This window comes from Hemitrygon akajei, chromosome 21 (assembly GCF_048418815.1).
Source record: "Hemitrygon akajei chromosome 21, sHemAka1.3, whole genome shotgun sequence".
Lineage (NCBI taxonomy): Eukaryota > Metazoa > Chordata > Chondrichthyes > Myliobatiformes > Dasyatidae > Hemitrygon > Hemitrygon akajei.
Genome location: NC_133144.1, coordinates 33318533 through 33462711, shown reverse-complemented (window position 1 = coordinate 33462711; position 144179 = coordinate 33318533). Strand labels below are relative to the sequence as shown.

Here is a 144179-nt window from a genome sequence, read left to right as displayed (position 1 = left end):
ATAATAGGTACATTAAAGGTTGGACTTGTCAAGATTAGAGGTAAGAGGAGAGTATTATCTGTCAGGTGACCGTTAGTATGGATGTGTAGAATGGGAATGTGTTGAAGGAAAGGACGAAGAAAATCCCGGAAACTTCCACCATCTAAAGGTGTAGGAATAGCCTGGTTTAATCTTAGAAGAAGGATTAGCTAAATGGCATCCTGATCCTTAATAATCTCAGAATTGTGTACTCACTCAATAATTTGCCAAGGATTAGAGGAGTTTATCAATTTCCTCCAAATCACTGCTGCATTTTGTTGCTAATTGTGTTTTTGTACACCCTATGGAAAGCTATTTTAAGGGTGAAAAAGCAATTTGGATTGAGGTTGGAGATGGAATCAGATGCACATCAGCTCTGGCAGAGTTTGTAGGACATTAATTTCTTCAAAGCAAGACCTAACAATATAAAAACATATAATACATGCTTTGAAAAGGGAGAATAAAACTACACCTGTGTGAATCCCTGAAGAATCTGATGATCCTGTGATCTCTGCCTCAGAGGCCGACATCAGAACACCTTTCCAGAGGGTAAACCCTCATAAGGCATCAGGCCTTAATAGTGCACCTGGTGGGGCTCCAAAAACCTGTACCAACCAACTGGTGAGAGTGTTTGAGGACATCTCCAGTCTCTCTCTGCTGTAGTTAGAGGTGACCACCTGCTTCAAAAGAGTGATAATCATAAAGGTGCCCAAGAAGAACAGGGTGAGATACTCAAGAGCTTTCGCCCAGTGGCACTCATATCAAATGTGGTGATGTGCTTTAAGAGCTTGTCATGGCCAGAATTAACTGCTGCCTAAGCAAGCACCTGAATCCTCTGCTATTTGCCTATTGCTATAATTGGTATACAGATGATACAATCTCACTGGCTCTCTACTCAGCCTTGGGTCACCTGGGCAATAGCAATACCTACGACAGACTATTTATTAACTACAGATCAGTGTTGAAAACATAAACTGAGGGTATGTTTTAGTTCACAAGCTCCAAAACCTGGGCTTCTGTACCTCCCTCTGCAACTGGATCCTTGACATCCTCATCAAGAGATGAGGATTGGAAATAAGATCTCCTCACCATTGACAATCAACACTGGCGCATCTCAAGAATATGTGCTTAGCCCACTGATCTACTCTCTCTACACCCATGATTATGTGGCTAGGCACAGCTCAAACACATCTATAAATTTTCCAATGACACAACTATAGTTGGCAGAATTTCAGATGGTGATAAGGAGGCATACAAGTGCAACATAGATCAGCTGATTGAGTGTCGTCACAGCAAAAACCTTGCACTCAACATCAGTAATATCAAGGAATTGACTGCAGACTTCAGGAAGGGGAAGTTGAGGGAATAAATACCAGTCCTCCTCGAGAGATCAGAGTTGGAAAAGCTGAGCAGTTTCAAGTTCCTGGGTCTCAACATCTCTGAGGACCTATCCTGAGCTCAACGTACTGATGTAATTACAAAGAAAGCATCGCACTGCTTATATTTCATTAGAGTTTGAGGATACTTCGTATGTTACTAAAGACACTCGTAAATTTCTGCAGATGTACCATGGAGAGCATTCTAACTGGTTGCTTTGCTGTCTGGTATGGAGGGGCCACTGCATATGACTGGAAAAAGCTGCAGAAAGCTGTAAACTCTGCCAGCTCCATCAGGGCATCTTCAAAAAGGTGTCATTCACCATTAAGGACCCCAATCACCCAGGTGATGCTTTCTTGTCATTGCTACCATCAAGGAGGGGTACAGGAGCTTGAGGGCTTTGCCTCTCCACCAACAGCTTTTATCTTTTTGCCTTCAGATTTCTGAATGGACAATAAGCCTCAGTATTTTTTTTTCTTTTTTACATGATTTATTTAATTTTCTTTTTTCTTTTATATATACTTCTTGTAATCTATAATTTTGTATTATATATTGCCATGTACTGCTGCTACAAAGCAGCAACTTTCATGACATGGCAGCATCTGTTAGTCTTGTGAGACCACGGATTTGTGCCTTGGAAAGTTTCCAGGGCAAAGGCCTGGGCAGGGTTGAATGGAAGACCAGCAGTTGCCCAAGCTGCAAGTCTCCTCTCTCCACAACACCAATGTTGTCCAAGGGAAGGGCAAAGACTGATACAGCTTGGCACCAGTGACGTCGCAGGAGTTGCCAGAATGATGTTGAAGATAACGTCGGACTTCCTTGGGGACTCCAGCTCCAGATTTGTCCTCAGGGTTTACTCCCGAAGCCTTTCCCATGAGTGGATATGGCTGCAAAGCAGCGGAGGTTTGAAATCAGAGTTTTCCCTCTCTTAGATGGACTGCCTTCCCAGGCTGACAAGCTCCATCTACCCAAAGCACTGGTTTTAAGGCGCCAGGAAACGCTTTTGCCCCTTCTCCTATCAGTAGAAACAGTTCCGCTGGGCTTAGAGGCTAAGCCACACAAGAAGGCCAGGAGTTGGACTTGGTTGTCAGAGACTATTTGAGGCGCATGCTGTGAGGAGCATTTTTAGGTAGTGGGAGCTTGTCCCCACTGCCACTCCTTGGCTTGACAACATGACATACGCCAGTGATATTAAACCAAATTCTGTTTCATGCTCTACCTCATACAATGATGCTTACCCATCAGCCCTGAAAATAAAATGCCCTGGATAGCTCTTTTCAAATCTTCAATCCTCCCCAAATCTATAACTTTTTTCAGACCACCAACCCTGAGGTATCTACATGTTTTCTTCTTTTTGCCATATTGCCTTATAGTTTCTAGTTCAAACTCAAATTTATACGACTGGCTGTTTCACCACCTAGTAGGGGAACTACACCAGCCATGATCGCTGAGCACTGCAAAGAGTGATACCGACAGCCCAGCGCATCTGTGGATGTGAACTTCACTGCACTGGGGACATGTACAGCCACAGGTGCAGAAAGAAGGCAGGGATGATCATCGGGGACACCAGTCACCCCAACCATAAACCGTTTCAACAGCTTACAAATTCATGTGTCTACATAGTGACGGAGTCATAATGCAAAGATTTTTACTCCCTCGCCTTGTGGGATGGATGTAAAATTTAAATAAGTTCAATTCAATTAAATTCATTAAGGCCTAGCGAAAGGTACATGACAAGGGATAGAGGTCATGGGCCGTGAGGGAAATCTTGACAACTTGCTGCAGTGTAGTTTGCAGATACTACATGTTGTAGCCATGGTGGCCAGTACTGGAAAGATTTAAAGTATGAGATAGTTGACTGCATGCCAACCAAGTTAGAATCTTTCTCTTAGAGAATGTTGAGTTTCTTTAAAATTATAGGTCTAGTTGGAAACAATTTCATCACCATCCTGACATGTACCCTGTTGACAGTGGAATCGTTTAGGGATGTCTGTGGCAAAGTCACTCACTGCAAGATATCTAGCCTCTGACTTGCTCTAGTAGCTGTAGCTAGCTAAAGTTCATAATGTTATTACAGTAAAGAAGGCAGCTATTCAGCCATTGAAGTTTACTTCTGGTCAATGATAACTTCAGGATGCCGGTGGATGATAATGCTGTTGAGCATAAAGGGAAGTCAGGCATCCTGTTGCATTGGTGCATCCTCTCCCCACTGGATTCCTGTTGATTAGTTTAATATGGGTGAATAGAACAGCACAGAAACAACTAAGCATGCATTCCAATTCAATGAAAATCCAGAAAAGATCGGTTAGGAACAATGCTAACTTTCCATTGATTACATGTATATTTAAATAGGAAATAGATTCAGAGCAATTGATATGCATAACCTGTATGGCAGAAAAATACCAAAATGCCAAGCTTAAGAGCTATTTTTCACACAAAATCCTTACCTATAACAAATCTGGTCCTTGTTATGAAAATTGGCAGCCATCTTGGATGGCAACATTCCCTCCAAATCTTCAGTCCATTGCAGAGTTTTCATTGCTAATTAGAAATATTCTAACACCAAACTTTATTATTTTATAGCCATTTTGTAACTCATAACTAATATATAGCAGTATAAACATTGATCCACACCTCGTACTATAAATTGTCTTGTACTCACCTCCAAATAGGACATTACTGCTTTACTGGAGTTCCAATAATCATGTATGATGAAGTGCTTGAGCCTGAATTCTATCAGCTATTCAGCTCTTATTTTATGCTCGTTGTGTTACTAAGGGATATGTTGTATTAACATTTATCATTTTTGCATATTTTGGGTTGGAGTGAGGAAGAATGAATTGTTGTTGGAAATGATAAATGACAGGAAGATATAATGATCTGCAATAAGTTAGAAGCTCTGGCGTTAAATATTATCAAACAACATTATACATAAGATCGATGTCCTTAATATTAAATATTTTAATGAAACAAGTTATTTTTTCAAAACCTCACTACAAATCTCTAGTTAGATTACTGTAGTTAACTATTGAGGCACCACTGAGAAGGCAACATATTTCCGATGATTATTTCTGACTTGGAAACATACAAAGCATTGAAAGGATCGTAAAACTCCTGATTTATTGGGAGCTTCATTAAACAAGAAAGAAATTTGAGATGGAGCTCTTAAGTAAGAAAGCTGCAATTATATTGATGGAATTATATTACAGGCCTCCCAATAGTCACTGAGAGATGGAGAAGCGGTTTTGTAGACAGGTTATGGAAATGCACAGAAATAACAGAGTTGTCATGAAAGGAGACATTAAATTTCCCAGTATTAAATGGAACTTCCTTAGTAGGGTTATCTTCATTGTGTCCAAGAACAATTCTTGAAACAACTTATGGAGAGCCCAACTAGACAAGAATATATAGTGGACCTGGTTTTTGGAAATAAGCCAGGTTCGGAGACAGACCTTTAGCAGTAGCACATTCATTCGCGATGATAAAATGCTTTGAGCGGTTGGTAATGAAACATATCAACTCCTGCCTGAGAAATGACTCATGTCCATTCCACTTTGCCTACAACAGGTCACAGCAGAGATGATTCTTCACTCAACTCTGGAACATATGGATAGTGAAGATGAATATATAGGTCCACAATCCCTTATCCGAAATTCTGAAATCCAAAAAGCTCCAAAAACCAAAGTTTATTTTCACCAACAGCTGACGTAACTCAGGTGTGACGTGGCCGCACTAGCAGAGGCTGCCAGACGTCAGTTGTGGCTCAGCGCTCATACTGGTTACACGTGCATTTGCTGTTCACTGATATTTTGTGTTTACTGTTGACTTTATATTTAATTTCACTGTGAAAATGTCAAAAAGAGCTGCAGATACCCCTATGGGTAACAATGAGAAAAAGAGAAGGAAGCATCTATCATTATCAATAACGCAGAAAGTGGAGTTATTGCAGAAGCTTGATTGTGGTGTGTCTGTGTGGTGTCTTACTGAAGAATATGGTGTCGGAACTACCACTGTATATGATTTAAAGGAACAGAAAGACAAGTTACTGAAGTTTTATAATGACAGTAACGTTCTACATTTATCCCAATAAGTCATTTACCATGTGTTTGATTTGGTTCGTTTGAAGCTGTATATTTTTATGTTTTATTGAATGTTTTTGTTGGAAATAATATATTTTCTTGTCATTATTCCCTAAATGATACAGTATAGGAACTATTTACATAGCATTTACATTTATAAGTAATCTAGAGATGATTTAAAGTATATGGGAGGATGTGCATAGGTCTGGAGCTCTGCCTGGTCCTAAAGTTCACCTGCATTGAGACAGGTTAAATAACGGGCTTGAACATATGTGTTTTTTAGTATCCGTAGGGGGTCCCAGACCAATAAGGAGGGATTCTGAGTTCCAAACTGCAACTGGCCCCAAGGATTTCGGATTAGGGATTGTGGACCTGTATTAGGATGCTCTTTATCGACTACAGATCTGCATTTAATACTATTATCCCCTCAAAACTAATCAATAAGCTCCAAGACCTAGGCCTCAATACCTCCTTGTGCAATTGGATCCTCAATTTCCTCACTTGCAGACCCCGATCAATTCGAATTGGCAATAATCTCATTCAAAATATCCATTAACACAGGTGCATCGCAAGGCTGTGTGCTTAGCCCCCTGCTCTACTCACTTTATAATTATGACTGTGAGGCTATGTACAGCTCCACTCCCATATTTAAGTTTGCCGATGACACTTCTGTCATTGGTCAAATCAAAGGTGGTGACAAATCAGCATATAGGAGGGAGATTGAAAATCTGGCTGAGTGGTGCTAGAACAACAACGTCTCACTCAATGTTAGCAAGACCAAAGAGCTGATTATTGACTTCAGAAGAACGAAACCAGAGGTCCATGAGTCAGTCCTCACTGGGGATCAGAGGTGGAGAGGGTCAGCAACTTTAAGTTCCTCAGTGTTACTATTTCAGAGGATCTGTCCAACACAGAGGTGACATAATGAAGAAATCACAGCAGTACCTCTACTTCCATAGAAATTTGCAAAAATGTAGCATGTCATCTGAAGCTTTGATAAACATCTATAGATATGTGGGAGAGGGTATATTTACTGATTGCTTTATGACCTGGTATGGAAACACCAATCCCCTTGAACTGGGAAGCCAACAAAAATTAATGGATACGGCCCAGTCCATCATGGGTAAAGTCCTCACAACCACTGAGCACATCTACATGGAGTGCTGTTGCAAGAAAGCATCATCCATCGTCAAGGACCCCCACCACGCAGGCCACATTCTCTTCTCGCTGCTGCCATTAGGCAAAAGATACAGGAGCCTCAGGACCCATACCACCAGGTTCAGGAACAGATATTAGCCCTAGCCATCAGGCTCTTGAACCAATGGGGATAACCACTCAACTTCACTCACCCTGTCACTGAACTGTTTCCACAAATATGGCCTCATTTTCAAGGTTTCCTCATCTCATGTTTTCAATACTTATTACTTATTTTTGTTTTCTTTTGTATTTGTACAGTTTGTTGCCTTTTGCACACTGGTTGCTTGTCTGTCCTGTTGGGTGTGGTCTTTCATTGATTCTACTATGCTACTTGGAACATAGTACTCTGAACTTTGATAGTGGGTGAACATTTTGGGAATACTGACCAAAACTCATTATGTTTAAGATGGTTATAAGGATAAAATCAGACCTAGCAGAAAGGCACCAAATTCAGGGAGGGTAATTTTTGACAGGGTAAAAGTGTAGCTAAGAGGTCTTGATTGGGAGCAGCTGCAGTTGGGCAGGTCCACATATGACATGTGGGAGCTATTTAAAGACCAGCTGATCATCCTTCAGGGTCAATATATTTTGGCAAGGAGTAAAGCCAAGGGAACCCTTGATGACCCAAGAGATCCTAAATTAAGTCAAGAAGGAAAAGACATATACTTATTGTTTAGGAAGCTAAAAGGAGATCAGGCCCTTGTAGGATATAAAGATCACAAAAAAAAGTGCTCAAGCAGACCGAAAGAGGCCATGAAATGTCCTTGGTGAGCAGGACAAAAGAGAATGCCAAGGTATTTTATACTTATATTTTTAAAAAGTAAAGAGTAAAGAATTTTTTAAGAATAAAGAAGGCAATTTGTATTTGAAATAAGAACATGTGGCTGAGGCACCAAAATAGTATTTTGTGTTGGTACTTACCAAGGAAAAGGACTTGTAGGCTAGTGAAGGCAAAGTAGTCCATGCTAATGCACCGGGATATTTTGCGATTGGGGAAGAGGTCTTCTGAAAAGCGTTAAGGTAAATAAGTATCCAAGCAATGATGGCACATACTATCCCAGACTGTTGAAAGAAGCAAGAGGGGAAATTGTTGGGGTTTTGACAAAGATCATTTGTGGCCTCGCTAACAACAGGCAAGGTTCCAGAGGACTGGAAAGTAGCAAATGTTGGACTTTTGTTCAATGAGAGAAATAGGGATAATCCAAGTAATTATAGACTCATGAGCCTCATGTCAATGGTAGGATAGAGTACTGAGGATTAGGATTTATAGACATTTAGAAATACATAGCTTTCTTAGAGACTGTCAGCATGGCTTTGCGCAAGGCAGGTCATGCCTTACAAACTTAATTGAGTTTTATGATGAGGAGAAAATTGATGATGTGAAAAAAAGAGCTTGATGAGTGTAAGGCAGTGGACATTATCTATAAAGACTTCAGTAAAACTTATGTTAAGGTCCCTCATGATAATTGATCCAGAAGATAAAGACGCAAGGCATCCAGGGTGAATTACAAGTTTGGACTCAGAATTGCCTTGTCCCTAGAAGACAGAGAGTAGAGGTGAGAGACTGGAAGTCCATTACCAGTAATGTTCCACAAGAATTGATATATATACAATATTGTGCAAAAGCCTGATGCACATTTATATAACTGGGAGAAGGTTAAGACTTTTACATAGCACTGTAGGGATTTTATATATTGCATTGTACTGCTGCCACAAAACAAAAAATCAAATTTCATGACATATGTGAGTGATGGTAAACCTGAAGCTGGTGTGGGTCTCTATTGTGGACTGAGAGTGGAAAGGAGGCAGGGAAAGTGGAATCATGTTTGGATAAAGGGGAATGGAGAAGGGAATCATGTTGGGAAAAGGGGAAAGGGGAAAGGAGGAAGTTGGAAGCTCCAGAGAGACATTCTGTAATGATTAATAAACCAATTGTTTGGAATCAAATGACCTTGCCTGGTGTCTCAGGGCTGGGTGTGTCTGCACCCGCACCATCCCACCCCTTGCACTCTTTCTCTGTCATTTGTCACACACCCCTCCCACACCATTCCCAAAGTCCCTTGCTCCTGCCAAATTTACGAACCCCCTTTTTGCTCCACATTGACTAATATAGTACTGTGCAAAAGATTTAGGCACCTTAGCTATATATATATATACCTAAAACTTTTGCTCAGTACTGTATCCATAGAACATAACAGCAGTACTGTAGAGGCCCTTTGGTTCAAAATGTCGTGCTAACATTTTAACCTATTCTAAGATCAACGAAACTTTTCACTCCTACACTGCCCTCCATTTTGTTATTATCCATGTGCCTATCTAAGAGTTTCATAAATGATCCTAATGTACCTGTCTCTACCACTATCTTTGGCACCACTCTCGGTGTAAAGATCTTACATCTGACATCCCCCATACTTTCCTCCAATCAATGTAAAATTATACCCATTAGGCATTTCAACCTTGGGAAAAAATTCTGGCTATCTACTCTATCTCTGCCTTTTTTCATCTTGTACACCTCTATCAAGTCACTTATTATCCTCCTTCACTCCAAAGAGAAAATTGTTCAACCTATCTTCAAAAGGCATGCCCTCTAGTTCAGAAGTATCTTGGTAAACCTCTTCAGCACTCTCTCTAAAGCTTCCATATCCTTTCTATAATGAGGGTAGGGGAGTGGGGATGACTGGAAGAATGGGATCAGCCCATGATTGAATGGTGGAGCAGACTCAATGAGCCAAATGGCCTGCTTCTGCTCCTATATCTTATGTCTTATGATCTTAAGAACTGAACACAATATTCCAAGTGTGATCTAACCAGTGTTTTATAGAGCTGCAACATTACCCCATGGCTCTTGAACTCAATCCTCTGATTAATGAAGGCCAATACACCTTCTTAACAACCTTATCAAATTGCACAGCACCTTTGAGGGAATCTGTGGACATGAGCACCAAGATCCCTCTGTTCCTCCACACTGCTAAGGATCCTACTCTTAACCATGTATTCTGTCATCAAATGTGACCTTCCCAAGTGAATCACTTCACATTTTTCCATGTTGAAGTCCATCTGCAACTTTTCAGCTTAGCTCTGGATCCTGTCCATGTTCCACTACAACCTGTGACAAACCCTGACACTATCCACAATTCCACCAACCTTCATGTCATCTGCAAACTCACAAGCCCAGCCTTTTGTTTGCTCATCCAAGTCATTTATAAAAATTGCAAAGAGCAGGAGTCACAGAAGAGATCCCTGCAGAATACCACTAGTCACCGAACTCAGACAGAATACAGTCTATCTACAACCACCCTCTGCCTTCTATGGGCAAACCAGTTCCGTATCCAGACAGCCAAGTATCACTGAATCCTATGTCTCCTAGCCTTCTGAACGTGTCTACCACAGGGAACCATATCAAATAACTTACTAAAATTCATCTACTACTCTCCCTTCACTAAGGTGCTTTGACACATCCTCAAAGAATTTAATCAGGCTCATGATATATGATCTGACCCTCACAAAGCCATGCTGACTCTCCCAAATCAGACTATGCTTCTCCAAATGCCCATAACTCCTGTCTCTAAGAATTGTTTCCAATAATTTATTCACCATTGAAGTAAGTCTCACTGGTCTATAATTCCCTTTCTCGAACAAAGGAATAAAATTTACCGCAATCCCATCATCTAGTACTACTTGTATAGTCAGTGAAGGTGCAAATATAATTGGTGAATGTGCAGCAATTTCTTCCCTTGTCTCCCGTAGCAATGTAGGGAGCATCCCGTCAGACCCAGGAATTTATTTATCCTCTTTCTTAACATTGCATATCAGCCTGATTTATGCCGTCCTCACAAACATCAAGGTCCCTTTCACTAGTGAATACTGAAGCAAAGTATTCATTAAGTACCTCTCCTTCTTCCTCCGACTCCATGTTTCCTTCACCATCCCTGATTGGTCCTACCCTCACTTGGCTCTCCTCCTGTTCTTCACATTCATGTAGAAAGCCTTGGGGTTTCCCTCACCCTACTTGCCAAGGCCTTCTCGTGTCCCTTCTAACTTTCCTAATGCCCATTTTTCATCTCTTTCCTATGTATCATGTAACTTTCAATATAAATGAATGGAAATGTAGATGGGAAGATGAGCAAGTTTCTAGATTACGCCAAGGTTGATGGAATTGTAGACTATCTGAGAAAGCTGTCAGGTATAGATCAGTTACAGACATAGGCAGCGAATTTTCAGATGGTGTTTAATCTAGCAAATTTGAGGTGCTACACGTTGGGAGATCAAATGAAAGGAGTAAGTAGACAGTTAATGGTACATCCCATAATACCACTGAGGTACAGATCAATTATTCACTGAAAGTAGCTACACAAGTTGATAAGGTGGAACAGAAGGGATATGTCATGCTTGCCTTCAGTGGTAGGGGCATTGACTATAAGAATAAGTCATTCTGCAGCTATTTAAGTCTTTAGTCAGAACATGCTTAGAGTATTGTGTGCAGTTCTACCCACCAGATTTTAGGAAGGTTGTGGAGATGGTGCAGAAGAGGTTTACCAGAATGCCCCCTGGAATAGAGGGTAAGAGTTATAAGGAAAGTCTGGACAAACTTGGCTTGTTTTCCTCAGAGCACTGAAGGCTGAGTGGAGACCTTGTAGAGGCTTCCAGAAGTATTAAAGGCATAAATAGGGTAGATAGTCAGAACCTTTCCCTCAGGGTGGAAATGCCAAAGACCATAGGCATGCTTTTAAATGTTTAAAATTTAGAGGCGACATTAGTGACAAGTTTAGTTATATGGAAAGATTTAGGAGCCTAGTATAAGTTACCAGAGGTAATCAGGTAATTCAATGGGGTTTAAGAGGTTTTTAGATAGACATTTTTGAATATGAAAGGAATGGAGGAATATTGATCATACACAGGAAGAGGACATTGTACAAGTTGACATCAAAATTGACACAACTTCATGGAATGAATGCACTGTTCTGTTCTCCATTTTACATTGCCTGTAAACCAAGGGTTTTCAATCCCAAATAATAACTCATCTTCTTTGTGACTCATATTACTTCCTCAACATCCTCCTGTTCTAAAGTTACCCTCATACTCACATATGGGCATTTTATATCAACGTCCCTTCTGCTCCATCTCATTGTCCAGTGTTCTCATACCCACAGCCCAATCACCTCACACCCAACAACCAGTCCGCTTGCACTCACCATCCACCTCACCCAAATGCCCAGACCTCTCACACTCAACATCTACCTCACCCTAATGTCCAGTCCTTTCACACCCAATATCCAGTCTTCTCACCCCAGTGACCAGTCCTCTCACACTCACCATCCACCTCACTTCAACATCCAACTTCTCACACCCAATATCCACTCTCTTCACCCCAATTTCCAGCTCTCTCACACTCACCATCCACCTCACCGCAACATCCAGTCCACTCACACCCAATATCTACTCTCCTCACCCCAATTGCTGATCCTCTCACACTCAACATCCAGTCTCCTCACCCCAATGTCCAGGTTCTCTCAGACTCACCATCCACCTCACCCCAACATTCAGTCCACTCACACCCAAAATCCAGACTCCTTACCCCAATGTTCAGTCATTTGTTACTTTAGGAGATGTAATAGCGATGCCGTTACAGCTTGGGGCATTCTGGTTTCCGGTTCTGCTCCGTAAGAAGTCTCTGAACGTCCACTCCGTAAAATACACGGGCATTCCCAAGGTGCTCCGCCCCCCAAGGATGTATTGAGGAGGTTAACCGGTCATTGTAAACTGTCCCATGATTAGATTAGGGCTTATTGAGTTTGTCAGAGGTTGATGGGGCAGTGTGGCTCAAAGGGCCGAAAGGTTTACTCCGCACTGTAACTCTAAAGTACAAAAATTAAACTCTATGCAAATGATGCATTTTGATGTGGATTTATTGATATGATAGAGGAAATATTACATGCAATTTGTTTACAAAAACATCTCACAGTCAGTAACGCATTGATGAATGGTCATTCATTTCCTGGTTTTCTTCAAGTAATACGTACAATGGAATCTGTGCTGCTCTCCTTGTGTGTGAAGTAGGAAGTACACAATCCATCAATAAGCCAAACTCCACTCAGATGAACAGGATGTAGTGCCCAAGCTCTAGGTGCTCCATTTGGACAGCACACACACATACAATTGAGTAAGAGTAAATCCAAGAACTAACCAGAAAATTACCGACAGTCTTTATTCTTCTTCGGCTGTCCATCGATTTTGATGTCGACTGTGCTGAGACCGGACACCATCCAGACACTCTACTCCAACACGCCTTGCACAGTAATAAGACAGACGGTGTCGTGCCCCCACCATACAGTCTCTCTGGGTTTCCAAATCTGATGCTAAGTGGTACACAGGAGTGTAACAGACTTAGCGGATAAGGAAGCTGCCCCGCAGTGACAACTAACTAGTCTAGTGATGCCATCTGTTGACCAGCACTCTGGTTCCTCCGCATGCCACCAAGCTGGCTGTACCATTGACCATTTTGGATTCATCTGCCACAGACACCATCAGGCGCCCTGCTGCCGGCGTCCTCGTTGGGTGCAGCCTTTGCCTGAAGAGGCATAACCTACAAAGTAGCAAAGGCATGCTTACCTCCTTGACTTAGCCAGCCACGATCCTACTACTAGATCTAGTCTAGTAGTATATCGATGGAACATCACCTTCACGGCTAGGTTAGACCTGCCAGAGAACGAATCTCCGCCGTACTTTGCTGATGTTCGGCCAGCGGCACTCCTACGCCACGGTGAGGCGCCAAGGTAGGATTTTGTAGGAGGACTACCAACAGTACTTAATACAGCAAGCTTATGATGATTACATCAGACATTCATAAGAAATTAGGAATATATGAAGCTAGACTTAAATGTAAAATAACCAAAATCTTTCACAACATGTGTAAGCAAAGTTTTAAAGTATACAAGAAGATTAATACCATATGTATTCATTAAATTACCAAGACTGGTCAAACACTATACCAATAATTGGGAATAAACTTTTGTGGAATACTAACACAAAATATTGCTCAGATAGTGTTCTCCTTTATGAACTAAACCAACGCTTAAAGACAATTGATTTATCATGGCACAAACAAAGAAAAGACAATGTGGGATGGTGTAAATGTGCTTCAGTCTGGCTGAAAAACCCCGCCAAAACCAAATAGCTGCTCTCCTCATGTGGTCCAACTGATGTTCAAACTTAAAGGCAGTGAGTCATCAGAATAAAAGTCGGCAGGGCTTTTACTTCAAAGCAAAAGCCTAAGAACTCATTGCCTAGCATCTATAAAGATGTCACTTAATTGAATGGGTTGTAAAGTTCAGTCCTACTGCTTCAGAAGGAGAAGAATCTCAGACACAGACCTGAAGAACATTTTTGCTTGATGCTTGCTTTGTCACCTTGAGCTCTACTTTGTGAACTCCCCCATTTTCACTTGGAAAGGTGTGTGTTTCTAATGCCATGGGCCAGTCATTTCAGGCTACTTTGCTATCCATCAGAAGCACAACATCACCTTATTCAATGTTAGAGCATGACTTTTTCCATTTGTGATGAAAACTTGCAGTGTTTGCAGATATTCTTGTTTCCATTGCCTCCAGAATTAGACCATAGACCATAAAACATAGGAGCAGAATTAGGCCATCTGGCACATCGAGTCTGCTCCACTATTCAATCATGGCTGGTCCTTTTTTTTCCGTGCTCCTTAAGCCTAGTTCCTGGCCTTCTTCCCATAACCTTTGAGGCCATGTTCAATCAAGAACCTATTAATGTCTGCCACCCAACGACCTGACCTCTACAGCTGCATGTGGCCACAAATTCACCATTTCTCTGCATCTCTGTTTTGAAAGCGAGCCGCTCTATCCTGAGACTATGCTTTCTTGTCCTAGACTCTCCCACCATGGGAAACATCCTTTTCACATCTACTCTGTCTAGGCCTTTCAAAATTCAAAAGGTTTCAATGAGATTCCCCCTCATCCTTTTGAATTCCATCAAATACAGACCCAGAACCATTAAACGTTCCTCGTATGATAACTCCTTCATTTCTGGAATCATCCTTGTGAACCTCCTCTGGACCCTCTCCAATGCCAGCACATCTTTTCTAAGATGAGGGGCCCAAAACTGTTTACAATACTCAACATGAGGCCTCACTAGTGCCTTATAAAGCCTCAGTGTCACATTCTTGCTCTTGTATTCTAGACCTTTTGAAATGAATGCCAACATGGCATTTGCCTTCCTCACCACTGACTCAACCTGCAAGTTAACCTTCAGGGTGTTCTGCACAAGGACTCCCAAGTCCCTCTGCATTTCAGATTCCTGGATTTTCTCCCCATTTAGAAAATAGTCCGCACATTTATTTCTACTACCAAAGTGCATATCCATGCATTTTCCAACACTGTATTTCATTTGCCCATTCTCCTAATCTGTCTAAGTCCTTCTGCATCCTAAGTGTTTCCTCAACACTACCTGCCTTTTGTATAATCTGCAAACTTGGCAACAAAGCCATTTATTCTATCATCTAAATCATTTAAAGTCAGCATTAAAAAGAAGTTGTCCCAACACCAACCCCTGCGGAACACCACTAGTCACTGGCAGCCAACCAGAAAAGGATCTTTTATACCCACTCACTGCCTCCTACCAAATCACCCAATGCTCTAACCATAACAGTAACTTTCCTGTAATACCATGGGTTCTTAACTTGGTAAGCAGCCTCATGTGTGACACCTTGTCAAAGGCCTTCTGAAAGTCCAAATATACAACATTCACTGCATCCCCTTTATTTATCCTACTTGTAATCTCCTCAAAGAATTCCAACAGGTTCATAAGGCAGGATTTTCCCTGAAAGATACCATGCTGACTTTGTACTATCTCGTCCTGTGTCACCAAGTACTCCATCATCGCATCCTTAACAATTGACTCTAGCATGGGGTCAGGATAACTAGTCTGTAATTTCCTTTCTGCTGCCTTCCTCCTTTCTTAAAGAGTGGAGTAACATTAGTAATTTTCCAGTCCTCTGACACCATGCCAGAGTCCAATGATATTTAAAAGATCATTTCTAAAGTCACCACAATCTCTGCCACTACCTCTTTCAGAACCCTAGGGTGCAGTTCCTCTGGTCCGGGTGACTTATGTACCTTTAGGTCTTTCAGCTTTTTGAACATCTTCTCTCTTGTAACAGTAACTGCACCCACTTCTCTTTCTTCACACACTACAACATCAGGCACACTGCTAATTTCTTCCACAGTGAATTGATCAGCTACAGTCTGTACTTGATGCCATAGCTGTTTAAAGGGGTCCTTTTCTGTAAAATCTCCAGCTGGGGACAGAGCACTGTGTTTTTATGTGAGGAGCATAGTAGAAGTAAGAATGCAAGGTGTGTCTGCATCTGCAGAGAGTGGAAGAAATGGCCCTGAGTTGATAATTGCCATTACTTCTGCCATGTGAGTGCACAGAACCTCATGATTTAAGATGTAATATATCTGTGCGCATCTGCATAGAGTTCAAAATTCTCCTCAACACTCCAATCCCATGCACCACCCACATGTGAGGAGTGTGGTGGATTAAATTCTCAAGTGCAGCCTTGGCTACTGATATATCTCTGCAGCTTAGAGTCCCTCACTGCATTTTGGACTGCTGTGTGGGTCATTGCAAACCACACACTCTACACAATACACCCGTGTTGACACTCTCTCCATTTACTGCTATCTGATCACATAGTTGTTCTTCTACATGCCTTTTGCATCTTGATGGCTGCCCAGATATCATTTCACTTCTGGTACCAGCTCCATTAATCTTTAGAGATTTTCCTTCATACCCTGGATTTCCCCTGCAGTTTTGCCTAGCAATTGGGTGTGGGCTAGAGAAACTCCGTTTAGCTAATTATTTTCCCTGCCAAAGTCCAGCGTCTGCTAGATCTACCTCAGGAGCCAGGCTATTCTGGGATGTTCTATTGATAATAACACTTTGTGTGAGACCATGTTGAGGCTATGAAATGGAGCTTACCTTTTCTTTAAGGTTAACATGGCTTGTACAAGTGTTGAACAGTGAAGGCTTCCTGTTTTCTAAAAGGTTAGCTTTAAAGCTTTAAAGTGGGTCTGTGGATGTTGTCTAAACACATATCACCAATGAGGACTCATCCTAGGTCCAGCTTCTGTGCAAAGTGTGCATGACCAGGACCATTGATATGCTTCCTCACCTTATGTGCAGTGAGCATATCTCTTCCAAGAGGGTTTAGTAGGATTTTGGCTTTATTGTCTAGAGGTGGGATCAGTTCAGCTAGACATTTGAGGTGAGTGTGATAGAGAGCAGCCTCAGGGGTCGATATGCCTTTGCAATTATTTGGAATGTCATTACACTCAATTAGTGTAAGAAGTGTAAGAATAATGCAACCATTCCATGTTTTAATCTGATAACCCATCACTCTTCTCCCTGATCTCTCCATTACACTAGCACAGCTCTTTAAGATGTTGAATCACTGTGGATACCAAATTGATTAAAGAAATCAAACCAGGCGAAGGATCTGTTGCTCTGCTCATTGAACATAGAGTATATCTTGAAAGCATTCATTCGTTGCCCTTTCGGATACACATTTACTGAGCATATCTTGGAACAGGATTTATTGGCGAGACTGCTGTTACAAACCTCTATGCATGAAGAGTTCACAGGCGGCAGAGTTTCTTCCTCTTCCTTCCCGCTGTGCTCTGAAGAGTGATCTGAAGCTTTGGACGACCAAGATGTAAAGCTGTAACATGCCTGTCATTGTTGCATTCATTACTCTCTAATATGACCTTGCAGGTACTTGCAAGATGTGATAACGAAGAACAGCACTTAAAGCAAATCCCTTGCTTTTCAGGTAAGCCTTTCATTCCTCAGTGGTTTTTAACCTAAAGTCACAGCACTTTTGCAATGGGTGAGATTTATTATGAACGTGGCAATGTTTTTCTGGGCCATCTTGAAGTAGAGATTCATTCTGGGCTGTAGGTTGGGAGACATTGGTCTTATGAACTGACTCTGGAGTCCTAATGTTTGTGTGCTTCAGAGGAGATTTCTTATTCCGCGATGAGTTCTGGCTGGGAAGAGCAAAGCTGGGGCCATTCTTATTTTATCTTGATGGCAGACAAAATCAGTGAAGAAAGAAAAGAGGTGATAGTTGACTCGATAATCCTCTTTATACTTTGAACCTTGAGAAATCCATTTATCTTGCACAGAATGTGACAGCTTTTCAACAATAGGACTAATGCTGTGGGCAGTGCCTACGTAAGTGAAGCTTGGCAGGTAACCATCTTCCTTTGGGGAAAGCAGCTCTAGTAACAGATCCCCAAGTTCCCTTAACTTTAGGGTAACCTTATTTGAAATCTTTGGAAAGCCATGCAGCTTCCTGAAAACTGTGCTTTCTATCACCTCTGGCACACTGTACTCTTTGTTGAGCCTGTCCCAAGCCATTCTTAAAGCTGTAGCTGGGTCACTTATATGAACTGCTCTAGTCTGCGGATTCCTTCCAAGCCAATTTGACAGCAAGTCCAATTCCTCGCCAGAAGTAAGTTTCAGTTGCTAAAAGATGACTTCCATGCTCTAAAACTTTCTGGACAGTCATCAAAGTGTGGAAGGCTGCTGCTCACAGCTCTTTGTGTGCCAGATACTTTGCCACGTTCATCATGATGGAAGACTCTGCGTGGCCGTCTGTTAAACTACCTTTGTACTGAGGCGTGTTAAACCTTGGCTGTCAAATCCTGGCATCGTCTCCTCTGTTTAACCATAGAGCAATTCTTTGTTTACTGCTGGACAGGTAGGAGTAGTGTAACATATGTGAAGGATTATGTATATCTGAGCTTTTCTATAAGCAACTTACGAGGGGGGAGGGGTGATCACTGCTGTCTTTTTCCAAAGGGATAGGGGAAGTGTGAGAGGTAAATTCAATGGAGGGTCGTAACCATTGATTCTGTGTTGTGGAGCAGGCAGACTCAGACTGCTGGCTAAGACACTTGGCTTGGTCCCCGGCATAATCACTCACATGGTCCTGTGTGCCCTGCATTGTTGCAAGGAGGCTTTTTCTTCTCAGCCTCTTGCTCTGCTGCTGCCTCCGATATCGCTACCTGGTGACAGCAGTTGAAGCCCCTTTTTAAAGATGAGAGCTTCCAAATTAGTCTCCAGCTGAACTTTGTCTGTTTTAATGGCAACTTCCCTCGCTGGAAATGTAGTGTGTGCTTGTGCAGCCTCTGCCTTCGTTCTTGACTGTGCTGCTGCAGCTCCAACGGAGGATCTGCACGATTGCAATGAACTGCGACGAGAATTGTTGTCAGATGCTCTGTCTGCTGAGCTCTATCTTTCCTGTGGTGTGGTGTGTTTTGAAAACCTCTCATTCACAATGCTTGTAATTCACTGCGGTCGACTGTTCATACGCTGTCTGGCCAGCCGCGTGCTCATCTTTTTACTCTACTACACTGCTTGTGTGTGAAGTCAATAGACAATAGGTGCAGAAGTAGACCATTCGGCCCTTTGAGCCTGCACCGCCATTCTGAGATCATGGCTGATCATCTACTATCAATACCCGGTTCCTGCCTTGTCCCCATATCCCTTGATTCCCCTATCCATAAGATACCTATCTAGCTCCTTCTTGAAAGCATCCAGAGAATTGGCCTCCACTGCCTTCCGAGGCAGTGCATTCCAGACCCCCACAACTCTCTGGGAGAAGAAGTTTTTCCTTAACTCTGTCCTAAATGACCTACCCCTTATTCTCAAACCATGCCCTCTGGTACTGGACTCTCCCAGCATCTGGAACATATTTCCTGCCTCTATCTTGTCCAATCCCTTAATAATCTTATATGTTGCAATCAGATCCCCTCTCAATCTCCTTAATTCCAGCATGTACAAGCCCAGTCTCTCTAACCTCTCTGCGTAAGACAGTCCGGACATCCCAGGAATTAACCTCGTGAATCTACGCTGCACTTCCTCTACAGCCAGGATGTCCTTCCTTAACCCTGGAGACCAAAACTGTACACAATACTCCAGGTGTGGTCTCACCAGAGCCCTGTACAAATGCAAAAGGATTTCCTTGCTCTTGTACTCAATTCCCTTTGTAATAAAGGCCAACATTCCATTAGCCTTCTTCACTGCCTGCTGCACTTGCTCATTCACCTTCAGTGACTGATGAACAAGGACTCCTAGATCTCTTTGTATTTCTCCCTTACCTAACTCTACACCGTTCAGATAATAATCTGCCTTCCTGTTCTTACTCCCAAAGTGGATAACCTCACACTTATTCACATTAAACGTCATCTGCCAAGTATCTGCCCACTCACCCAGCCTATCCAAGTCACCCTGAATTCTCCTAACATCCTCATCACATGTCACACTGCCACCTAGTTTAGTATCATCAACAAACTTGCTGATGTTATTCTCAGTGCCTTCATCTAAGTCATTGATGTAAATTGTAAACAACTGTGGTCCCAATACCGAGCCCTGTGGCACCCCACTAGTCACCACCTACCATTCCGAGAAACACCCATTCACTGTTACCCTTTGCTTTCTATCTGCCAACCAGTTTTCTATCCATGTCAATATCTTCTCCCCAATGCCATGAGCTCTGATTTTACCCACCAATCTCCTATGTGGGACCTTATCAAATGCCTTCTGAAAAACAAGGTACACTACATCCACTGGATCTCCCTTGTCTAACTTCCTAGTTACATCCTCGAAAAACTCCAATAGATTAGTCAAGCATGATTTGCCCTTGGTAAATCCATGCGGGCTCGGCCCAATCCTATCACTGCTATCTAGATATGCCACTATTTCATCTTTAATAATGGACTCTAGCATCTTCCCCACTACTGATGTTAGGCTGACAGGACGATAGTTCTCTGTTTTCTCCCTCCCTCCTTTCTTAAAAAGTCTAGGTGATGCCGGTTCAATTCTTGCCACTACCTGTAAAGAGTTTGTACATTTTCCTCGTGACCGTGTGGGTTTCCTCCAGATGCTCTGGTTTCCTCCCACACTCCAAGACGTACCAGTTGGTAGGTTAATTGGTCATTGCAAACTATTCTGTGATTAGGCTAGGATTAAATTGGGGGTTACTAGTGGCAGCAGCAAGGTTCAAAGTCGGAAGGACACAATTCATCAGTAAGCCAAACTCCACTCAACTGAACAAGGGAGTTAGGGTGTAGCCTGATATGATTTGCTAGCTTGCTTTTGTATTTTGTCTTTTCCCTTCTGATGATTTTCTTAGTTGCTTTCTGTAGGTTTTTAAAAACTTCCCAATCCTCTATCTTCCCACTAATTTTTGCATTGTAGTATGCCTTTTCTTTTGCTTTTACAATAGCTTTGACGTCAATGGGCAGCGCACACGCATACTGTTGATTAAGAGTAAAACTGAGAATGAACCAGAAAAATACCAAAAGTACTTAATGCTGCAAATTTGTAATGATTAAGTCAGACATTCGTAAGAAATTAGGAATATATGTAGCTAGATTTACATGTAAAATATCCAAAATTATACACAACATGAGTAAGCAAATTTTTTAAGTAGGCGAAAAGTTTAACATCATGTAAGCATTCATTAAATTATTTAACAAGGCTGGTCAAACACTATACATACTGATAATTGGGAATAAGCCTTTACATAATATTAACACAAAATATTGTTCAGGTAGTGTTTTCCTTTATGAACTAAACCAACACTTACAGACGATGATTTACGACGGTGCAAACAAAGAAAGGACAACGCAAGATTGTATAAATGTGCTTCAGTCTGACTAGAAGACCCCACCAAAACAAAATGGCTGCTCGCCTCACATGGTCCAACTGACTTTTAAATTTAACGGTGGCAGCGCCATCAGAATTAAAGTTGGCGGCACAATCAGAATAAAAGTCGGCAGGGCCATTTTTCAAAGCAAAAGCCTGAACAGAATCATTGATTGAAAAGGAAGATGCCAGCATCTGTGGAGACAGAGTTAATGCTTCAGATCATGGAGCCTTCATCAGAACTCAATGACCATTCTGATGAAGTATATGGACTTGAAGTATTATTGTCACTTAGATAGATAGAGAGATATATTATTGATCCCAAAGGAAATTACAGTGTCACAGTAGCATTACAAGTGCACAGATATACAAATATTAGAAGAAAGAATAAAAAAAAGTTACCTTAAAAATAAGATGTTCAAGATTTACAAGTCAAAAATGTCAAGATTTCCAAGTTCATACTGATAAGGTGGTACTGTACTTCTTTTACAGATGTTGCCTGCCCCAATAGATTCAGCAAGGTGGCTGGGGCCTCATTTTGCTGGCTGATGCAACAGAGCAATACCAGCTCCCGACCGACCCAAAGCCAAGAGTGCCACCTTCTTAGCCAGAGATCGCACTCGAATATCATCAGCAGGTACACAAAGTCATTCTTGTGCTCTCCTGCTACACAAAGATCAGGAATAAGAATGACAAGAATGCAATGTGGTAACTCAAGCAGTAGTGCAGATGACCAGGAGCTAAAAGTAGATTTCTTTTCTGTCAGTTTGCCAGGCTCTCTGACATGCAGTGCCAGGCTAGCCTGGGCTACACCTACGTTAAAGAAACAGCAACCTGATTAATTCCACAACTGTCTCCAGCAGAAGTTACTGCTGTACAACCCAGAATCAGGTGCTCAGTTTCACGAAATCACAGGGCATTGATACGTGCTACCAACCTCACTTAATATCAAGCCAATGTCCTGAGTCCATTGTCATATATCTGGACAGAGAAGTCATATCTCTTGACAGAGAATTGTAATGGAAAAACACACACAAAATGCTGGAGGAACTCAGCAGACCAGACAGCATCTATTGAAAAGAGTACTGTTGATGTTTCAGGAAGCGACCCTTTGGCAGGACTCTTGTGTTGCTTGGATTTCCAGCACCTGCAGATTTTCTCTTGTTTGTGATTGTAATGGAGCAGCCTTGATCAATCAACTGGACTTGTACATAGTGGGCAGACTTCGGCAAGTTAGGAGCTGAGTTACTTTCATACCAACTCTAGTAGCCACATTGTGTACTTGGCTGCTCCTGTTCAATTTCTGGTCAACGGTGATGCCCCAGGATATTGACAGTGGGGGATTCGGTGATGGCAGTGCCATTGAATTTTGGGAGTGACTGCTGGAATTTCTTTTGTTGGATATCATCATTGCCTGGCACTTGTGAGGCGTGAATGTTAATTGGCACCTCTCACCCCAGGCTTGGATATTGTAAAATGTCTTACTGCATTTGGATGTGGACTGCTTCATGATCTGAGGAACTGCAAATCGTGCTGAACATTGTACAGGCATCAGCAAATGTCCCTACTTCTAACCTTAGGTATAACTAATCCCATTTACCAGGGCTTAGTCTGTAGATTAGTATACATCAGAGATTCAAATATACGTCTTTATAAGTTTAAATGTTTGAGAGCTTCCATCTCCAGTAACCATTCAAGTAGTGTGTTCTAGATTCAATCACCCTTTGGGCAAAATATTTCTTCCTCAGATCCCTCTCAAATTTCTACCCTTTATCTTAAACCTATGTCCTCAGGTTCTAGACAGCCTCTGCTATGAGTGAAGGCTTCCTACTATCTACTCTATTATAGAAGCAAAACTCCAGTATTGCCCACCCCCTGCTATTACCAAACTCATTTTGGATCAAGTTTACCATCTTGCCTTGGGCCCCAAGGGCTCTTACCTTCTAAGCCAGATTGCCATATGAGATCTTATAAAGTCCTAATCCTAATAAAGTCAATAACATCAACCACAGTACCTTCATTAAAACTCTTTTTTGCCTCTCTAAAAAATTCACTGGAATTGGTCAGACAGGATTTTTGCCTTTAGCGCCACGATAGTGTAGCAGTTAACACAACATTGTTATAGTTTGCAGTATCGGAGTTCAGAGGTCAGTACTGTAAGGAGTTTGTATGTCCTCCCTGTGAATGTGGGTGTACCTCCATGCGCAAACATTTGGGATGTTGGAGGGAAGTGGAGCATTCAAAGGAAACCAATATAGTCACAGGAAGAAGGTGCGAACTCCACACAAACAGCACCAGAGGTCAAGACTGAACTTGGTTCTCTGGAGATGTGAGGCAGCAATTACACTGGTTGCAGCATCCATCACTCTGGAAGTCTCGCTGAAGGCAGACGTTGAAGATGAAATTTACCATGACCATCAGTGCACAAGCACAGCCTTCAATCAACTGACTCTAAAGGTGTTTGACCTTAAATCTGACCTGTGTTTGGAAGCCCCGCAGGATCTTAGCTCTGTCATTCTCCATGTTCTCGGGTGTTGGGATATAAATATGTAAGGCAAAAAAAAGCAGTGAGATATTAAACATGCTGTTTAATCCCTGCCCTCCTGTCCTTCCCTGTACATCTGAGACCTGCACTGCAAACAGTGGAGAGGTGCAACAAAAGGCTGATTTATACTTGTGCATACAGGCTACGCCGCAGCCTATGCCATAGTCCTGATTTTCACTTCTGCGTCACTTACGCCGTAGCGGGCATGCGTTGGTGTGCACCAAAACACTAGTTGGTGGTGGGGTTTCTATGCCACTGTGTTGAGTTTCTTTGTGAGAGACATGGATGAGGAAATGCATTTCAAACATTTTCACATATTGGCAGGTAGATTTGATGATTTGGTTCATCTATTTCGCATGGCATGGCAGAGAAATGCAGACATGGCAGAGAAGAAGCAACCGGAAATGCGTAGGAGGAAATGCGATGCTACCAAACGGACTAATCACAGTTGTTGCGGTCTGCATTGCCGTGACGCGTGACTTACGTCTTGGGGGAGGTGCACATCACCCTACGGCATAGATGTGACACACAAGTATAAATCAGCCTGAACACTGAATCTTCCTAATGAATTGCTAATCAGTAATCGTTTACGATTGTCATGGTACATTGAAAAGCTTTTGCCTGCATGCCATCCAGACAGATCATTCCATGCATATGCACATCAGGATAGTACAAAGGAGAAACAGAATGCAGAGTACCGTTGGAAAGAGAGTGCACTATGGGTAGATAAATAACGTGCAAGGGCCTTGACAAGGTAGATTGAGAAACCAGTGGTCCATTAATATTGTATCAGAGGTCTACTTAAGAGTCTGATAACACTAGGATGGAAGCTGTCCTTGAACCTGGTGACAAGTATTCTCAAACTTTTGTATCTTCTCCCCAGTGAAGCATCAGGTAAGTGAACTGACATCAGTTAGTTCTCCCAAGTCAACACTTTGAACAACTGGATTCAAAATACACTCGTTGCCTCCTTTGGTCAGGATTCCCATGCTTGACACCACACGATGGAAACAACTGCACTATACTGAGTTCCACCATGGGAAGACATTATCAGGCAAACAGAATAAAATCTTCAGGGATATTCTTAAATATTCCTTGAGAAAGTGCAAAATTCTCAAAAACTTTGGCACTTGACTGCTAAAATAGAGGAAGAGCATTTAGGATGGTATTGAAAACCCTGAGTCCTGGCATTAAGAGTAGATGGAAGGAAGGCCAGTGTAAATGACAAAGTAAGCACAAGAGCTCCTGTCTCACAGTAGCCTCATCAGCTATCTCACATCCTGCAGGACTAAAGTGCTTAATGGGAAAGGTGGACAACAATCATGGCTTCATTCTGCCCAATCATCTGCCCATCTTGTGCCTCGTGTTGGACTTGAAGCCGGAGAACTGGGAGGCAGCAGAAAAGTGATGAATGTTGCAGTTGTTGACATTGGATGAAATACTTCTTGTTAGACATCAGTTGGCAGCTTGGACTTGTTACTATCCAAAGCCTTATTGTTTCACATTAAGGATGAAGGTTTGCACAGTACTGTTCGCCAGCTCAGGAGACCCCAGAGCATCTCACCTGGATTTTCTCCTGATGTTGTAATGGACAAAGAAGCATCCAAATTATATCCCAAGTAATGCTGGGGCATTGATAATCTACTGTTTCTGGTTAAATTAATCCATGGGTAAAGCACATCAGGAGAACTAACCTCCTCTTCTTCAAAGCAATGCTGTGTGATCTTCCACAACCATCTCAGCTATTAGACTGGGGCCATAGTTCAACACCTCATCCAGAGGGCAGCACTTCCTTGAGGACCGTGGGACATGTATGGATCACTGCTGATACTAATGCTGATTCTTAAATTTCAAAAATCAATGTTAAAAATTGAACATCTACACAGGCATAATTCCCAGCAGTAAGTTGGTATATACTGCCACCCGGAGGGAATATTTTAGAACATACAACTTCTGATAAAGTTCAACGTCACTTCCCACTGTAATAGAACACATAGAGTCTTTTTAAAAAAAGCTGTACTGTGTTCATATAATGTGTTAAAAATGTTTCAAATCTGAAAATGAAATAATGTACCAATTTTTGGCAAAAATATGCACAAGATTACAACAATAATTTGCAGGAAAAGTGATTTTAAAATGGGAAAAATTGCACTTTGTGATTTTGGATTGGAAGGTGACAATAGTGCAGTTGCATAGGACATCAGCCAGAAACATGAGTCAGCGTGCCTAGGGTGAAGATGTCAAATGGGAACAACTAAGGATTTCTGGAGCTTTATTCTTTGCTGGTAAGCTGATACTGTTGATTAGAAAATAAACAATGGATTCTGAGCTGGAGATTTGTCAAAGCATAAAGATGGTAAAAGATGATGTGCGGGGAATCACGTTAACACAGCATTAGCACCATAAGGAGATACCTTTGATAGGAATAAACAGTATTAGTACTAATAATCCTATACAAGTAGTACGGTATTATAACAAATATAACTAACTAGAACTAAGTAAGACTAGCAGTGTGGACGACAGCTCTTGCCGTTCACTCTCCTCCTTCCCCATGCTTTGGTGAGTGGTGCAGTTTCTCATCTTCTTGGCATCACTTCTCTGGCATACAGTTCATTCAAAGTAAGGTAGGTCTTCCATACCCGAAATTCAGCTCCAGAAAATTTTTCAAATTCTTGATCTAAATAAAAACTGACATCATTCACTCACTGAAAAAGCTTTTACTGATGTTGTGGACTCTGGAGAAACATTGCATAAAAGAGCAGGCCCATCTTTCCTGCGTGCGTAGGTAGGTAGTGCAGAGCCCGCTATAAATCAAGCTGACCCAAACCGTGCTCTGGTCACTACATCCGTCGCTGGTTGCATCAGGTTCCACTCTAAATTTTAATGGGCCGAATTGCCAGAAGACATAGTGTAGCAAAGGAAATGGTTCCGTTTTTGTTCAATGAGAGACAAATAAAAACACAGGACAACGGCCTTTGACAAATAACACAGTTGCCTACCCTTCACCTACACAGATTACAGAGAGAGGCACCCTTCTCGTGGGAGCAGTGTCTTGGCAAACTCTGTCCCAAAAGTTCATTCCCACATACATCGAACTGGATCCGAAAACCTCTGCTAAACCCTGTGCATTTGGTGCTTTCAAAGTGCCTTGTATCTCAGAAACTTCACACCAAGATCCCTATAAGCATCCCTTCTGACATTTTGCTGTCATTAAAAGCAGTGGGGAAACTTCATGTTCAGGATAATGTGCCTTTCATATCAAAGGCGGGTATAAGCTATTGTGTGAAGTCCTGACAGATACTTCCCTGTATTACACCTTCCTGGGAGGCCTCAATCAAGCACCCCTACTTCTATCACTGTAGCAGATACTCATTCCTTGTTAACACTCTCCAGCAGCAGGAAGCCAGCTCTTGTAGTATAACTCCTCAAATTGCTTGCATTTTAGGATCTGCTGTAAGGATCTGTACTTGTAACTGAGCAGATGTTACATAAGGAAGAGTGATACTATATCTTTGTAGAATTTTTCATGACAGCATGACAAAAGTTGCTTAAACCATATTTATACCAGAAAACCAGAGCAAATAGAGTGGATGTACTGGATCAGGGATCAGAACAAACAGCCACTGAGCACTGGCAGTGATTTCAAAGTATGATGGTGACTGGTGAGCATTTCTCATTGTTTAAATTCTGTTTTATAAACTAAACTGCGGGATTCAGCTGAGCAGAAATTGCATCCTGTGGTCGCGTGTAACACTCTGATGCTCATGGTAACAGAGGTAGTCACACATTCGGGATGGGTTTCCATCACAAAATCTTGAACTCTGGAGCAGGAGCAATGGCTGATATCACTAGCACATCTACACAAGCTGAGAACTTTATGGAGGACATGGTTAGTGAGTTGGTCATGTCGCAGTTCACTAGAACGGCCTTCCCTTTGGATACTGATGAGGGTAGTGTTTCCTCAGTGAGTGCGCTTGGGGTTCCATGGGTGGCTTAGCTGCATGAGAACATTAGCCATTAGGTGTTGAGTAGTTAGAAAGATAGGTCTTTCTGTGGAAATAGATGTGGCTCCAGAATCATGTTTTACCCCTTCATCATTCTTGTTCTTTGCACTAGTTATTTATTTTGTAATTTTTTGTAAATTTTAAGCCTTTTCATTGTGTTGCTGCTGCAAAGCAACAAACGTCATGTCATATAAGACATTGATAATAAACCTGCTTCTGATTCTGGTGCCAGAGTCAAGGATATCAGTGAGCAGTTGCAGAACATGGTGAGTGGCAGCAGCTGTGGTCCTCACTGAAGGAAGAATGAGGTTGAAGCGTTAATCTTAGGGAGAAAATTTAAAATTCTGGGGTGCAAAGGGATTTGGAAATCCTCGTGCAGGATTCCCTAAAGCTTAATTTGCAGGTTGAATCGGTGGTGAGGAAAGTGAATGCGATGTCAACATTCATTTCCACAGGACTAGAATATAAAAGCAAAGATGCAATGCTGAGGCTCTATAAGGCACCTTTTGAATGTTGAAAGGCCTAGACAAAGTGGATGTGATGAGGATGTTTCTTTTGATGGGAAAGTCTAGGACCAGAGGGCACAGAAAATAGTCTATGCTTTCATTCCTTCTACCAAACTGCATGACCATACACTTTCTGATGTTGTATTCCTCTTCGCCCATTCTCCTAATCTGTCTAGTCCTTCTGCAGTCTCTTTGCTTCCTCTACACTACCTGCCCTCCACCTATCTTCATATCATCCGCCAACTTGGCCACAAGACCATCGATTTTGTCATCCAAATCGTACAGCATAAAAAGAAGCGGACCCAACACAGACCCCCGTGGATCACCACTGGTAACCAGCAGCCACTCTGAAAAGGATCCCTTTGTCCCCACTCTTTGCTTCCTACCAATCAGCCACTGCTTTATCCATGCTAGAATCTTTCCTATAATACCAGAGTCTCTTAAGTTGTTAAACAGCCTCATGTGTGGCATCTTGTCAAAGGCCTTCTGAAAATCCAAGTACACAACATCCACCAATCCTCCTTTGTTATCCTGTTTGTCATTTCCTCAAAGAATTCCAACAGATTTATCAGGCAAGATAAATTTCCCTTTAAGGAAGCTATGCTGATTGGATAAATTGAAAAGTAAACACAAATGAACACGGATGCTGGAATGTTGAGCAAAAAGAACACTAATAGCCAGAGGAACTCAGTGGGTCAGGCAACAGCTGAAGGGCGGAGTGGACTGGTGAAGTTCCAGTTGAGTCCATTCATCTGGACAACCCATTAATAAAAAAAACAGGATTCAAGAAATGTGCCATCTATAATTTAGCCAAGGGAACCAGATGTCATATTTCCATGTTTGCAAATGATGAAAAACTATATCTGAATGTGAGTAGAAAGGAGGATGTGAAGAAGCTTTAAGGTGATGTGAACTAGCAGCAAGCGTGATTGTGCCAGATGGAAAATAATGTGGTAAAATGTGAGGCATGTATTAAATGATGAGATAATGGGCAATGTTGATATTCAAAGAGATTTAGTTCTTCTAGTACACATTTCACTGAAACCTAACTTGCAGGTGCAGTGAGCAATTGCAAGGACAAACTATTTTGTTATATGAATACTTGAGTACAGGTGTAAAGATTGTACAAGGTATAGTGAGACGCCATGGGATACAGTGCACAGTTTGGATCATTTTACCTAAAAAAGACAGAGGAAGGGCAGCAAAGCCTCCCTACCCTGTTCCTGGGATAGTGTGTTTGCCCAATAAGGAGACGGATAATTCTGCTAATTCGTTTAAGATCCTATATGTTTCAGTAAGATCACCACTTATTCTTCTAAACTTTAAAGAGTTCGGACTTAGCTTTTTTAGTTTCCTGAAAGAGGATAACCCTATCACCCCAGCAAGTAGCTGAATAAATCTCTTCTGCACTGCATCCAATGCCAAGTTATCTTTCTTTAAATAAGGGGAGGTAAGCTTTCCACAGAGCTCCAGGTGTGGCTACACTAACCATCTGTACCCTTGTAACAGGATTTCTCTATTCCCATAAAGGTCAGTATACCACTTGTCTTTCCAACTGCCTGCTAACTTTTTGTAATACAGCACAGGAACAGGCCTTTTAAGTCCAGTGAGTCAATTCATACAAATCACACTCTAACCTATTTCCCTTCCCCATATTCCCAACAACAGTCTCCCCAGTACTCCAGATTCTGGCATTGACCGGCACACCAGGGACAATTAATGGTCGCTAATTAACCTACCAACTCTACTTTTTTTGGGAAACAAGAGCTAACCAGAGCACCTGAAAGAAACCCACAGAGTCATTGGGAGAACTTGCAAACTCCACGGAGACAAATATTGGACCCAAGTTGCTGGAACTACAAGGTAGCAGCTCTGTTAGCTGCACCACTGTGTAACTCATACCCAGATCCCTCTGTACTCTATTGACTTTAGCTATCTCTTCATTTAGATAATGGTCTGCCTTCTGCATCTTCTTAGTGAAGTGCATGAACTCACTTCCGTATATTAAGCTCCATTTACCTAATTTTTGCCCACACGTTCAACCCATCCCTATCCTGCCACAGAGTCAAATATACTTTGCCAAATATAGAAATTATTCATGTGCGACAAGATTCCTATAAATTGTGTTGTGTTAATGACACTGGCTAATGGAAGAAGAAGAGAGTCAAGGGGCTGAGATGACAATTGCTGCCCTGTCAATGGCACATGAGCTATGGAAATCGAGTAGAGAAACAAAGACAAGTGTGGGATATAACACACCGAGGAATACACAATTAAATTTATTGTCAATAAAATAAATAAGTAGCAAAGTTAAAGTGCAGGTCACAAAACCAATATACTGAGTTTGAGTGGGGGTAATTGGCTACTTAGTTTGTTAGCAACACTTTTATTCTGGATTTAAAAAATTGTGAGTTCAATTTGTGAGTTTATTTTGTGAGCTCATACCTTGGTTTGCATTTCAGTGCATTCACTATGGCTATTTACATGAGTGTTTACCTCTCTGCTCTTTTGGATGTGTCCCCAGCATCTGACCCACTTTTCCTTCTGCACCTCTAATAGATCCCTCCATTTTGTCATCTACCTCCCCGTTTGATTCTATGAAATTTTGTCCCTAACTATTCTCAAATGAGCACTGTAATATCTCAAATATTTTGAATAAATGTCTATTGTTACTTTTGCTTTTCCAGGTATGATCCCCCAGAGATCTTAATATAACTGTCCAGAATAGTTGTCCAACACTATTTAAAAAACAATGGTTCTCCTGGTGTCATCAGCCAACATTTATTCCTAAACCTGAGTCCAGATGAAGGGCCTCAATCTGAAATGTCAGCTGACCATTTCCTTTCACAAATGCTGCCTGACCTACTGAGTTCTTCCAGTGCCTTGTGTGTTGCTCCATATTTCAGTATCTGCAATCTCTCATATCTCCATTTTACTCTTTAGCCAATGGATTAACTGGTCATAATCCTTCTAAAGCATGCCATTACATTGCCTGTGGCTGAACAACTCAACAGTGCCCTCTGACCCGTCATTATTGCTGTGAGTGCTTGCTGTGAATTAACTAGCTGTTGCATTTGCTGATAACATTAATGGCTATAATTCAAAGCAATTCAAGATATTGACACATTCTAAGAAGGAGGAAATAATTTTAAATATACATTTCTAATAAAGCAAAATCTGTAAAACTGTACTTTCCTGTACCATATGTGATAAGGAAAATATTTCTAACTTGTAGAATAAGGAACTATCTGTTGCCTGGAAAAAAACCTCTCTCTCAAAACAAATAAATAGATCTTCCAGTGAGATATTTCATTTCTGTTTGTCAGACCTTGCTATGAACAATCACTGCACTTCATGGAATATGAGGATCCTTTGAGTGACCAGCATTCCTGATGGTGCTACGTAGTTCAAAATCTTTCTTTATTTCCTTAACGGTGTATGGTCATCTACCTTTATGATATGGGCCTGATTGTCTATTGGGACCTTCTGGGCAGATTTTATATCAGAACTCCCATCATAGAGTATTGAATGTGGGAAGCATGGCAGAGGTTAATGTGATGCTAGCAGGATAATGTGCTCCACATAAAAGGAGTTTAAAAAGCATTTGTCTTTAAATGGTGCATTTCATGACCTCTGGATATCCTCAAGTGCTTTACTTTTGAAGTGTGATTGTTGTATATTGTAGAACTCAGGCTGCTAACATAAGCACAATAAAATTCCAGGAAGAACAACATGATTATAACAGATATATATGCCAGTGATCTTGGCTGAGGGATAAATAACAAGGCCAGAATACCATAAGACACGGGATCAGAATTAGGCCATTCAGCCCATTGAGTCTCCTCACTATTCCATCATGGCTGATTTATTATCCCTCTCAACTCTCTTCCCTGTAAACTTCAATGTCCTGACTAATCAAGGAACTATCAGCCTCCACTTCAAATATACCCAATGACTTACCCAATTTCCCTCGGATTCAATAAAGTATGTCTGTCTGTCTGTCTGACTTGGGCTCCACAGCAATAAATTCCACAGGTTCGCTACTCTCTAGCTAATGAAATTCCTCTTCATCTCTATTTTAAATTGACGTCCCTCTATTCTGAGGTAATGCCCTCTGGCCCTAGACTCCCTCACTATAGGAAATATCCTTTCCATATCCACTCATTCTCGGCCTTTAAATATTTGAAAAGTTTCAACGAGCACCCCCTCATTCTTCTAAACTCCAGTGAGCACAGGCCCAGAACCATCAAACCCTACTCATACATAAACACTTTAGTTCCCAGGATCATTCTCGTGAACCTCCTTTGGACCCTCTCCAATGCCAGCTTATCTTTTCTTAGATAAAGGGCCAAAACTGTTTACAATATTCTAAATGCCCTATAAAGCCTCAGCATTGCATTCTTGCTTTTTATGTTTTAGCTCTCTCAAAATGAATGCTAACATTGCTTTTGCCTTCCTTACTACCAATTTAATCTGCAAGTTAACATTTAAGGAATCCTGCACAAGAATTCTCAAGTCCTTTTACACCTCTGATTTTTGAATTTTCTCCCCTTTTAGAAAATCATCTATGCTTTTGTTCCTTCTACTAAAGTGCATGACCATACACTTCCCTATACCATATTCCATCTGCCAATTCTCCCAAATTGCCTAAGTCCTTCTGCAGATTCCCTGCTTCCTCAACACAACCTGCACTCCACCTACCTTTGTATCATCTGCAAACTTAGCCAAAAATCCATTAGCTCTGTCATCCAAATCATTGATATATAGCATGAATAGAAGCGGTCGCAACACCAACCCCTGTGGAATACCGCTAGATGCCAGCAGCCAACCAGAAAATGTCCTTTTTATTCCTACTCTTTGCCCCCAGACAGTCAGCCAATCTTCTATAGATGCTAGTAGCTTTGCCCTTTTTATAAGCCTTTTCTTTCTCCCATTGTAATTTGTACCCCACGTTCAGTCTACTGTTCAGACACCTGTACAGAACTCCCATCAGGGTCTTCTTACCCTAGTAGTTTCTTAATTCTACCCATAAGGATTCTACATCTTCCAATTCTATGTCACATATTTCAAAGGATTTGATTTCATTTTTACCAACAGAGCCCCTCCAGCCCCTCTGCCTACCTGTCTGTCCTTTCTATACATGGTATTCTTGGATGTCAGACTCCCAACTGTGATCTTCTTTCAGCCACGACTCAGTGATGCCCAGAACATCATAACTGAACATTCTCAATGCACTGCAAGATAATCTACCTTATTCTAAATACTAAGTGCATTCAAATATAACAGCTTCAGTCCTGTATTTGTAACCCTTTTCAAATTTTGCATTGTTGAACTTCAACTCATCCCACTGTCTGCAATTTTGCCCTATCATCTGCCTGGTCCTTTCCCACAATCTTACTACACACTGCATCTACTTGTATACCAACTGCCCCATCTTCAGCCCTATCACTTCGGTTCCCATCCCCCTTTTAAATTAGTTTAAATAATGATAAAAATTAATTGTCACTTTCATGGTCTAGCTGCATAATCCCATCCTGTTAACAACTAAATTGGTGATCACTGTCAGGACTATACATATCCTAATATAATAACCTTTTCTAGTCTATGAGGGAAGGTTCGTAGAGCACATCAATTGGTTAATTGTTGTTTAATGAAAGTTGTTAATTGGTTAATCTTGTTAAGTTTATTTTGATAGGCACGGGGATTCCACATACCTGTATTATTTAAACAACATCTCCTTAGTGCTTACGGCAGGGTCCCAGTTTAGAGCATGTTTCATCTCGCAGTGGCGCTTGGCCGAGCCATCAAAGTTCTATTAGAATTCCTGTGCATAAATTCTGGTCACCTTTTTACATGAGAGTCTGTTTTTTTCTCAGCACCTGGGTTAATTCATTGCCAGCGTGTACTGTGACAGACAGACCCCACAATATAATAGACCCAGTGGAGTTGAGCAGCATTGTTTTAACATCAGTCAGCTGGTTAGATGCTATCTGTTCTCAAATCCATGTCTAAGTTTCAGTTCCGAGTGTCACTTGTCTACATGCTGAGCTTCTCAAGTCCACAGTCTGAGTTTCTCTAGTCTGTGTTCGAAGTTTAATCTGAGTTTTATTCTATGCTCCCAAGGTTATTCAATATTTCCAAGGTTTATCCAATGTTTCTTAAGTTTATTCAATATGTTTCCGAGTCTTATTCTATGTTTCCTAGATTTGTGCAATGCTCTCCCAGTCTTGGGTTCCCCAGGCCAGTCTCGGGTTCTGCAGGCCAGTCTTGAGTTCCCCAGACCTGTCTCAAGTTTACCAGGTCTGTCTTGAGTTATAGTGTCTTTCGCCAGCAGACCCAGGATCTCGAGCTCCCAGGGCCAGATGCCGGCCATAGGGAGCGGGGTACTGTAATGACCCCTTCAGGCCTGTGTGAGGAGCCAGAGAGCTTTGGGGTCTGAGGTTTGTAGAACACTAATTGGTTAATTGTTATTTAATAATAGTCATTCATTGTTTAAGTTTGTTAAATTTATTATAATAGGCTCTGGGATGTCTAATAAGAGGGTCCCACCAATATATATTAACAACCTAGTTTGCTTTCAATTTTGGAGGCTATGCAATGTGTTATTATGAGAGCAATTATATGTGCAAACTTTGGTTTGTTTACAATGCAGTTATCTACCCATTGTTTATTTCCTTCCAGTGGGAGGCTGCTGGTGTGGAATTGCAGGCCCCGAAAGGATTAGGAAGTTCCCATGATGAGCATTTGGCTTCTCTCTTCAGCTTCAAAATCAGTGGCTGAGTGGCTTTCAGTGATGTGTCACACAGACAGATTCGTCTTCTCACATGATGAAGCCAGGACTTTTGTTTCTTCCTGATTGCTCTAGGCCACAAGCTCCAAACTGACATGCTCAACAGTGTAAAACTAGACTAACTGAATATGATGTCTCTGTCTCTCTCTAACCTCAGAACATGCTGAGCTTGTTTGTCACCACTTGCTGCGAGCATTTAAGAACAGGGTGTCAGTTCATTAGAGTTTAATTCATATCAACTAATGTGCTCACCAAACCATGGTAGAATGAAGCTCAGCTAACAGATAAATGCCAGCAGGAGAGGCTCTCAGTATCTTTGTGCATAATCGGTAAAGACAACAAGTAAACGCCCCACTTAATGTGCTGGTGATGTGGCTCCAAACAGGCAACAAAGGAAGTTCAGACATTAATTAGGATGTTTCTCCGTGCCTCAGCAGTTCCAAAGCAACTTTCTTTTGACGTTTAGCCTCTTCAAGGTAGCAGAAGCTCGTAATGAAGGCAAAGTTTTCATAGCACATAGGCGATTCTAAACCTTGCCCCAGAAAAGTTGCCTCAACCAGGGCCATTTGCGAACTGAGACTGGTGGGTTTTTTTGTAGTTGTGGTTACTGGCCAGGTTATTAATTTAAATTACTGTGTACATGTTATCACAATTTCACAACACAATGAAACGCGCTGTGTGACTAGCTCGTGCTCCTGTGTCCCATTGCTGCCACTATTTGGTGGATTTGTATTTTGAGCGGAAGTATTTGTTAAGCTGAAGGGGGCAGTACTAAGGGACTAAAAATAAGTTAAATCCCTTCAACCAATATCAGAATCCAGATATAAACAGAGAAGAAAATGCTTTTGCTCACAGTGTGGCTGCAGTTGCAGAACATAGAACAAGAACAGGAAGAGGCCCTTAGGCCCACAGTGCTGTGAATTAATTAAGCTTAGGACACATAATTCCTTCTGCCTGCATGTACTTTACACTCTCCATTTATTCAAGTACCTATCTAAGAGCCTCTTAAATGCTTCTCACACGTCAGTACCTTTTCCAAATTGCCCATGTCCTTCCTGGAATGGCGACCATCCATGATCTCCCCTATGAAGCCAACTTTTGATTATAAGGCAGAGGACAGAGTGACCTTGACCTTAAGTTAGTCATGGAGAATTAATAGAGAGGTAAGATATTAAAAAAAAGGCACTTCAGCCCACTTGAGTTGCACTGCTGACCATCAAACACCCATTTACAGCAACAGAACTTCATCAAGATTTAGGTATGAACCTGTAGTTAAAAACACAAAGATCACAGATCACTGTGATGGCTTTCTGCATGGGTGCTACTTGTCAAAATCAATTCACCCCTGAAAGCGAAGGATAAACAATGTATTCAGGACCAAGCCTTCCTCTGCTCCTCTTTTGTGGTCCTGGTGTACGTCTATGGTCTCGCTCACGCATGCTGCAATTCCAGAAGTCCTTCATCATCAGATGTGGCGGCAATATGAAAACATCAATTGCTGATATTTTCCAAGATCTGCAAGGGAAGTAGAGGCCAATGAAAGCCTCAGAAATGAGATCGAGCAGATTTCACAATGACGGTGCCGTAGAGTGAACTGCAAATGTTTCAACTGGGAGTGGGTATCCCTTTAAGTCACAGAACTTCATCTGTGAGTGAGCATTGAAAGTCATATTTTGGAATAATGTGACTGGACGTTACTTAGCAACGCAGAAAATAGTTGTACACAGTCTCCAGTGTTGCTGGATGTCAGCAACATCACCCACATATGCACAAATCCCTTTGGGAAAAACCTGGTCAAATGAGCCAGAAATCTCTGTATCATGTTTCACTCTGGGAAAGAATCAGCATTCAAAAGATGGGTATTATGTGATCTCATTTCTAAGCCAATGAGTCACAACTCCAAGCATTTCCCCATGGCAGGAATAAAGCAGAACTACTGACAACTATTCCCTCCATAACTTGTCCATTGTTACATGTCCCACATCCTTTCTTGTGTCTGTTCAGCCTTCAAGCAATCTTCATACCTGTCAAACTTTTGTGGATGAGACAGAGGGGCAGCAAGTCAAACTGTTGGGTTTCCTCCGGGTGCTATCTGATTCCAGAATACTTCCCAGGGATTGGAGAATAGCAAATGTGACAGAAGAAGGGGCAGGAAAACACGGGGAGCTGCAGAGTAGTCGGTCTGACCTCAGAAGACTGAAGATGGCAATGGTACACTCAAAACTGCAGCTCAGCAGTGAATGGGGATTTATGAAAGGAAAATTATGCCCAACAAATCTGCTATTTTTTAAAGGTTGTAACCAGGAAAACAAATAAAGCTGAACAAGTTGATATTATATTTTTGAACTTTCTAAACACCTTTGATAAGATGGCCTGCAGGATATGGTGAAATAATATTTGTGCGCACAGTATTGGGGGTTGGCTATTGAACAGAAAACAAAAAGGACAAGAAGCTGAGACTGTTGGGGTGTTACTGGAATCAGAGCTGGTGCTCCCACTGATCACAATCTCTATCAATAATCTAGATGAAAGGCTCAATGCAGTATATTTATATCATTTGTTGCTGATAGCTAAGTTGGCAGGTTAATTGACTCCAGTGTTGGCAAGTGGCAAGAAAATCAGATAAACAGGAATATCAGAGTAAGTTGGATGGCATGAGAGAGAGAATAAGCCACTGGAATATGTGGGGGAATGAGACTGAAGGAAACATGGCAAGAGCCAGCAGAGACTTGATTGCAAGATGGCTTCCTTTTATTTATAAATAATGAGACATCTGGATGACATTGTGGGCTGTGAGAATATTGCAGAGCAACTGCAGAGAATTACTGAGAGGCAGCATGAGTGGGCAAGGACATGTTAGATGGAATATACAGTAATGTCGGGTGTTGGTGCATGGCCAAGTGGTTAAGGCGTTGGTCTAGTGATCTGAAGGTCGCTAGATCAAGCCTCAGCTAAGGCAGTGTGTTGTATCCTTGAGCAAGGCACTTAACCACACATTGCTCTGCGACGACACTTTCCTTGGACAACATCGGTGGCGTGGAGAGGGGAAGGCCTGCAGCTTGGGCAACTGCCAGTCTCCCATACAACCCTGCCCAGGCCTTCACCCTGGAAACTTTCCAAGGCACAAATCCATGGTCTCTCGAAACTCTTATTTACAGTAAAGTGACCATCCATAGTGGTGGTATAAAAATAAAAAGGCAGAATACTTTTTCATTAGCTGAGGGAAATCAGGGGAACTTGTCACATGGATAGCTGAAAGCTGAGGTGGAGGTACAGCAAAAAACTAAAAAGTGAATGGTAAGTTCAACTTTTTTTGTTAGAGGACTTGGGTACAATAGTAGGGCTGTCTTACTCCAGTTATAAAGAGCTTTGGTGCGACTGCACTCGTACAGGTCTCATCTCTCTCTCCAAGGAAGCATAAGGAGAGGGGGTAGGAAAGATTCTCTTTTTTTCAAAAGATATCATAGACTGGGCTTACTCTGATACTCTGTGGCCACTTTATTGGGTACACTTGTTCATTACTGTAAATATCCTATCAGCCAATCATGTAGCAGCAACTCAACACATAAAAGCATGCAGACATTGTCAAGAGGTTCAGGTGCAGTTCAGATCAAACATCAGAATCGGGAAGAAATGTGATCTAAGTGACTTTAATCATGAAATGATTGTTGGTGCTGGGTGAACTGGTTTCAGTATCTCAGGATCTGCTGATCTCCTAGGATCTGTCACTTGCCACAGTCTCAAGAGTTTACAGAGAATGGTCCAAAAAACTAAAAACATCCAGAGAGCAGTAGTTCTGTGGGTGAAAATGCCTTGTTAATGATAGAACATAAGACCATAAGACATAGGAGCAGAATTAGGCCATTTGGCCCATCGAGTCAGGTCTGTCATTCAATCATGGCTGATCCTTGTTCCCACTTCCCACCCAGCCTTCTCCCCATAACTTTTGATATCATGTCCAATCAAGAACCTATCAAGCTCTGCCTTAAGTACACCCAACAACCTGGCTTCCACAGTTGCATGTGGTAATAAATTCCTCAAATTTACCACCCTCCGGGTAAAGAAATTTCTCCACATCTCTGTTTGAAATGGACACCCCTCTATCCTGAGGCTGTGCCCTCTTGTCCTAGACTCCCCCACCATGGGAGAAGTATGTCCACATCTACTCTGTCTAAGCCTTTCAACATTCAAAAGGTTTCAATGAGATCCCCCCTCATCCTTCTAAATTCCATGAGTATAGACCCAGAGCAATTAAGCATTCCTTTTTTGATAACCCTTTCATTCCCGGAATCATCCTTGTGAATCTTGTCTGAACCCTCTCCAATACCAGCACAACTTTTCTTAGATGAGGAGACCAAAACTTTTCACAATTCTCAAGGTGAGGCCTCTCCAGTGCTTTATAAAGACTTAGCATCACATTCTTGCTCTTGTATTCTAGACGTCTTGAAATAAATGCTAACATGGCATTTGCCTCCCTCACCACCAACTCTATCTGCAAGTTAACCTTTAGAGTGTTCTGCACAAGGACTCCCAAGTTCCCTTGCATCACAGATTTTTGGAATTTCTCCCCATTTAGAAAATATTCTACACAAAGTACACTGCGGATGCTGTGGTCAACTCAAGACGTACAAAAAAGCTGGATGAACTCAGCAGGCCACCACCTTCAACAGGACCCCACCACTAAGCACATCTTTCCCTCTCTACCCCTCTCTGCTTTTCACAGGGATCGTTCCTTCCACAACTGCCTGGTTCACACGTCCCTCCCCACAGATCTCCCACCTGGCACTTATCCCTGCAAGCATAAGTGCTACACCTGTCCCTACACCATTCAGGGCCCCAAACAGTCCTTCCAGGTGAGGCAACACTTCACTTGTGAGTCTGTTGTGGTAGTCTATTGCATCCGGTGCTCCCGGTGCGGCCTCCCCTACATCGGCGAGACCCGATGCAGATTGGGGGATCGCTTCGTTGAGCACCTACGCTCCGTCCGCCACACAGACAGGATCTCCCGGTTGCCACTCACTTCAACTCTCCTTCACATTCCCATTCGGATATGTCTATACATGGCCTCCTCTACTGCCATGATGAGGCCAAACTCAGGTTGGAGGAACAACATGTCATATATCGTCTGGGTAGTCTCCAGACCCTTGGTATGAACAGCGAATTCTCCAACTTCTGGTAATTCCCTCCCTCTCCCTTCCCCCATCCCACCTTCACTCTGTCTCCTCTTCTAGCTGCCTATCACCGCTCTCATGATTCTGCCTTCTTCTACTACCCATAGTGCTTTCCCCTTAGATTCCTTCTTCACCTCTCCTGCCTATCCCCTCCCCCACCCCTTGAACTTTCTTCTGACTGGTTTTCCACCCTCCCTCCACCTTCTTTATATGGCCCCTGCCCCCCTCCATCTTTAGTCCTGATGAAGGGTCTCGACCCAAAACTTTGACTGCTTCTTTCAACAGATGCTGCCTGACCTGCTGAGTTCATCTAGCTTTTTTGTATGTCTAGAAAATAGTCTGTACATTTGTTTCTACTACCAAAGTACATGACTATGTATTTTCCAACATTGTATTTCATTTGCTACTTTCTTGCCAATTCTGCTAATCTGTTTAAGTCCTTCTGCAGCCTACCGGTTTCCTCAGTGCTACCAATCTTCATATCATCTGCAAACTTGGCAACAAAGCCATCTATTCCACCATCTAAACCATTGATATACAGCATAAAAAGAAGCAGTCCCAACAGCAACACCTGCAAAACACCACTAGTCACCGGCAGCCAATCACAAAAGGATCCTTTTATTCCTACTCGCTGCCTCCTACTAATCCGCCAATGCTCTAACCATGCCAAGAACTTTCTTGTAATACCATTGGCTCTTAACTTGATAAGCAGCCTCATGTGTGACATTTTGTCAAAGGCCTTCTGAAAGTCCAAATATACAACATCTACTATATCCCCTTCATCTATCCTACTTGAAATCTCCTCAAAGAATTCCAACAGGTTTGTCAGGCAAGATTTTCCCTTAAGAATACTACACTGGCTTTGATAGAGGTCAGAGGAGAATGCCAGACTGGTTCAAGCTGAATATAAGATGACAGTCATTCAAATAACCAAGGTTTACAACAGTGGTGTGCAGAAGAGCATCTTCCAACACTTGAAGTGACTGGACGACAACAGTGGAAAGCCACAAGCATACACTCAGTGGCCACATTATTAAGAACGTCTGGAATTTTTCAGTTTAGGGAAATGAGAAGTGACTTCAATGAAAGGTATAATTTCTATGCGATTTGACAAGGTAGATATTTCCTTGACAAGTATGATGTTTCTCTTCTCTACAGTGCTAAGAACAAGGGTTCAAAGTCTTCTAATTAAGGATTGGCTATTCAGGACAGAGATGAGAAAGAATACCTTTACCAAGGTTGGTGAAATTTTGAAATTCTCTATCGAAGAGGTCTGCAGAAGCTCAGTCACTAACTATCTTCAAGACACATAAAGAAGGAGATTTTTAGATATCAGAAGATATGTATTAGTGCAGGAAAGCAGCACAGAGATAAATGATCAATGGTCTAAATGCCTGCTTCTGCTTTTTATGCGCTAATGTGAAATAAGCCATTGCTGAGTTTGTAGTACAGGTAAATAACAAGGAAGACTTGTGCTGCAAAAGTATCCACCGAAAGCCATCTCTAACAAGAGTGGATATAACCACCTACCTTTGAAATTCAATGGCATGGCCATCACTTAGTCAAACACCGTCAATAATCCTGGGTGCAATCCCATAAGCCAAAATGCCTACTGGATCAACCAGATAGACAATGGCTAAAAGAAAATTTATCAAAGGGCTGGATGTCTTCTGGCAAGTGATTCAGTTTCTAACACCCCAGCACTTTTCCACTCTGCAAATCCCAAGCCAAGAATGTGATGAAATACCTTCCACTGCGCTGGGGGAGTGCAGGACCATCAACTCTCAGAAAGTTCAGTACCATCCACGATAAAACAGTCTGATTTGCACCTCTTCCACCACCTTAAATCTTCACTGACTACAACCACTGGTGCATAGCATCTGCAGTGTGCACCATCCACATATTCACCCCTTTGCTTGCCTCTGATACTCTGATAGCCACTCCCAAGCTTCCAACTTCTAGTGCAGAGCAGCAGATACAGGGGAACACTGATAACAGCAGGTCCTCTAAAGTCGCACAGTGTCCAGACACAAAAATGTATTGTTGGTCCTTTGCTGTGGGTCCATCCAAGTCCTGGAACTTCTGCCCCAACAGCACCGAGGGAGAGCCTTTATACGAAGGTCTAATTAGAAATGAAGTTAGCAGGTCCGGGTTCCACTCTATGGACATTCAAGGTTTTGCTGTGGGCTGGTGAACTGCCAAAAGTACTGTTAATCAAGTGAGATGTTCAGTTGATGCCGCAACTGAGCTCTTGCATATATTTGGAAGGTCCCATGGAACCACAGAGATGGCTAGAGGTTTCTTCCTGCTAGCACACCCAGATCTTCTCCTTCCTTCAAAAAACATCCTGTCATTCATTGTGTTGTTGCTCAGTTCAAAGCAGCAGCTATTTCATTCAAAATACCTTTGACTAATGATACTATTTCACTTTAACTTGCTTAAGGTGTTCTGTGCAAAGGACCATTTCTTCTGTCCACACTCTGGACTCACTATGAAAACAATGAGATCCAGATTGTTTGTTATTTTTCTGCAAAGACTTGGATTAAATGTGAAATAACTATGCCCTGATTTAGATTAGATGAGACGGGATGAAACACCAAAACAACGTCTATCAAGCCAGAGGAGGGCTCCATTGGCAGCACACAGTCGTCAGTCATATCTGGCAGGCAGGTTCCTGCTTATTAAAACAGACCTGCTGTGTGAATCAATGGAACTGTATTCTCCAATGGAAGAACTGTGATTAGAAGAGTGTAGTCATATAAGCATGAAGTAATTCTTTGGCTGTTAGTGTGAAGTCTGAGCACAAAAACCAACAGTTCAACTGAAGTAAAGCAAATAAATAAATTGCTAGAGGAACTCAACAGAATTTTGCATCTCATAATGTCTCAAACCAAAATGTTGACAATTCCTTTCTCCATTACAGATGCTGCTCATCCGACTGTTTATTTTTAAGTTCGAGCATCTGCAGTCTCTCATGTCTCCAGCATTAAACAGACAAATATATTGAGTGTGAAAGCTAAAATTATGGGGGCTCGGTGCTGACGTTAATGAAAAGTGCCCACAGCAGCCTCTGTGGCGGGTGTCCCCATGGCTTTTGTTCGAAGGTGAGGGGATAGTTCTTGGCACCGGGAAGAACTCCAGAATCAGCAATTATTTATTTTTAGATTGCTGATGTTTACTAACTTCCTGAGCACATGAATATACAATCAGAAAACAAAGCACAACAGGTAATGAGAAGTAAAACAGCCACCGCTGCTGGAAATCGGAAACAAGGACAAAAAATGTTGGAAATACTCAGAAGATCAGGCAAAATACATGGCGAGGGAAACAGTTTGTAGAATAATTGTCCACTTTAAATACCCCTGTGAGGTGGCAGGTGATAGGAATGTATGGAGAATAAAAATTGATGAACTTCAATAAAAAATGAATTACAAAAAAATAGAGATTTTGTAGGATTAGTTTTTAGATGTGATTGTTGGTTCGCATGATCACAGCTGTTATGACTCTCTAATCCTATTTACTTTCAAGTTATCGAAGAAGACCTGTGACCTGAAATGCTAACTCTATTTCTCTCTTCACAGAAGCTGCCTGACATGCTGAGTATTTACATAATTTTCATTTATAGATACAGCACGGTTACAGGTCTTTCCACTGCCAGCAACACATACGTGACCAATTAACCTACTAACCCATACGCCTTTGGAATGTGAGAGGAAACTGAAGCACCCAGAGGAAACCCACATGATCGCAAAGAGAACGTACAAACTTTTTACAGACAACGGCAGGCACAATTTTTGGTTAGTATTTATGGCAGGCTCTGGCACTGACTTTATGTAAGGTTGCTGTTGCAAGTTACTTGCACCTGGTCTGTAGAGGATATTATACAGTATAAGACCATTGGACCATAAGCCGTAGGAGCAGGATTAGGCCATCTGGCCAATCAAGTCTGCTCTACCATTCAATCATGGCCGATCCTTTTTCTTCCTCTTCCTCAACCCCATTTCCCAGCCTTCTCACCATAACCTTTGATGCCATGTCCAATCAAGAACCTATCAACCTCTGCCTTAAATACACCCAACGACCTAACCTCCACAGCTGTATGTGGCAACAAATTCCACAATTCACCAGCCTTTGGCTAAAGAAATTTCTCCACATCTCTGTTTAGAAAGGGCGCCCCTCTATCCTGAGGCTGTGCCCTCTTATCCTTGACTTTCCCACCATGGGAAACATCCTTTCCACATCTACTCTGTCTAGGCCTTTCAACATTTGAAAGATTTCAATAAGATCCCCCCTCATCCTTCTGAATTCCAGCGAGTACAGACCCAGAGCCATCAAACATTCCTCGTATGATAATCCTTTCATTCCTGGAATCATCCTTGTGAACCTTCTCTGGACCCTCTCCAATGCCAGCTCACCTTTTCTAAGATGAGGGACCCAAAACTGTTCACAATACTCAAGGTGAGGCCTCACCAGTGCCTTGTAAAGCCTCAGCATCACATCATTGCTCTTAATGTTGGTAGCTGACAGTCAATGATCAGCACTAACTGGGCCACTCACTGCAACCTGGATTTGGAGATAGAGGAGGCAACAGGAAACTAAACGGTTTTGGAGGTGGTCACAAACACTCTGAATGAGAATTGTTCCTAAACACTGGAGGTATTAACCAATCACTCATTTCTGCAGACATCAGTTGTCTATTTCCCTTCACAGATGATGCCTGGTGCTTTGACTTGCTTCTGCATCTTGTGTGCTGCCCCAGATTCCAGCATCTGCAATTTCCTGTGTCTCCTGCAAGATCTGGGCCACTGATTCTCTTAATACTTGCTGGTATCCTCCCAAGCTCCTATTCCTAACCATACCCTTGGAGATGTAACAGGTGGGGGGGGGGGGGGGGGAGTGGTGTTCACAACTTGCAAGAAATTGAAACTCCATCTGCCTGTCACAAGATTTTCAGACAGGGATAAAGACCTCAAGAGGACCTGCCACACACCCAGACATGTATTCGAGTGCTACATTGACGGTTACTGTAAAAGAGTGTATCTGGTTATGCTCATCACTAGGAAAGCCCAGCTGAGATTGTGATTGTTCTTCCTATACCAGCTTAGGGTGCATCCTGATGAATTTTTTTCCTCAGCCATTAGAGTGCTGTGACCACCACTAACACCGTTTGGTCTCCTGTCGCCTCCTCCATCTCCAAATCCAGGTTGCAGTGAGTGGCCCAGTCAGCACTGATAATTCGCTGTCGGCTACCAACATTAAAAGACCTGTTCATCACCAGAGCAAAGAAAAGAGCTGAAAATAAATTACTGCTGACTTCACCCAACCTAGCAGTCACCTTATTCAATGAATTACCAAAAGGGGGATGTTGCGAGTCCATGACCACCAGGACCACATCTCGTCTCTGAAACTTTATTTCCTGGTGCTACCCAGCTCCTCAACAAAACTCACTCAGGTGTAATACTCTGACTGCCCCTGCACGACATCCGCTCAATGGCCTTTCCTGCTCTTCTTGTTTTGTTAATTAGTGAGTCTGTTCACATGTTCACATTTATTTAAGTTTGATTATTGATGTTTGTACATGTGACCGTTCTGCTAATTGCCGGTTGCTCATGGCTGCTCGCACTTTTGTCCTGTAGATTGTTGGTTGCCTTTGCGTTGTCTGTTATGGCATTGCCCTGTGATTTATGCTCGGCACCGAACTATAATCAATTCTGGTGTGTTTCACATACTGGCAAGAAAGTGATTCCGATTCTGATAAATCTTGTAGAGGCACTATACAAAATCTTCCACCTGGACACGTTTCAGTTTGGTAAGACAACTGCTATACACATGACCACAAGAAACTGCAGAGTGTTGTGGACACAGCTCAAAATATCACATAAGCCAGTCTCCTCTCTATGGACTCATTAATTCCACACAGCATAAAGCAGCCAGCATGATCAAAGACCCCACTCATCATGGACATTCTCTCTTCTCCCCTCTCTAATCAGACTGACGATACAAAAGCACATACCACCCGGCTCAAGGACAGCTTCTATCTCATTGTTATCAACCTTCAACACACCTCTTATACAATAAAGTGGACCCTTGACCTCAGAATCTCCCTTGATACGGCCTTGCACTTCACAGTTGGCCTGCACTGCACTCTCTCTGTAGTTTTTACACCATGCCGCATTGCTGTTGTTTTACCTTGTTCTACTCCAATGCACTGTGCAATGACTTGAAACGTATGAACAGTATACAGGACGAGCTTTTCACTGTACACGTGACAAAGACAAACCAATACCAATCTCAGCAAGGACAGGGGAGTAGTTAACTAACCAAAGTGCCAGGGTGAATAAGTCATTTACCAGTGGAAAACCAGTAACAAGTGAAATGCTGCAGGGATCAGTGCTGAGGTCTCAACTATTAATCATCTATGTTGATAGCTTGATGGAAGGGGCTGAGTGAATTCAGGCCACGTTCTACAGCGATAGCTGCTGTTAAGTTGTGAGAAGGCAGTAAGAGCCTGCTGAGGTATATGGATATGATACGTGAGTGGGCAAGAAGTTGGTAGGCGGACTGCAGTGTAGGAAAATGAGAGATTATTTATTTTGGAATGAAAACTAAATTTTGAGTCGGGCTAGAGTAAGCATGCAAGAAATGGATTGGATGGCTCAATGTTTGCCTACTCTGGTGGAGGAAAGCCATGACTGAAGAGAAAGGCAAAACAAATTCAAACCACTTGCCTGAGAGATAACAACTTCAGAACTAATTCAACAGAGAATCTAGACAGAATTGGACCTTACTGGAAACAGGTTGGGAGGCGTGTGACAGTCTGTTGGCTTTGCAATGGATTTTGGTTGCTAACTGTCCCTTTCGTTGGGGATACAATCAAGAAAGGGAAGAGTCACCGGGGTTTAAAATATGGAACTATCAGCAAAATTGAAGAAATGTCCCACTGCCTGAGAAGAACGGAAAGGGGCACTTTCCATTCTTCTTCGACGCACCAACTGGCGAGGGAAGGTGGAGTTGGATGGTAACAGAGATAGAGAGTATGGGTGATCATAGTAACATCTTTAATTTGCAAGAAGTTATGCAATACGAAATTAAGGGGCAGCACAGTGTCACAGCAAGTGGCACCACTGCCTCACAGCACCCTCGACCATATCCCCTACTGCCTGAGAGGAGTCTGCTTGCTCTTCCTGTGACTGTGTGGGTTTTTCTACATGACGGTGCTGGTTAACTAGCCACTGTAAACAGCCTATAATGTGCAGGTGAGTGGTAGAATCTGGAGGGAGATAATGAAAACGTGGGGAGAATGACACAGGATCCATGTTAGTGTGCTTATTTCCATAATGAGTGACTTTAATTCCAGCCAGGTGGAAGTGGTGGGAGGGGGCAACTCAAGGAGGAGGCAGAGCCACCATGGTAAAGAACGGTGCAGTCAGAGTGGAAATGAGCTGGGAGAGGCTGTGGAACCATGAGCTGAAGAAGACATCCCTTGAAGAGTTTAAAAATGTTCTTTAAACCTACCCATGTTCAATGTTTTGCTTGTTGTAAGATATAGTATTAGCTTTAACCAGGTTACACTGCTGGGAAACATCATTGGATGTTTTCACTACTGGAAAGGCCACTGTGTTTCCCAGTGAATACCAGCAAACTGAGTAACTGAGTCAGGATGAATCCACATATCAGTCCCCATCTTGTACTGTGCTCACAGGCCTTGGCCAGAGCTGGGAACAGGAAATGGAATGAGGCTGCAGGGGCAGCTCAGTGTTATTCCAACCCCCCCCCTCCCCGAAACACATAAACCAACACCATCACCTGCAGCTCATCAGTCTCCAACACTCAGTTCAGGTTCTTGCTCAAAGAACGGAAGATCCAGAGCAGCTGTAGAACTGCACCCCAGCCAAGAGTGAGTGAGGGGTCAGGAGGACTGGGGTCGTACATAACTACTCCCGAGGGCAGAGTGGAACAGTACACTTACCAGGTCAATGCCTTTCAAGATGCAAGAAAGGAAAAGAAGGTAAGAGGAACCATTTAGATAAAAAAGGCAAAAATCATAGTTAAACATCTGTAGTTTAATTGTGCCTCATTACATTACAGAGGCCTTTGCACTAAGTGATTACAGAAATCCATTATCTTTTTTAAAAATGTGTGAAAAGTAGTTCATGTACATAGGTAGGCATGCAAACTTAGCCGGTTATTCCACAGGTTTATGTTCAGAGGGAAATGTTATGACTTTGGGAAGACGGTAACGACATCGTAACCCTCAGGAGGCGTGGATCGCTCCTTGGCGTGCTGCTCGCAGTAGATGGCGTCCCCCACAAAGAAGTGTCCCTTCTGCTTCAGGTTAGTTCCGCAGTCTGAGCAGACATAGCATTCTGGATGGCGGAACCGGTCGCGCACTTTCACAATCATTCCCCTGCAACAGTTCCAAACAGATTTCACCGTCAGGCAATCCTTACTATTTGCTAGAACGGATTGTACAAACCAGCTAGTAACGTGCTGCCTCTGTTTCATCAAAGTTCATTGACCTGAAATGTCAGCCGATGAGAGATGTGTGTGTGGGAGCTTCCCACTCCCAGTGGCCAATTGTGCCCCAGGTAAGGGAAAGTGATCGGCAGCAGGATTCCTGAATGGAATTTGATTGTAGATAGGATATTCAATGACAATGGACATCACAGCACATGCCAATCCAAACCTCACCGTATTTGCATGGGGTGTGCTCTACAGCCTATCAGGATAGGTTAGTGGGCAGGGCCCAGGACCAAGAACCCAGAAGGATTTCCCTTTGCACTCTAACTGAGATCACCGAACCAAGTTCTGGCACTTCTAGTCCGAGTGACTGAGGGGACCATCGAGCACGCCAGTGAGGATGCACAGCATTCTGCAACAGCACCTTCACGGACTGAACAATGACACAATGAAAAGACCAACCAGGAAGAGCCTGTCCAATTAACGAGCAGGCAAAGGATTTGCTGCCAAAGGGGCTATTCCATGTTTCTTTCCCCACCTGTATAAAATGACAGCCGGGGCTCAGTCCCCGTTTCAGACTCTGACCCAGGTACCTGCACAAGCTGCTCAGTGCAGTTCAGAAGAAGTACGACAGAAGCTGTTATTACACAGAAATAGGCATAATTACTCCTGTTCAATGATAGCAGGTCTCTGCTCCCGCACTCTGCGAAGATTTATTGATGGACTACACCACCAGTGCCAAGCATCCCAACTATTGTTCTGATCATAAGAGAACCATAATGTTTCCCCATCTCCCTCCAGCCCTTCACCATCCCTCACCACACCCACCCCTGCTCTCCTGGGAAGACCTTGCACTGGTCACAGATACAGGACATCTTCTGTAAGCTCTTCCCACCACTGCCTAGCAGCTTCTACATCCCACTAATGGACATTGTCCTCCCCCAGCTGCTCCCAAGCCTCCTTAAATCCTGCACCCCGATCCCCTCCTTTCTCCCTGGTGCCTCCTCGTTCCTACCTTTGGGCATCTCCTCAATGCCAGCTCCTCAAACAGCTGGGCCCTTGCAACTACCAGTCCCTTCCTATTGGTTCCACCTCACTTCCCCAGCAGGCCGAACTGTGCAATGTGGTTAGATGACAGATACCATACTCACACTATCCCGGTGTCACAGATCTCACACACAGGTAGCTTCTGCGCACTTCCCACCGTCGAGCCAGCCTTGGTTGCAGGAGCCTTTACTTTTCGGAACCCAGACGGCTTCTCGGTCTGTCCTGAAAAAGCCAGACAAGGCCAGGTTTAAAATGAACGTAGAATTTTACCTTCATGCATTCACCCTAGGTTGCCATCCTCTGACCTACCATACATATAGATGAGTGTCTGGGAAATTGGAGGGATGGGTGGGGGTGGACTTTGCTGCAGGGTTGCAGGCATCTCCTGCAGGGGTGGGAATGGGGCATTTCTGTAAACTTTCTCTTACCCCCACGCTCCATAAGCCACAAAAATCAGGAGCTGGGTTAAAGTGGGCAGAGCTGGCAGTGCCGAGCAGACTCACTCACCCACTCACTGAGTAAGCCACTCTTCTGTGCCTACTTGCTCTCCACTGCTAGCTCCGTGACGCTCTCCCATATACTTCCAACTTACAAACAGTCCAGGTTATGGACAGTGCTCAGGAACAGAACCCTGTCATCACCTGCGAGTACCAACAATATTTTTAACATTAACGTGGGAGGCCATATTGAGAACAGATTGGCGACAACATCTCCTCCTCACCAACGCACCTCAAGGATACATGGTAAGCTCATTGCTCTAGTCCTTCCACACACATGACTGTATGGTAAGACACAGATTGAACACCATCTATAAATTGGCCAATGACACTATTATTTTTGACTCAGATGGCGACGAGGAGGAGCACAGGAGTGAAATAGATTGGCTGGTTGAGTGGTGTCGCAACAACCTTGCACTCAACAGCATCAAGATCAAAGAACTGATTTATACTTCAAGAACGGGAAGCTGGGAGAACACACACAAATCCTCATTAACAGGTCAGCAGTGGAAAGGGTTGACAGTTTCAAGTTCCTGGGCATCAACATCTCAGATGACCTATCCTGGGCTCAATCACGACAAAGGCACGCCAACGGTTAAACTTTTGGTCTTTTCACACCATATTCTGTAAGTGCTAGAGACTGCTGTGAGTGAAAATCCCAGGAGATTAGCAGTTTCTGAAATATTCAAATCACCCCATCTAGCACCAACATTCCTTCCACGGTCAAAGTCATTTAGATGACATTCCATCCCCATTCAGAAGTTTGGTCTTAACAACAACTGATCCTCTTGACCATGTCTGCATGCTTTTATGTTGCAACATGATTGGCTGATTAGATATGTGCATTAATGAGGTGTACAGGTGTACCTAATAAAGTGGGCACTGAGTGTTCATGTCACATCACCATATAGCAGCCCCTCCACCACATTTAATCTGAAATGTAATCATATTTGTTCTGGAACTCCTAAACCAATTGTACTGTGGGGACTGCAGGGACGAGGGCAATCTCCAAGACTGCAGTTGTCACAAAGGTGTGGGGTGGGGTGGGGAGTGTGATCTGGGAGGATGCAGATGATCTGAGATGACTTAGACAAAATGGGAGAGTGGGAAATGCATGGCAGATGCAGTTCATTGTGGATAAACATAAGGTTATCTACTTTGATTGTAGTTCCTATTAAGGTGCTTGGGAAGGTGAAATGTCTGAAGTCACCTGGACCAGATGGATTACACCCCAATGTTCTGAAAGAGCTGAAGAGATTGAGGAGGCATGCACAGTGTTCCAGAGGACTGGAAATGTGCAATTATCACTCCGCCCATTAAGAACAGAGGAAGGCAAAAGAAAGGAAATTATTGACCAGTGGGAATAAAGCCCTCTTTATTCCCACTTTGCCTTCTGCCAGTCAGCTAATCTTCTGCCCATGCTAGCATCTGCCTCGTGTGGAATCTTGTCAAAAGTCTTCTGAAAATACAAATAAACAACATCTATTGAATTTCCTTTGTCTATCCTGCCTGTTTCTCTATAGATGCTATTACTAAGGAGAAGGTGCTTTGCAAGCTGAAAGATCTGAAAGTAGATACATCACCTGGACCAAATGAACTATACCCCAGGGCTCTGAAAGAGGTCGTTGAAGATATTGTGGAGACAATAGTAAATAATTTTCAAGAATTCCTTCAGAACAAAAATGAGGGTGAATTTCTTTACCAAGAGGTTGGTAAACCTGTGGAATTCATTGCACCATACAGCTGTGGATGCCAAGTCATCGGGTATATTGTCCTGCATGCAGTGTAACAGCTAGTGCAATGCTTTACAGCACCAGCGATCGTGGTTCAATTCCCTCCACTGTCTGTAAGGAGTTTGAACATTCGTCCTCTCCACCCCCACCCATGTCTGTGTGGGTTTCCTTTGGGTGCTCCAGTTTCCTCCCACATTCCAAGGAAATATGGATTAGTAGGGGTTATTAAGTTGTGGAAATGCTATGCTGGCGCTGGAAGAATGGCTACACTTGCAGGCTGCCCTCAGCATACATTCAGACTCCACTGGTGGTTGATGAAAATGAAACACTTTACTGTACGTTTCCATGAACATGCATCATCCAGTAATTCAATCATCCAAGGAAGAGAATTCCAAATATTCAACACCCTCTGCTAGAGGTAATTTTCCCTCCTCAGTCTAGACTGGTCAACCTTTATTTTGAAGTATCAATTCCTGGCTCCAGACACTTCCACTAGGGGAAAGGATTAGTCTGATTCAGAATATTATATATTTCGATGAGTGCACTCTTAGCTCTAAACTCCAGAAAATACATAGCAGGGGTAGAAAGGCCTGGGGTCTGACGGTGGGGCCCCATGATCCTACCATTGTCCTCGCTTTCCAGGATCTCCTGCAGCACACGGAACGAGGCTGACTGCCGAGGTGGCTCCTCCGTTTCCTGGTTTTCCTGTAGCATTTTGTAAACTTCCGACTCTGTGTCCACCACGGGCTTACATGGCAGTTTCATTGGCTCCAAACTGGAACGGAGAACAGACACATAAGAGAAACTTAGAACATCGAGGCACCCAGTCGATATTGTGGGCAATGTGTTGAAGATCTTTCGTCAGGTCCCAATGCCAAAATCATGCAACATAAAGCCATCAGTGAAAGGTGATTGCAAACAAGCACTTAAATTGTCCAACTTTCATCAACATTCCAAGAAGTTCCCAAGCGAGTGATTGGATTTTCTACCTCTAATCACATGTGGAGATCACACTGGAACTAAGTGACAGGGACTAGCATTACAAAAATATTTGTAGTTGATAAATATGAACAGTGAATGGGTGCTTTATTCTATGCCTAACTCATTCTGCCACTGCCCTGAGAGTGTGTGATGGGACAATGCCTTACTCAGTGGTGTATGAGCCAGCACCCACATGGTTAAACACCCACAGCCCTCTGAGGTACAAAAATTCCAAGAATTCAAAGCCCTCTTCAAATAAGTTCCTTTCATCATCTCTCTCTTAAAGGGGCAGACAGGACAAAAAACAACTCAGGAGTTTAGAATGAGAGGTGCTCTCATTTCTGAGGGATCTCCACAGGATAGCTGTTATGAGGATGCTTTTCTTAGAGGAGGTAGTCTAGAACTTGACTTTTCTGGAATTTTTCCTCCAGTTCTAGACCAAATCCTCATATACTCATAAAAGGCACCAAGCTTTGCCCTGTGCTTCTACTGTAGTCACATGAAACACCTGTACAGATTTAATAAGATTTTCTAGCCGTACACTAACTCTCCTTCCAATAGAAACCAATATTCCACTTCATTTTGTCACACAAGTTTACCCAAACCTCCAGAACACCAACTGAAAAGTTTAGCATCAATTGAACAATATTCTGCTTTTTCCAGTCTTGCAGGATACATAAGCTAGTCTTGATCCACATTATGCTCCACGTGACACCTTTTTGACCGCTCACTTAACCCATTGATATCCCTGCGCAAACAGTGCGTCCTCCGCAAGGTACTTCCTTTTTCAACAGAATTTTTATCAATGAATTTGGAAACATTACACTGGATCCCTCTTATATAGATTGTAACTAGCAGACCCTACTGTCCTAATCCCTTATGTCCATCTCTAGTTGCATGTCATCATCATGATAATTACCTGTTTCACACACATTTGCCCTTGGTTATGGATACCAAGAACACCACCCTTCCACCACAAGTGACAGCATTTCTGTATGCTTATGGAATGGCCAACGTGAACCAAGCTCACAAGCTTATTCACTAGGATGCAGCAAGATGGAAACTCTCCAGCCAATCTTCTTTCTTACCATCCCTCGTATACCCACTGGCTGGGAATTCACTGCCTTTCTTTTGGGACGAGCAGTCAAATGCCCTGACTGTCCAGAGCCCCAATGAACATCAACGCCCATCTGCTGCTGCAGCTTTGCTGGAGACTGTGCTTTTTGGGTTTCAGTGTTCCTTGAACTGCACATGCCTCACGCTGCAGGACGTTCATTGAACATCGAGCGGGACACAGAGCCAAAAGGCCCTTTGGCCCAGGATGTGCCAAACTAATTAAACTAGTAATGAATGCCTCATTAAACTGATCCCTTCTTCCTACATTTTGTTCATATCCTTTCATTTTCTTAACATTTATGTGCCCATCTACAAGCCTCTTAAACACTGTTATCATATCCGCCACTACTAACACCTGACAGCGCAATTCAGCCACCCACCACTCTCCTTTGAACTTACCCCCTCTCACTTTAAATATCTCTATTATTAGACATTTCAACCCTGGGTAAAATAACACAAACTGTCTATAGTCATGCCTCTCATACCCTTATAAACTATTAGATTTTCCCTCAGCTTCGGTCGCTCTGGAGGAAAATAGAGAAAAAAGTTTGTCTTTGCACATGCTCTCTAATCCAGGCAGCACCCACTCTTCTGTGCCCTCTCCAAAGTCTGTGCATCCTTCCGATAATGGAGTGACCAGAATGAAATGCAATACTCCAGATGTGGCCTAACCAATATTTAATAAAACGGAACATAGCTTCCCAAGTGTTGAACTCAGTGCTTTCTCCACTAAGAAAGGTGAGCCTGTCATATACCTGTACTGTATCTTCTTTACCTCCTTATCAAACCTGAGCAGCTACTCAGGGAGCTATGGACTTGGAATCTAAGATCTCTCTGCACATCAATGCTGTTACGAGTTCTGCCATTAGCTGTTTTACTGTTCCCTTTCAGTAAGTGCAAAACCTCACATTTAAAACACAGAACACCACAGCACTGTACAAGCCCATTTGGCCCACAATGCTGTGCCAAGGCAACAACTAAGATCAAACTAACCCTTCCCTCCTACATAGCCCTCTATTTCTATTATCCATGTACCTATCGAAGAGATTCTTAAATGTATCTGCTTCTACCACCACCACTGACAGGCCGTTCATGCAGCCACCACCCTCTGTGTAAAAACTTACCTCTGAAATCCTTGCCATGATTTCCTCTGATCATCTTAAAATTATTCTCCCTGGTATTAGTCATTTCCGCCCTGGGAAAAAGTCATTGGGTGTCAACATGCTATATCTGCCTCTACTACTATCCCTAGCAGTATGTTCCACATACTCATCACTCTCTGTGTAAAAAAAAACTTACATCTGACATTCCCTGTATACTTTCCTCCAAGCTCCTTAAAGTTATACTCCCTCGCATCAGCCATTTCTGCCCTGGGAAGAAGTTTCTGACTAACGACTCGATCTATGCCTCTTATCTTGTAGAACTCTATCAAGTCACTTCTCATCCTCCTTCACTCAAAAGAGAAAATCACTATCATGGTCAACCTATCCTGGTAGAACAGGACAGCACAAGATCAGAGCCTTGGGCCCACAATGTTGTACCAAACCAATTAAATTACTAATCAAATAGCTATCAAATCTCTTCTGCTGACACAATGTCCATATCCTTCCATTCCTCCCTCATTCATGTCTCTGTCTAAATGTCTTTTGGAAGTCTCTAATGTTTTTCCCTCTACCACCATCTCAGGCACCCACCACTCTCTGTGTAAAAAAACTTGCCCCTCACATCTCCTTTGAAATTACCCCTCTCACCATAAATGCATGCCCTCTGGTATTACACATGTCCACCCTTGGAAAAAGATACTGTCTGTCTCCTCTGTCTATGCCTCTCATAATCTTATCACAAAAGATGTAATCGTCATAAAACATACTCTCTAATCCAGGCAGTCTCCTGGTAAATTTCCTCTACATTGTCTCTAAAGCTTCCACATCCTTTCAATTATGAGGCAAACAGAACTGAAAACAATATTTCAAGAGTGGTTTAACCAGGTTTATAGACCTGGCAGCATTACCTCGCAGCTCCTGAATTTAATCCCCCATAGCAACTTTGAGGGATCTATGCATATCGACCCCAAGATCCCTCTGTTTCTCCCACACTGTTAAGAATCCTGCCATTAACCCTGTGTCCTGCCTTCAAATTCAACCTTCCCAAGTGAATCACCATATATAGGCATCCATGGATTTGCACCTTGGGAAGTTTCCAGAGTGCAGGCCTGGGCAGGATTGTATGGGAGACCAGCAAGTCTCCCCTCCATGCCACCGATGAATTGTCCAAGGGAAGGGCAAGGGCCAATACAGCTTGGCACCGGTGTCGTCACAGAGCAATGTGTGTTTAAGTGCCTTGCTCAAGGACACAACATGCCGCCTTAGCTGAGGCTCGAACTAGTGACCTTCACTAGACCAACGCCTTAACCACTTGGCCACGCGCCAACACACTTTCCAAGTTGAACTCCATCTGCTACTTCTCAGCTCAGCTCTGCATCCTGTCAATGTTCTCTGGGACCTTGCCTATAAAGGCGACATGAAGATCTTGGTCAAGGCCCCAGCATTCTCATCTCTTGCCTCTCTCAGCAACCTGGGGTATATCCCAAATTAATGCTGGGAAAAAGAGCTCCCTCTGTTCAGGAGTCTAGCACAAGTTGTTAATGATTCCATCCCCACCTCACTACACTCCAAAAGGTTAGGTATGTCAGAAATCTTTGCAGACTAAGCTCACCCAATGCTACCTGTAAACGAGCTCTACTACAGCAGCCTAGCATTGTGCTTTAACATTATTTACCTGCTATGTGCAGTGTTCAGTAAAACAGCAACTTTCCTTAAGACCAGTGAGCGCTAACCTGCTGCAAACAGTCAGCTTAAGTTCAGCCTTGGTTGTGTGAGCAGGCAGAGTCAGAGTGGTTCAAAGATTTGTAAACAATCTTCAGCAGCATTTTCAAGCCTTGGTGTTTTGGGATGACTTGAAGATGTGTAAATTACAAGACTTTCAGTACACAATACCTAATGTTCCAATACATTTGACAAGCTCAAAAGGGAGGACTTGGAGTTCAGAGATGATATTTGACAATAAGCACATCTTTAAGATAATTGCCAAAGAATTAGATCATTAAAGTTTTCATACAGAAAGTCCCTATGATCGGAATCCATTGGGAGAAAAGTTAGTGGTAGCTAAAAGGAACATACACTAGAAGGGAAGTGCTTGTGGGTCTAATGAAAAAGATTGGGAGCTAGGGTCAGGTTTTTAAAAGAGCTGACTCAAACATAAAGGGCGAATAGCCATTTGTCTATGCAGTCCAAACTGACTGTGGAGGAATCATGGCCAAGATAAGGAACAGATGGAAAAAAATTCTGCGGGAGGCAGAGTTAGATTTCTCTGAGGGAAAGTCATCAGCCTGAAATATTAATGATGTTTCTTTCTCCACAGCCTGACTTGCTGAGTACTTCCAATATTTTCTGTTTTGTTTCAGATTTCCTCCATCTGCATTATGCTTTTTGAGATGGACGCCATTCTGCTGCAAGACTTAATTGGGCTGAAATGCCTCTTCTACCTGCAGTTGGGAGGATCTACATGGCTCAAACTCTGCCTCTAAAAGGGCTGGTCATTCTAAATGATAGTTTTTTTTAAAAAAAATACATCTTTCTCAAAATTTGGGGAAATGTCAATGTAGTTCAATGCAACCAGCAGATAGCGGCTGGCTGCAGGAAGTAGCTGAAATGCGCAGATGAGAGGATTGTAAGGAGTTAGTTAACACCTGAGCAACAAAGGAGCAATAAGATGTCAAAGAGTGATGGGGAGGCCCAAAAAGAATGGCAAGAGCCAAATGCCACTAAAATGCATTGGAACTCTATTAAACAGAAACTTGTTGATGTGATGTAATTGATAATTCTGGGTGCAAAGTGGCATAGTTTCGCATACCCCACAGCACCAAAGATCCAGGTTCAATCTTGACCTTGGGTGACATCTGTGGGAAATGTGTATATATTTTGTGGCCAAGAATTCCCTTGGCTGATCTGATTTTTCTCCACATTCCAAAGACGTGAAGGCTGGAAGAGTAATTGGCCGCTGTAAATCACCCTAGTTTATAGATGAGACTCACAAATCTGTTTGCTTTTCTTCAAGTTGGTAAGCAAGGTGGTAGATAGTAAGTATATGAATGAAGCATATGGTATTGATAATGTACTGCATGGTCAGCTGGACCTGAAGATTAAGGCAAAAGCAATCTGCAGTATATGGGTGAAATGGATCCACAACTGGTTTAGTATTAGAGGCAGAGAGTAGTGTTGATAGGTGTTTTTTTCTGACAGGAAACCTGTGAAAAGTGGTGTACTGAAGGGATTGGTAGCAGATGGCCTGGTTCCTCTCTCTTTCTCACCGTCTGACTCAATGAGGCTAGGAGCATTGCATTTTCTTCCATCCAGGTTCGACGTTCTTTCCCTGTCCCTCTCTCCCCTTCTCCCATAGTTGATGGCACATCTTCGTTCAAAGAACATGTTGCGCAGGAGAAAAGGCCCAGTAACTGCCTTCAGCAACAGCAGTCAGTGGTAGGGGACTCAGCTTAACCCCATTTGTCCCTCTCTACCTCAGCCTAGACCTGAAATGGTTTGGACCTCCAATCCAAGAATATGGAGCAGCTCAATGACATTTCTAAACAGAGTGCACAACCAGCCATTTCTCTGCCATCATTGGAGGTTTTCGAAAAAGTTCTGTGTCCAGTAAGATCTAGGGACAGTAGACATGCTGCCTTGTAGAGCCTAGTGTTACAGGAAGCCATGCATGTACATAGTGTCAAGACCTGGATGTTCAGACATCAACACCAGTACTTTCCTTCAGCATGTTTGCTCCTCATATCTTTTTATTGCCCACTGATGAATACACTCACACACAGATCAGTGGTAGACTGAAGGGTCTGATGATGTTAGCATTGTCTAAAGGCAAGCTGAGGTATCGTAGGGACTGTCCCACACAAGATATCAAAATGAGCTTGCTGGATGTTGAACCTGCACTTTGCTGGTTGGTGCCATATTGGAGTAATCTGATCTCGGTGAGCTTGGCTTCACATTCTGGTTAAAAAAAAAATCCATCCCCACTTTACAGTCTGTACTCCATTTTCAGTTTTAATTTCTTTAGTGCTGTGATCTCCAGAAACCCTGGGAATGTCAACTAGGAGATTTCATTCACTAAATGTGTTGGAAAAGAGTTGTGGATTGGTTCCAGATGAGAGTAAGAGAAAATGAATTAACATAGGATTTGTATAAATGAGTGTTGCTAGTTGGTGCAGAGTCAGGACATTGAAGAACCTCATTGTATACCAAGGGTTCCCAACCATTTTTATGCCATGGACCATTACCTTTTAGCAAGGGGTTTGTGGATCCCAAGTTGGGAACTTCCCTCTACTGTGGAAGTGAGAGGGGGTGAACAGTATTGAATGAAGGGAAAATGGGGGCAAGAATCGGAGAGAAAAAGAAAAGGAATGATAAGCTGGCAGGGTTTATGAACAGAGGTGGAAGAAGGGACATGTGAAGCACAAAACCCAGCACAAACCAACAGGCCATGGTCTTTTATTATCCTAGGTGAGGGTGATGGGGAAGGGGTGGAGTGGTAGGTTGGGGCCTTTATAAAAATATTGACATAAAGCTGCCACTCAAGCCTTCAACGGCAAATAGAACCAGCCGGGTCCAAACAGCCCAGACCAAAATGCGTGCAGGAAATCAGCCCAAAGTGACGTGCAAGTGTGCAGCAAAACCACAACCCGGCACCCATGAAACACACAGCACAGTAAAAAAGGGCTTGTTACCTGCCAGCAGTGGGACTTATTGTTGAGATCTGTCCCTGCAAACTGTCCATAATATTTTGCTGAGAATAAAGTTGCAGAGGAGAATTAAACTGAGTGTGAACCACTCGAAGCCCTGGCACCTCCACCTCCACTGGACCTGCTGGACAGTACTGGGCAGCTTCCTTCAGCTCCTCGGGTCCGACCCGGAGTTGGCTTGGGATGGAGGAGGTACTGTGCCTCCTGCGGAAAGCTGATGGCGAGCAAGAGAAAGTTGGAGCATATACAGTGGCAAGAGGAGCTCGAAAGAACCCAGTAGGAGAGAGTGGGCTAGAGCGCAGGATTAATTTTAAGAATTAGGAAAGAGAGGAGAGGAATGATTTTAGAAAAGCAAGCAATGGCATGATGATGGGGAAAGAAAGACACTGTCAGAGACCTCAGTAAGGATTCAAGAGTCAGCAACGTTCACAATACACAATAAACACTGTTGTCACCAGGTATATTGGTGGACAGAGAGAATATCCCTCTGTTGGGCTTCTATATACCTTATCTATAATATCTAATAATACCCTATTATTGGGCTCCATTTCCCAACCCTCATCCAACCGCTTCCTAGCTGATAACCAAGAGATTTTTCTGGTTTTCCAGTAACTAATGCAAGGACAATAAGCAATCCATCTACAGTGGATTCCGGTTAATTGGGACACATTGGGACAAGTACATTTTGGCTTTGTTAAGCAGCTGCCCCAATTAGACGAAGTTTCATGGAACTAGTTAAAACGTATAAAACAGACAAAATACCATTTAACGGAGTAACTAATTAGGTATTTAAATGAAGTATAGAACAAATTAGAACACTAACAATACTACCATAGTACTATAAAACTGTAGCTAGTTATCAATGCAGGAGTTCATTCAATCTATGCTGCCATGTTCTTCTGACTGGCTGTAAAAATGAACAAAATTGGCGCCGACACCTAGTGCAGATAGTGGATTGCCTTTATCCAATGCTTTCGACGATTGCATCTTCCAAATCTTCATTTTCATTGTAACATTCAAAATGATTGTTGATACCTTCAAATTCTTCATAGTTCCCAACTTGTTAAGGTAGTGAAATCACTTCATTTCACTCCTGGCTGTTTATGGCATCTCCAAGCCTGAATGCCTGAAACTGAAGTGAGTAAAATGATTCTAAATTATCTTACTGCTTATTTCTTGCCAACTATCAGTGACAAAAATCACTACTTTTTTTTTAACACAAGCACTCATAACTGATGCTGTTTAAAAACTGTTCACACTGAGCACAGTGTAGTGTTTGACAGCCACACTAGTGCAGATGACTGAATCTAGTTAGAAACTTCAGTAGCAGTCTTCTGTCCCAATGAACCCGAATTAGGTTAATATCACTGGCATACACGTCGTGAAAGTTTTTTGTTTTGTGGCAGCAGTACGTTGCAATACATAGTAATAAAAATTTTAAATATCAATAAGTGCATCAAATAAGTAGTGAAAAAAGAGAGGAAAAAATACTGAGGTAGTGTTCATGGGTTTACTGTCCATTATGATGGCAGAGGGGAAGAAGCTGTTCCTGAAATGCCAAGAGTTTGTCTTCAGGCTCCTCCTGTATCTTCTCCTTGGTTGTAGCAATGAGAAGAAGGCATGTCCTGGGTGATGGAGGTCCTTAATTAAGCGACATGGTATCCCAAATAAACAGAGGGAATCCTGGTTATTTTCTCAACTGGGTTTTGTTCCTTAAGAGCTGTACCCCAATTAACCATTGACCCCATTAACCGGAACTCACTGTATTTGCTTACGTTGTTGTTAAGCCAAATCCTTAAATTTCACCCATTATCAATAATATACCCTGGTGTTATACATCACACACCACTATCTCACCATGGCTACAGTGATAAATCTGTACCTGCTAGCTTTGTACCCCATTAGAACAGTGATAGGTAAGTCCCATCAACATATCTCAATTCCATTCTGTAAAAAACTGGGCCTACCAAGCCTTCATCCCGGTGCTACAACTGTGAAGGGGTCTGTCCCGACCAGTACTGTACCCCAGTGATACCGAGTAACTGACCTCTCTCAACTAGCACTGTACCCCAAAAGACTCATCTCCATTCATACTGTACACAAAGCTCCACAGTGACAGGTCTGTCTCACACATTCTGTACCACAGTGCTCTAAAGGAGCCAGTACTGTACATCAGCCAGTACTATATTCCAGTGTTATATTGGGAGACAATTATCTCCACCAATAATGTATCCCAATGTTCTGTAGTAAACAGACCTGTGCCTAGTAAGGCTGCACCCAAGTGTTATACAGTTCATGACCTGCACCGATCAACATCCCTATCTTCCCTACTCCCAGGTGGAACAATGTCACACATAGCCACCTCTATGACATCCCTCTGTTTTGTTATGTCTAATCTAGATCCACCAGAACAGAAATCCTAGTGACAACAATGTATTTAAGAAGCAAGACAATGCAGCCTAAGTCTTCAAAGACAGTCAAAGAAACTCCTAATAGCATCAAGTGATAACTTTGTGTCTGATATGCAATTATGCATTCGTATTCAATTATTAAATTAATTCTTATTATTGAATTTAATAATATATTAAATAAGATTCTTATTAATAAGAAGAATAAATAATAAGAAGATTAGGACACACAAGATCAATGAGGCTTCTATAGATCCAACTATCTAAGGAAAGATGGATCTAAAGTTTGCCTATGTTGCTGAAATCTGGGATCTGCATTGCCTGGATGGATGGAGACAATCCAGAAGGAAAGTTCTGGCTAACCTAGATAATAGACTCACATTTTATCAGTGAGCAGGGCTCTGAACTGGTAATACAGACTATAAACTTGCCCTGAAATTATGCTTTCTCATTAGCTTCAGGACTGTGACACCTCGTCATATTTACTGAGCTGAGGTAAAACAACAATGTGCACCTGCCGCCACTGGACGTGCGTCTAACGGATGGATTTGCTAGACTGAATGCGCGCTGAAACTGAGCTGGTCTCTGAAGAAGGAAGCACAAACACAGACAGCGAAGTTACAGCTTGTTCACCCTTCATAAAGTTGGCACATCAATTTAAGTTAAGCAAGTCCAACTTCGGCCACAAGTTGTGCTTGTGCAGGAAGCCTGGCTCCAACAGAAGAACCTGCGAAGAGAAAGCTCAGAGAGTTTTTTTTAAGTTATGAGTGAATCAGACAGAGGATGAAATACTTCCCAGCAAGTCCGCTGATCGTAAGCCCTTCTCTTCTCACTGCCCTGTCGGACAGAGATTCTCCTTGAGGTTCTGGTCAATCCGGGGCTAACCCCTACACAGAGTTATCTCATACCAATTCAGATTGACTCTTGATTCTTTTGAATAACAGATCCCTGAGAAACTGGAAATGCACAATTACAAGGGCAGAGAGAACATGTAAGCAATCAACATTGAACGCAAAGCCGAGATTTGATTTTGGCACAGGCTCCCACGGGGGAACACCAGTGTTATGTGGTACTTACGTCTTGCTTGGCTCAGCATTGCTGGAAGCCACCTTGGAGTCGAGGGCACTGTTGACTTCCTCCACCTTGGCTGCAGAATAGAGGCCAGCTGGGCTGTTGTACTGTGAGGTTATGACTTTGGGAGATGAGTTGGACGTGGCTGTGGCACAGAATGGCTTAGCGCTCCGGTTATGAGCACTTCCTATGTGCTTAACCTCCTGCATGCAAGGTCAAAAGGACAAAGAGATATGGCTACATGCACGCGTGAGGTGACAGCCAAGTAACATGCACTACAAAACCTACAACATTAGGGATGTGCATTCACTGTTACCAATCACTGGGGCTTCTGTCTTTCACCATAGTAGTAAAATTACTTATGTTGTAGACTACAAGTGCGTAGTTTGTTGAAAGCGGTGTCACAGGTAGACAGAATGTAGAAAACAATGTTTAATATGCTTGCCTTCATCTATCATAACACTGAGTACAGGGATTGGAAGATTATGTTGCAAGTGGATGTTAGCAGTTTATTCCCCAAAGGAAGGGAGTCCAATATTAGATTTATTTATTTGTTTGTTGAAATACAGCGTGGAGTAACTCTTTCCGGCCCTTCGAGCTACGCCATCCAGCAATCCCCCGATTTAATCCTAGCCTAATCATGGGACAATTTACAATGACCAATTAGCCTACCAACTGGTAAGCTTTTGGACTGTAGGAGGAAACCGGAGCACCAGGTCACGGGAAGAACATACAAACCTGTTACAGGCAGTGCTGGGAATTGAATCCGGTTTGCCTGTACCGTAAATTGTTCTGCTAACCACTACACCGCAATGCCGCTTTAAAGATTAGGGTGGGGAGGCAAAAGGTTTAAAAGGGGCAAAGATGAAAAGCAACTTTTCCTTGCAGAGGGTGGAGAGTAAACGCTGACAGAGAATTTATTGATGCAAGTAGAACGGTAGAATTTAAACAGCACTTGGATGGTACACGGAGTGGCAGGGAACCGGGGTTCCCAACCTTTTTAATGCTATGGATCAATACCATAAGCCATGGGGCCAGGTTGGGAATGCCTGCCTTAGAGGGATATGGGCCAAAAGCAGGAAATTGGGACTAGCTTAGTGGGCACCATGGTCGGGATGAACTGGTTGAGTCAAAGGGCCGGTATCCACGTTCTATTGCTCCATTACTCAAAGAGCAAATAAAATGGAATTTGCCAGGGATCGACAGGAAAGAAACATGGATCTACGTGGTCAGCTCTTCCAAAGAGCTGCCCACCAACACAATAACCTCCCTCAGAAAGGGACGAATTTCAACATATATTCTGTGGAAAGGATGGTTTTTACTTGCTGCTTGATACTCCCTCCTCTGCTCCGGTGGCTTAACCTGGAGGTGTTGGGAAAGCAGCCGGGGATTCAATCCTGCCAGTTTCCCCAGTGGAAAGGTTAGCTTAGAGTTACCCTCAAAGACTTCTGGAACAATCCCTGGATCTCCTCACCAATACCAGCCGCAGATGGAGGCTGGAAGGTTAGTGGAGTAGGAGGGTGAACAGCTGCCTTGTTTACTGTCATTAACAGGGTACCAACAGTGATTACACATCCCTAATACCGATGTTCATACAGTACCCTTCATTCCAGGTAAGTGCTAAAGCAGGTCAGTGATCTGTAAACCAACAATAAACTCACTATACACAGCAAAGAACAGGTTTGTGAAAGCTACATTAACTTACTGTTTACAGCAAATCCCATGTGCATAGTGGCTAAAACACAATAATTTCACAAAAGAGCAAAGAACACACAAAAGCAAAGACAGGAAGATCAAAACCATGGTCGACAAGGTGGGGTGTCTTAAAGTTGGGGAGAGGTAGAGACTGCAGTACTCTGGGTATAAGTGGCCAAAGGTAAGTGCAGAAATAATAAAACCATCACAAAGCGACAACGAGGAGGATCAGAAATCCAATGTGGAAGGAAACAAAGTGAGAGTATCCCAGCCAGGAGCGAGCAAGAAGCGTGACCTGGAGTAAGATTGGACGTGATCAGCAGGTCAGCTGAGACTTACTGAGGGTGGAGGATAGGAGGCGAAGCAGGTGACAACAGATTCACCAGCCGCAAACGCCAAATCACCCTGTGGACAGCGGACTGAGAGACCAGCAGTATAAAGTGAAGAGAGAGTGACAGACGTACTTCCCTAGCTGTGGGGAAATCTGCTGAAGCACGTAGCTCATGGAAGAGACGGAGGAACATGGGACAGAAGGTATGGCTGAGATTCTTCGGGTAAATGCTGACACAATGAGGATTGGGTCCACTGTGCCAGGCAATGGCTTAGAGGCTACGGAAGGAAAGGGAACACTTGAGAGTGAGGGGACATGGCCAATGCTGTATCTGCAGAGACTCAGACACCTGCCGGAGAGATTCAGCAAATCTCCGGAAGGGAACAGGAGGTAGAAGTGAGGACTGCAAGGACAGGGATTCACTGCTGGATCATATACAGAGGGAAGCGATGGTGGTGAATTTGAAAGAGAAGAGACAATACCTGTGATCTCAGAGGCAGCTGGCAAATGGCTAAGGCAGGTGAAATGGTGTGGATAGGTTGATGTGACTGGATGGATAAATGGGTGTGGTGAAGGCACAATGTAAATGGGAGAGAATGTAAAGGAAAGTGAGAAAAAAAACTTAAGGAAAGTATGTTTCAAGGGCTAGGAAATGCAGAGAATGATACCAAAGGAGAAGGGTTTCACATCAATGTCAACAAAATAAAAGGGGTAAAGTCATCCATGAGCACCATGCAAATCTTGAATGGAGATCAAGGGGATATTGGTAGTTGAGGAAAATGTGTATGACTGGGAAATGGAGCAAACGGGAAGGCTGGTTGTAAGAAAAGTCAGTAATGATAGTGGGAGAAAATTGGGCAACAGTCACCTGTACTTGTGAGGATAATCCTGGATTGATGAGCAGATTTGTTAGAGGGAACTATGGATGATATGAGGTGAAGATGTACCATCACCCACATTTGTACGTTTGAATGTATCCAAAGCAAGAACATTTTAGACAGGAGGGCGTGAAGACAAAGAATAAATCAGGGATCAGCAAGAGAAGGGGAGAGACAAGAGGAATTTCTGGGGCAAAGCCATTAAACTTGAAGGAAACCAGTTGAGCAAACAAACAGGTCAACAGTTGCAAATGTTTTCATGGAGAACGCAGGCAACTTAAAGTAGACTTTGTATTTGGCTTGGGAAGCATTTCAAAAAGAAAGGGACAGATGGAGCTGAGGCTGGGAGAGAGAGCAGTGGGACATGGTGATAAGGGATACAAGGTGGTTATTGGAACCAGGACTTGTCAGCAATGGAGGCAATGAATATAAAGTTCACAGGAGGTGTTGGGGCCAAAGTGTGACCATAGGAAATTAAACATGGAGGAAAGGCTTCAGGGGTGATGATGTCAGAGCAGAGAGCACAATGGGATTTGAGGCCTGTAGTAGGAGAGGCTCAGTACCATGGACACAAGGAGGAAGAGTAACAATTCTCAGAATGACAGTCACATACTCATAGCTCTGTAAATTGTGTATGAAAAAAAACTGTTGAATACCAGAATGAGAGAGATGATAAGGGATCAAGATCAACGAAGAACAAGAGTTAAGGGGGATGTCCCAAGTACTTGTTGGATCACCAGAGGTTATGTATTTGTGGGAATAAAACACACACACACAAACTGAATCAGAATTACTAGTCTTGTATTTAAAGGAATAACGGAACAAACATTTTTTCTTATTGCTTTCTTACACATTATTAAGATTTGGAAACCGATTTCTGTAATTTGTGTGCCATGAAGAGGCAAAAATAGAACAGCTACGTGCCAAGAAATATCCTTTAATCTTCTTCCAACTTCTGATCCTCCAGCCTTCTACATTGTCAGTGCTACTATCAAAGTCCTTCAGGACATCAGCCTGCTTTCTGTGACGAGGGGTCGGGTCATGTGACAGACTGCCGTCAACATGCTTTCACATTGTGGCATTCATACCGACACACAAATCCAGAGCAGGAGTTGGCCGCTTGACTCCTCAAGCCTGAACCATTATTTAATCAGATCAGGACTGTTCAGACGTAGCACTGACCTTATTCACCTCCTTGCTATCTACCTCTGGTTTTACCACCGTTTGAGGAAGTGTTCCACAAGCTCAACTGTCTTAAATGGGTGACTGCTTACTTTAAACCAGTGAGCTCTGGCCCTCAGCATTCACAATCCCTCAGTATCTTATCCCCTAGCCCCACGTAAAGATGATCTCTTTTGTCTCCATGGCAATTTGCTTTCCTTGGCTACCCTCTTATTTCTAACATACTTAAAAAGGTCTTGAGATTCTCTTTGATCTTCAGAGCCACTTTTTGTCCTCCAAAATTTCTTTCCCAAGTTCTCCCGACATCCCCTATAAAGCTCAAAGGACAAGTTCAATCTCAATTTTCTATTCCTGGCATACATTTCCTTCTATTCCCTAATGCGCGTTTTGTCCGTGATCCGAATTTCTCACTGTTCTTGCACATTGGCCTTTTCCAAATCATACACTGGATTATCTAGATCTCTCCACATCTTACAGCTCCGCAGTCTCTCACCAAAGAATTCTTATTTTTCTGCCAAAATGGACATATTTGCATGCCCCACTGCCAGGTACCAACCCACTCACTGAACCTCTCTATATCATTCTTTGGCCTATAACACCCTTATCATAACTAACTTTCCTATCTGTCTCTGCAACATTAGTAAAGTGGTTAGCCGCTGAGACATCAGCAAGTGAACGTGCAGTTTGTCTGCAAACCACAACTCAGAAGCAGAAACAAACAGTAATTATTGCAGATTAGAATCTGAAGTTGGACTTAAAGTGGACAAATTCTATGTAGCCTCTAAGCAGCTTCTTGAAGAGCTGGTGTTGCTTTACCACAAAAGAGTTTTTGCTGAACTGTTTGGAGGAGCAATAAACCCAGTTCCACCTGCACAACTCAATAGGAGTCACCAGGTGGCGCTCGGGAGCCAGAATGCATGGAAAACTGTACAGTATTTTGTTAATTAACAAGCAGAGGCTGGGGCTGGAAGCCTCTCACTTAAAGTGCTGCACCTTGAAATAAATCTTACTTCAGTGGTGGGCAAAGTATTGGAGAGGATTCTTAGAGACAGGATTTACAAGCATTTGGAGAAGCAATGTCTGATCAGCATGGCTTTGAGTTCCCTGAAGTTGTGACAAAGTACATTGATGACAGTAGAGCAGTGGAAGTGGTGCATATGGATTTTAGTAAGGCGTTTGATAATGTTCCCTCATTCAGAAAGTCAGGAGGCATGGGATCCAGGGAAGCTTGGCTCTGTGGATTCAGAACTAACTTGCCCAAAGAAGCCAGAGGGTGGTTGTAATGGAGTGCATTCTACCTGGAGGTCAGTGACCAGTGCTGTTCTGCAGGGATTTATTCTGGGACCCCCGCTTCTTGTGAATTTTATAACTGACTTGGATGAGGAAGTGGAAGGGTGGGTTATTAAGTTTGTGGATAACGCAAGTGTTGGTGGAGTTGTGGATAGCATAGAATACTGCTGTAGGATACAGTGGGACTTGGCAGGATGCAGAGCTGGGCTGAGAAATGGCAGATGGAGTTCAACACAGAAGAGTGTAAAGTGATTCACGTTGGAAGATCAAATTTGAAGGGAGAGTATGGGATTAATGGGAGGATTTTTAGCAGAGTTGAGGAACAGAGGGATCTTGGGATCCACATCCATAGATCCCTCAAAGTTGCCATGCCCCGACTAGGAGTTGAGGATGCCATCGTCTACCTGCTGAACCGTGTCTATGCCCACCTGGACAAGCCGGCGAGCACTGTGAGGGTCATGTTTTTTGACTTCTCCAGTGCGTTCAACACCATCCACCCTGCTCTGCTGGGTGAGAAGCTGACAGTGATGCAGGTGGATGCTTCCCTGGTGTCATGGATTATTGATTACCTGACTGGCAGACCACAGTACGTGCGCTTGCAACACTGTGTGTCAGACAGAGTGGTCAGCAGCACTGGGGCTCCACAGGGGACTGTCCTGTCTCCCTTTCTCTTCACCATCTACACCTCGGACTTCAACTACTGCACAGAGTCTTGCCATCTTCAGAAGTTTTCTGATGACTCTGCCATAGTTGGATGCATCAGCAAGGGAGATGAGGCTGAGTACAGGGCTACGGTGGGAACCTTTGTCACATGGTGTGAGCAGAATCATCTGCAGCTTAATGTGAAAAAGACTAAGGAGCTGGTGGTGGACCTGAGGAGGGCTAAGGCACCGGTGACCCCTGTTTCCATCCAAGGGGTCAGTGTGGACATGGTGGATGATTACAAATACCTGGGGATATGAATGGACAATAAACTGGACTGGTCAAAGAACACTGAGGCTGTCTACAAGAACGGTCAGAGCCGTCTCTATTTCCTGAGGAGACTGAGGTCCTTTAACATCTGCCAGACGATGCTGAGGATGTTCTACGAGTCTGTGGTGGCCAGTGCTATCATGTTTGCTGTTGTGTGCTGGGGCAGCAGGCTGAGTGTACCAGACACCAACAGAATCAACAAACTCATTCGTAAGGCCGGTGATGTCATGGGGGTGGAACTGGACTCTCTGACGGTGGTGTCTGAAAAGAGGATACTGTCCAAGTTGCATGCCATCTTGGACAATGACTCCCATCCACTCCATAATGTACTGGTTAGGCACAGGAGTATGTTCAGCCAGAGACTCATTCCACCAAGATGCAGCACTGAGCGTCGTAGGAAGTCATTCCTGCCTGTGGCCATCAAACTTTACAACTCCTCCCTCGGAGGGTCAGACACCCTGAGCCAATCGGCTTTTCCTGGACTTATTTCCACTTGGCATGATTAACTTATTATTATTTAATTATTTATGGTTTTATATTGCTATATTTCTACACTATTCTTGGTTGGTGCGGCTGTAACAAAACCCTATTTCCCTCGGGATCAATAAAGTATGTCTGTCTGTCTGCAAGTTCACAGGGTTGTTAAGAAATATGCTGGCAGACATTAGTCAGAGCTATGGGGTAATGTTGCAGCTCTACAAAACTCTGGGCTAGACCTCACTTAGAGTACTGTGTTTCGTTCTAGTCACTAAACAGGATGTGGAGGGTGCGGAGGAGATTTGCCAGGATGCTGCTCGGATTAGAGAGTGGATAGGCTAAGCAAGCAAGGGCTTTTCTCTTCAGACCGAAGGAGGATGAGCAGAGACTTGAGAGAGCTGCACAAGGTAATAAGCAGAAATAGATCAAGTTGATAGCCAGACGTTTTCCCAGTGCAGAATGGCTAATAAAAGGCAGCTTAATTTTAAGGTGATTGGAGGAAAGTACAAGGGGATGTCAGGAGTTAGTTTTTTTTAAAAAACTCAGAGAGTGGTAAGTGCTGCCAAGGGTGGCGATAGAGACAATTTAAAGAAACTCTTTGCCACATGGATGATATTAAAGGCAGACGGCTATATAGGAAGGAAGAGCTAGACTGCACTTAGACTAGGTTAAAATGTAGGCACAACATCAGGGGGTGAAGGATCTGTGCTGTGCATTAATGCTCTATATTAATTTTGTCGATAGCTGCCTTTGCAGAGTGGTGGTTCTTGGATAAAAGAAGGTTTCTATCCTTTGCAAGGTGTCTTCATGGCCCATTATTGTTGAGGACAGTGTTATTGTCAAGAGAAGATTGGGAGAGATCCCCTGTTTTACTTATTTTGTGATTTATATTCATTTTTATCTCCTTGTACTGTGCTACCACCACAAAAGAACAATTTTCATGTTATAATTCAGTGAAAATAAACCTGATCCTGTTTAGATTTGTATCTTTCTATGCCTCGCCTGTTTAAGTGCTTCATAAATATATTGATTCTATCAAATTCCATAACTCCATTGCCTAATCTGTCAGCACATTCTAAATATCAAGCACTCTGTGTAAAAAAAAATTACCTCTGAGGTCCCCTCTAAAATACCTCCTCTCTCCCTCTTGCTTTTGCTACATATACCACGTGAGAAAAATTTTGACTATTGACCCCATCTATGCCTCTCATAATCCTATACACTTCTCTCAGGACAACCCTCAGCCTCCTTATCCGCAAACCTCTGCTAACGCAGCAGTAACAAAGGCAATTACACAAACATACAGCGCCAAGCCCTTGTAGCTGCTCCTCATAAAATCTCTCGTCACATGTCTTAAGCTGACAATATCAGTATTGCCTATGCCTCTAAGCACAGTTCCAGATCACACCTATGTACAACCTCGTCATATTTCCAAGGAAACCATTTCAAAACAAAAGGTAAACAACCAAGTCTGACAAGGAAACTCAGTAATGTTTCCTTAAACATTGGAAACTGAACTTTAAATACATACACACAAGTGCACAGACAGGCACGTAGTCATATGCAGGCAGAGGGGCTAGGGAGTGCAGCCACAAATTTCCATGCATTCACCTCTCCAATTAATCAGCAAATATATTCAAAATGCATATGTATGTGGACATTATGCATGCTTATTACACCCATCCAAACTGGATTCCTTCCCACATCTACGGCAGGTAGGAGCACACGTGCACACACACCGTGCTCCTCACTACAAGCATGAGAACAGGCAAAGAGACATCACATGCACCACGAAGATGGAGTGTGGCCACTTGGACAAATGAGTGATAAAGCAGGAAGCTATACTTGAGCATAAAGGCACACAGTCGCTGTTGAAACAGCCGAGACAGATCACATCCCCATGTCAAATTCACTAACCAACTTCATCCCCGTTATACCCTGCCTCCTGTGCTCAGGTCTGGGAACGCCTTAAGTGTGGATTCATCCAGGAGCTGTGTAATTGTCCAATAACCTTGACTAGCAAAACTCAAGGCCCGGAAACAGTGGGATGCTGTGGGGTGCCTCAGTGCAAGTGCGTCACTCTGTGGATGGGGTAAAATTGAGACCCTACCCATGGGGACATGTAAACACATAACCCCGGGGGAGACCTATTCACTGCTGCTCTAACACGGGAACACCAAACTATCAGATCAATTCCCAAAGTTAGTGCAAAAAAGCAAAGAGACTGTAGGTTAATGCTTGGTTGCTCCTGCCTGTATCTGATCCAAGATACTGTGTAGCTGGCAACCATTCAGAATTTTGAGGATGTGACAGAACATTACAAAATTCACATTCATTGTTGTATTGCAAAAGCCTTCATCATGACCTCATCTTCCTTGCCGGAAGACAAAAGCTATTGCCTTTTTGAAAAAAAAATACAAAAAGCATTGCTCTTGTCAAAAGGTAGTGGCTATAATGAAGCCTTATTCCTGAGCAGCAGCTAAGCACAGTGATGAATTTAAAGAGCAAGCACTGGTGCTTCCAGAGACTGGCCAGCCTCTGGTGGGCCATTCCTCTCCTCCACTCCATTCTACTCAACGAGGACCCCACACCTCACCTAATCGTTTTCTCACCAGTTTGAAAGCCTGACTTGACTGCCATCCTTTATGTGAAAGATGCTCCAAGTTCACTCTTATTTGGGGTCTCTTGGCTTCCTTGGATCTCTCCAACCAGAAAATTTTCATGATCTCATCCTCTTTCTCGCTAAAATAAAATCCTAAGGAAAGTTAATCTGACCTGTGATTTTGCCCTTTAAATGCTGGTATTGTTTTTGTATATCAGCACTTTTTTCTCTATGGTCCACCATCCAAACCTAACTACTCCAGGTAGTATCGAACATCACTGTACAGAAGAATCCTCACCACTTCTTTATATCTCAAGCCCATCATAGCACAAAAAGGCCCTTCAGCCCATCTCATCCATGACAACCATGGTGCCTATCCACACTAATCACATATGCCCTCATTCCCCTATCTAATTCCTTTTAAATATTGTGTCTGCATTCACCACTTTCCCCGGCAGCTCGTTCCAAATTACCAACCTATCCTCCGTGTGAAAAACTTGCCCCTCAGATCTTGAAATTTCTCTCCACTCCTCTGAAACCTGTACCCTCTAGTTTTAGATTCTCCTGCCCTAGGAAAAATATTCTGACCATCTCCCTTATTTATGCCCTCATAATTTTATAAACCTCTATAAAATCACCCCTAAGCTTCCTATGTTACAGTTTATCCAACTTCTCCTTATAAGTCCTCCTTTCAGGCAACATCTGGTGAATCTCTTTTGCATGCTTTCAGATGTACAGACACACTATAAATTATAAACAGGGGAGTGCAGTCGATACCATTGGTTCAGAATTACGAACTACAGTGTCTGTACTAAAATACATTTGGATGGACCTGTGAATGATTTTAGAAAATGTAGAGAAAGGGTTAAGCAGAATCAGACTTAGGTTTACTATCACTGACGTATTTCGTGAAATTTGTTGTTTTGCAGTTCGAGGGATAGACAGATGCTTGCGGTATTTATTTCCTTACAACATAGACGAACTAAAGTTGGCTCACAGAGCAATTCCACTTGCCCCATTTATTTCTCTGTAAGCTATTCACTAAGAGATGCTTATTTTCATTCACATGATGTTCCCTCCAGTCTCCTGACACAACTTTGGGATGTGGCAGCAAACCAGGTGACCCAGAAGAAACTAGATGGAATACTGGGCTTCACCACTGGACAGGAAGGCAGGAGGTCCTAAAAGCTAAGAACTTCAGTAGAACTGCAGTTAGAGTGGACGTGCAGTGATGTGAGCTGTTCTGATCCGCATCTTAGAAGGAGGACTAAAAAAAGAGTGCAGGATACCCAAAACTTCAGTCTGCAAAGACTCAGCATGCTGGGGCTCTCAGCTCCAGTTGACTTAAAGATCATGATAGAGTTGATAGGGTGAAGACAGCAAAGAGGTCACCACTGTGTCAGAAGAATCTCAGATGTCAACGAGAAAGCATACAGGAGTGAGACAGATCAACTAGTTGAGTGGTGTCACAAAAACAATCTCATATTCAACACCAGTAAGATCGAGGAATTGACTGTGGCTTTCAGGAAGGGGAACTTAGTAGAACACATACCAGTCCTCAAAGAAGGTTCAGGAGTGGAGAGGGTGAGCGGCTTCAAGTTCCTGGGTGTCAACATCTCAGAGGATCTAAGCTGGGCCAACACATTGATGCAATCACGAAGAAGACACGTCAGCCGCTATACTTCATTACAAATTTGCAGAAATTTAGTATTCACCAAAAGCTGTCACATTTCTACAGATATACAATGGAGAACATTCTGACTGTATGCAACACCATCTGGTCTGGAGGCTCCAATGCCCAGAATCAAAAGAGGTTGCTGTGGGTTGAAGACTTAGTCAGCTCCATCAAGGGCACAATCCTCCCCACCATTGAGGACATCTTTAAAAGCTGGTGCGCCAAGAGGTATTAAGCTCCCTCACCATTCAGGATAAGTCTCATCTCATTACTACCATCAGGGAGGAAGTACAGAAGCTTGAAGACCCACACTGAATACGTTAGGAACAGTTTCTTTCCCTCTGCTATCAGATTTCTGAATGGTCCATGAACCCAAAAAGTCTACTCTACTATTCCTCTTCTACACTATTTATTGTAACATGGTGATTTTTATGCCTTGCAACATGCTGCTGCCACAAAACAGCCGGTTTCACAACTGAAGTCAGTGATAACAAACCTGATTTTGATTGTGCCACTGTAGGCAGATCAAAACATTGTGAAAAGTAAAGTAGTTAGCAATGAAAGCACTGAGGAAGGAAGAAAAAACCCATCTCGACCCAAGTGTGGACGAAACTGCAAAATTTGCTCTTATCAGGAGCAAACTGAACTACACAAAACTGATGCGTGAGGGGAAGTTAAGCAAGTGTGATAGAAGAAAGAAATAAATGACCTGTTGCTCAGGTGAGAAGGGTGTATGGAGGCTTGTGTAGAGTATGGATCTGTTTTCCTAATGTTCTTTAGGATGATTAAAAGTGAAAGAATAGAAGACCCCGCAAGGAAAGCGCTACTCATTTATCCAAGGGGTAAAATGTTTAGAAGGCCTCTAGGAAAATACAGCATCTTTCCCCTAGATTGATGGAATTTGGAACACACTGTCTGAGAATAAGGTGGAGTTAGGCACCCCTACAAGATTTAAGAAGAATCTGGGTGAGCATTTCAATCTCCAAGGCATGACGGGCAACAATCCAAGTACCAGTAAATGGGATCAGGATAGTTCAGTACTTGGTGGTCAGTATAAATATGATGGCTGGAGGGCTTGGCTTTGTGCCCTATCCTCTCCATGTGCCAACCTACAGCAAAAACCTCAATATACTTTAGAGTTATCACCAACAAAGTGCTGCAAAATTCTCTAATTCCTGTAGCAGGATGTGTAAGACACTACCAGGTTCTCTTCGAGACTAGAGTTCCCAACACAGGCCACATCAGCCACTAATTGATACCAGACTCCAAAGCTAGAACTCTACTCTAAACATCATTCCAGCAAGTGATTCCCAGACAAAGACAATATTCCCAGAAACCTGAAAGCTTCAAATGTCACATACTTATCGCAGTCATTAGGCTTACAGCACTCAGACTGATGGAGAAGTGTTCAGAAAGGCATGAAGCCCCAAGCTTCTACACCAGGAGGCCAAGGGCAAGTGTGGAAGGAGAAGGAAAGATTCCAACCACCAAGTTGCACCGTCTGTTACTTGCATATGAATCATCAGTTACCTCATGAGGCAAATCATCCCAACAAGGAGTTGCCTGAGGAATTGATCTGGCATATATATTTAATTTATTAAATTTTTGCTAGATCTACCAACAATACAACACCCCTCACTTTCCCTCTCTGTCCCTCACAATAACTCCTTGCCGGCTGTCCATCTCCCTCTGGTGCTCCCCTCCCACTTTCTTTCTCACTAGGCCTCCTATCCCATGATCCTTTCCCTTCTCCAGCTCTGTATCCCTTTTGCCAATCACCTTTCCAGCTCTTAGCTTCATCCCTCCCCCTCCAGTCTTCTCCTAACATTTCGGATCTCCCCTCCCCCTCCCACTTTCAAATCTCTTACTACCTTTTCTTTCAGTTAGTCCTGACGAAGGGTCTCGGCCCGAAACGTCGACAGTACTTCTGCCTATAGATGCTGCCTGGCCTGCTGCGTTCCACCAGCATTTTGAATGTGTTGCTTGAATTTCCAGCATCTGCAGATTTCCTCGTGTTTGCCCCTCACTTTCTTTCCTTGTAACTACTCTCCCTCTCCTTTTAAATCTCCCCTAAACCTCCTAATCATCCAAACACCCTCTACTCTTGCTGGTTATTTGCAGTAACCAATTAACCTAGTAACCTGTACGTTCTTTGGATGCTAAATTAATCTGAAGCACCCAGGGAATGTACTGAAACGGCTCTGTTGCAAAGGACCACAGTCGACGGTCTGGCATTATAGAGCACAAAGGGTTGGGCCCTGTGAAACAGCATTGCAAGCACTTCATCAACGTATTGTTCAAGGAGGAAACAAGTATCTCAAAGTAAGGAAATCTACTAAATTGTTTCTACAGTGAATGTAAATCATAAGAGGCCAATTGTATTCATTGTAGTGTGACATGGACCAAATGGACCACACCCCAGGGGTCTGAAAGAGGTAGTAAAAGAGATTGTGGCAGCATAAGTAATGATCTTTCAAGAATCACTCGACTCCGGAATGATTCCAGAGAACTGGAAAATTGCAAATGTCGCTTCACTCTTTAAGAAGGGAGGGAGGCAGAAGAAAGGAAATTACAGGCCAGTTAGCCCATAATGGGAAAATGCTGGGGTCTGTTATTAAGGTTTTGGGGTACTCGGAGGTGCATGCTAAAATAGGCCAAAGTCAGCATGGTTTGGTAAGGGGAAATCTTGCCTGTCAAATCTGTTGGAATTCTTTGAGGAAATAGCTGGCAGATTAGACAAAGGAGAATGAGTAAAAACTCAAAATGCTGGCAGAACTCAGCAGGCCAGACAGCATCTATGGGAGGAGGTAGTGACGACGTTTCAGGCCGAAACCCTTCATCAGGAGTGAAGTAACATGGGATGGTCAAGGGGGGGGATAAGAAGTGGGGGGAGGGATAAAGTAGAGAGCTAGGAAGTGATAGGTTGGAGGGAAATGGGCTGGGGGAAGGTGGAGAATTATGGGAAGAGAAAGAGAAAGAAAGGTAGGGCTGGGGGGAGATTATAGTGAGGGGGGAAAAAAGAGAGAGAAAGAGAACCAGACTGAAATAATAGATAGGGATGGGGGTAAGAGGGGGAGGCAGGGATATCAACGGAGGTCTGTGAATTGGATGTTCATGCCGGCAGGTAGGAGGCTACCCAGGTGGGAGATAAGGTATTGCTCCATTGACCTGCGTGCGGCCTCATCTTGACGGTAGAGGAGGCCATGGACAGACATGTCGGAGTGGGAGTGGTCTGTGGAATTGAAGTGTGTGGCCACAGGGAAATCCCGCCACTGCTGAAGGACTGAGCGTTGGTGTTCGGTGAAACGGTCTCCCAGTCTGCGGTAGGTCTCCCCAATGTATAAATGGCCACATCGGGAGGACCGGATACAGTATATCACCCCAGTTGACTCGCAGGTGAAGTGGTGCCTCACCTGAAAGGACTGTCTGGGGCCTGGGATGGTGGTGAGGGAAGAAGTGTGGGGGCAGGTGTAGCACTTCTTCCGTTTGCAGGGATGAGTGCCCGGAGGGAGGTCCATGGGGAGGGATGGGGGGGATGAATGGACAAGGGAGTCGCGTAGGGAGCAATCCTTGCGGAAAGCCGAGAGTGGGGGGGAGGGGAAGATGTGGCTGGTGGTGGGATCACGTAGGAGGTGGCGGAAGTTACGGAGGATTATGCGTTGGATCTGTAGGCTGGTAGGGTGATAGGTGAGGACCAGGGGGACTCTATCCCTGGTGGGCTGGCAGGGGGATGGGGTGAGGGCAGAGGTGCGTGAAATACAGGAGACGCGATGGAGGGCAGAGTTGATAGTGGACGAAGGGAAGCCCCTTTCTTTAAAAAAGGAAGACATCTCCTTTGTCCTAGAATGAAAGGCCTCATCCTGAGAGCAGATGCGGCAGAGGTGGAGGAATTGAGAGAAAGGGATAGCATTTTTACAGGAGACAGGGTGGGAGGAGGAATAGTCTAGGTAGCTGTGGGAGTTAGTAGGTTTGTAGTAGACGTCGGTGGATAGGCTGTCTCCAGAGATAGAAACAGAAAGATCTAGAAAGGGGAGGGAGGTGTCGGACATAGACCAGGTGAATTTGAGGGTGGGTGAAAGTTGGAGGCGAAGTTAATGAAGTTGACGAGCTCAGCATGCGTGCAGGAATCAGCACCGATGCAGTCGTCGATATAACGCAAGAAAAGAGGAGGACGGATACTGGTGTAGGCTTGGAACATAGATTGTTCCACATAGCCGACAAAAAGGCAGGCATAGCTAGGACCCATGCGGGTGCCCATGGCTACACCTTTAGTTTGGAGGAAGTGGGAGGAGCCAAAGGAGAAATTGTTAAGGGTGAGGACTAATTCCGCGAGGCGGAGAAGTGTGGTGGTAGAGGGTGACTGGCTGGGTCTGGAATCCAGGAAGAAACAGAGAGCTTGGAGACCTTTCTGGTGGGGGATAGCGGTATATAGGGACTGGACGTCCATGGTGAAAATGAGGCGGTGGGGGCCAGGGAACTTGAAATCTTTGAAGAGATGTAAAGGTTGGGAAGTATCACGGACATAGGTGGGAAGGGATTGAACAAGGGGAGATAGAACAGTGTCGAGATAGGCAGAAATGAGTTCAGTGGGGCAGGAGCAAGCAGAGACAATGGGTCTGCCTGGACAGGCAGGTTTGTGAATCTTAGGTAGGAGGTAGAAACGGGAAGTGCGGGGTGTGGGAACTATAAGTTTGGTGGCCGTGGATGGGAGATCTCCTGAGCTGATGAGATCGGAAATGGTTTGAGAGACAATGGACTGGTGCTCCCTAGTGGGGTCATTGTCCAGGGGTAGATAAGAGGAGGTGTCAGCAAGTTGTCGTCCTGCCTCCGCTATGTACAGGTCGGTGCGCCAGATGATAACAGTACCCTCCTTATCAGCGGGTTTGATTGTAAGGTTGGGATTGGTGCGGAGGGAATGGAGAGCAGAACGTTCGGAGAGGGTAAGGTTGGAATTGGAGCAAGGGGTGGTGAAGTTGAGACGGTTAATGTCCCAACGGCAATTAGAGATGAACAGATCCAGGGCGGGTAGAAGTCCTGGGCGGGGAGTCCATGAGGAGGAGGAGGGTTGGAGACGGGAGAACGAGTCATCGGTGGGGGTGGGAGAGTCCCTACCAAAGAAGTGGGCTCGAAGACGGAGCCGGCGGAAGAAGAGCTCCACGTCCTGGCGCACGCGGAACTCACTGAGGTGAGGGCGAAGGGGGACAAAGGTGAGGCCCTTACTAAGGACAGAGCGCTCAGCCTCAGAGAGAGGAAGGTCGGAGGGGATGGTGAAGACCTGGCAGGGTTGAGAGCTCTGGTCCGAGGAGGGTGGGAGGCTGGTGGAATCAGCAGGGAAGGGGTGGGGGTGAGAGGAAGCTGAAGCCCCCGAGGGCCCGGGAACCGGTGATTGAACCTCAGGCTTGGAAAGATCAGATGGCAGTGTGGTGGTGGGGGAAGGGGAGACGGCAGTGCGTGGAGGTCCAGCTCGGAGGTCAAGGCTGGGATCCAGCGTGCTGGTGGGGGGAGGGGGGGAGATGGCAGCACGAGGAGGTCCGACTGGAAGTTCAAGGCCGGAGTCTCTGAGGGGGTGCCCATGGCCGTAGGAACCTGCGTTGGAGAATGAGTGTTGTTTAATAGAATTTTTAAAAGGTCTTTGATAAGGTGCCACACGTGAAGCTGCTTAACAAGAGCCAATGATATTACAGGAAAGATACTAGCTGGATAGAAGCTTGGCTGATTGGCAGGAGGCAAAGAGAGGGAATAAAGGGGGCCTTCTCTGGTTGGCTGCCAGTGATTAGTGGTGTTCCACAAGGGTCAGTGTAGGGACCCCTATTACTTTATTTTCCCGGCACTTTTCCTATTGTTCCGCAAGTCATTCTCCATTGTGCTAATAATCACAGAGCCTGCTCCTTCACATTGGACTTTGACTCTCCTTTCCCTGACTATTTGTATATTTATCTTACAATAGTTTATCTTCTATTTCCAGCTGAAATCCCTGGAACTAAATCCAACACATACATTCATTCGTATTCTTTCATTTTCTCTCTCTCCCCCTCTCCTTAAACTAATGCAGAATGATTTAGAGGGTAGACCAGAACACTTCAGAGAAAATTTGTTTGCCAACTACATTAATTTTGCTATGGTCCAGCTGAAGAAAATGTATTGATTTTTCATTTCCCTTCAATTTCATTATGCAACTCTTCCAACCCCGTCTGAGTAACTGAAATAAACTGACAGGACAGTGTTCCACCATCAATAAAAGGCACCTTATTGAAAGCATAACACATTATTTGCTGATACCATTTTACATACCATTGAACATCATTTCTTATTATTAATGACATTCAAAACATCTTGGGGAAAAAAATCACTCACATTATGAAATATGTAAATATAATAGGTAACATTTTAAATGCAGAGGGGTAGAAATTTGGAGAGCTTCAAAACACTATCAAATGTCACAGAAATTGGACAAGTCCACGTGCAGTGGTGTGGAGGAGGCTGTAGGGTGATATGATCGATGTATGGATGAGATAGGGTCCAACTCTTTTTCCTGTGGTAGGGGTATTACAATGATGAGGGCATAGCTTTATGTGAGGTGGAGCAGCTTCAAAGGAAATGCAAGAGTTAAATACATTTTACGCAGAGAGCAGTTTGTATCTGCCAGAAGATGTGGTGCAATCAGATTTGATTATTATCGAGCCCAGTTTTTATTGAGGCACAATAGAAAGTACTCTATCAGGACACTCAAGGACAGTGTCTACCCACTTTATCAGATTCTTGAACGGATGTCTTCAATAACAACATGGACTCTTGACCTTACAATCTACCTCGCTATGATCTTGCACTTAATTGTTTACCTATACTGCACTTGCTCTGTAGCTGTTACACTTTATTCTGCATCGTTACAGATTTACTTTGTTTTAGCTCAATGCACTGTGCAGTGATTTGATCTGTATGAACATTATACAAGACAAACTTTTACTGTACTTGCAACCAAAATAAACTAATGCAATTAGAAGATACAAGAGGCATCTAGACGGACAGGTAGGGCATGAAAAGATAAGATCCAACTGTGGAGAAACACGGCTACTGTTGATGGGCAAAAATGCGGGCAGAGGCAAGGCAGCCAAAGGGCCTATTATGTGCTGAATGACTCCATATTTCAAAGTGTGTCTCTCAATAGGACAATTCCAGAATGTGGTTTAAAGAAAATGAACAAAGATCAAAAACAACGACATAATTTTGTTGAAATGCACCCTAGGTAGTCTATGGTTCCAAAGCCTTTGAAATGTTATGAAGAAATAGATTTGGCCGCATCAATTAACTGAAAGGGGGCTTTTGCACACTGGTTGAATCCCCATGTTAGTGTGTCTTTCATTGATTCTGTTATGGTTATTATTTTATTACTTTATTGAGTAAGCCAGCAAGAAAATACAGGGTTCTACATGGTGACATATATGTACTTTAATCATAAATTTATTTTGAACTTTGAGATGTATTACAGAATGAAGTGGACAGCAAATTAAACATATCACACATTTCTCTTGGCTGTTGTGTAAAAAAATAAAGTGTATTTGAGCAATTAGAGAGACTCACTCACAGAGATTTTCCCTTCCATACTCACGTTGATCAGATAAGGAATTTGTTCCTTAATTCTGTGGGATAATTAATTCACAAGACAAAGATTTTCATGAGTTGGAGAAAGAGGGAGCTGAATGTAGGTCTGGGAATAATGTTGGTTTATAGGGCATAGGGTGGCTGATATGGGATTGAGGGGAGTAGAATGTGTTTTGTGCCAGCTAGAAGTGATGACCGATGGATAGTTGACAAGAAAGCTATGAGCAATAGAGAGACTGAGGGAGAACCAGAAATAGCCAGTCTTGATTATAGCCAGAATAAAGGTGAGCCTTACAAATACCATAAGTCACAATTAACCCCAATTCTCTTATTGCCTGTTGTCAATATCCTGGTTTTGCAGTGGGTTCATTCCACGTTACATGCATTGCCAGCAGGTCTGGCCTGGCACCCTATTGCCCATGCCCAGACTAACAAGGTCTACAGCAATCAGCAAACTCAACACAGACCATAGCAGGGATCTGGTGGTTCTATACCTCAGTCACACACTGTGTTACAGAAATCTGGCTGGAATATAATAGGAAATATTTGCTAGATATTCAAGGTATACAATTTTCAGTTTTATGTAAAAAAAGATACCGAGTGTGTGTGTTTTTAAGCAAGGCTCAATCATGGCTTGAAGAGGAAAACATTGCACACAAATTATTTATTACTTGAGAAATGTAAAGGCTTAGGCATCCTGGGAAGGTTAAAGACAGTCGACTCAGGGGTCAGGGATCATGGGCTGGAGGTCAGTGGCTTTTACCTGATGATCAGATGCCAAGTTCATCCGATACGGATGCGACTTTCCATTCTCATTAGTTAGAGGTGACCAAATTTTCGACTCAGACCTTTAAAAGGAAAAAAAGGTGCATGAATATTAATTGACTTTAATTCACAATTCAAATTCACACAGCTCCAAGCTTAAGAACTCTCTTCCAAAAGAATGCTAAACATGACCCTTGAATAACACAGCAACGGGGGATTTTTTTTTACCAAATTAAGGATGTATTGTCACTGTTAGAAATTACTATAACATGAAACTTAGATCTTAAGACTGAACTCCAAAAGAATACTCAAAGAGAATGATGCACATCTGTCCACCAGGTTTTGCATTAGTTAGATTTACATTTATAGTCCAAAGGACCGCAAGACTTAGATTACCTTCCAATAGGAATTTAACTTAAAGATGGTACTGAACAAGGCTTTATCTGATGTCAGTTTTTTTAAATGAACTGAGTCTCCACTGACAAGAGAAAATCTGCAGATGCTAGCAAAGTGCTGGAGGAACTCAGCAGGCCATGCAGCATCTATGGAAAAAAGCAAACAGTCGACATTTTGGGCCGAGACCCTTCATCGGGACTGGCCTTCTTCAAAATCTTTCATCAGGAGTTACCACTGGCAGCTTAGGTGTGGCAAAGAGGGAAGAAACTCTGTGCATTAAGCAGAGAAGGTCCAGGAATGGCAGGGAGGTCCAGAAAGACAAATTCACAGAGATGGTTTTGGCAGTGAGGGCTTCATTAGTCACCACCCCATGACAACAACACAACCCACCTCAGAGCTGTACTGAATTTACCAGACACAATTTACTCTTACAATTCTTGTATTGGATTGCTTTAATTAAAACACACCTTTCACAAGAGCAGTAATATGCCTCATATTTCTAACAAATCTCAAGGCTGTGTGCTTTTCTCCCTGCGCTACTCTATATACGCGTGACTGTAAGGCTAAGTAGAGCTCCAATGCCGTTTACAAATTCGCCACCGACACCACCGTTGTTGGACGTTTCGCAGGTTGCGATGAGTCAGCATACCAGAGTGAGAGAGAAAACCTGGCTGAGTGATACCACAACAACTTCTTGCTCAATGTCAGCAAAACTAAAGAGCTGTTTTCATTTCAGGAAGGGAAAGGAGGACAAACATGTGCCAGTCTGTACTGGAGAATCTGCAGGGGAGAAAGTCAGCGGCTCTAGATTCGTGGGCGTTAACATCTTGAATGACCTGTCCTGGCCCAGCACAAAGATGCAATCACAAGAAATGTGTGCTAATGTATTCAGTCCTGAAATCAGTCCACTGATGTTATCAGTCCCGCCAAAGGGTCTCGGCCTGAAACGTCGACTGTACTTTTTTCCATAGATGCTGCCTGGCTTGCTGAGTTCCTCCAACATTTTATGTGTGCTGCCAATGTACTTATTTTCTTAGGAGATTATGGAGAGTTCAGCTTATAACTGAACACTCTGTAGATGCACTGTTGAAAGTATCCTGACAGGTTGCACCATGGTCCGGTACTGCACTTCCAATGCACAGGACTGTTAGAAGCTACAGAAAGTAGTGGACTCTGCCCAGTACATCACAAGCAGATCTCCCCCTGTCATCGGTGGTATCTGCAGAAGGCACTGCCTCAAGTAGGCAACATCTATCACTAAAATTCCCCACTATCTCGACCATGCCAATTTCTCATGAATACCATCAGACAGGAGATACAGAACCCTGAAGTCCCACGTCACCCAGTTCAACAACAACTACTTTCCTTCACTTGGACATCTCCACTATCAGTGTTAAACTGCTGACCCTCAGGTCAACTGGTTTATCCCCATGACACTTTTGAAATGCTCCAGTGCCAAACACCTGGAATCGTCAAAGATTGATTAGAGCAATCTTGTGCTCGAGGGTGCAGCCTTTAAGAGGCCAAACCCATCCCACTTTGCCTGTGGGACTGCCTCACTTACAGTTATCTAAATGGCTTCATCTCTTTAACATGCCAACAATTCCCAACAGTATGCATGCACTTCAAAGAAAGCAGGATTCATTTCTCCCCACTGTCCCTTTCTCATCCAGATTCAATCCGTACACTCTCAGTTACGTCTGTGTATATTAAACCGAGCTTTTCACTTGTATCAGCCATCTATGAAGCCTCAGACAAAGCAGCAGCAGACATTAGCAGTAAAGCCAAGTTCATTAAACCACATAAATTAACATAATTGAAAATGGACGGCCTTTGCCAGCATGAACAAACATTAAATGTACATCTCCTTGAGAGACACTCACAAAAACCTGCAGCTGGGTCACGGTTAATAAAGCAAAGGAAATTCCACCATATTCAGCCATGAGACTTGGCTTGCAGTTGAACCTTTGGGACGAGGATCAAGTGATCTTTGTTACAAATTTCTAGCTTAAATAAATTCATGAAATATGCATGTTAGATTAATCACAATATTGGCCTCTAAAGTGCAGAAACACTCCAGAAATTTGACAGCAACAACGAGAGTACAAAAGATCCCACAACATTCTGCAAAGAAAAGCCACGGAGTTATCAGACAACTATCATTAATAAAACGCGTTAACATAAGACACCAAACATTGACTGGTTACAGGGAAATCTTCTTGTCTATGACACACAAAAGAGGAAGCAGACACAAAGAAACAAAGTAGAAAGCAATAAAAATCTATATAATACTTTACAGTCATATACAGTTCTGTGCAAAAGTTTTGGGCACATATTTATAGGTAGGGTGCCTGTACAGTATTGTATTCGTCAACGTGGAGTGGAGAGTGGGTTTGCAAATCTAGCTGGAGCAAAGGATGTTGGCAAGGAAGGAGTGTTGCAGGAGGGGTGTGGGATGGGTAGCAGAGAAGGAGCGGTGAGGTGGGACAGTAGTCCAGGTGCAGACACACCCAGCCCTGAGACACCAGGCAAGTACATTTGATTCTAAACAGTTGGCTTATTAATCATTACAGAACGTCTCTCTTATGTTTCCCACTCCTTCCCTTTTCCCAACCATGATTCTCTTCCCCCTGCCTCCTTCCCACTCTCAGACCACAATAGAGACCCATATCAGAATCAGGTTTATCATCACTCACATATGTCATGAAAATTGTTTTAGAGTGCAATACATAAAGTTACAACAGTACCATGCAAAAGGCACCCTAGCTGTACATATGTGTCTCAGACATCTGCAGAGATATTGTATCTGGAATCTGGATGCATTTAATCTCCTACAATTAAACACTATTGTTTCTTTGAACTTAGAATTGGAGGAAATCACGAAACACGAACACAAGAAACTTTCTCCACTTCAGTGATCTGGTCTGTGATTAGATTAATAGTGTAACACTGTAAGCAGAACCAATTTACTGCAAAGGGAAATGATAGGAGAGGAGGGAAGGTCTGTGGTCTGGGCTGGACACAATCCTCAGCCTTAGCCACAGACAGAAGTGCTCTTCGAGCCAGCAGGTTCTGTATTTTTGGATAGTAATTATACAAATTCTACTAGGGCCATAATCAAGGCTGTTCCGTGGGAAAAGAAGTTACTATAAAGTTATTCCCTGACTCTCAGATTCTAAAGCCAAGAGCTGGCAGGAAAGCGGTCATGTTATAAACATCAAACTGAGCTGCATTTGCTCTTCAAACTTGCAACTTGTAGTTTAAAAATAGATATGAGTGAGTACATTATTCACTTTACCCAGTGTTACTGCTACCAGAAAAGTAGAGGGTTCTCAACCCAAGTTAGCACTCTGTCATAAAGTGCAGAAATAGGCCCTTCAGCCTACTGAATCCATATCAATCACCAACACTAATCCTCAATTAACTGTTTTTTTCTTCCCTAACTGCATGAAACTTCTGCCATATTCCGGCAGTTACCAACACAGTGGATGAAGTCTATGCTGGCTAATTAACCCACCAACTCATATCTTTAGCACGTGGGGAACACCGAAGCTGTCAGGCCTGCATAGGCAGGCACCTCCCAGTCTCCACCCAGCTAACAGGTGCCACCTGCCTCTCATTTCCAACTCAGCACCTTAAGCCTATTTAAACACAGGTCTCACCCACAGCCCTTTGTTCATCATCGAACCAGCCAGCCTCAACCAGTTGCTCCTCGCCTTCAGTTACCTTGTTGCCTTGCTGTGTTAGGTACGTGTTCTCTATTGTATTGTGGCCATTCGCTACTTGTTATTTTGCAGTTTGTTAGTAAAATACCGTTTTCTGCTAAATCATCTCTGCTGCTCTGATATTAGGTCAAGCCTCTTCTACATTTTCCGACACATAGTCATAAGGAGAACGTCCAAACTCCACATAGAAGGCACCAGATGTTAGGATGAAATATGGATCACTGGAGCCATGAGGCAGCAGTTTGACTAGCTGCACCTGAGGACATTCAGGCAACAATGAATCAAACATTCATCTTTTCCTCACACTGCAAGCGATACCTTGCTCCATCCCCGATGAGGTCACGTCTGTAATTTGGTGAACAAGTTTGTATCCCAAGATATATCATGATATAAAGTATGCCAAAAGTTCACCAAGCTGATTCCTGGACCTGTGGATTTGTCAGATGAGAACAGATTCATCAGATTGGGTCTGTATACAATTAATGTTTCAGGCAGAGACTGAAACGTTGACTGTTAACTCTTTTCCATAGATGCTGCCCGGCCTGCTGAGTTCCTCCAGCATTTTGTGTGCGCTGCTTTGGATTTTCAGTATCTGCAGATTTTCTTGTGTCAAGTGTAGAAGCATAGGAGATGACCTCACTGAAACATTTTTTAAAATAGTGCTTGAATCGATGGATCAGGGACGTTTCCCACGGTTGGGCATCTGGAATCAGAGGTCAGTCTCGAAATAGTGAGCCATTCAGTACTGAATTGAGAAGAATTTCTTTTTCAGCCAAAGGATGAGGAATTTTTGGAATTCTCTAAATAATACGAATATAAAAGTACATTTTCTGGGTTTATTCAAGCTGCAGATTATTAAGTTTTTAGCTATTGCCATCAGCATTGGTTTAATATTGTCACTGTTGCATTTGTTCACCTATAGATACTGATAAGACCCGAAGCTAGGAGGTAGAACAAAGCCGGAACATGAAATAAACATTTATTCTATAAACCATAACATCGCATCCCAAAGTCGACTATTCAAATGTTTTACCCAAGAAGATTCAAGACATTGTTAGGAACTTCAACCAATCAGTGAAAGTCAGCCTGAGATTGGTTGTCAGCGGACAAACAGGCATTGGTTGCTCCAGCTTACTGTAACACCTCCCCCCTTGAAGATAATTTCCTGTAGGATTTGAGCCAAGGGTTGACTTAATCAGCTTGCGCTGGTGATCACTCCTTAGTGATAGCTGCCTGTCATTTTCTTGTTGTGATATTGCACGTGGCTGTGCTGATGCTGATGGTTGGTTCAGTCAGGGTAAATCAAACACTTTCACGAGAAAGTGAAAGTCCAGCTCTGATGAACCTTTTATGCCTTCAGGGGCACATGACCGTAACTGGTTGATGTGTCGACACCAGTGATGTCTGTCTACAATAACTTCCTCGAACACTTGCCCCATTTGTTTGATATCTGACTTGGTACCCAGGGGTCTTGACCATTGCGATATTTCTAGCCCACACTGCAGCTCTGGGCATGAGTGACTTCACCCTTTGACCAAAGTCTGTGTGGCTGCCTTTGTGCACCTCACCGTCTGCTGTCTCAGATGTTCAACACCGTGGCAGTATTTCATCCAACAGTGTACAAAGTTTTCTTCCCAAAAGTGCTTCAGTTGGAGACCTCCCTCGAGGCCTGGATGCAGTGTAATTCATTACGTTAGCAGAAATGTATTGAGAGACTTGGCCAATGCTCGTTCCACTCTAGATTTCAGAAGCCACCCTTTGAAGGCATCAACAAAACTTTCTGCTTTCTCTGCTTGGCCATTGGACAGTGGATGACATGGTGGTGAGCAGGTGTGGATAATGCCATTGCTCTGGCAGAATTCAGCAATCTGCTCTGCACTCTATTCAGTGCTATTGTCAGAAAGAAGTGTTACTGAGATCTTAAAGCCGCCGAATATCAGCAGCTGTTGATTGGCAGCCCTTGTTGCAGTTGACTTCATGGGTAGTACTTCTAGCCATTTAGATTAGCTGTCAACCTGGACAAGGTAGGTATACCCACTGATTAGATCAAAGAAGTCAATACTGTCATCAATTAACAAGTTACCTGGACATACCCTGCAGAAAAGGATCTGCAGCTGCTTCTGCTCCAATCTTGTTGATGGTGGCCAGAAGACCTTCAGCAGCATCTGATACAAGCCAGTGGACTTCACAATAAATCGCAGCCACAAAGGCATCTTCGTTTTCAGTAACCCATTGATTCACAAGTCTGGAGAGAGTTTCTCACTGATCAAGTTCCTGGGTTGATGAGTACTTGATTTCAAAACCGTAGGCAACTAACATAGTTGCCCAACTTTGTAGATAGTTAGCTATACAGGTATACACAAGGATGCCTTTCTTAGACTTGAAGTTGGATAACAGTGGCTTGTGATCAGTAAGGAGAGTGAACCGTCTGCCATAAACCACCTTGTGGAATTACTTCATGGCAAAGATGATTCCCAAGGCTTTCTTCTTGATGTGTCCATAGTTCCTTTCTGCTGTGGTCAGTGATATGGTTGCATATATGACAGCTTTTTTGGAACGATCAAGGAAGATATGGGATATGACAACACCTACTCCGTTGTTGGACATACCCGATGCAACAACGATTGACAACTCTAGTAAGTTAGAACAGTACATTTTTCACCTGATCAAAATGCCCTTGGCATTGTTCAGACCATTTCCACGCAGCACCCTTGTTGAGCACGGCATTGAGTACCACTCTCAGCCGGAGTATGGCCCAGGAGAATGCTGAATCATGACTGATGTTGCCCAAAAATGAACGCAAGGTGCAGGCATCTCTAAGACAGCAGCAATGTTTTAGGGAGCTGTGTGATTACCCTGACTTATGATGAATCCCGGATATCTGACTGAAGACATCAGGAGGCTGCATTAAGTCACAGTCCACAGTCTTGCAGTTTGTTCAAATTATGGTCCAGGTGTTGGCATAGCCGTGTCCGATCCGTGCCCATCACAATGACGTGGTCGAGGTCAATGACAACACCATCAATACCACTCAGCATGGTGTTCTTAAGCTACTGGAAAATTGAAGGAACTGCCTTTACCCTGAAGACAGAGGAAGGAAAACAACCCCTAATGTGTTGTTAATGTGAAAAGCTCCTGTGACTTTTCCATTACTTCTGCTTGGCAGTCCTACTTTGTAAAGTAGTGACCACCATTCAATTTTACGAGGAGACGGCAGGTACTGGTAATGGATACCTCCAGAGCCTCCAGAGCCGCACTGAGACCAGTTGAGAAGTCTACACACAACCTCACTGTACCATTGGTTTACTTGTTGATGAGTACTGGAGCTGCCCAATGAGAGTCATTGACAGCTTTGATCACACCAGCTTGTTGCCAGCGATCTACAATTGGTAAGACAGTGTGACCTTTAAACTCCTTGTAAATTTTGATGGCTTTAAAACATCTTGCCCTCGTGCTTATCTGCCATGGGAGACAGTGAAGGACAACAAAAGCCTACTTTGTGACCATGCCATTGGCATTTACTGCAAATGTGTTTCTTGTATTAGTAATTCCTTATGCAATGCCATGCAGCACAGTTCCAACACGCCGTGGTTGGTGGCTTGGAGATCTGCTGAATGATGATGTCTGGGCCACTGGAAACTGCATTGATATAGTTCTGGTCGACCAGGTTGAAATCATGTTTCAGCTTGATCAACCACTGACATTCTTGAGTCATATCAGGATCTTGCTCCAGTCTGGCCAGGAGATGTTTGTGAATGTCTGCATTGCCAGGTGCTTGAAGTCCACAGATAAAAATCAGACATTTGAACTGTGTTTCAGTCATATTACTCAGTGTGAACTTTTCACATTTGCCATTGACAATACCAGATTATATGATGAAGTCATTGGCATAGTGTTCAGTAAGTTTTAGGCAATGGTAGATGAGAGAAGAGAGATGATGGTTCCCCAACAATGTTTGTTAGCTGTTGGACAATAGGTCAAGTGCGTTGTTAGGCATGATGACATAATGTTCATACTCAGCATTACCCAATTTTCTGAGCAAATCGTGTGTCTTGCATGAGTCATCTTTACAGGCGAATTCAACCCAGAAGATATCAGGATTCAAATGCAACTCTCACAGTGGTGACAAACTGTGAGCTGGTAAAGGACACAGCTGACTCACATGATTTCTGTTCAGTGTTTGACACTGACGTCATTGGACTCACTGATAACCCGCTCTTCGTCCTCCCCTCAGATGCAGTGTATGATAACCATCCCATGGCACCTCTTGGGCCCCAATAAGGGGAGAGGATCATCCCCAGGAGAATTGGTTTGCTCTTTGCAAAAGATCTTGTAGCACTATTTTGCACTTCAGTTGGGAAAACAAATGAAGTTTCATTTGAAATGTGTCATCTCAGAGGCAGTGAATATGTAAATTGGCATTCCCTCAGCACTGAATTAGAACTGGATTATGTGGTCTGGTATAGGATTTGAACCTACTACCTTCTGACACAAAGAGGAACTGTCACAAAGCTAAAAACAGCACAAAGTCAATCTGTTTTCACCTCTTCCTGAATCTAATGGTTGTAAGTCCATACTTGGTTCAAATGGCTTTTCACCAAGTACATATTGGATAGTGACTAACAAACGCGTAGAAGAATATTATGGAGGCAGGAGTGTGTATAGGAAAAGAAACATCAAACCAGGACTGATGTTCTCTTTCTTCCTATAAACCCTACGCTACAGTCACTAACAGGGAAACCTGGCCAGTTGCATGCTATCCCAGACACTGTTTAAAAGCCCAACCTACCACAACAGTGAACCCACCTCCCCGATCATGGTATCCTAATTTACCCGGAGTGAAACACTGCCTGTGGTACCCCAAACAAATAAACCAGCTGAGGAGCTTTGACAGTCTGTTGGGGCAGTTCAAATGGCCAAGTAGCAGCTTCTTTCCTTCACATTGCTCAACACAGCTTATTCATCCGTGGTCAGATTACACATTGCAAGAGATACAACGATGTGGTGTGAGTTGGTGGAGCCAGATGTAAAACAATCAGCACATTTTTCTGCAAAGTTAGCCAAACAAGTCACTAGCAAACTGTCCCAGAACAGACAATAGGAAACCTTCAGTCTGACTAAGGAGGGCAGCAGATCTAAGAAGGTGCTGGTGAAACACAGCGACGCTTTACTCTCAGCAAACAGAGCTACTAATGACTCTATTAATCACACTTTTTCTGGACAATGATCATTGCCTGTAACTTTCCTTTCAGAGCTGCGCTTTTGAACTGCCTGTATGACCTGGTATTTTACAGGGGTGAACTGAAGTCTCGAAGGTACAGGATGATTGTGCTTGGCTTGTTTGAGCCAAATCGAGGTGGCACGGCCCAGGTCCAAGAGCAAGGAAAGAGCCAATATTTGGCTATTGCTAGAGTGGACGGAGCCAATTGAAAGTGGCAGATCCAAGGCAAGGTGAGGCAGAGTCGAAGCTGCGGGGCGCAGGCCCGAGAGCGAGGAACAAGCTGATGTTTGACTGATTTTAAGAACCAGTTGGGTATGGGCTGAATCGAGGCAGCAGAGCCCAGGTCTGAGAATAAGGAATGAACCGATGTTTGGCCAAGCTAAGTGCTGGGCCAGTCTGAAATGGTCAGAGTATCAGGGCCAAAGGTGAGGGATGGGCGGGTCTTCAGCTCACTGCTTGGAGAGGTTTACTTGTCTCCGTGCTGAACTGAGGCTGTGGCCTGCAATAACGGGCTCCTGGACCATCTGCAATGGTGACTGGCTGCGTGGCTGTGAACTTTAGTTCTGTATGTTATTTGCTTATTTTTTATTATTTGCACGATTTGTTCTTTTTTTTTGCACTTTGTGTTTGACTGTCTTCTTTTTAATGGGTTCTATTAGGTTTTTTTGTTTTGTGGCTGCCTGTAGGGTGACGAATCTCAAGATTGTACATAATGTACATACTTTGATAATAAATGTACTTTGAATGTATTATATTTATAATCACATCTTTAACACGGTAAATTTTCCGAACATGGTTTATTGAAGTATTGTTAAACAAAATTTCATAGATGAAAGGCCTCGACCGGGAAAATTAACCACCCATGTTCCTCTATAGATGCTGTCTAGTGCACTAAGTTCCTCATACAGATTTGTATTTTTTTTGGCAACAGCAAACTCTGTTAAAGAGGTAATTTTTATAAACGGAGGAGAGTTCATGCATCACTCAGGAAGTCAGGTGGAAATTGAAGGAGTGTAAAGACCTCAGTGGGTTTGCTGAATGCTCAAAATTTGATTTGGGGATAATGTTGGCCAGCGAACGCTTGTTACCAGCCCTGGGCTTTGCCATATTTCAAGCACATTCTGATTCGGTAGTTTTAAATTCATGAAAAACAATAGCCTGACTCAAGGAAGACTGCATTTGTCTTCAGTGTAAGGAACTAGTAATGACTTCTTGTCCCAACTCTATTTAAATGCATTCTCAGATGGCAAAATAACTGGTGGAGATTTGAAACTATCAAATCTCCATGGGTTTAATTAAAAACATTACAAAAAAATTTGTGAAGTCTTGAGTTTGTGCAGATTAACACACATGCATTAAGAGATGGGGGGGGGCAGGGGCTGGGGGAAGATCCCTTAAATGGAACAAGCTAGGAATAATGGATCAATAAGGCAGCCAGAGGCCGTGCAGTTTCATGTCTGTATATGGTCTGCTCTATTGTTAGCCTGTTGCAGAACCACTCACAATGCCACTTTGCCTAGAATGATCACCAACAATAGGAGACAGAGCACCGTGCCTCCTGTCAGACTTGGGCAGAGTTTGGCATGAGATTTTTTGCATGCCATTTGGATTACAGACACAATAATGAAAAAGTGCAAGGGCTGTCTCTCCCTGGGGCTGAAACACTCTGGGCACAGGGCGTTCATCACCGTTTGTATTGCAATATACACTCAGTAGCCACTTTATTTAGGTACCTCCTGTACCTAAAATGGCCACCGAGTGTACATTAGTGATCATCTACTGTTGTAGACCATCCACTTCAAAGTTTGATGTATTGTGCATTCAGAGATGCTTTTCTATACACCACTGATGTAACTTGAGGTTATTTGAGTTATTATTGCCTTCCTGTCAGCTTGAACCAGTTTGCCCATTCTTGTCTACCCTCCCTCATTTCACCCACAGAACTGCCACACACTGGATGAACAATAACTGAAGCTCTTGGTCATGTCTCCATGCTTTTACAAGAGTACTAGCAGCATAAACTAATGAGATCAAGAACTGATAATTCAACAATGATAGTAACATCACATCTGCAAGTCATGAACATCAGGTCCAAAGTCATTTTCCTTGACTAGTGAGTGTAAGGACAAAGGAGAAAACATCAAATCAAAGACACACAGCAGGTGTGAAAAAACTGTAAGGAGAAAAAAAGGAACATGTAGAAGAGGTCACTGCATTCCAGCTACATTCTGGTCATTGAGAAGTTAATGAGTGGAAAAGAAGTGGGGAAATATGTACAAACATTCATGACCCATGAGTTACAGGAACAACAGGCCCATTCATCACAATCAGAATCACCCAGTAACACACAGAAAGATGGACAAAAAAGGTATGGTTTTAACCAGTTCATATTTTACTAGTCTGCCAAACACAACTTATGGGAGCAATTGACTACAGTAAATCAGTTGCTCCATCAACTCAGTAACTCCAGTTTTGAAGTTTCCTTTGCAGCTCAATGGACTTCTGTCCAGTGACGATTCCAGCAGTTCTTTCTTTATCACTCCCCAAAATAATCAGCACTCCAGGTTTGTCCAGGACTGGGATGGAAAAATTACTTGGAATTTATTATTTCTCTGGGTGTAAAGGGGGCCATGGCTGATAATTCCTGGTAAAAGTGGTGACTTCAGAAAACCAGTAGGTCCCTTAGGTCAGCTCACTCACTCACTCACTCACTCACTCAGTCCATTGCCAGAAATGCAAGCCTTGTTTAAATAAGGCCTCTGACACACCTCTCACCTGGAACACACTGCTGAGAGGGTGGATTCTAGCATCCGCAAGAATCTTGTGTTGATATTTAAATCTTGATTGCCACAAGCAAGGACAGCATCAATATTCCAGATAATTCTCACATTTGACAAAAAGCCTTAGTCTTAAAACATTAACCATTTCACCTTTCACCGATACTGTCGGACCTGCTGAGCTTTTCCAGCATGTTCTTCTTGCATTACTGGATAGCCTGGGCTTGTTTTCCTGTGAGCAGAGGAGAGCTCTCAGGAGATATGCAAAAAATTATGAGAGACATAGCAGATAGTTAAAAAAAACAAAATTTCTCCATAAACAGAGGTACCTATGATGAGTCACAAGGCACCTATCCTGCCTTGTGGCTATATGCACTCATGGGGGAAGGCTTCAGGAGTAAAACCTGAGGAAAAATCCAGAACTGGAGTCCCTAAGGCCAACCTACATTGAGTTCAATGCTAAACACAAAATACTCTGCAGAAGATGAGGTCAAAGCAACACGTACAACACACTGGAGGAACTCAGCAGGTCGGGCAGCATCCGTGGAAATGAACAGTCAACATTTTGGGCCGAGACCCTTCGTCAGGACTGCAGAGGGAGGGGCAGAAGCCCTATAAAGAAGGTGGGGGGGGGGAGGGTGGGAAGGAGAAGGCTGGTAGGTGCCAGGTGAAAAACCAGTAAGGGGAAAGATCAAGGAGTGGGAGAGGGGAAGCAGGGAGGGGATAGGCAGGAAAGGTGAAGAAGGAATGCAAGGGAAAAGCACTACGGGTAGTAGAAGGAGGCAGAACCATGAGGGAGATGATAGGCAGCTGGAGGAGGAGGTAGAGTGAAACTTGAATGGGGGAAGGGAGGGGGAGGGAATTACCAGAAGCTGGAGAATTCAATGTTCATGCCAAGGGGCTGGAGACTACCCAGACGGTATATGAGGTGTTGCTCCTCCTCCCGGTTGCCACCCACTTCAACTCTGCTTCACATTCCCATTCGGATATGGCCATACATGGCCTCCTCTACTACAGGTTGGAGGAGCAACACCTCATATACCACTCCAACATCCACGGTTGATCCCGACCAATAGAGGGCCTCAGAATGATGAGAAACAAGAGATTCGGAGGGAATTAAAAGAAAAGATTTTTTTTCCACCCAGAGGCGGTTACAATTTGGAACACACTGCTGTGAGGGTGGTGGTGGTGGTTGGGACTCTCATGATATTTAAGCCTTTGGGCCATCACTTAAATAACCAACGTATAAAAGTATAGAATACAGTGGATCAAACACTAAGACATAGCAATGATGGGACAAGAGGAACAGTTCTGTGTCGTGTGACTATGACTCAATGAAAGGACCCAGATCACTGCTACTGCTGACATACATGAGGCAGGGACTAGTCTGGGTGACTTTAGGTTGATTTGGCATGGATGGTCACCTCTGGGTCATCTTCATTCAATATGCAGAAAGGGCAGTAAAGAAAACTGACCTATGTTTCTGTTGCCACGATCACAGTCTCACTGTTTCCCAAAGCCCAACACAGCCAAAGAAGCACTTTGTGCACTCACTGTTTGCGTAGGGAACCAAGACAGGCCACTTGGGCAGAGCACACTGTTAAATGATAATGACCAAGTAAATTGGTTCAAACGTTGCATTGTAGGATAAATCATAAACACAAGAGATTCTGTGGATGCTGGAAGATCAGAGTAACACACAAAATGCTGGAGGAACGTCAGAGAGGAATAAAGAGTTGACGTCTCAGGCTGAGATCCTTCATCAAGGTTGGAAAGGAAAGGGGAAGAGGCCAGAATAAGAAGGTGGTGAGAGGGGAAGGAGTACAAGCTGGAAAATGATATGTGAAACCAAGTTAGGGAGATGAAGTGATCGCCCCCCCCCGCCCCCCGACCTCCCTGCTTCTCAATTCACCCCCAGCTCTCTAGGGTAGAGAATGAGAACTAATCACAAACTTCGGAAGAAATTGCTCCTCATCTCCAGCTTGAATAGACCACCCATCTTGAGGCTATGCCTCTCAGTTATAGACTTCTCCAGGAAGGAATCTACCCTCTAAGATATGTTAATTCTCATTCATTATCCTCACAACATCTAAGTACAGATAGTCCCAACATTTCAGCAGTTCATGGAAATACGACTTTATGGAATTCACTACCAAAGAAATTTGAGATGTGGATAAAAATTTGCTCTTATGGAATCTTTAGGAGAACAAAACATAAAAGAAACAACAAACTTTGGTATTGTGATTTTTCTGTAACATGAACCCTTGGCAAAAAGTGGCAAAGGCTTTCTAGAAACACAGCTTCTCTGTAACAAAGGGGTACACTGTAATGTTCTATCCTTCTATTCTTCTAAGTATGGTAGGTACTGTCAAAATTCATCCCCCATCACCAGTGGTCCCTGTTCTAGCTATTTATTTCAACTATTCATTTTAGGTCTGTGAACTGATTTTCTATACCAGGTACCTTCAAACCTATACCCCTTATTTTGTGCAGTTATATGTCACTTTACTAGAATACCTCATGAAGTCCAAATATACTATAAGCACTGGCTTCCCTTTATCTTCTATGCCAATTACATCCCCTAAAGAACTCTCAAACAAGAGAAAATCTGCAGATGCTGGAAATCCAAGCAACGCACACAAAATGCTAGAGGAACTCAGCATTGTGTGTGTTCCCTAAAGAACTCTAGTAGTTTTCTGTATTCCCTTTCATAACATAATTAGGCAGAACCAATGTGGTCTTAAGCTTTCAGTCTCTAGCCTTTCCTTAATAAAACATTCCAGCAATTTTTCCACCTAATTCCCCCTCCTTCTTGAGGGATCTTACCACATTTCCAATCCACTAGAGACTAAATTCACAGTCTCAAACAATCAACACAACAACGATCAGAATTTAAGACACATTGCTTGTGATATAATTGGTCGACATGATACAAATTGGTATTGGTTTATTACTGTCACGTACTGAGATATGGAGAAAAACTTAGTCTTGCAAGCCATCCATACAGATCATTTCAAAACAAAGTACCTTGAGGTAATATAAGGGGAAGCAATAACAGAATGCAGCATACGGTGTCACATTGACAGAGAAAGCAAGACAATAAGGTGCAAGAACCATGGTTTTTGCATCCGGAAAGGGCAGATTAAGACAGTTTAACAATCAGAGCTTCTGTCAGTGACACATTTGCTCACTACTGCGCAGGTAAATTGGCGATGAACTCGTATTAGGAATTGAAACCATGACCCTCCGATTGAAGCAGAAACTGAGCTGACAATTATATGGGGAAAGGAGCTGAAATAAAGAAGGTATGAGAAATGGCAGTCAAGACACAATCAACACTCTTGACAGATATAATGTAACAGGAAATCCTGACGAGAGGCTCTGGAGGAGAAAAGAGCAACTGAGACAGAGAGAGTAACTGGGAACCGTGAGGTGGAGATGATGGAGTCCCTGTGGAAAACGCAGCTGTAATGAAGTATTAGTGGGAAAGTTTGCGGTTATGGTGGCCACATGGGAGATGTGTGGAAACTGAAAGAGCTGCTATTAAAATAAATCAATAAGTGATCATAAATGACCTGCCGTACTCTAGTCGAAAACACAATGTCCTGAAACCAACCGGAATCTGAAGCCTTTGGACATTATCATTATTAAAAGGGAGGGGGGGGGAATGTTGGCACCTAAAAAACCTGCAGTCTGTGCCCTGAAGACTAATTGTCTGCAGCAGTTGTTAAAAGTTAAGAGAAAATAAAAATTCCATCTTGATGCATGAAAATGATTCCCAGATTCCCATCTGCTGCGTTTTGAAGGTACTCGTGTTACCGCTGCCCAAGCAGCTTGCAGCCCACACAGCGAGTTATCCCAGCTCACCAACGGGAAGCCCCACTGATCCCTGGTTCTCAATCTGCAGCAGAAATACAATCTCATTCTCCATCCTGTGAGAACGCTGAACCCGATACACTGAGGTCCTGACACACTCCCGAAGACTGAAAAAAAAGATTCAGTCTACTGTTCCCTGTCTGCAGCTACTGTGGGTCCTTGTCTGCGAGACATGAAGAGATTCAAACTGAGTTCTAATTCACCCGCACACACCTAAACGTGAAGCAGATTCACGGACAACAAACAGGATTCGCCATCAAAAACAATGTGAAAAATGGTTATTTATGAAAATCAAAAAAAATCCAGATGCTGGAAATACAAAACAAAAATAGAAGATAATGGAAATATTTGAGAGACCAGACAGCATCCGTGGAAGGACTAAGAGAGAAAACAGGTTATGCTGAAGTTATAGAGAGGGTGGGGAGGGATGGATAGGACATTTCCTGACCTGCTGAATGTTTCAACACGCCAAGAGCTTCACCCGGACTGCATGTTTCCACCATTTCCGTGAAGAATATTCAATCACAATCATTATACATCAGAGTTTTAGTATTATTTTTGCCAATTCCTCTGATGTTCTCTCTCCTTTGTCACTCAGCTTCCCCATCCCTTTCCTTCCCAACGATCCCCTTCTGCTCTGTTATTGATTACAGGATGAAAACTGTCTGAACATCTCTCATTTTGCACTGTCTCCATCGCAGGGCACTGGAGCTCAGGCAATTCTTCCCCTGTGCTATACTGACATGCACGATGTTAGGGGGGAGGGGTTAAGGGGAGGGGGGATGGGTAATATACTTTTTTTTATACACTTTTATTCTGTAATTACTTGAAAACACAATAAAAAAGTTTGATTAAAAAAAACTGTGCTGAACTATACTGAAATATGCCTTTTGATGTTGTGTTTTATATTCTGGATTTTCACTCTGATTTTTTTGTTGCCATTTGCACATTTTTGTTCAGTGCATGGGGGTGGCGGAAGGGGGGGGCCTGATGTTTTTCTTTGAACAGATTGGTTCCATGGTTCATCTTTGTTTCGTGACTGTCTGTGGGAAGACGTATTTCAGGGTTGTATACTTCATACATACTTTGATACTAAATGTACTTTGAACACTTCTACTGCTAAGTTAATAGGCTAGGAGTACCTGGTTACAGAAACTAATGCAAGTTAGTCATTGGTAGCTACATTGCTTCCAATTATGCTAGCCAAATTATGAAGAAGCCAAATAGGCCAAGTGCCAGTTTCAATAATATGAGATATTTCTACACCCACACAGTTCAATTACAGACTAAAGGAAACAAAAAATCATGCATTATTTAATTAAAATGGACTTAGACCTTTGCTCATCAAAAGACATCACAGGCATTTTCTTAAGTTGAAGTGGCAATGAAGGAAGCCAATACAAGAGGCAATTAAGTAAATAGCCAGCTAATATATTCTTTAAGATATTATTTAAAGAGTAAATATTGGCAACAACATTCCTTTACATAACAGAAGGTAAACAGTTTGTCAGTTCTGTACAAGGAGTAACATTCTAGCTTAAGTGGTCATGTCTCTGGAGTGGGACTTGATCACACCAATACAGGGATGTGACCTACAACCAAGGCACACTTGGTGGCTAAGAAATGCTTTAGTCCATTTGTAAAGCTGCCATTGTCAGACCCTGGGATTACTCACCATTCAGAAGAGAAAAGTGAGAAGTATTTTATTAAACACAACAGTCCATGTTCCAAGCCCTCTCTAGTAATGCAGCCCAACTTTTTTGGCGCTACATCGTCAATGGCATCAGCTTTACCCCCAACTTCCACCCAGCCCTTAAATAACTTGGTCTATTTCTGACACCTCTCTCCCTTTTCTTGATCTGTCTCCATCTCTGGAGACAAACGACCTACCAATATCTTTCATAAACCTATCAACTCTCACAGCTATCTTGACTATACTTCTTCCTACCCTGACTCCCTTTTCTCAGGTAACACGAGTGAATCTGCAGATGCTGAAAATAAATAAAAACACAAAATGCTGGCAGAACTCAGCAGACCAGACAGCATCTATGGGAGGAGGTCAGTTCCTTTGTCTCTGCTGCATCTGTTCCCTGGATGAGGCTTTCCTTTCCAGAATATCAGAGATGTCCTTCTTCTTCAAAGAAAGGGATTTCCTTACCTCTACCATTGATGCTGCCCTCACCCATCTTTCTGGCACCTTAACAGGGTTAGATTTCCTCTTGACTTCACGTACCATCCCATAAGCTTCCATATCCATGACAACATTCTCCACAACTTCTACCATCTTCAAAGGGATCCTATCAAACATATCTTTACCACTATTTTGTATGTGTTGCTCTGGAATTTCAGCATCAGCAGCATCTCTTGTGCTTAGTATTTTATTCATACAATGTTGTTTTACCTGGAAATCAGGAACGTCAGCTCATCTCCACATCCTTTGATCTTGTTCTGAGCATCCAAGTGCGTCATTCCATCAGTTTTTTCTCCATCAATGTCCAAGATTACATCCCCAACACACAGCTTGGCAGCCTCCGCTTTACTCCCTGGAGTTATCTGACAACATAAAGTTGAGATTTTAATTACCAAAATATAAAGTCAAGGCGGGGGAGGGGTGATGCAGTGAGCGTCATTTATATGTGCGGCTCACATTCTGTTCTTAATTCCATTTGAGAAAAACACTCCCAATTCTGCATTTGCTGACCTATCCCCCAAGGGCAGAATGTTAGAACACAGCACTGCCATTCACATAGGTAGTGTCATTATAAAGCAGATATTTACAATGACAAATGAGGTGTTAAGAAAGTGGCACAAATGGAGAATCATCAATGGTTGCTAATTCAATATTTCACCAAAGAGGACATGATTCCAACAGCCAAGTATTAACATAGAGTTAAGTATGTAAACTTCAAATTTTTGTGCATAAAATTGAGAAATTAATCAAATTTATTTATCAATCATAAGCCTTCTGCTAGAGGAGATCCCAGAAGACGTTAGTTAACAATCAAAAGATAAAAGCTCATTCTCTCTTGATGGAATTCTTCACAAACTCTCACTACACATTTTCCTCAAATATTTGCTGAATTAACTCTATTTTCTCTTCCAGTGGAAATAGTAGATAAATCAAAAGGGCAGCAGAAACCCAGGCAGCTCCTTGAATGGTGCAGCTTGTCAGGGCAAAATTTCACCATTGTTGACACAACAATGGATCCAGCTCTGGCCAGTAATCAAATGCCCCACAGCATAGTGCATAATAGTGGCTGAAAACAGCGTGTTTCAACTCTCACGTGTTGACTTTACTTGGAGCATCTTAGATCACAAGTCATAGGAGCAAAACTAAACCATTCAGCCCATCGAGTTTTCTCATCATTTCATCATGGCTGATTTATTATTCCTTTCAACCCTATTTTCTCACCCTCTCCCCGAAACCTTTGACACCCTTACTAATCAAGAACTTCTCCACTACTGGAAGCCTGCTCTCCATATAGACTCTATTCAGGCTTTTCAAGATTCAGGAGGTTTTATTGAAATTCCCCTCTCATCCTTCTAAACATTAATAAATACAGGTCCAGAGCCATCAAACACTCCTCATACATTGATCTTTCATCCCAGAGATTGTTCTTGAAAGCCTCCCCTGGACCCTCTCCAATTCCAGAGTATTCTTCCTTAGATACGTGGCACAAAACTCCTCACAATGTTCAAAATGTAGTCTAATGAACACCTTATAAAACCTCAGCATTACATTCTTGCCATAACATGATTGATCACACCATCTTCTCCACTGGACTGCCATATGCATCTGCTCTCATCCACCCCATACTCATCTATCCAGTGGCAACAACCTCCAACAACTGGCAAGTTGCTGACATGAGCTCCAATAACTCACGCCCTCACTCCTGCAACATTTCAATGGGGTCTCTCAAAGATCTATACTTGCACCAGTCACCTACACACTGGGTCATCAACTTCATCACGCAGAGCAAGATACCATGGGTAGTTGACATTACACCAATTCCCCTCACAAATCACTCCCTTGTCTACCATCTGAGTTTTCTGATACACAGTTCTGGGCAAATTTCCACCAGCTAAGTACTCAAAAGGTACTCAAAATCCTCCATACCTGTAATATCTATCCATAATAAGCGACTCCAAACTTTCTCTGCTGACTGACTGAAACTAATCTAAACCACAAACAATTCTAGTGGGGTTTATGATCACAGAAGGAGGTTCATACCTCCATCAAAATAAAAAGCAAAATACTGCAGATTCTGTATATCCAAAATGAAGCAAAGTGCAGTTCTGACAGCACCTGTGGAGAGGTTAACGTTTCAAGTCAATATGCTTCATACAAAAGAAAACTTTTCTGCCATCCAGTGAAAACATTAATCATGTATTTCCACTAATGCCACTTGGTCTAAGAACTCCCACAACTTTTTCCAGCTCAGCTTTTGTTCCTATGAAGCAACTGCATAGAGTCGAGTGTGATCCCGAACATTCTGTGTGGAGTCTGCATGCTCTCCCTGTGAGCCAATGAATTCTGCTTTATTCCCAACAATATGCCAGTGGGTTAAAGATTACCAGAAAGGTAAATGGCAAAAGAATCAAAGGGGAGTTGATTGATATGTGAGAGAAAAAACTTTTCAGGGATAAAGGCAAATAAGAGGGTAAATGAGACTGACATGATTACCCTGAAAGCTTGGCATGGCCACAGTGGACAAAGTAGTCTCCTTCTGTATCACTGAGTGTAAAAGTGTGCATCAGCAGAAAACACCAGTATTGAGTTCCACTGTTCACTCACCCATGAAACATAGAATAGTACAGAACAGTACAGGGCCTTTGGCCCACCATGTTGTGCCCACCTTTTGACCTACAAACAAAACCAATTTAACTGTTCCCTCCTACATAGCCGACTATCCTCCATTTCTCTTTCATCCATATGCCAATCTAAAAGTCTCTTAAATGTCCTTAATGTATCTGTCTCTACCATCACTGCCAGTGATTTCCATGCACTCACCACTGTGTAAAAAAAACTTATCTCTGACATCCCCCCTATTAACACTAGAGAACATAGCTTTAAGGTGCTTGGAAGTAGGTACAGAGATGTCAGGGCAAGTTTCTTTTAAGCAGAGAATGGTGAGTGCATGGAATGGGCTGCCAGCAACAGTGGTGGAGGCAGATACAATAGGATCTTTTAAGAGACTCCTGGATAGGTACATGGAGCTCAGAAAAATAGAGGGCTATGGGTAACCATAGGTAATTTCTAAGAATATGTTTGGCACAGCATTGTGGCTGAAGGGTCTGTATTGTGCAGTATCTATGTTTCTATGCTTTCTTCCAATCACCATAAAATTATCCCCTCTTGTATTATCCATTTCCACCCTGGGGAAAAGATACTCGAACTATGCTTCATCCTATACATCTCTATCCTCTCAACCTCCTTCACACTGAAGAGGAAAGTTCTATCTTGCTCAACTTTTCCTCATAAGATATGCTCTCTAATCCAGGCAATACGTCTGGTAAGTCTCCTTTGCACCCTCTCTAAAGCCTCCAGATCTCCACATGAGGCAACTGGAACTGAACACAATATTCCAAGCATGGTTTGACCAGAGTTTCATAAAGCCACAACATTACCTCACAGCTCTTGAACTCAATCCCCATAATAATGAAGGCCAACACACCATACACTGTCTTAAACATCCTGTCAACTTGTGTGGCAACTTTAAGATCTATGGACAGGGACCCCAAGATCCCTCATTAAACTATACCCCTCCTGCCACCCCCCCCCCCCCCCCAAAAGCTCTTTAGCTGTGAAAGCTTCATTTTCATCTTTCATGGAGTCACATACCAGATAAATAGTCTGTGCTCACTATCAAACACCAAACACCATTTTATCCTTTCCAAGTCCCCTCAGATTCTACCTCTCACCTACACACTTGAGGCATTAATCTATCAGCTTCCACATCTTTAGGATGCAGGAGAAAACCAAAGCACCCAAAAGAAGCCCACACAGGCACAGGGAGAATGTGCTTCAACAGGTCAGGACTGAACACTGGTCACTGGAGTAGTGAAGCAGCAATACCTACCGAATCAGCGTACCATTCTACCTCAGACCTTACAGTAATTATTCCTAGACCAGACACCATAAGACATAGGAGCAGAATTAGGCCACTTGGCCCATCAATGCCTTCCACATCTGTAAAACATCCATAACAGCTGTCTCACCATATTTGCCTTCCACTCTACATGGCCCTTAAAACCAGTCTATAATTTATGAGGTCCATCAAAACTTGTGGATATCACACATCTGAAGCACTCTCAGATGTGTCCTAATCTTGAATAGTCTGCATTGATGTATTAGGGCACAATCCACGTTACAACCATTAAGATCAGAATGTACTGGTTTAAAAAGATAATAAAAGAACATTAGGATGTCATTAAATTGCTTCAGAATCAGATTTATTACCACTGCCTTATACAATGTGAAATTTGTTGTTTTGTGACAGCAGTACAGTGCAAAGACAAAAAATAACTATAAATTACTAAAGAAGTATTCCCAAAAAAAAGCAATAATGATGCAGCACTCATGTGTTGCTCAGAAATCTAATGGCAGAGGGGACAAAGCTGTTCCTGAATAATTGAGTGTAGGTCTTCATGCTCCTGTACCTCCCACCTAACCGTAATAACAAAAAAAGTGATATCCCAGACAGTGAGTATCCTTAATGATGGATGCACCTCTTGAAGATGTCCTCAATGGTGGGGACAGTTGTGCCCATGATGGAGCTGGCTGACTGTATATCCCTCTGCAGCCTCTTGTGACCTTTGCATTGGAGCCTCTATACTAGGCTGTGATGCAACCTCTCAGAATGCTCTCCACTGTACATCCATAAAACATCGCAAAAGTCTTTGGTGGCATACCCAATTTCTTCAAATTCCTAACAAAGTATAGCTGCTGGTGTGTCTTCTTCGTGATTGCATCAATTTGTTGGACCCGGGATAGATCCTCTGGGAGGTTGATGCCCAGAAACTTGAAGCTGCTTATCCTTCCACCACAGACCCCTCAATGAGAACTGGTGTCTGTTCTCCCAGCTCCCCCCTCCTCAAGTCTACAATCAACTCCTTGGTCTGGCTGATGCCATGGATACAGGTCTTCACCTGGTTGTGAATGCTCAACATATGGCAGTCCATACATACAAACAAGTCTTTAGGTACCGACGGGATTGGGTGGGGACACAGGCATCTTCTCCCAGTTGGGGATGAGACATGCCTTCTCTCACCCCGCCACTGAACTGAAAGAGTCAGGGGCTGGGTCAAGCAGTGTTGCAGAGCTGAGCTGACTCACTCACTGAGGTCAGCCGGTAGCCGTTCTTCCAGCGCCTACCAGTTCTCCCATCACCACTATTTCTGTGATCCTCTCCCACATACCATTGTTATTATCAAAGTACTTATATGTCACCATATACAACACTAACATTCATTGTCTTGCAAGCATTCTAAATAGATCCATAGAATAATAACCATAACAGAATCAGTGAAAGACTGCACCAACTTGTGCGGTTAACTAGCATGCAAAAGACAACAAACTGTACAAATACAAAACAAAATAATAAATAAAAAAGGATTAAGTATTGAGAACATGAGACGAACAGTCCTTGGAAGTGAGTTCATTGACTGGGAACATTTCGATGATGGAGCAGGGGAAGTTGAAAGAAGTTATCCCCTTTGATTCAAGAACCTGATGGTTGAAGGGTAATAATTGTTCCTGAACCTGGTGGTGTGAGTCCTGAGGCTCCTGTAGCTTCTTCCAGGTGGCAGCAGCAAGAAGAGAGCACAACCTGGGTGGTGGGTGTCCCTGATGATGGATGCTGCTTTCCTACGACAGCATTTTGTGGCAAAGAGCTCAGTGCTGGGGAGGACTTTACCCATGATGGACTGGGTTCACTTTTGACTTATGCACAGTTTAGATTATGAACAGAGTCCTGCCTGAATGAGGGAGAAAGGAATACTATAGGAAGATACACTGATGTGGCTATGCTCAATGCTAGAACACAAACAGCAGCATTTGATTAAACAGTTTATGTGTTGTTTTTGCTACAAAGACAGGCAACCATTCCAAAACAAATAATTCCAGGGGACTAAGCAAAGAGGTTTGGCTAACAACATGGTTTTTAAATTGACCCAACTATGGGATGTGGTTTTACATCTTGCAGGCAGTTGGGAAACATGCAGCTACAAAATTATAATATACTTTAAAAAGTAAATACTCAACAGCTATAGGACAGTACTGGTAAGGGAATGAGGAGTGCCAAGTTACCGTGAGGCCACCTGGCTTGAATTTTGTGTCATGCACAAAGCCGAAAACCTCGTCTACTGGATGGATGAAATCAAGATGGAAGAGGTAGGTCAAATTATTGGAAAGGTGCAAGCCAAGGTGGAGTTTCAGAAAGATGGGTTCTCAGTCACTAACAACTGGACCTCAGCTCAGCAATGTCATAACCAGAGCAGAGCAAGCTTAATGGGGTAGAGTTTGACAAGTACAGAAGATGTATTAAATCTGCAGTGAACGTTGTATGCTGCACTCAAAAAATGCATATAGTTCAGGTCACTAGATTATGAAAGGGACATAGACGACCTGATGGGGATGCAGAGAGGATCTATAAAGAAGATACTTGAAAAACAAGGGTGTACACATCAGGAAAAGATGAACAGACAGCAACTCTTTGAGAAGATGTGCAGAGGGATGACTGAGGTTGCTGGATTGGATGGAGAAAGAGTTTCCATAGATGGGGAAGAGCAACACCAGATGCCATCAATTACCAGAGCTCATCCCAAGGGTTTTAACAGTAACCTCTTTACCCAAGGTGCGATTAGAAAGATGGAAATGGTTCAGACTGGGATGGCTCAAAAGTTAACAATATACAGTAGATGAATTTAAGGGAGCCTGGAAATGTTTAGGAGTGGGGCTCAAGAGACTGCAGATGCTGCGATCTGGAGCAAAAGAAATCTGCTAAGGAACTCAGCAGGTTGGACAGCATCTGCGTGGTCTAAAGGAAGCCTCAACGTTTGAGAGTGGAGAAGGAAGATGGCCTGTATAATGAGGGGAGGGAAAGCTGTTGATTGGTCAAATGAGGAGGGGTAAAGGATTATGAGCCAGTGAAGCCAGGTTAAGTTCGGAGACAGAAGTAGGTGAATGAGAATTGGAGATGGGGGGCACAAAGGGCTGCAGTGATAGACTGTATTGGCTTGATTTATTATTGTCACATGTACCATAATGCAGTGAAAAGCTCTTCTTGCATAGTGTTCACACAGATCAAATTAATATACAGTGCATGGGGCTAGAACAAAGAAAAACAATAACAATGCAATAGAAAGTATAAAAGCTCCCAGAAAATGCCATGTAGGTAAACAGTAAAGTACAAGATCATGCAACACACACAAAATGCTGGTGGAACACAGCAGGCCAGGCAGCATCTATAGGAAGAAGTACAGTCGACGTTTCGGGCCAAGAACCTTTGTCAGGATGCTTGAATTTCCAGCATCTGCAGATTTCCTCGTGTTTGCGTGAAGTACAAGATCATGATGAGTTAGACTGTGAAGCCAAGAATCCATATTATCATAAAAGAGGTCCATTCAAGAGTCTGATAATAGTGGGTTAGAAGATGTCCAAGCCTGGTGGTATGTGCTTTCAGGCTTTTGTATCTTCCGCCTGCTGGGAATGGGGAAGGACAGAAGTTCAGGGTAGATGGGGCTTTTGATGATGTTGGTTATTTTACTGAGGCATAGACAACGACCATTGAGGGGAGGCAGGTTTCTCTGATGTACTGACCCATGTCCACAACTGTCTGCAGGCAGAACAGTTACCATGCCAGGCCGTCATGCATCCAGACAGATTGCTTTCAGGATCTGAGAGTCTCAAGCAGAATACACACAACAACATGGACTGGCTGTTTCCTCACTTATGCTCTTTACAATCCTATCAAACTTTCACCAAGGTTACTCCTTCATCTCATACTAATGCAGGCGGTTGGTGGGCAGGCTGCTACAGTCAGCAGCAAAGGTGTCAGTTACACCTATTACTAATCAAGAAGGCAGGAGGCCCAAAGACGTTAACAGTGAAGGTTAGAGAATACGAGCTTCAGCAGTCGCCTCCGGTTTTGACCCATTTCAGTATTAGAGGATGTGTATCCACAGTAAAATTTCAGTGCCGAGGTTTGTGTATGCAAAGCGTCATTTCTGTGACTGAGGCTCACATGAAGACTGCACAATTTCAAGAAAGATACATCAAAACCAGAATTGCAGGGAAATCCAGAAGAGTGTTTAACAATCAGATCTTTCAAAAACAAACTTTTTTGAAAACAAAACACTGAGGAGTGGCAAGGCAGCATAGTGGTGAGCCCAACGCTTTACAATTCAGGTGATCTGGGTTCAATTCCTGCCGCTGCCTGTAATGAGTTTGTACGTTCTCCCCATAACCGTGTGGGTTTCCTCCAGGTGCTTCGGTTTCCTCCCACAGTCCAAAGATGTACTGGTTGGTAAGTTAATTGGTCATTGCAAATTGTCCCATGCTAGACAAGGGTTAAATCAGAGGTTGCTGGCAATGTTCCCTCTAATCTGTAAGGACCAGTGTGCACAAAAAGCTTCTGCTGTGCAATTTTTTTTTGCCCAATGACAAGAGCAGACTGAATTTTATATATGAAGTTATTAATTTTAACAGCTAGCAAAACACTGTCAATAAGAATTTTGATCTCCTGAGTTTGATTGCTTCGCTCTCATTCATCTGCACGCACAAAACATACGTAGCAAGCCTGTAGTGGATGATGAAAGATTTTCCTCGCTGAAGCTTTTGCACACCACCTATGTGATTTGCTTGCTAAATGACGCTTTAAAAAGTCAAGTCTCCAAATCTCAGTCCACTTCTTCCCACTTGCAAATTCTCAGCAACTTTTGCATCGTGACAGCACACACAGGTAACACCAGTTTCTGTATTGTACCTAAATATTTCTCGTAGCTGCTCGTTCCTGACCTCATGAGCTTTCAGTGTAGCAGTTTCTGCTGTTTCATGAAGCCATCCCACTTTAATTGAACTAGCAGTTCTTTTGCACCTCACACCCCTTGCTTCTTTAGAATTCGACACTGTGAATCAACAATTTATTCAATAAAAACAGTATAAATAAACCAGCTTTCAAATCTGCAGGCAAATCATTGCAAACGCCACATTGTGAACACTGTCCACATCAGAAACCAGAAAAGGAAATGCGATTGTGTACAATTGTGAAATACACTTAACCTTAACATGCCATCAAGGTAGAGGGAGACAACATTTTGTAAGCAGTTTAAATTCCTTTGTGCATGAGCATATACACACACCTTAGAGGGAACATTGGCAACACGGATTGAAGAGCCTATTCCACACTCTAGCTCAATAAATAAATAAATTCACAACACAATGCACTAAAATGCTACTCTATGCAAAAGAATTTCCAAATCTTTGCTCAAAGAACAATTATATATTTGTTTGGCCCCAACATGGGCTACTTCCAGACACAAAATTCCTGTTAGAAAGACAGATATTCAGGAAGCCAATGTCCATAAGTGCCAAGGATGGTGTTGTGGAATGCTGGGATACAGAATGGAATGCGGACTCAATCCCACCCAAAGATCTTTGTATTAGATCCTGTACGCCAACATTGTTTCATGCAAAAGAAGTGCACACAGATTCTTTGCAAGCAGAATCTGCTGCAGATTTACAGCTCAGTTTAGTCGTCATGACTTTTTAAAGCCTGCTTTGACAACAGTTTGGATATTGACACAAGCTTTTGACTCTCCAGCCAGTTACGCTTTAAAAACGTGACAACACTCTTTTCTGTAAGGCCATAAAGACAAAGATGTAGCAACAGAAGAGGGAGTGGCATTTGTTTGAGATGAGAGGATGTTCCAAGGCTAGGACCCTCAGAAGTTTGTTTGAAGTAAACCGGTTGGAATATGGAAAAGAGATTGTGCAACATCAAAATGCCCATGGTCTGAAGCAAATCGCTAATCTGACACATCTGAGAACCTTAGTACAGACTACAGACTTGTGCAACTACAGCTCCGGTTGCTAACTCCATGTGCAGAGCTACACAGTAAAAGCGGGAGATAAACTTCTTTCAAGTGATCTGTTGAGTACATTTTGGATTTATGAGGAACATACTCTTGGACTCCTGGCAAGAACACAAGAGGCTTGGCAGACACAAAAGTTGATCTTGAATTGCGGTGACTTAACAACTTGGCCACCAACGCTCTGCCGTGGAATCCAGTCAACTCATCCAGCTCTGAGACGTACAATTTTGAATCCTGTTTGGGGCAAAGCAGAGCTGAATGAGTCCATCACCGAGTGGGCCTGTGTTCAGCACAACACAGGAGATCCCACTGGAGGAATTAGAACACAATTCATTAAGAGCACCAAATTTCTTGGTGTTCGCCTGACAGAGAATCTCACCCCGTCCCTCAACACTAGCTCCATAGCCAAGAAAGCCCAGCAGTGTCTCTACTTTCTGCTAAGGCTGAGAAAAGTCCATCTTCCACCCCCCATCCTCACCACATTCTACAGAGGATGTATCGAGAGCATCCTGAGCAGCTGCATTACTGCCTGGTTTGGAAATTGCACCGTCTCAGATTGCAAGACCCTGCAGCAGATAGTGAGGTCAGCTGAAGGGATCATCAGGGTCTCCCTTCCTGCCATTACAGACATTTACACCACACGCTACATCCGCAAAGCTAACAACATTGTGAACAACCCCACGCACCCCTCATACAAACTCTTCTCCCTCCTGCCATCTGGCAAAAGTTCCCGAAGCATTCGGGCTCTCACGACCAGAATGTGTAACAGTTACTTCTCCCAAGCCATCACACACACACACACACACACACACACACACACACACACACACACACACACACACACACACACACACACACACACACACACACACACACACACACACACACACACACACACCTTCCTTTGCAATTTTTGCTCATTTCTTTCTCAATTCCTGCCAAAACATTGTTTACATTTACATCATTATTATATTGTAATTTGCCCTTTACTATGCCTATTGTCTCTTTTATTAATTATTGTACCATTGCACTGTTTTGTGCACTTTATGTAGTCCCGTGTAGGCCTGAGGTCTAGTGTAGTTTTCTGTTGTTTCAGGTAGTCTAGTGTAGTTTTGTGTTGTTTCATGTAGCACCATGGTCCTAGAGGAACGTTGTTTCATTTTTACTGTGCACTGTACCAGCAGTTATGGTTGAAATGACAATAAAAGCAACTTGACTTGACAATTCATGCATGAATCAGTAATCTTTGTTGAAAGTGGTGCCAGAAAGGCCACTGTTAACTAAGGTAGCATCCATGGCATTAACAGAGTGTTTCGACTCTGCCACGTTAATCACAATTAAGTTTCTGGCATACGATGTGCAACTGTAGAGCAAGAGTGTTTCCTCCCATCATTACAGGAAGCATCTCAGTACAGGAAGATCTGACACAGACCCAATTCTAACCACAACAGCTGGATTCATTGTTGGAGTCAGAAGGACCACCTTATTCTCAACAACATGGAGAGATAGTTTCATCTCCTCACTTAAATCCCCAAATCCAGTGTATACAAAATAATTCAAATTATTTCTTACATCAACGGATGCATTTACCCACAATGGCCCAGAAGTTTAATTGTTTTTATTTGATGAGATAAATGAATAAATGTAAGTACCCTTTTCCATAGACACTGCCTGGCCTGCTGAGTTCCAGCATGTTGTGTGTGTTGCTTGGATTTCCAGCACCTGCAAATTTTCTCGTTTGTGAAATGAAAGTAAATGATTAATTTGACAATCGGTAAAGTTCATGTACATTCTGGCTAAATTTAGCTGCTGTTTACTCTAAGACACTGCTTGCTTCTTTATGGAATGCCTTTGGTCCAGGTCTTTGGAGCAAAAACATAACTAATATGATCACAAAAACCCTATCCACGGCACTGTGGGAGTTTAAGACAGTGCTGGTGAAGTTCAGCAACTACTTGCTGCTGGCCAATGAAGCAAAGAAAACAACTAAATAGTTTGTTAGTCACACTTTTTCTGGTAAATGATCACCACAAACAATAGCCTGTAACTTCCCTTTGGACTTGGAGGTGATTCGACATGGCAGGACCAAAGCAAACGGGCCCATTGCCAAGAGCAAGGAAAAAGCCATTTCAATCAATTAAGTGTTGGGCAAAACTGGAAAGATCGGGTAGAGGCCAAATCAGGGTGGTGGTGTCCAGCCCCCAGAGCATATCAAAGTGACCAAACCTGATGTTTGGACAACGAATCAAGTGTCAGGCCAGATTAAAAAGGTCAGGGTGTTGGGACCTGAGGCGAGGAATGGGACAGTTCAGCTTGCTACTCCACAACATTTACTCGTCTCTGTGCTGAAGTGAGGCTATGAGGGTGTCTGTGTATGGACTCTCTTTTACGGACTTTAGTCCCAAACACTGTTTGCCTGCTTTTATATTTGTACTATTTGGTTTTTTTTCTCTCTGCACATTGGATGCTTGACCATTTTTTTTAAAAAAAATAGGTTCTACTGGGTTTCTTTGTTTTGTGGCTGCCTGCAAAAAGAAGAATCTCAAGGTTGTATACTGTATACATACCTTGATACTAAATGTACTTTGAATTTTGAGTGTAGTGTATTCACTACAAGGTGCAACGTTCAAGGAGATAGGACCACCTTAAGGGCACCAAATGCTGGCTTTATCAATGATCCCAGAAATGTTCCTTAATATATCCAAATTGGAAATCAAACTCTTTGGAGCTCATTCTATAGGAATACTCAGTGCGGAGCAGCTGAGAGTCTCACACCAGCAGGCTCCACTACGTCTGATCACAGCTTTGCCACATAAAAGAACCAAGCTTACATGACAACGATACAGAGCCAAGTTCCAAAGGACTGGCACTGTCGATGTGGCCTGTATCAAGAGACGATCACACTAAGGAGATTTCTCAAACAGTGTTAACGACTGACTGGAACAAGATGAAAACAATCTTATCAGTTATGTCCTAACAGTACAACTAGGACATTTGCTCTTAAAAGCACTACAAAAAAAAAGTTTTTTTGCAAGATTAAGACAGTGGTTGCTCTAAAAAAATTGAGAGGGCCATATAAGGTCTGGCACTTCTGTCCTCTGCCCTCTCTCCTCTTTTAAACTTTCCTCTTTCAAATATATTTTAGCTTGCCATTTACAAGATATCCTGGCAGTTGATTCACAACTAAGGCTGGTTAGGAAGTCAATGTTCCACAAAGGATAAATTTTGCTACTTACATCCCCTCCCTCCAGCCCTTGTTCTTTAGTGCACTGATACTAAACTGGTAATCATTGAATTGTTAACAACTCATTAAACTGAGGTAAAGGCTTCTCCAGTCCCCTCACTCCTCAGTTTTCAATACACATGGTACATCTCTGCTCCAAAAAGATTGGTGGGGGGGGGGGGGCAAGATTCTTAAAGGAGAGAAGGAATATAAAAACATGAAGGAGTTTAGGAAGAAAATCCTACAGACGGAGTGAAGAAAGGTGGAAAATGTACCAGGTGCCACAGTGGAAAGACAGTGAGAGGTCATGAGCTCTAGATTAATTACAGAAGAGGAAGTGTTTGCTGTCTTGAGGCAAATTACTGTGGGTAAGTCCACAGAGTCTGTAAAGGTATTCCCTCAGAGCTTGTGAGAGGCTGGTACAGAAATTGCAAGGGCTCCAGCAGAAGATAAAATTCTAAAGGACTGGTGAATAGCTGATGTTGTTCTGTTGTTTAAAAAGGCTTAAGAATAAGCTGGGAAATTATAGGACAGGGTGTCTGATATCAGTAGTGGGTAAATTACTGAAAGGTATTCTACGGGACTGTACATTCAATTATTTGGTTAGACAGAGACTGATTAGGGATAGACAGCGTGGCTTTATGCAAGGTAGATCGTGTCAAATCTATGTTAGAGTTTTTCGAGGAGGTTACCATGCAAGTTGATGATGGAAAGGTAGAGTCTATTGTCTACGTGGACTTCAGCAAGACCTCTGACAGGATCCCAGTGGGAGTTTCATCAAAATGTTTCAGTCACTTGGCACTCAGATGAGGCCGTAAATTGAATTTGACATAGGCTTTGTAAGAAAAATCAGAGTGGTAGTAGATGGCTGCCTCTCTGACTAGAGGCCTGTGGCTAGTGGTGAGCTGCAGCCATTGGTGCTGGGCCTATTGTTTGTCATCTATACCAACAATCTGGATGATAATATGGATCAACAAATTTGCAGATGACACCAAGATTGGGGGTGTAGTGGACAGCGATGAATGCTATCAAAGCCTACAGTGTGATCTGGACCAGCTGGAAAAGTTGGCTGCAAAATGACAAATGCAGTTTAATGCAGACAAGTGTAAGATGTTGCACTTAGAGGGAACAAACCAGGATACGACTCATACAGTGAACAGTAGAGCATTGAGGTCACTGAGGTCGTCAGAGTGATCTGGAAGTAGAGATCCATAATTCCTTGAAAGTGGCGTCTCAGGTAGATAGGGTCATAAAAAGAGCTCTTGGAACACTGGACTCCATAAATCAAAGTACTGAATACAGGAATTGGGATGTTATGCTAAAATTGGTAAGGCTTAATTTGGAATATTGTGTACAGTTCTAGTTACTTACCTACAGGAAAGATGACAATAAGATTGAAAGAGTATAGAGAAAATTTATAAGGATATTGCCAGGTGTTGAGGACAATAGACAAAAGACAGTAGGTGCAGGAGTAGGCCATTCGGCCCTCTAGCCAGCACCGCCATTCACTGTGATTCATGGCTGATCATACACAATCAGTACCCCGTTCTTGCCCTCTCCCCATATCCCTTGACCCCGCTATCTATAAGAGCTCTATCTAATTCTCTCTTGAATGCATCCAGAGACTTGGCCTCCACTGCCTTCTGGGGCACAGCATTCCACATATCCACCATTCTCTGGGTGAAAAAGTTTTTCCGCATCTCTGTTCTAAATGGCCTACCCCTTATTCTTAAACTGTGGCCTCTAGTTCTGGACTCACCCACCAGCGGGATCATGCTTCCTGCCTCCAGTGTCCAATCCCTTAATAATCTTATATGTTTCAATCAGATCCCCTCTCATCCTTCTAAATTCCAGTGTATACAAGCCCAGTCGCTCCAATCTTTCAACATATGACAGTCCCGCCATTCCGGGAATTAACCTTGTGAACCTACGCTGCACTCCCTCAATAGCAAGAATGTCCTTCCTCAAATTTGGAGACCAAAACTGCACACAATACTCCAAGTAGGGTCTCACCAGGGCCCTGTACAGCTGCAGAAGGACCTATTTACTCCTATACTCAATTCCTCTTGTTTTAAAAGCCAGCATGCCATTAGCTTTCTTCACTGCCTGCTGTACCTGCATGCTTGCTTTCATTGACTGATGTACAAGAACACCTAGATCTCATTGTACTTCCCCTTTTCCTAACTTGACTCCATTTAGATAGTAATCTGCCTTCCTGTTCTTGCCACCAAAGTGGATAACCTCACATTTATCCACATTAAGCTGCATCTGCCATACATTTGCCCACTCACGCAACCTGTCCAAGTCACCCTGCATTCTCATAACATCCTCCTGACATTTCACACTGCCACCCAGCTTTGTGTCATCGGCAAATTTGCTATTGTTATTTTTAATCCCTTCATCTAAACCATTAATGTATGTTGTAAACAGCTGCGGTCCCAGCACCGAACCTTGCAGTACCCCACTGGTCACAGCCTGCCATTCTGAAAGGGACCCGTTAATCGCTACTCTTTGTTTCCTGTCAGCCAGCCAATTTTCAATCTATGTCAGTACTCTGCCCCCAATACCATGTGCCCTAATTTTGCCCACTAATCTCCTATGTGGGACTTTATCAAAAGCTTTCTGGAAGTCCAGGTACACTACATCCACTGGCTCTCCTTTGTCCATTTTCATACTTACATCCTCAAAAGACTCCAGAAGATTAGTCAAGCATGATTTTCCCTTCATAAATCCTTGCTGACTCGGACTGATCCTTCTACTGCTATCCAAATGTGTCGTAATTTCCTCTTTTATAATTGACTCCAGCATCTTTCCCACCACTGACGTCAGGCTAACCGGTCTATAATTCCCTGTTTTCTCTCTCCCTCCTTTCTTGAAAAGTGGGACAACAGTAGCCACCCTCCAATCAGCAGGAACTGTTCCTGAATCTATAGAACATTGGAAAATGATTACCAATGCGTCCACAATTTCTAGAGCCACCTCTTTAAGTACCCTGGGATGCAGACCATCAGGTCCCGGGGACTTATCAGCCTTCAGACTCAACAGTCTATCCAACAGCATTTCTTGCCTAATATAAATTTCCTTCAGTTCATCCTTTACCCTAGTTCCTTTGGCCCCTATTACATCTGGGAGATTGTTTGTGTCTTCCCTAGTGAAGACAGATCCAAAGTGCCTGTTCAACTCATCTGCCATTTCCTTGTTCCCCATAATAAATTCACCCATTTCTGTCTTCAATGGCCTAATTTTGGTCTTAACTATTTTTTTGCTATTCACATACCTAAAGAAGCTTTTACTATCCTCCTTTATATTCTTGGCTAGTTTATCTTCGTACCTCATTTTTTCTTGGCTTATTGCCTTTTTTGTTATCTTCTGTTGCTCTTTAAAAGCTTCCCAGTCCTCCAGTTTCCCACTCATCTTTGCTATGTTATACTTCTGTTTTATTATACTGCCCCTTACTTCCCTCGTCAGCCATGGCCGCCCCTTACTCCCCTTAGGATCTTTCTTCCTCTTTGGAATGAACCGATTAGGTCCAAATGGACCTAAGTTATAGGGAAAGGTTGAATAGCTGAGGTCTTTATTCCATGGAGTTTGGAGAGCGGAGGGAGATTTGATAGTGGTATACAAAATAATGAGGGGTATAAATAAGGTATATGTAAGGATTTTTTCCACTGAGGTTGGATGAGATTAGAAATAGAGGTAAAATGTGAATGGAACATGAGAGAAAATTCTTCACTCAGAGGGTGATGAGAATGTGTAATGAGCTGCCAGTGGAGGTGAATATTAGTTTGATTTCAACATTAAAGAGAAGTTTGGATATGTACATAGATCGGAGGGGCATGGAGGGCTATGGTCCAGGTGCTGGTGGATTGGAATAGGCAGAATAATAGTTTAGCACCAACTAGGAGTGCCAACAGGTCTGTTTCTGTGCTGTAGTACTCTATGACAAGGGAGCAGGAATGATGGTTAGAGGTTTGGAAAAGGGGTAGGGAATAACTGAGCAAAAAGAAAATGTAATTATTACACACCTGGGAACCATTCTAGGTGACAAAGACATGGAGGGTGGGCAAGAGAAATGGTGGCTTTTAAAAGGGAGTTAGATAAGAACATAAAGGAGGATAATTTGAAGAACTGAGGGGCAAGAGGACTGGAAACAAAAATGAACAAAAGCAGCCAGAATGGTCTCAATCAGTAGAATGGTCCATCTCTGTGCCACATTGATTCTCCAGCTTTGGTCTCTCCCAACCGTTAGATGAAGGTAACTGCAGCTTCGCCATTGCTAGGTGTTAAACAATCAGACTAACTGCAAAGAGATGGAGGAGTTCTAAAAGATAGGGTAGTGGTCAGCCAGGATGATACCTTTCATGTATGGAAAATCAGGGAAACCTATGTATGAGCAACTTTGGGCAGAGTGAGCTTTACTGAAGGCAATGTGTTGCTCAAATTATCTTCTTGAACATATATTACATTGGCAACACCAGTTCCTGGCCGAGTTCCATATGTCTGAAGATTATGGCCAGAATCTTGTTATTTACTGACATTCCTCAATATCCCAGAGCCTTTCCTATTGCGTTCAACTTTTCCCAAGGACATGTTCTCATATGTCACTGCTTCACGATCTACTTTTGTCTTTCATTGGGTGAGTAAACAATGACAACATACTCACTAATAAATATTGTTGGTTAAATCAGCAGAAGACGGTGTGCTACTCTTTAGAGAAACTTTCACTGTTGGTGTAGCAGAAGTGAAGCAACTGGCTGGACTGTGAAGGACGGGTAAGGTGACCTAAAAGAGCAAATACCCCCAATCTGGTACAGATGTGACATGGCTAACAGACTCTGAGTACTTTGATACTATGATTGTTTGCTTTTGGCCAGTTCTATGAAACATAATCCCAATTCCTCCTTACAGGCAACAATAAACAAAACAAAATGACATGGATTTACCTTTTTATAATGTCAAATACAGCCCAGACAGGAAATCATTGATGCACATGGATTTTTGAAATTTTTAAGGCATGTGGGGCAGACTTTATTTCTGCCTGAAATGTTCTGATAATAACTCCAGTTTCCAAAACTGCTTCCAAGATTCAAATGCATTGCCAGAACCTACAATATCCTTAACCATAACAGGACACAGATTCACAAAGATGAACTGCATCATTATTGGTATGTACTTCAGTTTGACAGTGGACTGGGAGGTACTGTTCTACCAGATTTGTCCCAGCACCTTAAAAACACAAAAGAGTTTATCATCCCCAGTTTTTAAAAGCAATCCCACCCACTCTGCCCCACCACCCAGACAAATACTCCACCTGGGGATTCATCTAAACCACTTTAAAGCAACACACACCTGCTGTTATTCTGTACTTTACATTTCTTTTATTTGCTAATTTTATTTAGAAAACCCAATACAGTTGGGAACATTACTCAGAAACCTGTTTCTCAGCCCAAGTAAAAGCAGAAAATGCTGGATATAGACACAAGAGAGCTGGAAACCTTGACCAACACCCACAAAATGCTGGAAGAACTCATCAATTTAGGCAGCATTCATGAAGGAAAATGAACAGTTGACATTTCAGGCCGTCGCCCTTCATCAGGACTGGAAAGATGAGGGGGTGGGGGGGGTGAGGGTATATACTCAGCCCAGGCAGCATCTGTGGAGAAAGTTACTATTCCAGATCAAAGATGGTGCTCTCTCCATATTCTCCATCCAAACTTATTCTAGGGTAGGTTACATGGTCGGTACAACATTGTAGGCCGAAGGGCCTGTAACGTGCTGTAGATTTTTATGTACAGCATTTCCCAACATGCTCTGTTTTATTTTCAAAATTCTACATTCTCTAACTAGCAAGGTCATCATCTCACCTTGTACATCATACAAGGCACACCATAGTCACCTTCTGCCTCATGTTACACGCTACTGAATGGAAATTAGACAGCAGCCACCCAATTACCAGCTAATGTTGGTGATGCAGATTGGATATAGGGTATTCTGTATGCCATCTGCTTAGTTATACCCCTCCACCACAACTCATGCACCATTTGAGGGGGACAGCATGTCTGACCTACTGAAAGGAGCTTGGGGTGGGTCAAGTGTCCTGATATTACAACAACCAAGACATTGCCTTTTCAGTATCCTTGGTTAACCTGTCTGATGCACATTATACCCATCATAAAGGAGATACACCCTCGTTGGTGCTGATCAACAGCTCTCCGGAGGCTATGGCTCTCCTTGGGAATATTTCTGTTTTTTTCTACAAACCCATGTCAGTCTATTATACAACAGAACATGTTACAGAGTAGAAACACCACTCAACATCCCACCCCATACATGCGGAAAGCTCCTACGCTTCTCTAATTTCACCATCCAACAGTTTCTGGGAGGAAAAAAAATCCAAGCCTGTTTTACCCGACCAAACAATTAAGCATGTTGTTCATTCTACAAAGGAAATGGCGCTATGCTTTGCTAAATCTCCACATCCCGAAGGCTTTTTCTCAGCAGATATGATGCTAATTATGTGGACTTACTTTCTCCTCCCCTCCACTTAATCATCTCAGAAACTCCTGGAAGTTATCCCTCAGATGTCTTCTCCCAAGCTCGAACGGTGGACTTTCTAAAGCATGCACAGCAGATACACATGCACACAATGTGAATGGCGTCATGTGCAATTATTGAGAATTCAGCAGCTTCTGTTCTATGGTGTACAGAACATTCACAAAGCACAAAGGTGCACGAGAAGCAAGAAACCTACAGTGCTAACCCCTGCCACGGGCAGAGCTACTGTCGCATTCCCGGCAGGAAGTCCCTGCGGTGTCACCCGAGTGTCTGCACTGTGGGGGCAATGCAGCTGGACTGAATCCCCAGAGCTACCCCTGCGAAATTATGTAGATGAAATTTCCTCTCAGTGATGCTGGAGTTTGTGGGACCTCCTTAACACAGCAGTGAGCAGAAAACTGAAATGTGGCAGAGATCAGCAGCGGCCTGAAATGATCTGAGACTACAAAGCAGAGAAAGTTCATCACCACATTCTCTGCCAACAAATATTCCAGATACACAATGAGGAGTCTTAAAAAGCCATGTCCGTGTGGACCTTGCCTCTCACAAATGCTTTTGAGCTTTCCTTCATGTAAACTGTAGGTGATGTTCTCCTTTACCTAGTCCCAGATGGGTCCCATAATTTCTGTGATCTCTATTTCCAAAGGTTCATCTCCTGCTCAGTCAGTAGAAGTGTCATCAGGTTTAGGGCTATCCTTCCAGGTCAATCTTGAGGACATAAAGGTAATTAAAGATGCAAGGAAAGCTCTCTATTTAGTGTGAGCAATGTTTAAGGAGGGAGCAGATCTGTTGTTGGTAAGGAGTCTATCTAGGTTAAACAGCATAGTTGCAAAGGATTGAGTCTCAATAGCTGCTGTACATCAGCAAAAAGGAATTGATATTTGGACCAGTGAGTGCTGCAGATATGTAAAGTGTTGTACTATTGACATCACTTGGTAGAGTTCTGCACTGGGACAATGCTATGCTGACAAAACTCCCACTACAGAGACAGAGTTGTGTTTCTCATACAGTCATAGAGTACTACAGCATAGTAACTGGCCCCTTGACACATTTAGTCCATGCTGACCTGATTATCTAGCTATTCCCATCTACCAACAGATGGATGACAGCCCTCCATAACCCTTTCATCCATGTATCTCTGAAATGTCACAATTCAGATTCAGTTTATTGTCATTTAGAAACCACAAATGCAATGCCGTTAAAAAATGAGACAACGTTCCCCAGAATGATATCACAAAAGCATATGACAAAACAGACTACACCAGAAAATCCACATAACGTTTAGCAATCCCCAATCCAGAGTCCAGAGAGGCTGCTGCGTATTAATATCACGCTACCGTCTTAGCACATTCCCTGGAAAGGAGCTCCAAATCCACCAGACAAAACAAGACCAAAAACTAAAGCTACAAGACCTGCACAAAACCACATAGTTACAACATATAGTTACAACAGTGCAAACAATAGCATAATTGATTAAAAAAAAAACAGACCATAACTACCACTTCCACTGACAGTTCATTCCACACTCACACTACCCATTGAGTGAAGTTTCCTCTCAGGTTCCCCTCACATATTTCACCTTTCACCCTCAACCTATTACCTCTAGTTTTAGTTTCACCCAACTTGGTGTGTGGTGGGGGGGGGGATCCTTTATGCACACCTTTGTATGATCTCCCTCTTCATTCTGGAGTCCAGGAAATGATGTTCTCGTTAATACAACCATACTCTAACCCAAGTCATCCCCAGGTGCTCAAAAGAACTGGGAAAGCAACTTTTCGTCTGCTCTCCCAGAGCTGAGAGAAGAACATCTCAGCTCCATACCTTCAGTATGTACACCTGCCAACTGCATTATCCAGTAACATTGATACTTAGGAAATGCCAAGACCCACTCCTTGCACTTTCTTGCACACATTGCACTGAGTCTTCAATAAGCAAGTTAAGACAAGTTATAGCTCTTCTCCCTCCAGTGACATATCCTCATATACCCTGAACTCCCACACTTGAAAAGCTAAGCTGCAGGAAGTCCAGTTGTGTACAATTCTTTTAATGTACTCTGAACTGCCTCATCATTAAACCTGCATTAGAGTTTTGGTCTTTATCCACACAAAGATCATCTAAGCCAAGTTTCTCTTCATCTTCACTTTCTCTGCTCCAGATCGGCAAACAGGTTAGAAACTGCAGTTACTTGGCAACTTTAAATAAAAATTATTTTGAACTAGACTCACTAGAAAGAGTATAGCTGATTTAATTAGTTCTTAGGAGAAAGTTTCTCCCAGCCATTTTCCGGTTACATCATTTTAGCTTCTCTTCATCCTTCCTTTTCATCTACAGACTTTCCCCAGGCAGCTTCAAACAATTTCAAAATCTTCGATTCTTGTTTGAACATAGTCATTAGTGTTCAGATTTCATTCGAGTCCCATAACCCTTTGACAGAGAAAAAAAACATTCACTAGTTTAATTTCAGCTTGCTCTTTACATCAAAGGCCTCAAACATATCAAATGTATGGTCGCGATCTCCAAAAATGGGACATTCCTCAGAGATTTCAGACTGATTGAGACACAATTTGTTCATTCTGGAACAATGAATACTTCACAAACAGAATGATGAGAAGAAATTAAATGTAAGATACTATTTTCTATCTCAAAAGTCCATGGGTTAGATAATGGCTAGAATGGACAGGTAGATGTAAAAGCAATTGTCTCTAAGTGGCATGGTTAAGGTTTATTAGCTTGATAGCATGGGAAGGGGTGTAACCCTATGTAACCTCATCATCATCTGCCCTTTGGTTATTTAATGTGGCATCACACTATGACCTACCCTGCCTTTGGAGTACTGTACTTGATTGCATTTGAACAGCATAAATGACTTTTTCAAAAATAAACAGAACTGCACTGTCCACTTCGCATCTCACAGGAAGTCACTACCCCAACATCCTGCACCCTATTGACCCATATTGGATCGCAGCCTACTATGGCCTAGAAATTCCAAGTTCACCTTGCCATACCTCTGAAAATCTGTAGAAGGAGTTTGATGGGTCAGTCTCCAGAATGGAGGGTTAGGTGGGGTGCCACAGAGACAGAGTGAAGTTGCAGCTCCAGTTACCTAGGTTCAATCCTGACCTCAGACACTGTCCATGTGGAGTTTGCATGTGACAATGCGAGTTTTCCCTGGGTCCTCCAGTTTCCTCCCACATCCTGAAGATGCATAGGTTGGTAAGTTGATTAGTCATTGTAAATAGCTTCTGGGATAGCAGGTTGGAGATACATCTTTACCAAAGCAGGTCTAAGGTGGTCCTTCCCTCCATTAGCCTGCAAGTCACCCTCGAGCAAGGTGTAGCTCCTGCTTAGCCTCTCGATCAGGGTCATGTGAAACCATGGGAGCAAGTGGTGGATGGTCATAAGAGCAGCTGGTGGTATCACAAGTCCTGGTTATGCGACTCTGATGCCTGGCAGACAATCTCTTAAGAATATTGATAATGGCGAGGTCACCTGTCTTGTAAAGACACTGCCCAGATGAAGGCAATGGCAAACCGCTCCTAGAGAAAAATTTGCTCAGAACAATCATGGTCATGGAAAGACCGTGATCGGCTACATAATATGACACACCACATAACGAATGAACAAAATAGCTTCTTTCCAGCATAGGGCTAAGGGTAGAACATACAGTGGAACAGAGGGCAATGTGGGGAAAATAAAATGAGATGAAGTAGCCCATTCCCATGTGGTGTCTCTCCATGATTTTATGGTTCTATCAAAGGCTGAGTAAAGACCCAATTACCCTGGAAGCTGATCACTGACAGATGTCGTGAAATTTGTTGTTTGGTGGCAGTATTACAATGTAAGATGTAAGAATTTACTGCAAGTTATGAAAATAAAGAAGTAGTACAAATTAGGAATAAGAAGTTAGTGTTTAGGGGGTCATGCATCTTTCAGAAATAACAACGGAAGATAACAGAAATAACAGTGGATTACACCCCACAGGGGGCTGAAATAGCACAAAAAGGATCCTTCATAAAAGCAGGTTATTACTCTGAAGAGAATTCAGAGGATTAGACAATTGCGTCAGCCTATGATTTCACCTCCCCCTGGGAAATGCCTGCCCACAATGCATATCTTCCCTCTTACAGGCTTTTGTTCCCTTTTAGATTTGATCTTTAGTTGTAACTGTAAGTTCAGATTCAAATGACAAGGACACCAAACTATGGGTAACAGAAGAACAACTGATGATTTGGGAGAGCAACAAATCCCAGTATTCCTGCCACATAGGGACACATGAAGACACAGTTTATATCCCGGATAATGCAGCATTATTACCAGAGGCAGAGGCAGGATGGGCCCATTGTCTTTTCAAACATGTTGGGATGTGACCGCAGTTAGAACTTGAGGCTTTCTATATCATTCCAACTTCTGCCAAATTCTGACTAATTCAACATTAACTTTCTTCCAAGCAGTTGTGGCTTTATCATCACACGCCCATCCTCGAGTCACCAACTTGTAGATTTTCAGCACAATCAGTAACTACAAATCTGGAATGAAGTCTCAGGCAACTCTTGACTGTGAAAATACGTAGCCCTGAAGAGGCAGTTCAATCTTCCTGTGCACATGCCCAGGACAACACACAGGCGGGAACAGATCCCACTTGGAAGACTCGGATCACTGTAGAGGAGTAAGTTTTGAGAGGGAGGGTAGGCAATGAGATGGGAATGTAAAAGCAGGAAACACCAAAAATGCTCAGCAAGTCAGGCAGCATCTATAGAGAGAGGAAAAGAGTCAATGTGCCAGGTCAATAATATTCCATCACAACTCGCTTCATTGTATTGATAGGTCAACTCTGTTTCTCAACTTTGCACAGATGCTGCCAGACCCACATTTTATTTCAAAATTCCACCATATGCAGTACTTGGCTTTCTGGGAATTTCTCCAGCACCTGCCGGGAATAGAAAAGTTAACTTGGGCTCTCTGGCAACAACGCACTTGTAAGATGAAGCCCTAACACCAAAACATCAAACTTTGCTCTGGTCTACATGTGTTTAGAGCTCTACTAGAACCCTTATTTACAGATGGACTTTGTACAGGAGATATCAGAGCATTGTACTGGCCTAATTGCCTCCATGAACTAATGTTACTCACACAGAGCTGTAACACTTGATCAAAAACAAAGATGGCCCTCCCAATACAATAGTCTGCACACTCTACGGCAGCACTGAGTGGGAGCTGCACTTCTAGAAGCACTAAGTTTTGGACAAGTCACTGAAGCACAGACCCTATAAATGTTTAAAATTATCTTGAGTCTGTTCAGAGAGCATTTCTTTAGCCTAGATTTCTCCCTCAAACAGTACCTGGAATAGTTCATCAAAGCATTTGTCTGCTGTCATTTATGAAAGTGAGTTGTGTATAAATTAACTAAAGCATCCATCATCTGTAACGGAAGGTATCAAATAAATGCAAGTCCTGCTGAAGGGTCTCAGTCCGAAATGTCAACTGTACTTTTTTCCATAGATGCTGTCTGGCCTGCTGAGTTCCTCCAGCATTTTGTGTGTGTTGCTTGGATTTCCAGCATCTGCAGACTTTCTCTTGTTTGTGAAATAAATGCAAGTCTTTTGATCCACACAGACCACCTGACCAACAGCAATACCCATGTCAGACTGTTGTTTACCGATTACATCTTGGCATCCCCTCAATATTAATCAACAAGCTTCAACACATGGGCCTCTGAACCTCCCTCTACAACTGGATCCTTCACTTCCTCATCAGGAGACCACAGTCAGTGTGGATCAGTAATAACATATCCTCTGCATTGAGAATTAACACAGATGCACCTCAAGGATACATGCTTAGCCCATTGCCCTACTCCCTCTACACTCATAACTGTGTGGCTAGTCACAGCTCGAATGCCATCTATAAATTCATTGATGACACAACTGTTCTTAGTAGAATCTCAGATGATGATGATGAGAAGTAAAACAGATTTGCTGGTTCAGTTGTGTCGCTACAACACCCTTCCACATCGGCAAGACCAAGAATTGACTGTGGACTTCAGGAAGACAAAGACAGGAGAACACACACCAGTCCTCAATGAAGGGTCAGCAGTGGAAAGCGTGAGCAGTTTCTGGGCATGAACATCTCAGAGGATCTATCTTGGACCCAACATATTGATGCAATCAGGAGAAGGCACACCAGTGGCTCTATTTCGACAGAAGTTTGAGGAAATTGGGTGTGTCATCAACGACTCCAGAAAATCTCTAGCTGTATGGTGGAGATCTTTCTAACTAGTTGCATCAAGCCCTGGAATGCACAGGAGCAAAAGAGGTTTCCAAGAGTTGTGGACTCAGCCAGCTCCATCATGGGCACCAGCCTCCACACCATCAAGGACATCTTCAAAAGGCAGTGCCTCAAGAAGGCAGCGTCCATCATTAAGGACCCTCACTACCTCCGACATGCTCTCTTCTCATTACGACCATCAAAGGGGTGGTACATATTCAACGTTTTAGGAACCGCTTCTTCCTCTCTGCCAATAGAAATGGCCATGAACCCATGAACACTGCCTTGCTATTCCTCCTTAGCACTATTCATATTATATTTTTATTGTAACATTAATTTTATATCTTGCACAGTACCTCTGCCAAAAAGACAAAATTCACAATATATGTGAGTGATAATGAACCTGATTCTGAATTCAGTCTACCTTTCCATCACTTCTCCATTTACCTTGCCCTCCATACACATGCAGTGCTGTCTTGTGCCCTTAACTCAGTATTGCAAAGAAAAACATTCTGGCTCACTCACATAATTAGACCCTGAGCAGACAAGTCTAAGAATGGACAAGTAATTTCAGCAGGAAAAGGAGTGTTTCAGGGAGATAACGAGTGAAGCAAGACTGATAAAAACGAAGTCAAAACAAAACATGAACATGTTTGACCATCCCTCATGCACAGACAGATTCACTTCCATGAGAAGGGCAACAGAATTCCTGACTACATAATTAAACAGGAAGAAAATATTAAAACTGTTAGAGAATGTTTAGCTTGAGGTGCAGCTACAGCATCTGTGTACATATTACAGACAGGCCTGAGGAATGAAAGCCGGGAAAATTTAAGGGCAAGGTGCAAGTGTCAAGGGTATTAAACTGGCTTTGTTTTGGATAATCTCAAGCTTCAATAGTTTGAGGTGTTAACTAATAAAACTGTTGAAGACCAGGTAGTACTGTGGATGTCATATGCATGGGCTTCAGCAAGGCATATGTAAACTGGACTAAAAGGCATGGTGACTTGCTGTACATCTCTGGTGACTGTATGACCATTCGTCAAAATCACATTACAAGCTATATGTCACTGCAGGGAGAGCAGACCAAGATGGATAATGATACCAGTGAGACTGCAAAGTTATGAGGTAACTCTAAGTAAATATTATATTGGCTGGGCTTGTTTTATGTGGAACAGAAAAGGATACGGAGAGATTTAATAGAGGTATAAAAATTGGATAGAGCTCAATCGATGGGAGAAAATCAGGACCACAGATTAATAGTGGTTAATAAAAAAATTAAGTTAAAGTGAAGAGGAAGATTTTCACCCAGAGGGTGGTAGGATCTGGCAGAAACCTCAGCACATTGAACAAGCACTTGCATTACTACTAAAAAGACATGAACTACTGGGCTATGGACACAGTGCAGGAAGGGAGGGTAACTTTTTTGACCAGAATGAGTGCAATGAGATGAAGACCACTTATGGTGTAGAAAAATGTTCTGCATCCACAAACCTACATAACAGCAAGCATTACCTTGAGACACTGTAAACTAAAAGAGCTCCAAAGACTCAGTGTTCCAAACACTGAAACCACATCCTGTATCATACCAAGGATTTCTCTTCTTGGAGCCAATTATAAAAGCATAATGATGTCCCACAAGAAAAAAAACAATTAGTTGAAAGCTGGAATTCGCCCAGATGCCCAGCATCAACAAACTTTTTTCCTTTCAATCCAACAAACAGGAGGTGCAATGAGAAGGAAACACGACCAAAATTGATAGAAGGAAAATCTGATCATTGGAACGAGAAAATGAGTTACAGTTAAAGGAAGAGAGAAAAATAAGAGAAAAATGAAAAAGTAGGATGGAATTAAAGAAGATAAATTACTGACAGATGTAAGGAATTTAAATAGGTCAACATCTTCAAGAGAAATGCACACACTGGCCACTTTATTTTTAGGCACACCTGTATACCTGCTCATTAATGCAAATATCTAATCAGCCATGTGACAACAACTCAATGCATTTACACATACATGGTTAAGAGATTCAGTGCCGTGATCACTCTTGCTGATTCTAGTTTTCAATCTTATTACAAGATTTTTTAATATATAAAAAGTAGGATTTAGAATAAGTATTACAGAGCCTGGGGTCTAACTGCCAATGATGGAATGATTAAAAAACAGCTTTGTAAGAAACTGGAACTGGATTAGGAAGAGTAGTAGTGCTGGGGGAGTTTACCGAGACAGGTAAGGGGAAACCACAGGGGATTTCAACTCAAGGATCAGAATTTTAAACGTGCAGCTTTAAAGGGCCAGAGTCCTACATCAATCAGCGGCCACAAGTGAGCAGGTTTAGAGCCAAGGGAAGGTAGGATGGGTACAGGTAAAGGAGGAGGGACTGGATGAATAGCCACAAAGGCATAATGAGGGCTGAACAGCCTCCTCACGCTGAGAGTTGTATTCCTACTTGTTCAATACTAGACAGAGTTTATAACAAACTTTTAGGACAGATGATCAAAATTCATCACACAGACTGATTTCAAAGAGTGGCAAGAAAGAAAGCTTCGGGGAGGAAACTGCTGAGGTCAGGGCTAAGAGCAAGTTCACCCTGCAATAAATCAATGGCTGCAGTTTATATTATCATGGGGGTGGGTTCTATTTGCATTCGCAGGTGTGGATATCATTGCTGCTTTGTTCACACAGAAAGAACAATCTTACTGCAGGAACTTTAAGCAAAGAATGGTAGTTAATATAACAGAGAAGCCAACAAACTATAAGTGTGCTAACAGTACGAGGGTAATATTAAACAGGATAGGTCCTGCAAAGGACAAGAAGATGACAGATGCTCAGAACTCGAGCAAAGCTAAAACACTCAACAAGTATTTTGTATCAATATTCACTAAGGAAAAGGATTCTGACAAAATAATAGAAGCAGAAATGGTAGATCTAATAATTAGAATGAAAATGGACAGGTAGGAGGTACAACGAAAACTGGCGATACGTATACTGGATGAATCCCAGAACTGGATGGCTTACATCCCAGATTTAAGAGAAGTAGGAGTGAAGGTGATTGAAGGACTTCCCAATCTTCACTAGGCAAAGGGGAGATACCTTATTATGTTGGGAAGTGGTGAATGTGACACCATTGTTTTAGCAAAGATGGCAGGACATTCCTAAGTAACTACAGGCCAGTCCCTTTGGCATTTGATGCATTCTGGGTAGTTAATCCAGGACAGGGCATATGTAGTAAATAGCAGGACCCTGGTGAGTGTTGTAGGTCCGGGAGACCTAGTAATTACAAGTACATTTTGTGAAAGTCATGACACAATTAAGACAAGGTAGTGAAGAAGACATTGCATACTTGCCTTCATCAGTCAGGGCAATAAGCAGAAGGCGTAAGATGTCTTGTTGAAGAGAATATACCTAGTAAGTTGCATGAAGTTCTGGAAGCACACGATTATGCTAGAGATGGTGCAGAAAAAATTCAGATGGACATTGCCAGGGCTGGAGGTCTTAAATTATACTGGGAAAGCAGACAGCTGGAACTGTTTAGCCTGGAACAGAGGAAGCTGAGGGGTGACCTTATAGAGGTTTATAAAACACTGGGAACACTGTCACACCCCTCCCCCAGTCCCAGGAAAAGGGAATCTAAAACTAGAGGGCATTGGTTAAAGGTGAGAGGGGAAAGATTTAAAGGGAATCTGAGGGGCAATATTTTGCAGACAAGGAGTAGTGAGTATATGGATAAAGCTGCCAAAGGTGGTGGTAGAGACAGGTACAATTAAAAGTTGAAAAGAGTCTTGGACAGGTTCAGGGATAGGAAAGGCTTAGAGCTATGGGCCAAATGCAGGCAGATGGTGCTAGCACAGGTAGGCACCCTGGTCGGCATGATCGAGTTGGACTGAAGGGCATGTTTCCATGAAGAATAATTCTATTATTGTTCCTAAATAGTAACCAGCTTTAAATGGAGAGGTTTGACTTAATTAAGGAGATCCAGCAGGTATTTGTAAAACAGAGCCAGTTTGACTAACCCCCCCCCCCCCACCCCCACCAATGATTCTTTTGTTGAAGTAACAAGAGAAAGTTGATGATGGCACTACAATCAATATAGTTTTATGATATTTATGAAGAGAAAATGCAAGGAAGAACTTATCCTACAGGGTGAGTGGTAATAAGCTTGTACTCACTACCATGCAGGATACTGAAGAGCCCTAAAGAAACTAGACCAATACTGGAGAGAACTCACAGGGCCATGGAGCACAATCAATGAATGAAACACACTGAATTGTTGTACACAAAGCCATCATACGTTGAATGGGTCAAGTGACCTCTTTCTGTATTGTAACAACTGTATGACAAATTTATGTAGTTAAATCAAAAGCTCTGCTATTCCTGAAGAAACTAGAAAAAAGTTATCCTAACTTTATTGTTGCAGCCAGCATGCCTTTCAAAATAATTATAATCATTACATTATGATCAGGATTTCAAGAGGTTACATTGGCTGCAAAGCATTTTGGGCTGCTCTATGACTGTGAGAAGTGTTATACAAATATGAGTTAAATTCACATGTTCTGCTTTCCTGATCCAGCCTGTCTGAACATTTTGGATCTTTGCACATCCAAGATGAGGTCAGGAACAGGCATGCAAAAAATTCCCAAGCTAGTGTTATGACTTAATGCTTAGTCACATTAGGGCATCCTTCCTCCTATTGCTGGGAAGCACCTGGTTTCAATACCCTCCTCAGAAGCAGAGCTCATCATCAGAAGAGTTCTGTTTGTCCAAGAATCCCAGCCCAAGTAGTCAATCCATTGGGCCTTTATCCTCTCCTAATGTGAGCCCCACTACTTAGTCCCACTTACAATTAGTCTTTCTGCAATGAAAAGTAATCAATTTCCGCCTGGTTATTACCTCAGCAGCCACTTTATTAGGTACCTCCTGCAACTAATAACATGGCATCTGAGTATATGTTTGCGGTTTTCTGTTGCTGTGGCCCATCCATTTCAAGGTCCCATGTGTCATACACGTGTGACTATTTGAGTTACTGTCACCTTGAACCAGTCTGGCCATTCACCTCAGCCCTCTCTCATTAACAAGGTATTCTCACCCACAGCCGTTTTTGAGATTCTCAAACCACCCTGCCTGGCACCAACAATCACCCCACAGTCAAAGTCATTTAAGATCACATTCCCTCCCCATTTAATGTTTAGTCCGAACCAACTGACCGTGTCCGTATGCTTTTATTGCATTGGGATGCTACCAAATGATCATGTGATTAGATATTTGCATGAACCAGCAGGTGTACAGATGTACCTAATAAAGTGGCCACTGAGTGTACATCTGGTTCTTTTATGAAAAGTGTGTTCTTTTTAACTTCATTACCCTCTTGAGAGCTGTCAGTTCAACACCCAAGGAAAAAAACGGTGATCACTGAACAAAATACACACACACAGCACCAAAACTCAGCACTTACAGTGAGAAATAAACTGACCTGCATTTATACTCAAAGGTGGGCTTGTGCCTGCCGGTACAAACTCAACAATACCCAGTCCCAGTGTACCAAAAAACAGCAGCTATGAGCTCTATTTCAAACTCACACTAGAATCAGCTAACAGTGCATCCGAGTTGATAAGTAATTCCACCCGACATAAGCGTACAAGCCCCACTACCCATTCCAAGCATCATTTACATCCAGTATCAATCCTCAACCACGAAATACTCCCCCTACACCACCGAGTTAACCCAGTGTGTAAAAAGGATCCATTTAGTGCTGGGACAGAACCGTTCCCCGCAACAAATGAAGGAGGAAACTGACGGCAAAAGCAATGGGTGTCACCCTGACAGCCACGTCTATTTCTCAACAATTAACAAACTTCTCCATTCCCTCACCCACAATTAAAACCCGTTTCCCCGAGCGTGCTCCACCTCCCCGTGTCAACCCCCATGGTCCTCTACCCACACCTTAGCAACAGCTCCAGGACCTTTCCTCACCCTCAGAGTTTTCAGCCCAGGAGAGTTGGGAATCGACCAAAAGAAAAGAGATGGTCTGGCCCATCTTAGGGAAGATAGAGGAATATCCTCTAGGAGCAAATCCTCCCCGAGCTCTCAGGGTCCACTTACCCTTCTCCATCTCACCAGAAGATGTTGCGGAGACTGTCCCTCGATCCTGACTATCCCACGCCCCTCTGCCTTCGTGTCCCGTCCTCCCTGCCCCAGTCTCCTCTCCTCTCTCACCTCCCTCCCCTCTCTCCCCCTCATCCAACCCTCCACCCCATCCCCGCTGGACGGCACGAGCCGCGATCGCCGCGGCTGCCCTCTGACTATTTACCCTGGAGATGGTGAGCGGCTGCTCGAAGTCCTTGCCCCCGACCAGCCTGAAGCCCCAGGGCGCCGGGCCGCGCAGACTGATCCGGAGTTGGGACATCCTGAGCGGGGACGCCTCTGTTCAGATGGACTCGATCCGCGCGGCGGGCAGGGCTGGGCTAGGGTGGGGGGATTTTATTGTGCGGCCAGCCCGCGTCAGCACTCCGCCTCACCTTGTATGGAGCTGGCTGTGCCGAGCGGAGCCGCTCCGCCCCTGAGGGCAGAGCTTCTGTGACTCCGCACTACGAGGGCCGCCCTCTCCCTACTGTTTACCTCGTTAGACTTAAGTTGTCGGCTTGCTGAGTAATTCTGCAAACCAACAGCGGCGGGTCAATAAAACATTGCCGGCGGCTGGCTATAAACGTGCTACCCAAGCCCAAACACAGTAAGAATGATTGTAAATCCCACCCTGGGGGTAGCAGAAACTGAACCCACCCCTCACCCTTACCCTCCTATACATAAGGTGGACGCTGGAGAAGGGTAAAATACTGGAAGGTACACCCAGCAAGCAAGTCGGACAATTGTGGAGAGAGAAATAGGATTAATGTTTCTGCTGGACGCACTTTCAGAATTGGAAAAGAAAAAAAATTCTGATTTCCGACATCAGAGGATTTTAAATGAAGAAAACGTGCTGGAAATTGGAAAATTGTTTCTGGCTTCTGCTCCCTTTCCTTTCCAGTCCATTTGAAGAGTCTGGGCCCAAAACATTGACTGTTTATTCCTCTCCATAGATGCTGCCTGACACACTGAATTCCTCCATCTTTTTAGGTGTGTTATTCAAGATTTTAACTCCTGCAGTATCTCTTGACTTTGTGGTTTTTAATGTTCTTTTAAGATAGAGATAGACTATTTGGGCCTTCATGCCTATCCAGACCATCTTGTACTTCACTGCATGAACACAATATCCCTCATAATTTAGTTGAAGTTTATGTAGTCTGATCCCTGTGATGCTGATTCAAGCAAATTTTTCATTAGACTTGTGCACATGCCAATAAGACCAAATTGATTGTCTCATTCAAAAATCTAACGGACTTCTCTCCAAATGTACTCAATCACAGAATCAAGAGCACTCAGCAGGTCGGGCAACATTGCTCCGGAGAGAAACAGAGGCAACGCTTCAGGATGACAACTTCAGAAATGAAAATAAGTGGGAAAACAAGCACATTTTAAGTTGTGCCGAGGGTTGGTGGAGAGAGAGTAAACAGCAGGAACAACGAAGAGTCGCCACACCTTCACAGGTGTTTGAATTCCAAAGATCTTGTGACTCCTCATTCTGGACAATCTATCCAGGGGAAATATCATTCCCACACCTATCCTGTCAAATCTCATCAGAATTTTAAATTGTGTTTTGATGGTATTACTTATTATTCAGGATGCCAGGGAATTCAGGACCAGTCTATTTAATCTCTCCTCATAGGACAATTTTGCCATACTGGAACCAATCATTGTACTCCATCACTATTACATGAGGAGACCAGAAGCATCGAAGCCCACAGCTTCGGAGAAAGAACAGGAATGCCTGGAGCCGTCAGACAGTAGGACAGCTGCTGCAGCACAGTGTAATACCTCAGTCATAATCTCACTCTGTAACTTCTGAAAAACATCTCAACTCTTGGTACCCGAGTCCTCTTGCAATAATTCCCAACATTTAAATACTTGCCGTACCTTTACATTAACTTTTACGTGCCCTTTAACAAACTTCAGTCTCTCATCAGATAAAACGATTGCACTTGATCATCTTCCCCACAGTTTTCCACATTATATTCCATTTGCCATGTCCTCACACAGTCACCAAGCCTCCATCCTTTGACGTCGTCCACACAGAGCACACTGCCACCTAGCTGTGTGTCACCAACAAACTATTATACTGGAACTACTCTGTAATAAATAGTTGCTGCATTATTTATTTCTTGTTTATGGGTTTTTTTCAGTCCCTAGGGTTGTTCTTTGGAAACATCCCAAATTCCACAGGCCTTCCCATCATCACGTTAAGAATGCTAATCTGGTAGTGACTGACTATCTCTGGAGTTCAAAATGAAATGCCTGTGGGGAATTTGAGTTTATCTCTATTCCACTGACTTCCTTGTCTTTTGTTTCCCTATAGAGACATTATTTTAATGATGTTTATCATCCTGAGAAGCTAAATGGCAATGTTATTCTGTTTGGGGTAGGCAATGTTTATAAACAATGACTTACAAATGCTATTTCCCTCAGATTAAACTATCATACCGTTTCCAATTATTCTCTCCACTCTGCAGGCACCAGCTCATACAGTTGCTTCATCAGTTTCCGGTATCCCACCCAGATATTCGCTCCTCATGACTTAGCCAAGAATAGTAATGTGCTGTTTGAGCATGGGGCATCACCATCACTCCTCACTTGATGCCACATGGCTCTAATTGTGCTACAATCAGGAGCAGACTGTGTTTTATTCCTCCGATTAACAGATTGGCTGAAGCTAGTTGTGACTCCGCCCCCCCACAATAACTGAATTCAGAGAATCAAGGCAAGTTCAAAACTCCTACAGAAACAAGTTAAAAAATAACATGATGTCATTGGACCAAAGAACATTTCACTTATCAGCACATTCATCAAATACTTTTGTGAACACAATGAGGTAATTTGATATCTCCAAGGGCAGTGACAGTACATTTAAACTTAGTCAGACTATAGGAGTTCAAAACCCCCAGGTTACAGAATAGAATTCTGAATGAAATTTATTTTGCATGATCCAAGGATATGTACCCAGGTATCCACATATATACGGACATCTACTGAAAATCATCAACTCAGTGAAAGATGCTCCTTTGCCTGCTGAATATTCATTGATCTTCCAAGACAGTGAGACGTCTGTAAGATAACACTGTTGATTGGCACATTCCAGTCTGTAGTAGTCCATGTTGAGGGATGCTTGCTGTAGCCAATACAAAGGCACCATGATGAATTGGAGTTGGTTTATTATTGTCACTTATAGCCAAGGTACTTGTCTCGCATGCTGTTTATATAATCCTGATGAAGGGTCTTGGACCGAAAAGTCAACTGCTTACTCTTTTCCATAGATACTCCCTGGCCTGTTGAGTTCCTCCAGCATTTTGTGTGTGTTGCTTCGAGTTCTAGCATCTGCAGATTTTCTTGTGTTTGTAATGCTGTTTATCTAGGTCAATTCATTACACAATGCATTAAGGGAGAAGAAGGTAAAGCAATAACAGAATACAAAATGAAGTGTTAAAGTTACAGGGAAAGTGCAGTACAAGCAGGCAAAGAGGCATAGGGCCATGATATCAAGAGTCCAGGGTATCATATTTGGGGACTGTCAATAGTCTCACAGCAGCAGGGTAGAAGCTCTCCTTGAGCCCATTGGTACATGCTTTCAAACTTCTGTGTCTTCTGGCTGATGAGAGAAGGGGGACGACTACTGCTTAGGGTTCTTCCACTACTGACTTGGAGAGGGTCGAGTCCAGTTGGGGAAGTTCCTTAAACAGCAAAATTGGGTATCATCACATAGGGGCCACGTGAGAGATAATGGTGCCATGTAAAAAACGAATGTGCTAACACTGTTGATGCACATAGAAACATACAGCGAAATGTATTGTTTGCTTCAGTCAGGGGTCGGCAACCTTTTTGCCTCTGTGGGCCGGATTGTGTATTAATGAGCGGAAGGTGGGCCAGATGAATGCCATAAAAAAACTTGAAATATGGGATTATCCATTTAAATACATCCAGTTATGTTCTGCCTCAAATTAATGAATAACGCATGCTAGAAAATCATTTGTGCTTAAGGTGGCCTACCCCTTGGTCAGTGACCAACCCAGTCCAACAATGTGCTAGAGGCAGCCCACAGGTATTGCCATGCTTATGGTGCCAAAAGGTTATGCCCACAATTCAAAAACGCTGAACTGTATTTGATTGGAATCTGGGAAGAAGCTGGAGCACCCCACACAGTCACAGGGAGAAGGTATAAATTCCTAACAGAGAGTGGCAGAATTGAATTGCTGGTGCTGTAAAGTGTTATGCTAACCACTGTACCACCCATCATACCTCTGATATCACACTAAGCTGGCACTTTCAAAACTGCAAGGCGGTCGGCACTTCCTAGAGTTTGTACCTAAGCGAGCATGGTAAAATTCCAGGCTCAGCATCATCTGTTCCACAGTCGTGAGTGTCCTTTTGCTGGGGGGTCTTGCTGACTGGGCTTATTTAGGTAGAGAAAGGAGGAGGAATGATGCACCACTGCCTAACTGAGTGTCGACTGTCAGCCATTTTAGCAAGTTCCCTATAGTCCTTCATGGATGCATTTGCAACGGCTATGCGAACTTGATCAAGCATTTGCTACATGAAGAGTTCTTTAAAAATCAAACAAGGTGGGGATTTCCCAGGAGAGACAGCATGTGCTCCACTAGCTCTGATGTCTTAGCTTTGCTGAGGCCGGACAAGGAGAACAACTGTTTGGTCGCTCAGACTCTGATAGTCCAAAGGTCTGTAAAAGGTGAGTTTTCTGCGATCGATATTTATCATGTTCAGGTGGGTATTCTAGTAGACTCACCACTCTTGCAGCTGTGGAGTTTCTGAGCAATGTTACCACATAGAAATATTTTGTGTTGGTGCGGTGATTTCTCAGGGTGCAAATTGGGCCTTGTACAAACCAAGCAACAGCATTTTGCTCCCAAACCTCCAGCAGATTCAAAGCAACTGCATTGGCCAACTTATTGAATAACTCTGGAATCATCCCAGACAATCAGCGTCACCAATGTAGGCTCTTACAAATAAGACAGCAGAGGCATTTCATGTTTAAGAAAAACCATAGCAACTTCTTTATTGAACACCAATAAACCGAACACCAAGTGCGGTAAAAGTCCTTTACATAATCACGTCATCATGTGAACCCCAATCCAATGTCGGTGATTGTGAATTCTGCATATTTCCACCAATTACAATACAACCTGGAGGAAGGAATAAACCAAACTGAAACAATTTTAAAATCAAACAGAAACCAATCTTTTCAAACTCTGCAAAAGCAATAAAAATGAAGTTTGTATTTGGAAGAAATAATTTAATTGCTCGTTAGTTGGAGACTAGGAGAGACTTAATAATTTGAAGGCCATTATTGAAGGGTTAAATTTATAGAAATAATGATCTTTTTAACTGGGTTAGTGTTTAAAGGAGGAGGATAGATGGTGTGATCTTAATCCTGCACATGCTTATCTCCTTTAGCATACAATTGCTTAGCATTGTTTGTTTAAAATATTGCATTAATTCACAGGCTGGAGTGTGTTCTAACCAAAGTCATCAGTGAGTGGGAGTTGAAATGCATCTTCAGTCAAGATTTTCTGCATTCCTCAAGCACAGAGACTGATGAAAACCTCAATGCAAGACCAGACGTATACTCAGGACTGTTGTTCTGAAGGTTTCCCAAGATCTTAAACTATAGGGGGACAAGAAAGAACATGCATTTACACATTGCATTGAAAACCTCAGCATGCCCCATAGAAGCGTACAGCCAGCAAATCAGATTTAGTCACTGCTGAAAATAGAATAGTCCCCTGTAGTCCCCTGCATAATCCCACAGAAAACAATTTTACAGTAACTATTTCAGTGGCAAAAGCTTCCAGGTAAGTATTGGCTGGGACTAGGATAACCCTGGTATTTTGTTTTGAACTAATGTCAGGGTATTGATTACATTCACCTTCAAAAGATGACAAGTTTTACATTACCCCTCTGTGAATGCTGTTCTGAGGCATAATTGTAAATTGTGTGCTTCTATAGAGAGAAATGTGAACCTTCACCCTGTTGACGCAGAGGTGAAAATACCACAAAGATTGGAATAAATTTAAGCAGGCTGGTTCTCTTTCCAACATGCTACATGTCAAGAGGGTGATTTTCACTTACATATATGCATATGTGTGCATGTGTGTGTGTTATGTATATGTGTGCGTGTACATGTGTCTGAGTGTGCACACACTTAAATATTCGTGTTTATGCATGGGAATGTGAGACAGTGTGTGTATGAGTGGATTTGTGACTGCGCACGCGCGCGCACGTGTGTGTTCCCTCCAAGGTGTGCACACGTGCACACGCACATTTCTTTTGCTACTAGCACACAAAGGAATTTAAACAGCACACAAAAGATGTCACCCTCGACCTCGTTGGCATTTTAAGTATATTTCACGATTATTCACATTTCCTTTTTGAGTTTTTGATGCAGAAGATATTGACAAATGTGGAGTTTGCAATGATTTGTCTTCAGATTTCAGAGCTGGCTTATTTATACTGCTTTTGTTGAAGAAATTATTTTGTGCTAACATGTTGTTGTCACCGGGCAAAAAAACAGCACAGCACAGAATTTTTGCGCACACAGGTCATTACAAATTCAAGGGAACATTGGTGTGTGAGCATCTATATGTTTGCACAAATGTATATTTGTGTTTATGGGTGAGAATGTAACTGCGTATATGCATGGGTTTGTGGGCATACATGGAGGCAAGTTTGTGACAGCGTGCTTGTGCAACAGAGTTTGACACAGTTTCTTTGTACATCTATATCAGAGGATGTGAGACTCTGTGCACGTGTGTGGAGGTTTGTGAGTATCTATGAATGTTAATTTCTCAGACCATAAGACCACAAAACATAGCAGCAGAATTAGGCCATGTGGCCCATCAGATCTGCTCCACCATTTCATCATAGCTGATCCATTTCCTTCTCAACCCCATTCTCCTGCCTTCTCCCCATAACCTTTCATGCCCTGACTAATCAGTGTGAGTTCAAGAATGCAAGGACGTCAGAGTAAGGGCAGGAATCAGCCATCCACCTGCACATTCATTTACGTTAATGTGCGTTTGCGAGTGCGGTTACCCATCTTAGAGCACAGGTCTGTCGGTATAGGAGCGTTTGGGAATGTGGGTGCCCTTTTCATTTTGAGTTTGTGTGTTTGTCTGTTTGCATTTACTGTTTGCATTTGTCTGTTTGCATGTTTGTCTGTGTGCATTTACTGAATACACTGGGGGAAACAGTTATCAGCCCTTATCAGCTTTAGGCTGGGTTTAATGATTATGTTCTTGACTTTAGAAACTTACTCCCATTATTTTACAGAAAAATCTTTGTGGGGGAACTGGGATGTTTAGACAGCAGTAGAATGTTTGAAGCCCCTGCTTACATTTTTGTATAACATCCCATCAAGAGGGCTGACAATCCCTAAGTAATGTATTGGTGTATCTGCTTTGCTGTTTGTAATTGTCCCTGTTTCTCTGGTATTAGAACCTTCACAAAAAACTTGAGTCCAACTATAAATAAGAGCCCCTGCATTGTTAGTGGTGAATACCAAAAGATGTTTACAGACATACATACACCGAGTATAAATGCCATGAAAATTTGCTTTTTGCAGCAAAAGCACAGTATATGACAAGAACTACAAACATAAGAACAACTTAAATTAATATGAATTATACACGTGTGCAAAAATGAACAATAAAATAAACATAATGACACTAGTGCAAGATTAAAAGAGAGAAAAATATAGTCTGAGGTAGTGATAGGGTTGTTCTGGTCAGTTCAAGTCTGGAGCAGATGTGCCATTACTGCCAAAGATTTCCAGTAATCTATGGAAAGGATCGACAATCTGTGTGGCTCTGCAAAGCTCCAGGGCCTTCCAGTGTGTAATTATAACAGAAAGGGCTCCAGCGAATAGAAATCAAATATAAAGATTGTTCTGGATAATAATTGCGACTAATTTTGACTGTCAGAGGCACAGATGGTTGATACACACTATATATCAACCTTAATTAGAGTGAATAGTTCTTACATGTAGCATCAATTCATTAGCAACACACATAGTTCCAGTACAAAAATCAGGAAATCCCACTTGGTCCTCTGAGTCTCACTGCTGATAACCACCTTTCCAAAGATCAAATCAGTTCCTCTTAAACTTGTTATTATCACTAGTTTCCACTGTCTCTCTGTTCCACAAATTCCTCACCCTTCGCAGACTATGAGGACTTACATTGTTATTCTGGGGTAGGAAACAATGACCACTTGATTTGGGTATGTCCTCATCCAGTATCTGCCAGGAAAAGTGGATGGATGGTGATTTCTTATAAATAGGCCCTGACTCAGATGAAATAAATCTGACCTGGAAAATTGGGTTACAATCCCACACCAGAGATCTGCTTCCAATCTTTTTGATAAGATTGGCTATTTGTCTGGTCTTCTCCTGATGATTGCCCACTTAGACAGCAAATTATAATATCCATGCCTCATTAAGCCACATTTACTCACATGTCGTGCATTTAGGAAAAAGGTAGCCAATCAGCGTCTCTCCTGATGAGTTCAACTAGGAGAGAGAAGAAATGTCCGAGACTCACTGTCACAGATTCTATATTATTACACAATGTCAGCATCCCTCAGTGTGTTTTACAAAGGAAGTATATGTGTGAGAAAAATACACCCAGTGTATTAATTGAGGAAGCTATTGGTGTTGTGCCAAGGAGTGGAAATGACCTATTGTGCGTCATCAAAAGAGGCGATAAAGACACTGGTCATTACAGTGCCCTTAGCTTTATTTTGATACCAAGTAATAGAACCATTTACCAGCTGCTGTATTAATAAGATCTCTCTTTAATTTTGGAAACAATAGTTACAATTTATTTAAACGTGTTAAATTTAAAATTATCAAACATGAGGAAATCTGCAGATGCTGGAAATTCAAACAACACACACACACAAAATGCTGATGGAACGCAGCAGGCCAGGCAGCATCTCTAAGGAGAAGCACTGTCGACATTTTGACGAAGGGTCTCGGCCCGAAACGTCGACAGTGCTTCTCCTTATAGATGCTGCCTGGCCTGCTGTGTTCCACCAGCATTTTGTGTGTGAAATTTAAAATTATATTGTGCAAGATAAGCTTGCGTCCAGTGATGCTATGGTCTTGCTCCTGTGTCGGTCCGACTAAATCTGGAGTAAAACTCCAAAATGAGTGTTTATCATTCCCTGCAGATCACTCATAGTATAGGAAGCCAGCAGAGGAGAATGATGTTGCAAGTGGTGGTAAATAGGTTGATCCCGTTTCATGCTGCCCCTTTTGTCACTCAACAACTTGGTGCATTCACCCAGGGGCAATTGAGTGAGGATTTAGCACAATGTGATTCACTGAGCATTAGAGAGGCAGAGGTGTTGGTAAACTGAGAGGGATGCTGTTTTCCTCATGGTGATCTGGAATCTCGACTAGGGGACAAGGTCACAGAATAAGGAATCCCCTATTTTACATGCAGATGAAAAGGAATTTCCTTTCTCAGAGACTAATGAATGCTCTCCAAAGAGATGTGCGTTGAATGTATTGAAAGCTGGGAGCCTTGTGGTACAGGCCAGCCGAGGGCATTGGAGAACAGGCAGGGAAGTGAGATCCAAGATCGGATGGGTCATGGCCTTGGGCCTTGCTCCTGAGTGGAAGGGGGGATTCAGCCATTTCAGAGTCTGTCAAAGTTATATGCAAAAACACGTGTGCACAGGAGTAATGAAAAACTCGCATGCAACAGCATCATAGGCACACAGCATCAGATATGCAGTAGCCATGATAAAAACATAAATTAGGCATAATTATACAGAGCTTTTACAAGATAGAGCACAATTAGAATGTAAGAGACAGTATCCGTAGGTTGAGGAAGCTTATGTCTTATGTTTCTGAAACGCTTCAGCAACATGAATCATTTGAATCTCTGTTGCATTGGTTCTTATTCACACCAATTCCCAATCACCTGCTACCAATACCAATGCTGATCTATGCTGACACCTAGTCCAACCTGTGGCATTGCTAGGAGACTGCTGATTTGCATCAGGAAGATATGTCAACAGGAGTGTCTTCTTTTGTAAGTTTTTCAGGTATTTCCTTTTCCAAGTTTAAATGGGACAATCCATCAGCATTTCGATGATTAGTTATTGACCTCTCGAATTTGAGATTGTAATGTCACCCTCCAAGAAACAGAGCCCACCTCTACATGTGGGCTGTTGCTGTTAGTTGGAGCCCCCTTCTGTGGATTGAAAGTGGACACAAGTGCTTGGCGATCAGTAATGGGGGTAAACACTCTCCCATAAAATGCATGGTTGTAACATGTCACGCCTGAAACCAGATTACAGACCTCTCTGTTAATTTGTGCATTTTTTTTGTTGCAGTGGTAAGGGAACATGATGCAAATGCTATGGGGTGTTCACTGCTATCACTCGTAACATCTGACATGACTATACCCATACCATAAAGTGAGGCGTCACAGGCAAGCTTCACTGGACGATGTGAATCATAATGTTTGAATACAGTGCCTGACATCACCGTTTCATAAAAACATAGAAAACCTACAGCACTGTACAGGCCCTTCGGCCCATAATGTTGTGCAGAACATGTCCTTACCTTAGAAATTACCTAGGGTTACCCATAACCCTCCATTTTTCTAAGTTCCATGTACCTATCCAGGAGTCTCTTAAAAGACCCTATTGTATCCGCTTCCACCACCATCGCCAGCAGCCCATTCCACGCACTCACCACTCTCTGCATAAAAAACTTATCACTGACATCTCCTCTGTACCTACTTCCAAGGACCTTAAAACTGTGTCCCCTCATGTTAGCCATTTCAGCCCTGGGAAAAAGCCTCTGACTATCCACACGATCAATGCCTCTCATCATTTTACACAGCTCTATCAGGTCACCTCTCATCCTCCA

The 144179-nt window shown here is 42.9% G+C and overlaps 1 protein-coding gene across 2 annotated transcripts; it reads right to left on the bottom strand.

Moving 5' to 3' along the window:
• Window positions 1-48468: 48468 nt before the first annotated feature.
• Window positions 48469-133657, bottom strand: pdlim1 (PDZ and LIM domain 1 (elfin)). 2 transcript variants are annotated; one of them, XM_073025168.1, is made up of 8 exons: window positions 133446-133657; window positions 101408-101559; window positions 83010-83094; window positions 62989-63059; window positions 60052-60357; window positions 52787-52938; window positions 50038-50155; window positions 48469-48833 (listed from the first exon to the last, which is right to left on the bottom strand). In XM_073025168.1, exons 1-8 carry the CDS (start codon window positions 133539-133541, stop codon window positions 48644-48646), a joined length of 1170 nt encoding a protein of 389 aa, XP_072881269.1. In that variant the 5' UTR covers window positions 133542-133657; the 3' UTR covers window positions 48469-48643. The 2 variants fall into 2 exon arrangements, with proteins under 2 accessions (XP_072881269.1, XP_072881270.1); XM_073025169.1 differs by lacking the exons at window positions 60052-60357; window positions 62989-63059 and adding an exon at window positions 63552-63748 and having other exon boundaries at window positions 133446-133642.
• Between the last annotated feature and the right edge of the window lie 10522 nt (window positions 133658-144179).

What these genes read in the sequence shown, in the direction of transcription:
- pdlim1 (XM_073025168.1), bottom strand. Translation starts at nt 133,541, where the DNA reads ATGTCCCAACTCCGGATCAGTCTGCGCGGCCCGGCGCCCTGGGGCTTC. An exon ending in ACTTGGCATCTGATCATCAG is followed by an intron (nt 63,060 to 83,009) that starts GTAAAAGCCACT and finishes TTCCTTCTTCAG; the next exon opens with AGACCAGCTCAGTTTCAGCG. An exon ending in ATAAGTCCCACTGCTGGCAG is followed by an intron (nt 52,939 to 60,051) that starts GTAACAAGCCCT and finishes TCTCCGTTCCAG; the next exon opens with TTTGGAGCCAATGAAACTGC.